Source organism: Centroberyx gerrardi, chromosome 19 (genome assembly GCF_048128805.1).
Source record: "Centroberyx gerrardi isolate f3 chromosome 19, fCenGer3.hap1.cur.20231027, whole genome shotgun sequence".
Taxonomy (NCBI): Eukaryota; Metazoa; Chordata; class Actinopteri; order Beryciformes; family Berycidae; genus Centroberyx; species Centroberyx gerrardi.
Window position 1 is genome coordinate 6,337,296 of NC_136015.1, and position 144,179 is coordinate 6,481,474.

Genomic DNA, 144,179 nt, shown 5'->3' on the forward strand with positions numbered 1-144,179 from the left:
TATCATTACTTCAACACATGAGAACTTCAGATAGACCTAACAGTTATCAAATAAGATATAGATTCTGTTGACTAGCTATGGGCCAGATATATTATCTTAATATGTTAAAATGTCATGCACCATCAGCTGATTGGCTATCAGCTGACTCTTACAATCACCAATCACATTCAAGCAAGTCAATGAGGCGGTCTTTATAATCTGAGTCACTCTGCTGATCATTCATGCCATTCATGTTACTGGTCGTGCTGCTTTCACCCTGCACCCCAGCCCCCTCCTGTTCTGGTTTCTATTAATCATACTTGCTATGGCGTCTCTTGCCTTGTGCATTATATCTCATATCTCAGTGATGGGTTCATATTCTTGGGGCAGTGGGGAGTGGAGAAGGGGGGTGGGGGGTATTATGCTATCTTGCATGCTCTCTTGCAATCTCTTGCATGCTGCTTGGATTCATTTGGGAAACATCCTCAAGAGCAGAGCCTTTTCCACCAAATGCAACTGTATAACCATGTGTTGTTATCAATGGTCTCCAAACTCCTTCGACACAAGTTGAAGACCCAAGGCAACCTGCTTAGGCCTATAATGATTTTAGTCTCAGAGGGGGTGAAGGTTAAACTAAAAAAATAACTTTAAAAACAAAAAATGAAAACATAAGGCTTCAGCAAATGCTCTCTCTTTCACACACACACACACACACACACACACACACACACACACACACACACACAGCTCCCCTTGAGTGTTTCGCCAGTTATTTTAAGGCTTCCCACAGAACGGAAAAAAGTGCCATATCACAGAGGACTTACGCACTCGTCAACCCTGACAGATGGCGCTGGTGTCGAAAGACAAATTCCCTTAAGAAAGAAAGAAAGAAAGAAAGAAAGAAATTAAGAAGAAGCAAGTAAACAAATAAAGGGGAAGGAGTCAAAGCAGGCAAGAGAGTGAGACGCAGGGGATGATCTTCTTTCAATCAAACCCATTTTTATATTGAGCTTACACTACTGAAACATTCCTGCTCCATATTCAGCACTGCCTCCCCCTCCTACCATCAACACCAAGCAAAATTCCGGTACACTTATTTTATAGGTGAATAAAGTGGATTCTGAGGCTTCATTGTCAGCTTTTGACCGTTCCTCTTGTCATATCAAACAATTCTGCACTTTTTGTGACGGATGCTCCTGCAATTAAGGCACCAACTATCTGGCCTCTTTGGAACTCTGCTAGTTGCCTCATGGTTCTTTGAAAACTCGAAAGGGGTGACTGTCAGACCTCTTTTAAAGCGGACCCATACTGCTAATTGGCATTCAACTGAATATGAATGGGCTATAGCTTCCTTTGCAATTTGATTTAGTTTCTTCAAAGTTAAAGTCCTTTCTCATGTGGTGTTTCCGTTATTTTGTCCTTTGAGCTGCTCAGTGGCCACCAGTAAAGACTGCGGTTGTACTGGGCAGCTCCCAGTGTGAATGTAAAGTAAAGCAGGGTGTTCCTTGGATAAATGTTGGTTCAAAAATACAAAAAAAAACAAAAACGAGTGTCGTTCCACAGCTGCTCAATCAGCGATGACCACATGCCTTCATCCCCATCCTCCCTGCAGCCCTGCCCCTCCCCGGTGCAATAACGCCGCTATATTTAGATCCAGGACCCAGAATACAGTAGCCGAGTAATCACCCCCATCCTGTGTGAGTGATGAATTGCTCCCAGCCTCCCTTCCCCGGCTCTATAGGGGGCTGAGGAACCTCTCCCAAGTCTCTTCCAAACAACACTGCGGTCTGTATCAGCTGCTGTGTTACAGGAGACAGGCCTTTACTTCAGTTTCTACATTGAGATGCATGCAGGAACGTATACACACACACACACACACACACACACACACACACACACAAACTCTCCCCCCTTTAAGATGCGCCAAAGATCTCGATCTACCCAAACTTAGTTTCCATGGTAACAGTCCCCTCCTCTCTCTCTCTTTCTCTCTCTCCCTCTCTCTCCATCACCAATCTATTTTAATTAAAGTGTGTGAGATGCCAAAGGCCAGTCAACCAGTCTAGTCCTTGGCTTCCTGTCTCCGTCCTGTCATGTTTGCTTTGACTCAGAGAGATATTTCCCTTCCATCACTCCATCCACACCATCTGTACTCGTGTACGGCGCTCGCTCTGTTTACTTTCCCTCTGCCCCCCTGCTTTCTCTAAATCATCAATTTTTTACCACTATCCTTCTCCGTCGCAGGTCACCGTATACTGAATGCCTCGCGCTGCATTCATATTGTGGCAGCGTGCTGCAGACGGCAAACGGGATGTTCATTGCAATTGGAAAACAACAGTAAACTGTCTGCCTTACCTGCAGATGGAGCTGGGCGACAAAAGTTCAATTTCCCCAACTTTTACCTTCTGCTGTGGCAGTGAAGACAAACCGGATATAAAAATGTCTAGCAAAATGGATGTAGCCTCGTTTGTGCACATTTTGTTCTTGTCTCCTCTTCCAGTGAAGATAAAAGAGCAAAAAAGCAAGATCTTTCTTCTTCTGACTGTTCCCTTTTCTCCAGAGAGTCTTAGAGAAAAAGATTTAATGCTTTTTTCAAATTCAGGTTTGGCTAGGCTATTCCAATTCCCTGCTTCCTCTTAATTTACAGTCGGAATCATATTTAATAATTTATGCAAAATATAACCCATTAGACATTCAATTGAAGAAAAGGATTGGCTCTACCTTGTAAAAGGTTAGTAAAACACAACACATTGGTAGCACCAATATACAGTATTTGTACATATATTTTGTTGATCTAATTTGTGTTATATCTTCTGTTGGTGCTACCAATTTCTTGAGTTTCACATTAGAATTTGTTAATTTCCACATATTGGGTGTTCAGCTGAGGTTGATCTTCCCTGACTTTTCCAAACAACTCCTGCAGATATTCATCCTACAAATAAGACTCAAGCAGCACTTAAATTTCCCTAATCTATAACTTATTAGACATTTTTAAATAAAATGTAATATTGAAAATGACAGGCATACAATGCTATTTAACAGATCGTTATGAATGGAATGACCATTTGTTTATCAAAATTACCATGGCAACAAGAAGGCAGTCTGCTGTTGTGGACAGGTAGGCTACTACAGTATAGCTTTAGGTTGTATGTTTGATTTGGAAAGTTGTGGGGACACAAATTGACAACCGGTCAGGGAGTCCTGCCCCAGAAAAATCTGACATTTGTCATGATTATTTTACATTCTAAAATTAAATAAAGGTTGACAAATTGTTACACAAATTAAGACATTTATGTTGTTATTTTTGACCACAAAGACATGCTACATTAAAAGGAGAAACTGCCACATTCATTCAGAAAATACATTTGTTTAGTTAACATGTGCGATTAGCCACACAGACAGGATTTGAAACTGTAGCCTAGAAGCTAGACTGGCTAACAGTCTTGTAAAATAGTAAATGCTCCTCTTGTTTGAACTAGTAAATAATGACCAGCATATGATGTCAATCTTGGAATAAATTCACCCTACAACACACACTGTGACAACTTCATTTGCTTAGCTAGCTAACTAGACTAGCAAAGTAACTTTTAGTTTAGCTCAAGCTATTCCTACCTAGCAAGGCTACTACAGTTCCTACTTCTGTAGTGCTTGAACTTAGACAGCTAGACAGCTCTTTGTTCTTAGGCTACAACATATAATATTACAAGTTTGCAGCTTCAACTCCATTCATTCAAATAGTGACTTGCACATTTGTAAATCTTTCCGATACATTCAAATTTAGGACACAGGTGTATGTGAACATTTTCTGCGAGTGTAAATTCCAACATGCCAGTTCTCAGGTGTTTTGCTAATACCTTCAGTCAAACCTCTCAGCCAATCACATAAGCGCATTAAAGGGAGGCGGGAGCAAAGATAATAACAGTGGTGTGCTAGCTTACAGCTAGCCCACTAACAAGGATCTATATGAATGTATTTTTGAGTTAACCCTTTATCGCATATGGAATTAATATCAAATTGGTGACAATTTTAGGTCGTCAGAAAAGTGGTAGGTCCCCACCTAACATTGTGCTCATGTTATTTAGGCCACAGTGCGAATGCAGTGTTGCCATCACTGTTCCTCTGTCTCACACTTCTCACTCTGCCACAATCACTCAACCTTGGTGAGATAATAAGGAGAAAGCAAAACTTCAAGGAGGAAAAACCCCTTAATTGACACCCAAAGCATAGTGTCTGAACATAAGCTGATTATGATAATCTTAAGTTAGAAGCAAATTGTATTTTGCTTTCTAACAATGCGCCTCCCCCTCCCCCACGTCCCCGGAGGGAAGATCAGAGGAATTAGATATCAGACCACTAATCTGTCACATCACATTCTTTACGCAATTGAATTCCGGCTAATTAATGTGTAGGGAGAACAAATCGGAAACATTTGACCTCCTCCAGCATAAAAATAAGTCCCACAATCCTTTGGGTTGTCGGAATTGCGCACTGGGATGTCCCGGTTTCCGACGCATGAGTGTGTGTGTGTGTGCGTGCGCGCAGCGGCGATAATTACTGCAGTGTAGAGGCTAATTGGGCCAATGAATATTAATTCATTAAAATGTCTCCCTCCTGGTACGGGCTTCAAATCTGGGGCTCATCTGTCGAAGGATAGGCGTCCTGGCAGGTTCCTGAGAGAAATACAGAGGAATTATTCTCAGGTAGTATCCAGAGGACGGGAAATCGAGATGTCTGCCTGTGCAGAGCATAGATATCCACAGCAGCACTCTCTGACATCCTCTTGCTTTTTTATCGCTTTATTCTAGTGTGCTTGAAATAGAAAGTCCCCGAGCCTGGCCCATATTCAAATAGAACATCTTGTCTTTATGCAAACTTCTATTCTCTTCATTTCTTGCGATTTAGATTTCTCTGAGTCAATGTCCAGTTGTCAAAAGGTCCTTGAGCTTTGACATGGTCAGTGTGTGTGTGTGTGTGTGTGTAAGATAAACACAACTAAAGGCTAGTAGGGCCCACAGGGGCCGTTGCTGGGGCCTGGATTGAGAATGGTTGCCATAGCAAACTGCTTAGTATTGACTTCTGGCAAAGAGTGAGATCCTCTGGTTTTTGTCCTATCCCTATCCTCTGTATGTGTGTGTGTGTGTGTATGTGTGTGAGCGTGCGTGCGTGTGTGTGTATTTTTAAGCTGTCCATCTGAGAAAGGCTTTCATTACATGTTAAACGAACCAAATGAGCAGATAGCAATCAGCTAAAGGGCACAATGAGCTTCTGCACAGCGCCACTGAATACAATAGAGCCAGACTGTGACCTCTAGCCATGCTGTGTGTGTGCGTGTGTGTGTGTGTGTGTGTGTGTGTGTGTATGTGTGTGTCTGTAGCCTACCTGAGGCCATAGCATGTGTATGCACCAGGGACAGATAATTGCCGTTCACCACATTCAGTATAGAGTTCCCATCAACAAACCACCTAGTTGCTGCACTTACTGTCAAAACTGAAAATTGTGAGCCTCAAATGACAATATCTGCCCCGTCCATTTTTTTGGTGACAGTAGAAAATCTCTGCTATTCATTGGATGAATGCATAATTGAGGCTGGAGGGTGGAAAAGGCTATTTTGCTAGAGTGGAAAGAGAAGGCGGAAAAATCAGATTATGGCTAATCAATGGCCTAATAGAGCATTTGAAAAGGAGTTGAAAAGACACAAACAAAGGGAATATGGATAAATGGCGAGAGGGAGAGAGAGAGAGAGAGAGAGAGAAATTACAGAGTCAAGACAGAGCAAATGGGAAAAAGGGATGACAGGGAGGGGAAGAGACAATCCAAGTGGGAGAGAGGGAGGTGGAGGAGGAGGAGGAAGAAGAAGAGGAGGAGGAGGAAGAGGAGGAGGGAGAAGCAATGAGCGCCTCAGCAGTGGGATGAGAGGGAACAGAGCTGATGAGCGACAAACACAGAGAGGAACACACTCGAAAGCAAAGTCTTCTTGGTCATTACTGTAACTGTGACAGTCTAAAGAGGGAGAAGAGGAGAAAGAGAGAGAGAGAGAGAGAGAGGAGAGAGACAGATACCCCGTTTCATACACATGATTCAGGAGTATTATTAGGAGTATATGGGAATGTCCTTTATCACTACCATTCACACCAGTTTCCCTGCTGTCACTGCTGCAATGTCTCAGCTTTACATCACATTCATGTGCCGGAAAAACAAGCCCAGGAGACCCCACAACACGACCTTTGACCCCATGTGGAGCCTGTTTTGCTGCATTCAATAAACAAAAGTAAATATGAGCTTCCTACTTGGAAATACCATTCGCATCGGCTTTCACTTGGTAAATATTACTAGAAAATACTGCTCACCTCTGCTTTCAGGTGGTAAATACTACTAGAAAATACAGACTTCGATTTTTCTGACTTCCTGAATTCAATTCTGGCATCATCAATAAAGAAATAACCTGCAGTCAAGTTTAGGTAATGACATATAAATTATAAAGAATATAAACAAGATTTTTTGCTGTAAAACATGAACTCGAATGTATTAAGTGTGTGTGTTTAGTGTGAAAGAGCTGAGAATAATAATAATTCTGAGTTGCTTTTAACCATCAGGTTGTTGAGATTCCCATTTGACATGAATGCAGCATTCGACCCCGCTGATCTTTTGCAGAGTGGATGTACCCAGACTGACCCTTTCACTCTGCAGGTCCAGGTCCAGGTCAGTAGTCTGGTGTGGAAGTTGTTATGTTGCATTCACACTCTGGCGGTATGTGGTAGACGGCAAACAGGATGTTCTTTTTTCCATATTAGGATCCCCATTAGCTGATGCCTCCTGGTGGACTGCTTCCCGGGGTCCACAAGTTCACATGGTCATTGTGTTATTCATAAGAATGACAGTAAACTCTGCCAAGGCTACCAGAAAGTGCAAAAGTTGAATTTTGTCCCCCAACTTTGAAGATAAACTAGATGTAGAAATGTCTAGTGCAATGGATGTAGTCACACGCATTTGTCCACCTGCTTATTGGCTTATTATCTTCCAATGAAGATAAAGAAGCGAATAAGCAAGAGCTGTCTTCTTCTGGCTGAACAATCCTCTTGTTTATCAAAATCGCCATGGCAACGAGAAGACAGTGTGCCATTGTGTTTGACTGACATTCCCCGATACCAACCAGTATGCCTTTTATTTTGGGCCACAATGTGATCTCGACGGATCAGGGGGAGAGAAAGAGACACAGGTATGAACAGACAGAAAACTAGAGTGACTATAACAGCAAAGGAGCGAGCGGAAGATGGAGGGAAAGGGGAAGAAAGAAGGGAGACGGGAGCATAAGTGAGGCACTGTAACACCAACTGAAAGATACAAATAAACAGGTTAAATAGACCAGAGGGGGAAGAGCATTAGAATGAGTAGTGAGAGAATAGAGGGAGGGAGAAGAGAGTAGTGATTAGTGATTAGACTAACAGCCACAGGTCAAACAGGGGCTTGCTCACTCTTTCCCCCACATCCCTCCATCGCCCGGTGTGAAGTCAGCAGAAAAATCGATCATCGGACAACTCTCCGTCAGGAGCGCCGGCGTCCGGCTCCGCCTCCCCTCCCGCTTTTTTCCCACCGAGAATATTCTGGGCGGCGTTCCCAATGACGTTCCTCATGACCTTCCGCCAAAATGTATTCGGGAAGGGTGGAGAAAAGATTTAAAGTTTGGGGCGAGTTATTCGGGGTTTAGGAGAGCGGCGCGGTAATTAATTAATGTCCCGGCGAGCACGGCCCAGGATGTTTTCATCTCTAATAGTGCCACTCTGCGACGCACTCAGGCAAAGTGTGCATTACTGCCTATCCATAATTGATGTGCCGCGTTCCCCGCACACAGGCCTGGATGGGAGTACTGTGTAAAGAGATACGCCACACACCCCGGATTGGGATGCAAGCATGCATAACCTCAACACTCACACACACACATGCATGCATACACATTTATGTTATTGTACTTGTGAGGACCTTCCATTCATTCCGTAACCCAACCTTAAGCCTCACCTCTTTGTGCATAACCTTAAATTTAACTCTAAAACCTAATCCTAATTCTAACTTTAAAGAGTCAATAAGTAAGATTTTTACTGCCTCTTAGTGCAAAATGACCATAATATATCTGCAGGGGTTGATGGGTTGTCGTTCAATACCAATGATTCAATGTTTACTTCACCAGGTGCTGAGATTTCTGACTTTCAAAACTCACTTTCTGGCCTGTATTCTGTTTTTGGAGCAAAAATTCCAGCTGCTCAATGATGGAAGCAACATTTCATTCTCAAGCCAAAAAAGCAAATGACAAAGCAGTATTATTATTCCAATATTTTGCATGGTGATGTATTACCGCTCCACTAGACGTTTCTGTTGGATCTCTGCTCCAATTAACTAGTTTACTGCTCTCTACTGTGAAAATAGGACTTTGTTTTGTCAATTACAGCCCGCCTAAACCTCTCTGTACCAGAGACCTGTCAATGTTGCTGCAATTCCTTGGTCCCCGATAGAGGTTGATAAATGTCATAGATTACCCCCTTTAACCCTAAATCCAAGCCCTGCCTGAATAATCCTAATGCTGACTCTCATTATCTGCCCCATGCCAGTCAAGTGTAGTTTAAAAGTTTATTTGTATAGCCCTTAATCACTGTTACAGTCTCTAAGGGCTTCACAGCGGCCACATTATGAAGACAATACATAAATATGACATCCCCCAACCTTAGACCCTCTACTGAGGACAAGGAAAAACTCACAAACTCACAAAAACCTCAACTGAGCCAGCAGGACGTGAGAAGTTACTGTTTCCTCGACTTAGAACTCACACTCACAGTGCAATCGTTTAGGATTATGCTGCACAGCTTAGTGATATTTGACATTTTATCTCCCTTTTGGTAGTCTAAACAACCAGGCCCTGTTTGCTTAAATTGTTTGAGAGAAGGCTGAGAAGGAAATTCACTCACACCTCATTATTGTTAATCGGAATATTAGGCCAATTCAAATAACAGAGAATTCACCCCCATTGCTTCATTTGGGCTAAACTGCCACACCTGCAAAACATTGCATTTGGCATTTCATATCATATGTGACTCAGATGTCACCTTTAGATTGTATTTAGGTGTTCTGAACATGTCCCTTTCAAATTTGTTTTAATTCTGTCTTGCTTGCTGCCAAACCTGAGATCAGATCAGCATCAGTTCATCTTAATGGGACTTAATGGGATTATAGCGTGCATGGTGGACTCTCCATCAGAAGACTCAGGCACAGTATGGGATAGGTGATTTTCATATGGACGGGTTTTGAGTCAAGTCCTTGAAGTTTCAAAGACAATGTAAATAATTAAAACTAGAATTTATACTAATTATACTTTCACATACATTTCCATAATTTCCCTCTCACTTTGATGGAGTTTTGTAAGTACCATAATCATCATACCAATAATATTAGCAATGAGTATGTCACTAATTTATTGTATGCTTGTTGACTGCACGTTTGGAACCTATGTACCTGGCTCCGGCCCAATTTAACCCCTATTCATCTTGGACATTTGGTCCTTATAAAAATAGAAGTACAAGAACACACACATACACACACATAAACACTGTTTCTAGGAAGATTAAATCTAGCAGAGTCCCAGAAAGTGCGAGTAAAGTAATTACACTGTCTGAGCTGGTTGCCGTTGTATGAGCATACTCTGGCAGGGGCTTATGGGAGAGGCCAAACGTTGCCTAGACAACAGACTACACCCCCCCAACCCCCCCTCCCCCATACACACACACACTTACACACACATACACACACCACACACGCCACATCCCCACCCCCAACCCCCCTCGCCAAATGAGGAAAATTCATCAAGAGCGATGCGCACTTGCACGCACACACAGACACAAATACACACGGACACACCCACGCATAACTAATCTCTTCATCCCCACACACACACACACACATACCCCACACACACACACACACACACACACACTCTCTCTGACACCCTTTAAGAGTTTGATGTGTGATCAACTGTCCACAGCAGTGCTAATGAGTTGCTATTGTAAGATGCAGCTGTGTGACCCGTCCATGACTCCATACACCACAGCTAGAGGCGGATTATATTGATGCATGTCTACTTTAAACTAGAATATGTTGCTGTTTCGCTCGACGGCGTGGAATAATTTTAGTATGTTGTGTTGCGTTATGGGAAGGATTTATCAAACCTAGAAAACCTACTGCTGTGTCGCTGGTGGCCGCACTGCTTCAGTGTTTATCTTCTTTACTTCAAGCAAAAATTGCCTGGTGTGTTTATTGCTGATATGGGTATTGTTTTATTGAGTGGTAAAGGCATGAGATTTGGAGACAGAAAGACAGGGGAAGCAGCAATAGAGAGATATTGTGCCATGACATAGCTTTAGTCTCTTTGTGTGTGTGTGTGTGTGTGTGTGTGTGTTCTTGTACTTCTATCCTTATGAGGACCAAATGTCCTCACAAGGATAGGAAGATGAGGAAAATGCTCCAAAAGTAGGATTAGGTTTAGGTTAGTGGAAGGGTTATGGTTTATGTTATGGATTATGGTTTGGTTTAGGGTTGAGGTTAGAAGTAGGTTTAGGTTTAGGTTTAAGTTTGGGTAAGGGTTAATGTTAGGTATGCAGAGATGAAGGATTAGGGTTAGGCGTTAGGGAATGAATCAGTGCTTAATTTGTAAATGATGAGGTCCCGGAACACCAAGTGGTCGGTGTTCCCACGAGTCGGTGTGGAGGGAAAAGGTTCCGGAACATATCAAGACAACAAGCGCATTGGAGGCACGGTGGTGCTCAGTACAGCCATACAGCTTACTGTAGACCTAACAGCTAATAGCTAATGTAAACAACACCAGCAGCAGCACTACGAACAAACCTCATCCAAAAACAAAATGTATATATTTTTTGCAAATGTAGCACCATTGCCTCTGGAAAAGAAACTGTCCTCCAAAAATTACGAACAAAAAATATTTTTTTCTTTTCTACTGGTCTTTTCTACTTTTCTATTTTCTTTTCTACTTTTCTACTTTCCTACTGGTCTACTGGTAGGGACTGGCTATGTACAGATTAATTTATTATGTGGTGCTCAGTCTTCATGATTTACCTTATTAAACTTGAAGATTATTACTTATATACTGAGATAGTAATAACAGAATTTCAAATATATGAAAGAACACACTTTTGATTTTCACACATGTATATCATTTTAGAGCATGATCTGCCTCATTAAACTTGAATATTACATTATCTATACTGGGCTAGTAATAATTTGGGCTTGAGTTGAGTTTTACCCCTGCATGTGTGCATGCTTCTAAAAGTATCGTGCTCAGCCACAAAGTAAGCTCCAAGTGAGAAAAGCTCAAACCGTAACACCACAATTGTTGGGACGATTACCATCACCCATCAGATTTGCCAACATCCATTTGTCATCTGTCACTTCCTGTTGGTTTCCGTGCTGCAGCGGTGCCCTGGGGTAGGCCGCAAAATGGCCGCCGTGCTTTGGCATGCTAATGAGGTGAGAATCCAATATTTCGGGATCCATAGCAGGGGCCTCTGGAGGTTGCAGCTCGTTAACTCGGCTCACGAACATCAAACCGGGAGTTCATGTGTGGAATGAGGGAATACGGTAAAGACGCGGGCAAACACACACACACACACACACACACACACACACAAGCAGAAAAGGCCCAGGGAGCCATTACAGTATATTTCTCATTTTCATAACATTTCCGCATCGTGAGGTTGAACCGGTCATCATAATGCAAGAACCACCACCAACATAAACAAAGATCAGTGATATTTTCAGAAAGCCATTCTTTCACGCTTTTCACCATTAAAAGCCCATTAAAAAAACACCAATTGATTCTACTCAAGATGTACACTATGAATTGAGGTTTGTCTTTTGGCTGCAACGGTGGATAAACTCTATTCTGCAAATGGGTAAACTAAGTTCAGGTGGGTTTACCCTCCACTACATGGGGGAATTAACATGCACCAAAAGCCGTGGGCTGCGATCAAATTCGTGTCATTGGGAATGCATCATATTCACCTTATCCCACAGAGCAAGCAGGACGCCCACCAATAATCATTCTGGAGAGTTGATGTGACGCCTGAAAGTGGAACGACATGTGATAGTATTTTCCATTATCATATCCCCAGGCGTGGTTGGTTTCACGGGGAGTGTAATGAACAGATCCAAGCGGCAGATTTACGGCGTGACTCACAGCTATGCAGCCTTGGCGCACCACTATGTATGATGCACTTATGATTTTAGTCATGCCGTATCATCGTTTATGTGTGACTTACGCGCGGTGTCCGTACGCATGTGCAGCTCGTCATCGATGGAGATTTAGATATTGATCCCACTGTGAACGTTCTCAATCTGTCGCTGCAGCTGCTGGACAAAACACTTGAATATAATGATTTCAGAGTCATCAATTTCCCATGAATCCACTTATCTCTGCAGATATAGGGGGATAAACTAGGGACATTCCCAAGACGGCAGGTTTCACCTCGTTTCACAAATCCAAATTTTCTTCAAGTGTCATGATCACGACATTTCATTGTTTTTTTTTTCGAAATTGCTTTCCAAACCAAACATTACCATTCTGCGTGTCTGGGTTATACATAAGGGATATCCTGCCAATTGTATCCAAATGTTCTGTGCTGTTGAATATGCATGGTTGGGTCAGTATGTTGGCGTTGGCAGCTAACCATGGATCTTAGCATGCGAGCCGGAGATTCAGCTCTCAGAACCGGGCCTGCACTTGTGCCAAGCTCAGTTCGGCAAGATAATAGGTCTTCGGTGGCTGACTGAGATGAATTTCATCATTTAGCATTGTACTGAAAACAGGAGGCGCCATAAATAAGCGAAGATTTATTGTTATCCGCAGACGTTGTATTGTCTGTGTGTTGAAAACGGCAGATTCGGAGGTAGCGGAGGGGGGGGAAAAAAGTCGAGACCTGCGGGTTTTTATGCTTTCCTCCTTCATCTCCAGCTCTAGATGAGTCATTCCCTCTGCACTGCACTCATCAATATTACAACACCTCCCTCCTGCTGCCAGCGGGCTCAGACCACATTACTAATTTAACTTTTATTTTTCTGTTTTCTCTCCTCCCCGTCTCACCTCTCTACCTGCCGGTGCGCGGGTCGAGAGAGAGCGCGGGGATGAGCCGATGGTCCCTGCGAGGTGCGAGTGATTTAAGCCTCGCTGTCACGCCGCTGATTTGGAGCACCAATCACACTGTCTGTAAAGAAAGAAAATCACCGGTTCAGCTCGCAGTCGCGCCAAAGCCAGCCATATGGGATATTTTAATAAAAGAAATAGGCCTAAAGGAAAATTGCACTTTGATTTTGCAGGTGCCGGGTGAATTACTTTTTGAATGTTTTTTTTCATCAGCAGCCTTGTGCAGTGCTGCCTTGCTGTTGTGTAAACCGTCTAACAGCACACACACACACATATGGGATTTACCACTCCAACAGCCACAAAGGTCACTCCCAATATCACCTCCCCGCATTCTGATTGGCCTCCTCTGGTATTGACGGTTAAGGTGTTATTGAACATTGATCCGGCATCGCGCGCCCTTGGATCGCTGTGAGGTCAGGCACCAATCAGACCAAGGCCGGTCCTTGAGAGGATGAAAACTGTTGCCCAACTGTAAGATATTAATATTGATCGCATTGATTAGCTGGGATGAATGAATTTTGCAGGAACGTAATGAGTTTGTGGATCGGTATATCTTGAAAAGCCCCCCAAAAATGCAACATTTTGCGGATAGCACGGGTTTGTGGCCTTGTAGTTGTGTGTGTGTGTGTGTGTGTGTGCATGTGTTACATAAACACAGTGTAGCCTTGGTGTAACCCTGTCTCTCTACTAGATGCTATTACCTAGCCCTGGGCTTGTAGCCAAGTCTCATCCTCTCATAAAATTGGTGGCGCTGTCATAGTTTGCTAGTGTGCAACGGCCATATCAAGTGGTACTCATCACCATCACAGTTCTGCATTATACGCCTTTTTTTAATTAACAGTGAAGTGGATCTATTTAGGTATTCATGTTTAGCTGTTTAAAATTCAAAAGAAATTGGAAAGTAAAAGGATGAGTCAAGGATTGTCACCTACAGTATGAGGAGAGAGGCAAAGGGGTTCAGGGAGAGATGATCACTGTAAAATCAAAGACATTCACAGGGAGAAGAGCCTCATTACAGCAGCAAACTGCTCTCATCATGGCCGGGGCGATTGTCTCCCGCCTTAATTCCGCATCTGCTCCTGCAAAACGAACACTCTCTCCATCATATTTATCGCTTTATGCACAGTCACTTGCCTCCGTCTGAAAGAGACACTCTTCATCTCTGCGCCAAAGACTCTTTCTCTGCTTCATTAGCGGAAAGCAAAACAGAGAGGGCTTTTCACCTTGGTCTTGAAGACCTTGGTCCAGCTGCCAATTTCGTGATTAGATTATGATCCGCCGACTGTTCTGGAGATGGGAGACGCTGTGAGAGTGTAACTCCCCGAGGAGGGGAACAGACTTGAAGAAAACATGCAGTTTTGTTCAGTACAGACATGCAAAATTTGACTCCAAAGATCCACCATCATTTTCTGAGTGGATGCACTTTTACTATTAGAATCTTGAGGTCTAATATTCTCAAATTTGGCCTGTTAGGCATACGTCTAGCTTCCTTCAAATGTGTATAATCATATGTACAAATTTTACATCTGTGTAGGCCCAGACAGTCATTCATCACCCTCAGTTCAGTCAGATCTCCCTCCCCTCTCTGGCACGTTCATTAAGTCCTCCCTTATAGGTGAGAACATCCTCTCCTCACGGCCAGAGGAGATTAAGTGGAAGCATTACAACATGCAGTCAAAGCATTAGCGTTAGCTGCTCGGTGCATTAAAACTAGCCTTCTCCGTCTGGCTTTGACAGGAGCGTCGGAGTCTGAGGAAACCAAGGCCACAAGAATTAACAACGCACCAGGGGAATAGGAACTGGTTAAGTCTTTCTAGGTTCTGACTCATTCCATTGGGCACGTTGCGTCCGGGTGCTTCTCTTAATTTTTTGTAACATTTTAATTGGGAGTTTTTTTTTTCAGCGGTTTATGTTTTGCAGTCACGACACTAGAGCAAGCGCTTGCCTATTTCTCATCCAAACCAGTTGTGTGAAGAAGTGTCCTGGGGCGATTTCCAGCAGGATTACAAAAAGAAAAGTCCCTTTCCCTCCCTCAGAAATAGCTCTGGTATAATCCCTCTCTCTCTGAACACAGGTGACATCCACCGCTGTGGGATTAACTGTCACACAGTCGGCAGGTGTTGGGGGAAACCTGGTTTCCTCCTGACAAATCGTCTAGAATTTTCAAGTCCGCATCCCCATGACCGGATCATGTTTTGGTAAAAACACCACCTTCAAGCTTCCAGAAACGGATGTTAAAATAGTTTTTTTCACACAGTGCAAATGAATGGATTCAAATGAAGGACCCATTCACCTAGACACAGAGCACTGGTGTAGATGCATTTTGGGGAAACTCTTTGCATACTTCTTATGTTCAGTCAAATTCATTTTGTGAATAACCTCCAGTTGGATTCACTGTTTTGTGTCTGGTGACCTTTCCACCCACAACACTGAACCACAAAGAGTTATTTCCGCAATTGCATCAACATTTTATAGCAAGCATTTTACAGCGAGCCAGCAACATTTTCTACAGCAGTTTGCGCAAGCATACAAAGCTGAGCTTCAGCGCAGATTAAAGCTGTTCCTGGCTGGTCTTAAAGATCTGAAGTAACAACACTGCAATATGCTGTAAGAAATTGTCATTTGACATAAACCAGACCATATAAGCAGAAGAGTGATTTCTAACCAGATCACCGCTGTGCTTTGACATGAAGAGGAACAAAGTCAGTCAGACAAAAAACAAAAATTTAATATATTATTTGAATAGGATTAGGATTATATGTGACCCAACATGGAAATACAGGCAAATTAAATTAAAAATGAGCCTGGTTGATGGTGTTCGGTCACATATTTGCTCCAACCAAACCATAACATCTTCTGATAGTTTTTGACATGCATATACATGCAGTAGCCTACTGCAGTTTTTCCACTTAAGAATGAGTTCAGGCCAGACTGCAGGGTGATCACACACTGGTCAACAAATACACACATAGTGTTGTGGTCCAGCAATGCCCCTCGACCAGCCGCTCATCTGGAAGGAATGACTCGCACGTGTTGTTTTCACACCTATGGCCACGTGTCACAGCAACCCGTTCCTCTCCTGAAGGCATATCTGCTCTTTACTGAGCGCTCGCCGGTCTGAGGCGGAGCTCCCCTGCAGCACTAGTATCAGCGCAGGGGATCCAGGTGAGCTTCAGGGCAACGCTGCTCCCATTGTATACTTCCTGAAAAGACAAATATCCAGTTACATGTCCAGCTCCATTCATAGATTTTCCACATGTCATGGAGCTTGGGTCAAATGAAGTAGTGGAAACAAAAATGCCCTGAGAGGTTCCATTAATGTTTTTTTTTTTTCATTTGAAGTATCACCACCTGTCATGAGAGTATGACGCCGTTTTAGGGTCATTGTAGGTGACATTTTTTTTTTATCGCAGCCGGGGGGAGACGGGGTAATATTCTGAGATTAAAGTCAGAAATCTACGAGAAAAAACAAAACTCAGAAATTTGCAAGAAAAAACACAGAAACTTGCAAGAAAAAACGCTCTGAAATTTGTTAGAAAAAACTCAGAAATGTACGAGAAAAAACACAGAAATTTGTTAGAAAAAACTCAGAAATTTGTTCGAAAAAACAGAGATCGAAGTCAGAAATTCACGAGAGAGAAAAACTCGCTGAAATTTCTGACTTTAATCTCAGAAATTCAGTTTTTTCTCAGGATATTACCCCCTTCCCCCCAGCTGCGGTACATTTTTTTTTTTTTAGCTATATAGCCCTAATACACTGTCGTATGAGAGAGTAGCTGTGGGGGGAAATGTTACTGCCAGCAAATGTAAGCTGGATGCAGGTCCTTGAATGCAGCACAGTTGTGTTTGCTTTCCACTTTGGCGTACAGTGCTAACGGCAGCAGCATTCTGGGAGGTGAACAACACACCACAACACCTCGAGTGCTAGAAGTCCAGCTTGGTAGGAAAAGTTTGCTCTGATATGATGCCGATGCCTGCGGGAATCCTGGTCCTGACAAGACGCAGGCCTCGCTTAGCCACGACCCTGCAGCTCGAGTCGTCATTACGACGTGTGGCGCGAGCGTCGGGAGGCTGTGGGAAGCAGAGCCGAAGACGTTAGTCAAACTCGCTCCCCATGGTGGAAACACTATCCTTCAGCTAATTCGGGAGCTCTTTTGAATTGGCTCAATAAGTGGCACCGCTGTGTTTACAGGCACAAGACTAGCGCCTTGGGAAAAGGCTCACCCTGAGAGGATGATAAAGTTGTTACAAACACACCGGCAGCAGTTCTTCTGTTGTACATTTGTCTTCTGCGGTGATGCAGTAGGTAAATAAAAAGGTGGGTAAAGTATGTCCCTCCAGTTGGTGATCACCATGAGGCAAACGGCCGCAATTACACTTTCAGAAATGCATGAATTTGTATGTTTTTTTCCCCTTAAAACCATGACCCTGTGGGATTAGAGATAGGACTGCCTGTCTGACATTAAGTGCTAGATGTCCCAAAATTTCCCCCTCAACTCCACTACCTCAACTTTAACACACAGGTAAAGAGGATAACTTGTTCATGCTTTTATTTCAATGTGCTTCGACTACTGTAACTCTCTATACTCCGGTTTAAGTCAGAGTTCCCTCTCCTGACTGCAGCTTTTAACTAAATCTACAAAACATGACCACATCACCTCTATTGTAGCCTCTCTCACTGGCTCCCTGTTAGTTTTACAATTGATTTTAAGCTCTTACTGATAGCTTTTGACGCCCTTTGTCCCACATCTCAGACCTTATGAATTGATCTTAAAATCAATTCTAAACCTAACAGCCAATGCACTCTTAAAGTATTATTTCTATATTTACTTTACCTTGCCTCACCTGTTTTTACTCTTATTACCTCCGCCAAAGAGGTTATGTTTTCGGTGCCGTTTGTTTGTTTGTCTGTTAGCAGGATTACGGAAAAACTACTGGCCCGATTTTCATGAAACTTCGTGGAAGGGTGTAGCATGGGCCAAGGAAGAACCCATTACATTTTGGAGCGGATCTGGATCCGACTCACGAACAAGCAATAACAGAACGAACCTTGGCAGAGGTCTGTGCTCTCCGAGTGCCCTTCTAGTTCTTAATGATTACGTCTGTGCTGCTATTCGATCTGCTCTTATCTCTGCTTTTTAAACTACAGACTTTTTACTGTTTATTATCTGACATATCTTTTGTCTGTTATTTCCTATTTAATTTCTTTTGCCCTGTGAAGCGCTTTGTGTTTCAAAAAGTGCTATATAAATAAAAAATATTGTTATTATTATATACTTCCATCAGTTTATTTCTTACTATGATGTATGCTAGGAATTCACATAACAAAAATGTATATCAGCGGAAAAAGGTGGTAAAGTCTTAGGTGGGTTTGCCCTGCATTACATCCCCTGTCTTTTGTACAGTATAAATTGAATCACCATACACACTATTTCTGGTCATTGTACTGGTATATGCATTTTAAGTGATATTTATGCAGCAGTTCAACACACTAGAACACATGAGTTAGTGAATGGTTGGAAGTAAACCAGTTTAGGCACCGAAGCATCATCATCCCACTTTCCCACAGGTCAAATAGGTCGCATGATGCTCTCCTTCTGGAAGTCAAGCCTCGTGCGGAGGAAGCTGCGGAGGAGAGGGAAGTCTTTCTGGAATACTGAAATGAAGGTCAGCTTTCTGGGCCACCGTTTCCCACAGTGACCATCCCGCCTGGGGAAGAGGAGATGGAGGATGCAACGCAACACGACCGCTGCACAGTTACGCAAGACCAGAGAAAGTGCAACAACAGCATTGAACCCTCGCGCAGAGGAGGGAAAGTGCCAACAGTACACAAACGCAACGGGGAGAGAGAGAGAGAGAGAGAGAGGGAATGGGAAGAGGAGGAGGAGGGGGTAATTCAATCACATCGGTGTCCTCATTCACAGGACAGAGAGAGAGAGAGACAGAGAGAGAGAGACAGAGAGGGAGAGAGAGAGAGCGTTATGAACAACTAATGAAATAAGCAAAAGCTGAGTCAGACATTTGTCCCTGTCTCTCTCTCAGCGAAACAACAGAGAGGTGAGACAAGGAGAGGGACGAGGGTGAGGACAAAGAAAACACCGGGACCGAGGCTGGAAAGACAAAATGGCGGCGATCGAGTGACGTTGCCAGTGAAAACAATGCGGAATTTCACGGTGCGCGTCCGTTCGCTGCAGCAGCTCCCTCCATTCCTTCGGCTACAAGGGTTCAAAAGGTCGCGGGTACAAACGAGAGAGGAAAAGACTCCCATGCAACTTCTCATCCATCCTAATCCCTCGGAGTTGAAAAGTGCATGCATGATCACACACACACACACACACAACTCTCCAAGCCTCTAACTTCCAGGCAGCGCTCCCTATCATCCACACTTCCATGATCATTCCCCCTCTAGGTTTGTGCTGTGATCTCCAAGCCTCTTTTCCTCCTGGGCTCCACAAGCAGCAGCAGAACCCCTCCAGCAACATTACTGGTCACCAAACAGATCACTGACAATTTAGATAAATGTAATAGAACACCCACTAACAAGATTTCACCAAGACACCAACTCTTTAATAAGTAAGTGAGGAGATTCTTATACTCAGGGTTTCCATTTGTAATGGAATATATCATGTAATGTAGAGAAGTGTGTTCCAGACACGGAAGGTCAGGGTTCAAGTCTCTCGGGGAGTCAGGAAATATTGTGGAATTTTACAAATGGGTTGTTACAACTTGTTTCATGCATTCATTATATTAGATGATGGTTTTCAGCTGTATTTCATCCACAGCAAGCCCAAATGTAGTGGAAACCAGACTGTTTACCTCTTTAGAAAGTTTTCTGAGCTGGAAAACAGTGTTAAAAAACCAGGATGGCATTTTTGGAATTTCATATTGGGCTCCATCTTGAGGACTCAGGGTTTGATAGTGGATTCCATTATGTACAGTTCAAAAGTTGAGAAAAATCAGAAGACAAAAGTTGCTTTTGCAGTTTGGGAAATCAGATGTAGAAATCAATATCACAAGTTTGTGTTACATTTCCTTGCCATGAACCACCAAATTTTCGACTCTCCATGTTATCCTTGCGGTATAGTGTCACTTCACTGGACAATGCTGGATCCATGAGAATAATGTTGTGCCCTCACAAACATCTGGACAGAGACTTTGAAGTCAACAGACTGCACCTCCCCTCTGTGCACAATATGAACCCATGCTGTGCTAGGAAATTGTAATTGCACTCCTTCCATCCTTCAGTCTCATCTCATACTGCATTCAATTTGTTCAGCCCCGCTGTGACTCCACTCCCTCTCCTTCAATCATGTCAGTATATCCTATCTTAGTATTAACATTGGCCTATAATTCATCCCATATAATCAGACTCACAACTTTCAAATGAGCTTTGGCCTCGCTTCTGTTAGCAACGACCACCACCTTGTGCTCAGAATCATTCCTCCCTGTCTCTCCATTTCTAGCACACTTCGACTAATTGGCAGATTGACTTACACTGTGATGCTCTGATCACACTGCAAAATACTACAATACACCGAAATGAATCCGGAGCTTTACGCAGCCTTGGTCATACAGCAGAAGTGAATAGGAAAGCGCTGAGCTGAGAGCAACAATCCTGACGGACACACTGGTCACGACAGAATAATTGTCGCCTAAATGACTAAGGGCCGATGGGAGACGGTCATTACACGCTGTAGTGGGTGATTAAGTAGTTGATCATCCTCAAAACCCCCCTGCCTAACTTTCGTCTCCTTAAATCCATGACAGCGTAGCCCCGTCTCAGAAGGAATTTGTGGACCGGTGCCGCTCCGAGCACTGCTGTGATTAGGGGTGCTCCTATTAGGAAGGTGTCATTTTTGATTTGCTGTTAAGGTGCTGGTTATAGGTGCCAGCTGTCCATTCGATGAGCAGCCCAACTTAGTCTGGAGAGACCACCGGCAGTGAGTCATCCTCAACCTTTGGAGTTAATAAAGCCTTCCCACAGCTCTCCAAGTTCTGTGAGGTGTGACGAACTATGGCTGATGTCTGGCTCAGATGGCAAACCTCTCTCTCTCTTTGTGTGTGTGTGCGTGTGTGTGTGTGTGTGTGTGTGTGTGTGAAGGCTGGTGGCCAGTAACCCCGAGGCTTGTCCCATCAACACCAATTTTCACCGAACGTCCGATGAGTGACTCAGATCTGAAGCCTCTCATCCTCCTGATGTTGTGTATGTGTGTGTGTGTGTGCATGTGTGTGTGTGCCCTGAGAAAGGGTTATAGTTAGTAATCCTATAATAAATTTTAGAAGGATGCCTTACAAATATCACAGCATAACTATAGGTCGCGAAAGGATTATATGAGATAAAAATATCATAGGAGATTAAAAAATGCCATTAAGTACATTAAGGTCACTATTAACTCACTATTGAGAGCAACAGACACATTCTAAGTCCCTATATGAATATTATAGGAATGTTACAGTGTTTTTTCATTAGAGAGAGAGAGAGAGACAGACAGACAGACAGAGAGACAGAGAGAGAGTGTGACCCCCCATGCAAAGCCTTGTCCCATCACCAACACCAATAAGAACATGGACGTGGTGCAGTGAATTATTTTATGATAAACACAGCGTGGTGCGCCATCATTCCTTTCCTATGTAGTGAGCCACATCTGTTCTGCTGGGAGAGAGAGGAGAGCGAGCGAGCGAGCGAGAGAGAGAGAGAGAGAGTGAGAGAGAGAGAGAGAGAGAGAGAGAGAGAGAGAGGGGAGGGGGTGGGAGGGCTGTGCGCAACGGCGGTGCCAATAGGCGCGGCGCTATCTAATTAAACCCCTACCACGTAATCCCAACGACACCATCCCCCCTGTTTAAATCCACTCCACCGGCGCACACCGTTAAAACACACTGTCCTCCGGTTCCTATCCCGTCCCATCCCAGCCACTGGAGGAGAGCAAGCGCCGCCGCCGCCACACCGCAGCACCCTCATTGCTGCCTCTTGCCTGCACCGGGTAACATGGTTTGCAGGGCTCGGCTGCAGTAGCCAAGGGTCAGTTAGTCAGTCAGTCAGTCAGTCAGTCAGTTGGAGTGAGTGTGTATGTGTGTGTGTGCGGTAAAAAGAAGCCAGTCGGAGAGCTCCCATCAGTGCAACAGCAGCACCGTATCCATCAGGACCACCGGGGGGAAGCGTCCGGAGCGCACAGAGCATCCCTGCATCTCTCCCCGGCTCTCCTGCACACCGGCCCCGCTGATTCAGAGCAGGGACCCCCCCCCCCCTCCCCACCGCTACCACCACCACCTCCGTCTCTGCTGGGTCGGGTAAGAAAGAGAGTCAACATAGGCTATATTTATATCGCAAATATCTTCCTGAAATATTCATTCGTTACATTCTGGTGTAATAAATCGTTATGTTCGGTATAATGGAGCGGGATGCGGATGGCTTCTTGCACGGCGACGCGGCCGCTTTTGTTTATCCGGAAACGGTGCGTGTTTCCTCGGCTGTGCGGTGCAAATAAAGCCGCGGAGGATGGAAAATCTATGCTATGCGAGCTGGAAATACTTGAGTATACCGGCTCTACGGTTTGTTTGAGTGCAATAAGGCAGCTACTTTGTATGTTTTTTTTGCGCATCCTGCTCTGGCAGATCATCTTTGCAGCGTGCAACATGGAGGGCTTTCATCGGGTTATTCGGTAGAATAAAAGAAAAGAAAAAAAAAACCATTCTGTCCTGCATAGCCAATAGGGTGATAGCTGCAGCATTTTTATGAATGATCTTTCATGGGACAGGAGGTGTGGATGGATGCGCATGGTGGTGCTCTGGATCCGCCACTTCTCATCCTGTCTTCTTCAATCAACTCTCTGCTTTCCCCCAGAAAGAGAGAGAGGGAGAAAGAAAGAGAGAAAGAGAGGGAGAGAAAGAGAGATTTCATCAAGCCTCTTGTTTACTAGAGGATAGTCTAATTTCCTATAATATTCCTATAGAGACTTAATGTCTGTGACTTCTACGGTATTACTGTATTTCTATAATATTCCTATAGGCATAGTCTATGATACTGCATAGTCTATGATACAGCAATAGTGAGTTTATAGTGACCTTATCCAACTTTATGGTATTTTTATCTCCTCTCTCTGTTTTTCTTACCTGCAGTAGCTGCATGATAAATGTTAAAGTTTTGCTGTGATATTTCTATAGCATTCCTATAAAATTTATTATTGGATTACTGTAAAATAAGATGAAACTTGAATGATCCCTGGGGGGGAAATGGGGTAAAGTGCCTTTTTATAAGGGCGAGCAGGCCAAGGTTCAAATAGGCCGTTTCACTGCTGTGTAATAGGACGATAATAGCCTTCCTATCCAATCATTATGGTTCTATTGCACCCTATGGCCTGTTCAGTCAGGATACGCCCTGTCCTGTTAAACCCACTGTCTCTGCATCATGTGTCATGTAAAATATGGGATTTATCATTTCATCCATATGGGAGATATACAGGGAGTTGAGTGGGCATTATTTATGGATCTTCTCTTGCCGGTGGACGTCGGTGTTGTAGATGCAGGCGGTCCTGTGGCCCCCGGGGGACAGGACCTGTCATCATTCATTATCGTCTGTCATTAAGGTGTTACCTGAGTGAAGCGAGGGGGCGGGAGTTAGCCTTATATAGCATCTCTGCTCCCTCCTGCCCTCAGATCGTAATCCTGGCTATCCCTGAATTCGGGGGCCACTGACATGTCAGCCTATTGATACATCAGTTTGTTTCCCTAAATGCCACTCAGCCTTCGGTATAATCCCATCAGATTCAACTGGTTTCTGTGTCGGCCTTGGCATTAGGCATTGGGGAAATGAAAGGAGGGATTTTGTGCGGGAAGTCAACCGTCATCCATTTAGGAATATTCAAAGGAGCCATTTGCAGATAGATGAGTGGCAGTTATAGGGTCTAAAGGCACTGTGGTCATTCTCTAGTTGTCATTTAAGGGCCTAATAAAGAAAAGAATGATGTGAGTGCCAATAATGTGGCCATCACTGGGCCTGACCTAAGGTTAATGGGAATACGGTGCGCAGCGGTGGCACGGCCCCGGCAAATCGATTTGCATTTGGTGATCATTTTGCGAGGAAACCCGCCTAACTGGATTTGCTCGCAGTCCTGCAGTCTAAAATGGGCCGAATCTTGCTGCTGTTGTTTATAGGTTGGAGGCAGCGTTTAGCTTGCATGTGCTAATGCTAGTGTAGTTGTTACATAAGAAGATAAATGGGTGCTGGAACAGCAGCATCACTCTCTAAGTCACTCAGTCACACACACACACACACACATACAGCCTGCACACAGATGCACACACACACTTATAACTTGTATATATACACATGAGCTGGGGTTTGAACCCTCAGGCGCTGTGCATTTAACAAATGATGGATGTCCCAGTCAAGGTGTGTTTCAATGAGCCAGGTGATTTGCCATGCAGAGACTGAGAGAGAGGGAGAGAGAGAGAGAGAGAGACAGAGAGAGAGAGAGGGAGAGAGAGAGAGAGAGAGAGAGAGGGAGAGAGAGAGAGAGAGAGATTAGAAGCGGATTCTTAAATGAGAGAGACTTATGAATTTTTATAAAGCCTTTCATTATCAGCCCTTACTCTTTGAAAATGGCTATTTCAGGCATGCCTCCTCTGTGTGCACTGTGTTTCTTTCTTCAGTCTGTGCTGCAGGCCTTGTTGCGCAGGAAAAAGCCAGCGGTGGCCATATAGGTGACCTTCGTTCCATGTGACGCCGCCAGAAACTCTCGACAAGATGCCCCTGACCGCTTGTATGCTTGGAATACACTGGCAATGTAAATGGCCTATACGTCACTTTGAATTAAGGTTTCTGTCTGTTAACGTGGAGGCAGGTCAGCGGCGGGTCAAGGATGGTGGGGTAGAAACACACATACACACGCATACACCTAGTTTGGCTCACCATCTTGGAGTCTTTCCATGGTACTTTGTCTACCAGGGAGACAAGTGAGACCTTTGGACCCGACGCTAAGAGACCGTGGGTGGGCTGGAGTGGCCTGCAGGCCCTGGGTTGGCTCACCTCACCCTGCAGAAGCCCGCTGTTTGTAAATCTTCCAGTGGCATGATGGATGTGGAGGGCCGGATGGGTAATCCTCTAAGGACGACAACTCTGAGGAGTTTATGGAAAAAAAGAGAGAGAAGTCATTAAGCGAATAGCAACAGAGATAGCCATAACCATTAGGCTCAGTTTAAAATGGCTCTGTGGCCTGGTGGTGTAACGCCGTAATGGGGAGGAAATGGTAATGGTTGTGTTTATCCTTTCCAGGTTAGGTCCACATTATGTCTTTAGTGCTGTGTTATAATTAGCAGATTTCGAGCCACGCGCCCATGTACCATTATCACCATGAGCACCATGATGATGATTCTTGTTTATGTAGTCATTGCAGGCAGAGGTGTGATCTGTGCCTTCTCTTACTGTATTTGTTCACTGTAGTTATACCTCAATGTTTCCCATATATTGATTATATTTGGGCAGCCTGCCCAGGTGCATTAACAGCCACCCGAGTAAACTTTTGTTTTATTTATTTCGGGTGCAGCGATGCATTACACTAATGCTCAATCCTGCCGGTTCTGGCCAATGCGGTTTTCAAAAAGCAAAGATTTAATGCTGTCAAGTACTGACAGCATGTTGGTGAACTACAAAGACCATGATTCATTATGAGGCATTGTGAGACCTATGAGGCAGAGTACTGAATAGAGAGTCAAAGTTCATAGCCTACACAACATATTGAGGAGGCAACCCATTGGCAAATAGCTGCATGTTATATCTACTTCACAAAACTAGCGATAATCAGAAAAGAAGGGAACATTCTACCTGTTATAAGACATGTTTACATGCTTTGTAGGCCCAGTCTACATGGCTGTGTTTCCACATGCAAGGGGGTGGGATCTGCTGGATGTGGCCTGCATGGGTTGACACGAGGTCTGTGTTTCCCATGCACGCTGCCAGGCCTATAATCTACTCTGATCCTACTGGGAGGGGCATCTCCTGCCTGTCAGACAGTCAGCTGCAGATAAGGCCTGCGATAAGGCAGAGAGAGAGAGAGAGAGAAGCTGCTCTGCTGGAGGTGGAAGACATGATGCAAAACAGAAACGAGAGGCACTCAGCCCCGGTCCTAAACCAGACTGTGTTACCAGCAGCGTCTGAAGTGATGCTTTGATGTAGCAGACAGCTCCGAGTCAGTAACGAACACGTGGGTTTTGTCCTGCTTAGAGCATCCTTCCTTTATGAATTGAGCTCTCACTGGGCATGCTGGTTGGTATTGTTTGGTTGTGTTGCTTCTCTTTATGAGCGAACAGGACACCGACTGCCACGTCTTGCTTTTAAATTACTATGAAGGAATCAGACAGAGAGAACAAATCTGTCATTGTAAGAGAGGCAAGTCTCAGGCACTCTGCTCTTTATCTCCAATGAATCCAATCAAAAGATACCGGTCTGGAATATTTGAAAGAACTGGTATATAATCGCTACTCTTCTCTTGTCTTCTATAATAATAGTAGTAATAATAATAAAATGTCTTTGTAAAGCATGGTTTGCAAAGTGCTTTAACAATCAAATAAAAGCAGACGTACTCATTAAATCAGTTAGAACAAGTAAAAACAAGAAGGAAACACAAAAGGCCAAAGAAAAGGATATGAACAGAGTAAAAACAATACAACAGTGAAGGATAAAAGGCATCACATTCAGTAAAAGCAAGTCTACAAGAATAAGTTTAAAGGAGAGATTTAGCAAAATGACAGTGATTCTGCGATTTTACCTACTGTTCTCTCCTCTTCTTTCCTCTCCTCTAGCCATTAGGAGGCTGAAAGGGCAGCCAATTACTCCCAGAGCTCGGCATGTGGTTGGGCTAATGAACTCTGGGGGGGGGGGGGGGGGGGAGAAGTGTGTGTGTGTGTGTGTGTGTGTGTGTGGGTGCTTTAGCATAAAAGGACCAACAGCTCTCAACAGATAAGGCAGGGAACGCACACTCTACTACGCACTCCACCAATACCCCTGTTGAGATCGTATCTCAAAGCGGCCTCCACCTCTTTTCCTTCCCTTTCCCCTCCATCTATCCATCCCTCTTCTATCATCTCTCTCCCAGACCCGAAGACCATTTCTCTCCTCCCTCTCGCTTCTCGCCGCTATTTCCCCCCCCCCTCCTCTCTTGCTCCATCTCTCTCTCAATCTTGCCTTTCATCTTTCTTTACAACATTTTTCAGTCTCTCTCTCTCTCTCCTTCCAAAAGGCTCCCTGAGAAGTACAAAAAAAAAAGAAGAAGAAGCAGTTACATCAAGCCCTTTACTCTCAGAAACTGTAAAGTAGGCATAACAAAAATGTTTTCTGTGCCCGTGGCTCTCCCTTGGCTCTCGACTCCTCAAGGGTTTCTCTCAATTTAGATGCCTCTCTTCCGCCTGAGCAGAATGTGAGGAATTTTATGGTAGAATAACCACCAGCTGTGTCTCTATCTTGGTCGAATATAAATCCAAACAGAGTGGTGGATTTGGTGTCTTGTATTTTTTTATTTTTTATGAGAGAAGGACAGTATCGCCGACGCGAGAGGAACGAGATACAGTGGTAAAAAAAAAAAACGACAACCCTGTTTCGTACCGTGACAGCATCAATTAGGCCCGACGTTTTCCCCCGACAGCCCTTCACAGGACTCTCTGGGCAATAATAGAGGGCCAATCAGAAATAGAAAAATCGATCTGGCGCCGGCTGGCTTGGATGCATTTACAAGCAGCCATAATGACTGCAGACTCATTTCTCCGGCTGCTGGTGAAATCACATAGCAACCTTTTCTACGGAGCTGTGAGCAGAGGAGCAACAATACACTGTTCAATTAAATCTGCTGCCTGGCTCTCTGGGCACAGCATGGCGCTAATATAATGTGGACCGGTATCAGGTTTATGTCTTATTTTCATTTGACACATTCTATTTTTTTTGTATTTGAGAATATAAATCAGAATATTACTTTTGTTTTTTACCTTTATTTATAAGTTGACTTTGTATGTATGCCCTATTTCAGCCCAATGCCATGTGACTTCAACCACATTAATCAGGAAATAGCCCCTCCTGGTGTGTTTTTACCCTCTGCCCTGCCTTACTAGTCATCAGTAGTTACTTACATCAGTCTGACACTACTTACTATGATGTATACTATGAATTTACCTCTTAAAGCAATATTCCACTTAGTTTTAACATGGGGGTTATTTGGCAAAACTAAGTGGAATATGGCTTTAAAGTCAAATTTATGATTTCACTAGAGAAGTAAGCTAGTTACGACTGCATTGAAAGGCTCTGGATCTGAACCACTTGATTTTCAGTCTTTGCTGTATAATAACGACCCGACTTGCTCAGTCGTCCACGAAAAAACAGCATCTCGCATTTTTTTGACATTTAAATCGCTACTTTGATGTCTACCATCGCCTACCATCCATAAAACTGAGAATATTAACATCTTTCGTGATAAAAAAAAAACACAATTCAGTTTCATCTTCACTACAGACATGAGAGGACCTGGAGTTATTTTGACCAACTAACTGATACGTTGTAAAACTGAGTCCTAGATAATGCCAGAATATCCCAAATATCCAGGTTTCTCATAGCCTGGGGTAAGAGCTTATCTGGGTTCTGAATTGTAAACAGAATATGGTTTGCATGTGGCAGCTCGTTAGCATAATACTCGTGTATCTGGAATATTAAGGGAGTGATAGACTAGATGTAAATGTAACCAGTGACAGTGACTGGGCCGCTGCTTACCGGGCTGACAGTGTTCAGAGTGCTGTGCTGCTGCGCAAGCTGTCGCTCTCTACAGCGGAGATATGAGTTGTATCTGTGTTGTCGCTTACACGCTAGAGAAAGAAAAAAAAAAACAGATGGAAAGTGAGAGCGGCACAGAGAAATGAAGGGAAAGGAGGGCCAAGAAGAGAGATAGAAAGAGAAACTGAATGAGAGATAGTAGGTGAAAGAAAGCTATGGAGGAGGAGTGGAAAGAGATTGTGTATAGTCTCATGACATGTACTTTTAATTAGTTATAAGTTAATTTGAACGTGATCTCAGCTCTCTGCTGGTCAGCTGCCTTCATCTCCTCTATGGAAAATACAGTAAAGTTAGGCTAAGTGGCTAGCTAGCTAAAATTAGCAACAGAACCGTTAGCATAACATAGCTTATAGCATACATAGCCTACATAGAAGCACTGCTCATACAGAAATATGATTTATTATAGAATACTAGAGTATGTGTTGTCTTGTCTCAGTACTAAAAAGATTTAGTTATATGTATATCACCATATACAGTACATTTCTGTATCACAGCAGCCCATGTAAACTAATAGACATAGAACCCAGAAATAAGTCTCGTCATGTGCATGCGAAGAGAGATTAAAATTGCAGCCAGTGTATGGTAAAGTTAGATTTTCACAATAATACAAGTTTTACTTATACTTTTACTTACATACTGCTTGATAAAGAACATAGTTGATTTATACAAAATGACTTTTACCACACCAAATCAAAATTTCATAGAGTGTAGTGCCTCATTTCCAGTAGCCCAGGCTGAAATTGGCTCTTGAAGACCACAATGTTATGGTAAAAATGAGTGGGAAGGGGGGGAGTGGGGGGGGTCACTAACCAGAGAGGATGTGTGATTGTTTCTTGGTACCAGCAGAGCGATGTGTGAACTTCACAGCCCCGCCTCCAGCAGATACGGAGAGCGAATGTAGAGTGGGAGCATAAGAAAAACTGCGAGCAAGAGAAGGAGTTGTCTGAACGTGTGATCTTTCCAACGGAGCCCAGAGGAGGCCCTTCCTCGCTTACCGCGCGCCGTACGAGACGCGGCGTTGCATTGTGGGACATCTCCATCTCCCGGCTCGCGGGCCTCTGTCGGTGCGACATGATCGCTAGTGAAGGGGAAATTCTCGCTGAGTTGGCCGTTCGCCTTCCTGACAAAAGTGGGGGTGCGTGGGTATTTTTAGATACCTTCTCTCTCTCCGTCACCAGCGCAGGAAATAGGAGAGCGAGACGGCCATAATGTGGCGAGTCGGCATGGCATACTTTTCCAATCACTCCTCTTTTTCCCCCTCTTCCTGAGGCATGAGATTTAGCTCATTTCCCAAGCTTTTTCCACCTCCCGGCATACCATAAGCTGCATGCCTCTGCCTTATTTGGGAATTTGGGGCCTTTTGAGTTACGAATGTATGTTTTAGACATTGTGTTCCCGCTCGTAATATTCCCCCACATGTGCAGTCACACTGTTAAAATGCCGTCAAGTCTCCTGACAGAGACCTACAGAGGCAAGCGCCTTATCAAACTGGAAACCCGCTGCACATGCGGGGATATGTCATCGACTACGTTTGATCAAATCATTTCCTAGAACAGAGTGAAGTCGGTGAGCTGCGTGAAAAAAAAGCAAGGCTGAGTGAGAGTTATTATGGTTGTGAGAACGCGAAGTGGGGGCTAAATCCTCTTTATGTAAGTATATTAGAGAGCAATGTCCTTTGCCTTATATTAATGTGATGACTTTTAGGCAAGAGCTCCCCTGACTCCCCCACTCTTCCTGTTTGTCTAACCACACACCAGAGATCTGCATCGGACGCGGAGTCGCTGTAATCGCCAAGTGTAATAGAGGCAGGGGGATTTTTGTCTTGGTACTTTCACAGGACGCTCTCACGTTACATAAGGGCAACAAGGACTTGACATGCTGTATAGTGCAAAAAGAGCAATGCAAGAGATGCTGTGGACGGTAAACACCTTCATTCAACATTCATAATACCGTGGTTTCGCGAATACGAGCAACGTGGTAAACACAGGCCCACGACACACCTACACACCTACACTGTAAACACCAAATCTGACGAAACGGCACTTATTATAGACTCATTCAGTGCGTTCGTTAGATGAGTCACACCCTCCAAAGGATGTGTGATCAGTGTGTGTTCGCATGTGTGAGGGGGGGAACGTCAGTGATGGAGAGATGGAGGTGGGGTGGGGGCGGTGGGGTGGGATAGATGTCTGCCTGTACTGGTGTTTTTCATCCGGCGATGAGAAAATAGAGGGAGAAAGTTGACGAATGGGGAAGAAAATACAGAGAGAGAGAGAGAGAGCGAGTTGGAAAATGAAGCGGAGAGACAGAGAGAGGAGGACAAAACGTGAATGCCAGAGGGGTCGTAACCTTGTCATCAGTGCGTGTGCCAGCAGGCAGCTGGAAAAGACTGATGCCCGCCCACCGCCGCCGCCGCCGCCGCCCCCTCCGTCCCCGCCTTTCCCATCTGCCCTTCACACCCCCGCCTCTCCTCCTCCTTCCACAGACCTCTTTCTCCTCTGTTATCTCTCCCGTGGCATCACTCTCTTCCTCCCATCTTGTCCTCCCTCCGTCATCTTTTTCCATTTTCAGGTTTTCTTCCCTCTTGCTTGGCTTGTCGCTGTCCACTCCCCCACTGCCCCCCCACCCCCACCCCCCAAAACTCTGATTGCTGCCCAGCGTCAATTCACTAAACCCTAAGCTATGGCAAAGTCCCCGCATCTAATATCATTTGGCACAAAAACTTCAAAATCCACTTATATTGACTGAATTTCTGGAGGCAAAGTGGAGCCATGACTGATGACTGACGAGATATTATTATTGCGTCAGTGTGATGAAATATTATACCTGCGTCACCAAACTATCAGCTTAGAGGGAACATTGCTCCTGACTGCTCCCCCTGATGTGATTTTTTTAAAGATATGATTTCCAAATAGATTTCTGGCAATTTCGGCTTAATCTTTCCTCTCCATTATAATGATCAAAACTGCACTCTCAAATTTGGACTCACTTAGGCTAAAGTAAGTGCCACACCTTACCCGACCCAACTGACACCCATAGTTGTCTATCTTTTTTTTTTTTTACACCCCTTTTCTCAGCGCCAGAACAGTTCTCCTTGACCTGAATAGCTGAGCAGTCGCCCCCAGCAACAAAGGAAGGAAGTCGATGCTGGGAGAATAATTACCATCTTCATCGGGGGAAGTGTGTCCCTGCAGTGTGTGTGTGCAGATGGGCGGGTGTGTGTGAACCGAGCACGTGGCCGCGAGTGTGTCTTGTGGACTCTTGCCGCTGCGCCGGTACGGCGTGATGCTCTGGGACGTGAGCTAAAATACACTCCGGTGCCTCGAAAGCCCTTCACCCTGGAGGCCTCTCGCAGTAAGGAATGTCCCTTTTTTTAGACCCCTCAGAGAGCTCGGAAAGCAGCGCCACAACTAACCCTTTTGGCTCTCGCTCGGTGCACGTGGCACAATTCACTTCCCAGACAACTCGATACTGTAGGCAACTTGAAAGGAGAGAGGTTTGATTCAGTATCTTGTTTAACTTGCCCTTACAGTATCGTTTTACACTGGACCTACAACCAAGCCAAACCCCAGACCTCCAAGCTGAATGGACATGAGGACAAAAACATTTCCTCACGGATACATGCAAGCACGTCATGCCAATTGGAGTCGATACGGCATTTCAAAACATACGTGAATGCATGATCCACATTACTAGCTTTATTAGCTCAATAAGTTGTATGTAATAACAGAACACCTCAGTCCAGAATGTCACTACATTTCAATCATCCAAACAATTTGCTCTCTTGAACAACCTTCCACTCTTGTTTGGATAAACAAGGTCGATATTTATTACATCAGCTATATTTTCATAGCATTATCCCATTATGCCACTTCCACATCATTTACCAAGCTAATGTTAATTGCAAGGACTTTTCCTGCCTCTACTTATACACAAACGTAATGATTGCGGTAGAGCGAATTGGGCTGTCGACTAGCACCTGGCAATGATGCTGCAGAGTGTGTTTGATCTCATTAAACCAGAGTGCTAATGTGTCAGTAGGTGTTCAGGGGTTAGAGACTGACCGCTCTCAGCCTCGATTACTCCTCCTTCCATTTCTTTTCCAAGCAGATGGGCCAAGCAGCCAAACCAGGACACCATGACACGGCTCCTCAATCCGCAGCACAACACGACGGGAGGACCCGAACGCACTTTTGGGTAGTTTAGTAACGAGGAGAGGGGCCAGGGGGCCGGGGGGGGGGGGGGTTTGCGGTCCTGTTGCCAGTTTGCGTTGGCAGGAGCAGGACGGAGAGATCTAGAGCAGCGATACCAGGGGAGCTCAGGCAGCAGCGCACAAGGCCCATGGCATTTAGCAAAGATCAACGGCTGTTAAAAACGACAAACCGACACCGGAGACGGTTTAGAGGGGAAGGGAGCAAGATGGAGCAGGGAGGAAGAGAAAAAGGAGAAACTAAATGAGAGGATAGGGAAGACGGGTGTTGTGTGTCAGCAGATCGATTGCAGCTAAGGATAGAACTAGATCTGGATTCTCCTTCACCTCAGCGGCAGGAATAGCTACGCTTCTAACCCCTGGGGGGAATCTGTGGATGCTATAGATTTAGGGGTCAGTTTCACAGACGCAGAGTCAATTCTATTTTCAATGGAGATCTCCATTGGAAAATCATTTGGGTCTAGGAATAGGCGTAATGCATTTCTGTGAAACCAGCCATAAGTGTCCCTTGTGACTCTCTTATGAAAAGAAATGTAAAAACTATTGTGATCTGTGAGCTTCTGGGCTCTTATCAGGGGTTATTAAACCTCACAAATGCGGCACAATAACAATGGCAGTATTCTCCATTTACTGTGATACTCAATGTATGCATTTGTGCATGCCAGCATCCATGCGTGCATGTCATTGGTGAGAAGTGGTCTAATAATTTGCCTATAATCCTTAGTTCATCCACAGGATTATCTGCCAACTATACAGTTGCTATACCGTAGCATGGATCTTGGCATGGGACTAAATTAACTTACATTAGAGGTCAGATCATGGGTGGGTTGTTATGAAAGAGATGCTTCAGAGTGTCTGCAGTGGGAGTATTGTACTCTTCAATGTGAGTATTGTACAGTGGTGCCTTTTCAAATACCTTTCTTTGTTGAATGAAAGCACATTTCATTATGCGATAGAGTAAATTATTTTTTGTGCAACATTTGTGCATGTTATCTGCTTTTCTAAATAGAACCTGACCACAGTTGATCTCCTCAGTACAAATTTCCATCAACAGAGAAAAACTACAAGATTTTGAGAATACCTTTTGGTGCTGCTTTGATGCCTTAGAATCAATACTGGTAAGTGTGATAGTGATAGGTGCTGTTTTTCAATACATAGCCCTAGTCTTCAGTCAGACCTAACAAGCCTCCTGATCTCTTAGCTCATAGTTTCGCCTGAATGGATGTTAAGTTAGTGCGAGGTGCAGAAGAGTGTGTCCGGCCTGTCATAGCTTCCTGACAATGGGTAGGATTAACCTGAAGGCGATAACAGTAGAGATGTCTGAAATTGCCTCTATAAAAAAGGATGTTGCTCTGGAAGAATTGGAATCTGGCTCTTGAACTGTGACTAGCTCAGCGGCTGAGGTCAAGTTGTCTCCGGGAGGGAGAGGAGCTAACTTGTGGCTGCATCTTCCCCCCTGGGAGCGCTCTCTGGCAGACTGCTGCTGATATAATAGGCCGTCTGGGTGGAGGGCTGTGATTTGGCTTGTCAGCAGCCCGGCCTTCTGTCTTTCGGCGCGCTCGGTATGGAGCAGACGCTATGGATTTTCATATATTATTATGCTCAGGCCCCAGTGCTAGAATTACACACTCGCTAAAGGTCACCGCGCTGCAGAGAGCAGATACTGAGACAAAAACCGACGGAGGGAGGGCATGCAGGGAGGGAGGAAGAGAAGTAAAGTGGCATTAATTATCCATCACAGTGTTCCTCTTGTTTTGTTTAATCCTTCCTTTCCTTTTTTTCTAAGCTGCTCTCCTCTGTTATCCTCTCTCATTCCTTTCTCTTTCTCTTCTTCCTATTACTTTTCTCACTCCTTCCCACTCCTCAGGCAAAGACCCCCTTCATCCACATTATGCAATGCACTACGCATCCATGTCCCCTATCAGTGTATTGTGTAATCAACAAATGGAATAGGTTGACTCTCTTTGATGCACCAACTGTCCAGGCATTCGGCGTGCCTGTCTCCCCAAACCTGGCCCGTCCCACACACACACACATGGCGCGCCGCAGTAGTATGGGAGGCGAGTACATCATCCCCCTGCTGTAAATGCGCGGACAGATGTAGCGCTGACCTCAGCCGTATGTTGGAGAACACAAGTCTGTCTCTCTGTAACGACTCCAAAACAGAGTGTTCAGAGGAGCGGACCCAAATGGTCGCCTGCCCGCCTCCATCCACCACGCATTAACACATTAAGCCGCTGAGTGTCTTAGCCATTAACCTAGATGAAGAAAGGAATAAGGATGAAATCACTACAGCTGCCACCGTGACACTCACTTTTCTTTCTGAATGCCATCCTCGCTCTATTACTATGCACTTCACTCATTAGAACGCATGAAATTGCCGGTGTTAAAAGGGAAAGCGCATGTGTAAGATTGCGTGCACTCTCTCTCTCTGTATGTGTGTGTGTGTGTTCATGCTTAGTCACTCTGTCCAACTCCTAAGTGCCCATGAAAATGTGTTCAAATTGTGTAGCCACTATTGTAAGTGCAATAAACAAAAGTGAGACTTGGATGCGTATTGCTTCTGCCGTTGACTTGGTATTAAAAAGGACATATTTAATTTGTATGCAAATTCATTGGTGTGCATTTGCATGTGTTCCATGCAAATGTCCGGTATGAATTAGCATATAAATACAATTATGGCTCATACATGTAGAGAGAAGGAGCAATGGGATGGCAGCTGTGAAACTGAACTGGTTAATAAACGCTTGCTGGCTACACGGAGGATTTTCTATTCCAACTGTGAAGACGAGCTTCCCTGTGTAAATATTTCATAAGGTATGGCTGTGAGGAGGCTTTCTACAAGTTCCTGAGGAAGAATTTCAAAGCAAATGTGCTCTTTTTTCTTCGTGGAATTTCCGAGTATCGACTATCTTTACCCCGTGCGGAAAGAATAGAGAAGAAATGTGTTTGTGCGTGCGTTCATGTGTCTTCTGATTAAAGAGGGTTTTGTGGTGGAGGACATCATTAGACAAAGACACAGTCGTTCGGAAGGCAGTTTGTACGCTTTGGATGCTGTTCTGTGCTTCCTGAGACGTGACCTGGGGCTTATGATGTCTCTAGATGTACTCCGACCATCACTTTACCACTCGGCCAAGGAAGAAAAAATGGCTCCGTGTTGATCGGGCATGACGGTGTCTCTGTCTCTGGGAAATGAAATCACTGTCCAGTGCCAAGAAAGCTATTATCACTAACCGCCTTATACTCCACGGTGATGCATGGGGGAATAGCTTTACCTGCATGAGTCACTGGCCCTTAAATAGTCCCAGATTTAATATGCACCGAATTGATCTGTCTTTTCGTTGCGCGGGACCCAGGCAGCTACGGAGCGAGATGAATATTTGTCGGCACTTGGCACTCAGGTTGGTTCGTTTGAAGTCCTCGGGATGGGGCGGGGCGTACGCGGGACCGTTCCTTCTGGACGGGGGGAAGTTATTCCCTGTCTTTGTGGCCCAGATGGAAATAACATTGCCCTCCAATGGACATGTTAAAAACGAGGGCAGTCTCCTCTTAAATGGAGGTCTGGGTTCCTGAAAAGAGGTCCACCACTGTGGCCCTGTTGTGCCAGGAAGAAGTTCATTCTTAAAGATCCACAAGGCAATTTTGCACATTTGCGGCCCCAGATGGCAGCAAGAAGTAACATACAAATACAGCGCTCAAGCACTGCTGTTTAGGAGACAGTTTGTATTCATCACTTCTTGTGCGTGGAGAAGATACCCCGCCAGTAACCAGACACCAGCATTTCATTTGGGCAAATAGGACAAATCTATGGTGTCTCAATTAGGGTGAATGGGACAGGAATCTTGCCTAGTGCAAGTCAGTTAATCTGGGATTGAGTCCTAAAATCTTTATTTTTCTTAAAACAAGTGACGAAATATGCCAGTGGAGTGGGATAGTTTCACTTATTTCCAATGCAAATCTACTTGTTTCCAGAATTTTCTTGACTCAAGTGTTATTTTTTTGAGTGATCTACTCTATTCTGCCTTGTTTCAAGATACTCAGACTCTGAGTATCAAGACTCTTCTTGCTCCTTGAACAAGTGAAACTGCATTAGAAACAAGTGGACATAATGTAATTTGTAGTATAATGAAATAATGTAATAAGTAAAGACTGAATATGAGATCAAATGACTTGTTTGAAGATGTACATGTGTTGCTCTCTGTGTCTGTGTCTATGTGTGTCTCTATGTGGAGGCGTGGGCATGGAATTTGTGCTGTTATCCAATATTCAATATGGTCATAAGTGGAGGATACATATTCAAACACACATAAAAGAGTAAATCCTTTTGCAATTCTCTCAATTTGATTTTGATAATCTCCTGAATCTCATTTCCCCCGCCCATTAATAGTATTATTTCTCCATGTCTTCCATCAAAAAAAGACATCTCTCTCCCTCTCTGTCTGTCTGTCTGTTTTTTTCTGTCTGTTTCTCATCCTCTCCCTCTAAAGTGAATACCATAAGCCTTTTACTGTAAGCCTTTGCCTTCTGCACTTATGTGACCTTATAATGTTGCTTTATCACATTCTCCTTTTTCCTTCTTGCATTCAGTTCTTTGCCAAATCACCAAAGGCTTAAAGTCTTTATACAGTAGTTGATATTTTGAACTTTGATGGAAGCAGAGATAGAAGAGGCCTCACTACCTTACAGTTTTGTGTATGTGTGTATGTGTGTGTGTGTGAGAGAGAGAGAGAGAGAGAAAGAGAGTACACGTGTGTTCCCGGGCTTGACAGAGAGCTATTACCGAGATCTGGACATGCTCTGAAAATTCTCTCACTGCAGCAGAACAGAGCGCCACACCAAGGACCAGGCCTCATTCTTATTTTTAACCACTCCATTATCTTCGTTTCCTCCGATGACTCTCTCTCTGTCTCCCTCCTCTTCCACTGTGTTGTCTATCCCTTCATCAATCCTTCCTTCTGTCCTCTGCCTGCGCTTTCCGTTGTCTCTTACACCGGGATCACAGTTAAAGTTGCTATACAGTTAAAGGCGCTATATACGTATATTTTAACATTAGTAAATCATTACCACATTCATTTTGAGACATTAGGATAATCACCATAAACAAATGAGACCGTCACCAAGAAGATTGGCAGCCTCTACCGGCCTCTACACTGCATTTTACATTGTGTGCCAATGGGTTAGTTTTGGCGGGAAATTTGCTGTATTGCTTTACGGCACAAAAGGGTTTATGGGAAATGTGGTCTTATTTTTGAGTAACACTAGCACTAACAACACCACTTCATCTCCATCATGGTCTCATTTGTTTACAGCAATTATTCCAAGGCATTACAATTAATTTGACAATGATATATATTGATGGTTAAAAAGGTATTGAGATAAAACTGATTAGACAGAGTTATCAATTGTAGCACTGCAACATGAACTTTCATTGCATCTCTTGACAAAAATGTTTTCATCACAAAAATTCCTCTGAGAGGCCGCATAAAACAAGCCGAACGTCATTTGTTTTCATTTCTGCTTGTGTTATCAACACCTATGCGGGATAAATCCAACGCATGCAACACCTTCATCACAACATGCATCTGTAACCGAATGATGCAGCCGTAACAGATTCCCTCATTTGAAATGAATGAACTTCTAGCAGTGAGTAATGCATTCAACACAATAAGTGATCCCGGTGTCGCTCTCCAACTCCTCTTTTTTTTCCATTAGATACAAGAGAAGAAAACTACAAGACTCCAGAGAGAACAATCTGAGAGAGAGAGAGGGAGAGAGAGAGAGAAGGCAGACAATTCAGAAATGGGATTTGACAGGGAGAAAGCGACAGGTCACCAGAAACGGAAGTCGCAAGAAAGGGAAAAGCTAATCGTTGAGCAGAAATTGCGGGAAAATTGCAGGAAAATTGCGAGAGGGATAAAAATACAAAGAGGAGGAGGAGGAGGGGGGGGGGGGGTGGGGGGTGGTGGTGGGGGTGGGGGGTGGTGGTGGGGGGGGGGGGGGGGGGGGGATGGAGAGAAAGAAAGGAAGAAAAGAATTATGGATGAAAGGTGTAAGCTGTCCGGCGTCTCAGGTGGCCTCTCAGATTGCTGCTCTTTCAGAAGCGACGGGAGATCGGAGGACAAAAACACTCGAGTGAAGCGAGAAAAAAAAGGAAGAATCAATGGTGCCTGTCATCTTTTTGATCTGTCGCTTTTTCACATGGCACCAACTCAACACCCCCCCACACCCCGCACACACTCACACACTCTTTGTCCATCTTCCCTTCTCTCCAATCCTCTCGCTTCTTCTTCTTCTCTCTCTCTCCATCGCTCTCTCCCTCCCCTAATGAGCCGTTGGCAGGCGAGATGAAGGAGGCATTTTCTCTTCTTATAAGCACATTAAACAGTCAAGAAAAAGACTGGCTCCCTCTCTCTCTCTGAAATGCTGAATTGGACTCTGGATTTGTCTCTGTCTCTCTGAATCTCTCTCTCTCTCTGACTTTCTCTCTCTTTCTTACAGTCCAATGTCTCTCTTCCTATTTCCCTCTCTCCATCTCAATCTCCTCTCTCTCTCTATCTCCTATCAGACCTTTTATTGAAAATCAGATATCAGCCAGTCAGTGTCCTCCACCTCTGATATGATGGAGGTTGATCCCTGACCACAGCGAGTCAATACGTTCTTATTATTCTTATAATAGATGGCTGACCGGAGAAATCATTCCAGTGCAATGTGGGAGGATTTTACTCGACAGTTTATAAAACCTGCCTCACCCGGCCTTAAGGAACTGCTAAAGAATTTAATTAGTCTGGCTTTCAATGGAGAGTTTTAGTGTCCCATGATGGTCTCAATGCTGTTTCAGAGGCTTTTCCCACTCAAAGACCCACATAAGGTTGAATCCTAACATCTTAGCATCTTCTCCATGTAGATATAGTCCGAACTCCATATAAGAGCTTGTCGTCTATCTCCTCTCCTCCCTCTATCACTTCACTACACTCTGTCTTTTTCTCTGCCAGTTCCTCTCCTCCTTCGATCTCACTTTCTCGCCCTCTGCCTCTTTGTCACCTCCACTCTCTCTCTCTCTCTCTATACCGATCCTGGCTTTCATCTTGCATCACTCGTCTGTCTCCGTCTCTGCTTCTCTCTCTCTGTGTGTGTCTCTCTCTCTCTCTCTGTCTGTCTCTCTTTCTGTTCCTCCGCCATGCGAGGATCATCAGCCCAGATGTTGGTGACCCACTTAGGGGCTCTAGAACAGATGTTGAAGGGGCAATGTATGTGTGTGTGTGTGTGTGTGCAGGATGTGTGTGTGCAGACTTACGACAGAGCTGGACGGCAACCAACAAGCACTGGGCACTTGGACTGGAGAGACGGATTAGTGTTTTATGCCTCAGGATGGAGGGATGAGCGATGGAGGGATAGAACGAAGGGATTGGAACTCGGGGTTTTGGGGGCTGGAGGGGGATTAAAACTACTGTGTTTGGCCGGGGACAGAAACATGGCATTTTTCCTATTTAATGTCTCTCGGACCAAGAGAGAGGCTTGGAGTGAGCGTTCACAGGTCACGGCCTGGGTGAAGAAGAAAAAAAAGAGGGGGGAAACGGAGGGAGAGAGCGGTGAGTGCATCGGAAAGGTCATCCTGTTAGAATGGGTTTTGTTGTGTGGTCGCAGCCGGTAGAGTGAACCGGCAGCCCGCCTGTCGGTTTAGAATCACTCTGTCTTTGTCAGTCTCTGATTTGGTCTCCTAGGACGTTTTCAAACCTATAGAGGAGCTTTCAGGTGATGTAACGTGTCCTCTTGGAAGTCCTCAGTTCTTGCTTCAATAAACGATGGCTGATTGTGTTTCTAAATGTACTACTTGGCTGTCTCAACAGAATTGATTAGCCATGGTTAATTTCTGTGCTGATTTTGACTGCAAAGTGATCATTTAATCACTGAAACATGGATTTTATGTTTTGATAATCGCTTGTTAGCTAGCTAGCCATAGTAGGCTATCTTGTTAGCTAACCATCACTGTCATATTGTAAATGATTAGCTCACTAGCTAATAGTTAGATAGATAGATAGATAGATAGATAGATACTTTATTGTCCTAATGTTGACTAGCAGCTAGCTTTAGTAATGGCTAGCAGTTCACATCTACATTGCTTTGCCAAATTAGCCTGCTGGCTATACCGAACAATGCTAAAACCAATGTGTTTGGTGCAGAAAAGATCATTCACTTTAACTAATACATTTACTGAAAGGACCATCACATCATGACTATCTTTTTCAGATATCTTTTCCTGATTTGGCATTATTTGTGCACGGCTAATGCACCTGGTGCTAGTCAAGATTTGTGACATTACATAGTTCAATTGCTTTGGTCCAAATATAAGGGGATGAATTGTCATTTTGTTGTGTTTCTGCATTGGTTTGGTTACGTTTGACACGGCAAGATTTCAAGCAAACCATAATTTATCCCCAAAAGTCACATGGGGGCAGTCATTTTCTTACGAAATGATGCAATAAAGTACTTTCTTCTAGGATAAAACTTTGTCTTTCACCCATAAGCCTCCTGTAGCTGGGTGGGATCTTTCTAAACAAAGCACTCCAAGATTTGGAGATGGAAACATAAAGAGAAACCACCATGCATTATTAGTGAAAAACATACAGTATTTCAACTCTCAATCCCTTTTTTATGACAAAAGGTAGAGGGTCTGTTGCTCGATCTGTCTGTGCGTTGCTCTCTCTTTCAGTTTTGTCAATATTCTACAGATTTTGTGCAGTATTAGTGCGTACAAGATATATTATGTCAGTTATACTCTGTTATCATTTTTGTTACAACAGAACATAAAGCCATTAGAGTCGCTAACAGAGGAGGCATTGTTGTAACGAGGCTAGAGAGAATCTTTATCTCTCCCATTAAATCTCATCCCCTCTTCCAAGCCTTGCTTCTGATACACACGCATACACACACACACACACACACACACACACACTGTTTGTTTTGTGGCTGTGTTAGCCAAATGACAATTGGACAGAGTGGGTGGCTGTTATTAATTACTGCAGGTACTATAAAGTAAGTGTGTGTGTGTGTGTGTGTTTTCCAAACACTCAGCGGTGGCACGGCGGGTGCGCTCAGTCCATTCTCTGCCTGCTCAACTAAAAAGCAAATTACAGGTTTAGACCTACTGATTTCCCTTATTGCTTCCAGCGCTGCAGACGCCACTCAGTTACCTCCTGAAGTGAGATAACTCACCACTGCCAGGTCTCCTCCCTCCTTACACTGTGTATCGGACCCACTTCACCTATTCCCCTATCTAATCATGGGCCAATATCATATATACTGGGTGATCGGATATCTCTAGCTCTCCAAGGGTCCAGATGACCAGCAGCAGGATACATTGTTCAGTCAGGCATCCAAAGTTTGGTTGGTTTAATCTGCTATGGCATCTGTCTCCATAAAAGCTATAAATCCTTTGCAAATCCTTTTAAATTCTCTTGGGTTTTTTTTTTCTTTTCTCAGATTATACATAATTCTTTCATTAGGAATGCACACTGCTAGTTCATTAATCCATCTAGTGGTGGAAGGAGGCTGTTCGTCTTTCCAGTGGACGGTGATGCGCTTGAAATTTTTGTAAATGTGAGTTTGCAGCTACGGAGGTTTAATACCTCACCCTATAGAGTCGGCCTTGGATCTGCAGGTGTGGTCACTCCTTAAATACAGAAGTCCAAAATGTATTGAGGCAGTAGCAGGACCAAAACATGTGTTCCTATTCCAATATTACATCTTGGGCAGAGCTGTGAGTACCGAAGCCCTGTGAGTCAGATTGCACTGTGTCAGTTTGCGTCTAGCGTTCAAAGAGAAGTACCGGCTACTGATGCATGAAGCCTCCCAGTCTGCTTTTTCATAATTAAAGCCGAGATCCTCTTCCCACTTACCCTTTACTCCTAGTTCTTCCCACCCTATGACGTTAGAGATATTTGAAAGTTCTTTGAATGACTGTGAGACTCCATCTTTAAACAAGTTCCCGAAAGGTTTGACGCCTTTCTTAAACCGTAAGTGTGTGATGCCGTCTCCAGGGGTTTGAGGTAATAAGGGATTTGCATGAAAGGGTGTGAAAGAGCGCAGTTGTTTTTTCTGCAAATTCCCTTATATTTGTCTTCATGCAGGTGAAAAAGTGCAGATGAAATGCCTCTCCAATCCACACATAGACACTGCAGAGACAGAAGTAAACTTTCGCGCACAGATCCAATAAGGAAACGCGCTCAAAAACAGGTGGCAGGCAGCTCGGATTGTAGTATATTTGTCAAAAATGGACTGTGAGATGTTTACTGTCAATTTCAGAGAGCGTGAATAATATGAGAGGAAGTGACACGTGCGGCAATCTGTGTTTTGGTGAAGGAAAGAGCAAGCTGATTTCAGTGTGTGTACCAGAGATGCATTTTAACCACAGGTGTAAATGTAATCCAGCTAAATCACATTTACACACAGTCTAGATACAAGATGCACTGTCATACCAGGTGGTAAGAGGGCCATTATATTGTTTCCTAATCCTTTAAACACATAGCAGTTTCCAAACAGAAAGGAGGAAATCATAAATGATGGCCGCAGTTCTCCCCTCAGCCTGGGTATTGGCTGTAGGCATTACTGTCAGTGTACAAGCATTTACTCTAATTCCTTAAGGACGAGAGACTTAATATTAGTCTAATTTTATTAGCGTGGTAATGAGATGATTGACTGTAATGGTTTTGTTTCTGCGTACATTAGGCAGCGAAGAAGACCGGCGGCCCATTCCGCCGGCAATGTTTGGGGGAATGAGACTTGACAGCAGGAGGGGGAAATAGATTTTAAAGCAGCTATGAAAATAGATGCGCATAGGCATGTCCACTCACACCCGCCGAGCTTATGGACTCGCTGGGGGCACACACACACACACAAACACAAATATGCTTGTTCTCTCTCTCTCTCACGCACGCATACACACACACAATTCTTGGTTTAATTACCTACCGTGTCTGAAGAGAGACTGGAGGTCAGAAAGGTCGGCCAAGTTTCATCAGAGATGTTCAAGCTCCAGTGATACTGAAATTTATATCAGCGCTCACACACACACAAACACAATAACAAGCCATTTGGTGATTGAACACAGGCTAATTAGCTGCCTGGTACAAGGAGAGTGTGGCAAAGTGGACAAACAAATGCGATGCTCTTTCACCTATAGAGCAGTTTGATAAGGACCATTAATTTGTTTCCTTAAACCCATTAAACTGCTGGATGCCCAGGAGGCAGTAATACATTTCTGAAGCGCGGGGCTTCTCTACACGGTTACGTTACATAGATGAATCACTGAAACCATGTTTTGGTCAGGCCGGTGCAGATGAGATGAAGATTAGGGGCTCTGGACACGCCACACAGCTGATTTGACACACAAACACACAGCTGGCCAGATAAACCCCTAAATGTGATCAGTGGGCTAGCGCTTGACGTCACGGGGGTGCGTTCGGGATTATTTAATGTTTTGCGAACACGGCCGAATGTCATGCTGCACTTTAAAGAGTCGGCGAGTTGCGTAACGCCCCGTGTCACCGGGCTAGGACAGAGTACTGTGACAAGGCTTGCTTTGATTTCATTAAAAATGCAGAATACCTCTGTGTGACTGTCATGTTGTCATATCGTCAGCCTCAAGTAGGAAACGGCTTTATATTACTTTTCCATGCTCAGTGATTGAAATAGCACAAACTGACTCTGTGCCCATTGTAGCTGGCTGGACATGCAGAAACAGCGGCGCACAGGCCCAAAAAAAAAGATGAGATGAAAGGGGAGCAAAAAGAAAAAACATTGTAAACCCAGATGTTTAAATGCAAAGTTTCCAATTTTTATCCTATAGCTGGCCAATAAAATGATATGTTCCCAATTGTAAAAGTGCAAAAAGTCAGCGAGTGAGTCAGCAAGTGATTGAGTGAGTGAGTGAATGAGTGAGTGAGTGGATGAGTCAGTGAGTGAGGGAATGAGTGAGTGAGTCAGTGAGTGAGTGAGTGAATGAGTGAGTGAGTGAGTGAGTGAGTCAGCAAGTGAGTGAATGAGTGGATGAGTCAGTGAGTGAGTGAATGAGTGAGTGAGTGAATGAGTGAGTCAGTGAGTGAGTGAGTGAGTGAATGAGTGAGTCAGTGAGTGAGTGAGTCAGCAAGTGAGTGAATGAGTGGATGAGTCAGTGAGTGAGTGAGTGAATGAGTCAGTGAGTCAGTGAATGAGTGAGTGAGTGAGTGAGTGAATGAGTGAGTGAGTCAGTGAGTGAGTCAGTAAGGCTACATCCTAAACCACTGTGTGTATCCTAATCATACACTTTGTATATTTAGGGAAATAAACACCTTCTATATTTATTTGTTTTAGTTATTGTGTTTTACTCACCATAATTGCTAAAATGTTTCTTTGACATACAACTGTAGAGCTGGAGCATATGCAGATTAAGAAAAAAAAATTAACTCTCTGGCATATGTGTCTAATATTTCCTATTTCACGTTTGTGTTGTTTTGTATTCATACTCGCTTTATTTGGTCTAGCCCATTTGTTTTAGTTTAGTTATTTATAGCATTAACTACTTTTGTAATGAAGGAGAAATAGATGTGCTCAACGCTACATGCACGGGACTCATTGATTGAGTCTACACGGTTCTCATTGTTTGAAAGCCACTGTTGCCCACTTTAATGAGTGTGGGCTGCCCTCTAGCGGTACTGCGTAGACATTACATCATTCACAAATGTATAAATAGAGTGGACGCGAATCACGTGGCGCCAACCCACCCGAGTTGAATGGCCAACTGAATCAAATGAACGAAAGAAGTGACTCATAAAGAATCAAATCTCATAACATAACAGCCTTTGCATCAGTAAGCTGCGGTTTGTTTAACCCGTCACATTTCTGATCTGTTGCTTTGTGACTCTAGTGACCTGCCGCTGTTTGCTGACCGACCCTTGTTTCCTCTGTCTTGTTTGTCATTGGATGCCGACCGCCGCTCTGTTTAATCATTGGTTGCTGACCTCCCGTTTTCCTCATCTTTGATTGGCAGGTTTGAAAAGCGGCCTGGCTGGTGTTGTAGTCGCTGCTGTTGTCGAGCAAACCAAGCATCCTGTCCCGTTGCCATGGGGAAACAGAACAGCAAACTGCGGCCGGAGATGCTGCAGGACCTCAGGGAGAATACCGAGTTCTCCGACCACGAGCTGCAGGAGTGGTACAAGGTACAGATACACACACTGACTGCACACACAGGCTGCATTTCTATACTCAGGTACAGCGTTGAGTGGTAGCGCACTACAGTAATGTTTCACACAGTAACGACCATTTCAGTTTCACTAATAGCCTAATATTAGCCTACGTTACGATGAGGAGCTAGTTTGGATGAAAAATGGCGGGACGGTTTACTTTCTCCAGGTGAAAATATTTCCCCAACTTGAACTTTGAATTTATTCAAGGATGTAATGGAGGGTAAAAACCACCTAAACGCAGTTTATCCTCGTTTTTATTCGTGGAATAGAGTTTCCTCAACTTTTTACACTGACATGAATCTTCATAACGTAAATTCATAGCGTAGGCTACATCATAAGTGTTATCAAACTCATGTAAGTTATATGTCTATCGATTAAAAGCATGAATTGATGCTCTACAGATAATATAATTGATTTTTTTTATATGGGTAGTCATTCACTTGATGATAATAGTTTACCTTCCTTTTTATTTACCTCTACATCACTGATTTTATCAAGCAAAAGGATGACAAGAACAATGGACATCAACACAATTTTGGGGGTGTAACGAAAAAGTATTGTAACTATTAATGTAACGAACAGGAAGTAACAAATTACTTTATTAAGTGCACAATCCTCCTACCCTCTCTTTCTGTATCTCTCTATTTATCTCTCTCTCACACACACACTCAAAAGAATCTGCAGGACCAGCTGTAAAAAAGATATTTGTGCCCCATTTGTGTCTCATTAATCTGTAACACTGATACAACAATCTTAAATATGACGTGTTTATCTCACCATCCACTCCCAGTCTGTTAATCCCGTGGCGAGACTACGCTTGTCACGGCGTAGCAGAAGGTTTCTTCGGCCTCGAGGAGATTTCTGGACCAAATCTCGGCGTGATGAAGTGCCACAGCGAACTGATGAATTATCTCATCTTCTTTGTGTGTGTGTGTGTGTAATGCCTATATGGCTTTATGCATGGATTAGACCTATGTACCAGCTGTGTGAGCTGTCCTGAATAAGAGCTGTAGATGTTAAACCATCACCTCCCTGACCTGCTCGTTAAGCCTCGGGTTAACATGATCATGATGGTGTCCGCTCTCAACACATTTACTCATGGATACTGCAGACATCATATAAAATGCAAATGTTTATAGACACCCTGTATGTGTTTACAGACATCATAAAAGGTTCCGCAGGGTGTTGAGGTGCCCAGAGTCTCAGAATTTATTCAGCGTGTCTTTGTTGGCTATTTATTGGCTGTAAATCAGTGCTTTAAGTCCACAGTGAACGTTTTAACACTCTCCCATAACAAATGTCAAGGACACTGGCAGTGAAAAAGTTTTTTTTTAGGGGCAGAGCTATGCCGACTTTCCACCCCGACTCATAACAATCTTTGATAGGATGATGAAAAAGTAATTCCAGGCCTTCGAATGGGGACAATGACTTCCTCACCTCGCTCCCTCTATCTTGGCTGCCTCAGAAAAGAAAGTCCTTCAGCGCTGTTGAAAACGGGACAGGTCTCACATGACTTTCACCTCCCTCTTTCTCTCTTTCTCTGGCACAATGCTGCTGCTTTATCACATGCGACTGCTTAGAACTATCTGGTACCCAAGACTAAGCGCCCTTTCAAAAAGTACTTATTCGATCTATTCAGAATGAAACATTACATGAAGCGTTTCTACTTGAAACCAAGATGGGCCGGAGGAAGTTTTGTCACAGAGAAAGGTTTCGGTTCCTGATGGTTCGGAGTTGCTTTGAAAAGGTTTTATTTAGGTCAATTATAATAGAGTTTCTGGCGAGGTAAAAATAGAGTCGTAGAGATGTATTATATGGTTCTAGAGATTGTAGAGACTGAAAAAGGACTTATCTATAATTTCTCTGTGCGTCTTCTCTCATCTCTTTCTTTTCTCAGGGCTTCCTGAAGGACTGTCCCAGCGGAAACCTGAACGTGGAGGAGTTCAAGAAGATCTACGCCAACTTCTTCCCCTACGGCGACGCCTCCAAGTTCGCCGAGCACGTCTTCCGAACGTTCGACACCAACGGCGACGGGACGATAGACTTCCGGGAGTTCATCATCGCCTTGAGCGTGACGTCACGGGGCAAGCTGGAGCAGAAGCTGAAGTGGGCCTTCAGCATGTACGACCTGGACGGAAACGGCTACATCAGCCGCGATGAGATGCTGGAGATCGTGCAGGTGAGGAAAGGGGTCGAGTTTTTGTTCGTAGACTGGAGCGCTCGGTCACAAAGTGGTAGCGGCCAGGAATGAGGAATGAAAAGGATGGAGGATGAGAAGTGCGCTTCTGTTGGAGGCTCTCTTTGTAGAAGCTGTTCATCAGCTGGCCTCAGGTGTTTTGAATGAGGTTGTTGCTTTAAAATGAGAAGGGAAATATGTTGTTAAGGTTTCTCAAAGCTGGAGCAGTAGTGGAAACTTTCCCGTCTGGAAACAGGCTCAGCACGTTTTTTTAGGGGCGGATTGAATTTCCGTTCCTATCAGTGAAACAGGCCCAGGTCACAAGCAAAAGCCTATTTTTAGATTTTCCAAACGTTTGGTTTCAGTTACTCAGATGGGGATTTTTAACATGACATATGTCTGGGGATAGATGACCGAGTTAATTTCTCAAACCTCCATGTCGCCAGACCTAACGTCTGTTTTTGGAAGCAAATCTAAAACCAGATCTGAGAAGTTGAGCGGTCCAATTTGGCATTACCACGAGGTTAAATATGGCTTGTTGTCCTGGCTGCAAGCCACTGTCATTGTGCCATTCAAATTTCCCAAAAGCCGACTACAATAAATATTATTTGGACCGGCCAATCAAATAGGAGAATGCCTCTCAACCAGTCTCCAATGGGCATCTTTCTCCCAGCAGAGCACAGATGATCAATGCTCACTTCATTATACATTCGTTTAAGTATGTGCGTTTAGGCTCAAGCACTCGTATGCAAAGTCACTGCTAGCACCGACGCTAATAGGCATGCTTAATGTGCTGACTCAAATATTGGCACAGGCAACAGTTCGCATGAGGAATGTTAACTGCTACATTAGTGCTGCATGTAATTCTTTCACTGCTGAAGGAAATAAATGGAGGGACTCACAGGCCTACAGATAGTGTTCTGTATGTGTGGAGATGCTGGACTGAGGACCTCACAGTAGACTCTGTGTGTGTGTGTGCATGCATTGTGCATGCGCCTCTGGGTTCTCACGGATTATTGAGTTAAATTTAACCGGAGTTTATCCCTGAGTGTGCAGAATATTGGGATTATCCTCAAGCTCATCGAGGTTACGCACCACTGGATGAGAGAGGAGGGGCCCATCGTGTTATTGTACGCAGAAAGAGAGGGAGAGAGTATAAAATGAATGTCTGTATTTCATTTAATTGATGCAAAGTCAGTTTCATCGTGTCACATAACTGAGAGCTGTTCATCAATAACAAACGATAAACGAGAATGGAACAGCCAGAAAATGAGAAAGCCTGCCTCAGCATCCTTCAGTATTCAGTTCCCATCTTTCTTTCGAGTGTTTACAATACTTGACCCTTCACCCAGCTATTCATCCTTTTTTGGAGGAAGAAAGGAACTCTAGCTTTTATAGTGCAAGTGATATAGTTTCAGAGCCGGTATGACTTATCGAAAAGCTCTGAGGGCTCGTGTTATGCCGGCTACCTTTTCCTCCACGGGCGCTGCTGTGACACTGATCTACGGTCAGTTTCGCATCCCGTACTCCCGATGGAGAGGATTTAGCCGTGCTGATTGCAGATCTGCGCCCGAGGCCAGCTGATACTCGCAGCCTCTTCTGTGTTCGCTTGCGGAGGTTAATTTAACGCTATCAGGGGGACGGGAGCCGGTCGTATCGGTCAACAGATAAAGATGTATAAGATCAATACGGTAAGCTCTGCTCGTAACCCCCACACACACACACACACACACACACACCATGCCAGCCAACTCCAGCTCTGTCACTGTGGCTGACTTCCACGGCCGTACAAACCCTGCATGGGAACGTATTTGCGGAAGAAGCCTGCCCAGGGAGCAGCTCTTAAATGTCAGTGAATCATATGAACTTTAGAAAAGCGCGCTCATCGGCATCCTGAGAGCGACGGTAACTTCGATGTTTTCGGCTCCTCCCTGTCGAGTCCTCCTCCACGGGTCCCTGCTGGCTTCAATTCACTTATCTCTCCGCCTCCCCCGCCCTCTCCCTCCCTTTCTCTCTCTCCGTCTCGCAGGCCATCTACAAGATGGTGTCGTCCGTGATGAAGATGCCAGAGGATGAATCCACGCCGGAGAAGCGGACGGATAAGATCTTCAGACAAATGGACCTCAACAACGACGGTGAGAGGGAGAGGAAATTGGGGAAATGGAGGGATCGGAGGGAGAGAGGGGAGGAGAGGAATAAGGGATTGCAGTGATGACCATCTTAACAAGTCATTTAGTCTCATATTCAGACTTAAAATCTGATTCATGCACTTGTCCTACTTCTCCAAAATACTGGTCATTTTTCCTAATTCTCTCTCTCTCTCTCTCTCTCTCTCTCTCTCCGTCTTCCTCTGTCCGTCCCTACAGGCAAACTGTCTCTGGAGGAGTTCATCAAAGGTGCCAAAAGCGACCCCTCCATCGTCCGGCTACTCCAGTGCGACCCCAGCTCAGCCTCCCAGTTCTGAGCCCCGCCGCATCCCCCCCCCCTTCTCCTCACCCCCCACCGTTGCTATTGAAACAGTCACTCAAATCAATGCATGATGGTTCTCGTCTCTCATATCATCTTTTTTTTTTTTTTTTTTTGTGTGCAAGATGGAGGAGGAATTTTAAGGAGGATTAGAAAAAAAATTCACATTATCACTTCACTTTTATTTTTTGGAGAAAAAACGAAGGGACATGCATACATTCATGAGAAACACAGTTTTTTGCCAGGGGCGTTCCGCTAATGTTCCCGAATCTCTCTCTCTCTCTCTCTCTCTCTCTCTCTCTCTGGAACGTCGGATTTCCAGCGAGCTCTTGACGAAGTCTGGAGGGTTTTTTTTTTTTTTTTTTTTTTTGCAGGACAGGAATGATCCCATCTTGAGAACCATGCATGGCCCTAGGTGTTTTTCGGCTACACAGTCTTGTTCTGTTTCTCCTCCGACGCACAGCTCCTCTGTCCACTTTTATATCCATATTTATGTGTATATAATGCATATATATATATGTATATCATAAGAGGAATAGACAAGTATATTTGTCTTCATGTACGGTACACACTCTCTGGCATTGAAAGGCAGTATTATGTAGCGTATAGTCTTCTGGTCTGATCGGACTGGGCTGGGATAGTGGGGGGGGGGTTGGGATTTTCACTGCTGTATGATCTTTCGCTGAGGAAAAGAAGGCCGAAGATCCCATTGGGTTTTTATTGATGTCGATTGATATTTCACTGATTTAAATTTCTTTTTTTGGGGGGGTTTTTGTTTTGTACATAGCATTGTTTTTCCTCCTCAATGTCGTTTTATTTATTCATTTTTACTCTTATCGTTGTGGTTTTACTCGGGTATGTTGTCGAAGACGACCACATTCCAGTTTTCGGAGGGGGAATCGTGACAGAGAGAGAGAGAAACAAAAAAAAAGGCGCGAGACGGACTCGAGACTGACCTCTTTTGGAATTCATGGATTTGTCGGGGGGAGAATATCCGATGCCAGTATTCGCAGGGAGGGAGAACGGCGGAGGGGGGGAAATATGTATCAGGAGATTCCATAATGCATTTGATCAACGACACCAGTAGCACATATCGTTTGAGCCGCCATGTGTGTATAAAGTATGGCTGTGTGTTCGGTCCGAATGTGTGCGTGTGCGCATGTGAATATGCACTGTATGCTTGAGGCTAACTTTTACAGTATTATCATGTTGTGTTGTTTCTTAATTTGTAAGTATTTTAAAGTTCTTTATCGATGAGCAGTAAACTAAGATAGTCGTAACCTGTCACCACACTGCATGATCCTACGACCCGGACGACCTAAACTCCACAAAATCCACAAAAACATTAACGCAAAGCTGAATCTTTTTTGTAGCTCTGCAGCCTCCTCAGCACCGTACCAGGCAGAAACACATTGAAATGATTGAATACTTGTCTTGCGTCGGGACAAAAGCACCCCCTTCTCTCTTTCCTCTGACAGACAGAGAACTCACTAAGGGCTCGTTCATCACTCCCTAGCCGAATGCTTTTATAACCTCCTCGATTAGTCTGCTTACGGAGCAGTTAGATGAAGGGATAGGAGCAAGGAGCAAGTTGCCAGTAGTCTCTTATGCTCGGTCAGATTAGGGTTTTTAGGGTTTCCGGATATATATGGTAATCTGAACAGAGATCAATGGCTATGTTTGCATGCACACTCATATTCCATTGATTAATATTCGGGATATGCCACTTTAGGGTGTCTGCAAGTTACATCAAGTTAAATCAGTCTTTTCCAGACCTTTTTAATGCCTGTGGTAATGAAATGCAGTTTGGCAAACTGAAATTAATCAATCAGAATCTACCTAATTTCCCTATGGGGATCAATAAAGTTTCATCTTATCATAGGATATAGGTGTGCTTGACATGCTTTATTTAACTGTATTCCAGACCTTTTAAAGCCTTGATTGAAGACATTTATCCTGCTTACACCAACTTGGATAAGCTCTTATCCCGGCTATGAGAAACCTGGATAAGATAACTGGGATATTGTGATATTGTCCGGGAAACTGACACATATTAACGCTAACATGTTATCCCATATATCATCGGTTTTCACTGTCTTTGCAAGCTCAGAAAGAAGTGCGAAGAAAGTCTGTTTGCTGGTGGGTACATGGATACAGGGATATGAAAGGTGCATATAAACAGCAGAGCCTGAATAAAACATGAGCCGGGATAAAAGCCACTATCTGAAATGCTGTGCACATGTAAACATAGCCACTGACTGGAGAAGGTTCTGCTTGCAGCCACAGCAGCACCGCTCTCATGCTTCAACCCAGTCAGGCTCCTGTTGCCAGCTCACTATTGCCATCTGCTGTTTAGGAGGTTAAGCACACCACAAGTTCAGTGTGAAGTCGTACACTGTTGGGCAAAGCAGGATATCAGTATGAAAATAAAGTTAATATGTATACAATCATACAGTGTAACTAGGACAAATAGACTTAAAAGACATTAAAAAGAGCAAAGCCCAACCTGAGAACATTTCAAAAGTATTGAAGGATCAAGATTATTTCATATTTATATTAGGGTTAGACTGATACATGTTTTTGTAGGCGGATACCAATACGACGTGATGATTTTGGATCGAAGTGATATTTGATGCTGATATTCAGTGTCTCCAAATCTGACCATTTCCATGTCCAAAAAATGAGAATAATTCAGTGTTTGGCCCTGAATTGTGTTCTTGTCAGGGTGGAAAAGCCTCTGAAACAGTATTCAGACCATCATGGGACACTAAAACCCAGACTAATGAAATTTTACAGGCAGGTTTTACAGACTGCCACTCCTGAAGCTGTCGAGTAAAATCCTCCTAATAAACCATATTCACTAGCTGTGGTCATGGAGGAACCTCCATCACATCAGAGATGGACACTGATGTCTGATTTTAATAAATGTCCAAAATCAGCCTGAAATATTGGTCTAACCCTATTTTGTGCATACCCTCCAAAACAATAGATGGCTGTACAGTGAGAGAGGTGTTGGTGCGGCTGCAGTCATGTGATATTGGGACTGACTTTGGGTTAAACTTGTACCAAAACTTGTGGACCGGGAGCTTCCTAACCAGCTGCACCTCTGCTTTGGGGATCCTATAGTGTCACTGCCTTCTGCTGGTAGGATAAGGAACAAAGTCGCTACCCCTGATCTACGATTTAATCTTTTTTCTATTCTCACTGCCTCTGATAAACTGGTACCTTGTGTTGGATAAATACCCCCCCCCCCCCTTCTTTCTTCCTATTCTCCCTTCTTTCCTCTTTTTCTGTTGCATGAAAACCTCACATGAGGATGTCATGTTTGTTCCGTTGGACCCGAAATCGATAACGAAATATACCTTATGTGTTTCAAAGCTGCACGTGTGGGCTGTTTTTGTTTTTGTTTCAAGTTATTTATGATCAAAAAGGAATGTGTTAACACCATGGGGACAAATGTAAAGTGTGGTGTGACAGTCTAACATTAGTGCAATACATTTCTCTGTGATGCAACCTGTCATGGCATATTGCAGGTCCTCATTAACATGCCCCTGACAGGACATGGGTGGGAGTGCTGTGCTGTGCTGTGCTGTGCTGTCAAGTGTGTGTGTTTGTGCCAACCTGTCAGCCTGTCTGTGTGTGTGTTTTGTGTGCGTGTGTGTGCCTGTCGGTGTGTAACCAGTCGGTCCTGTCAGGTCACTGCCTGCTAACATTACCGGGTATTACATGAAATGTTTCAGGTTACAAACATTCACTACAACATAAAGATACAAAAATAATTCTCAATGATTATGAATACACATTTTATTTAATAAGAAAATAAATACAGAACAGACACCTTGCAGTACTAGTTTCACAAGAAACGAGTTTCTCTTGACCTAAACGCAGAAAAAATGCACACAAAAAATGCACACACTCACTGCTCTAGTACTCAACCAAACAGGCATCACAGACCAGAAAGAACTACATCCTAGATAAAAGACAGGTAGAATCAAAGTCACAGGCACACACACACACACACACACACACACACATTACAACTGACTGCATTCATTCCCTCACCACTACATGCCTCACCTTAACCTAACCCACAGACAAACACACACTCACATGACTGGGATCCTGTGTGCTGTGCAAGCACTGCGCTACAGAAAATTCATACATCAGGTTAGCGCTCAAGTCCGCTGCACTGGTAAATAAAACATCTCCATTCTGACAGTTCTGAGGTCAGAGGTCAAAGTTTTGAATTAGTGACAGGAAGAAGGGGGCGGGTGCATCACATTTAAATCCACCCGCTGCAGCTAGAACTACAGTATCTTCCCCCACAGCCCGTCTCCTCGTTGGTGTCTCGTCAGCGATGGGAGGTAGTTGGCTATATCCAGAAGCTGTTTCTCTCCAGCGCGCCCCTCTCCAGCAGCTGGTGCTGCTCCGGGGCTCTCTGCTGGTCGCCGCTCCTCGCTTCGGGCCGTTGTCTGTGGGGCTGGCGAAGAGGCCGCCGCTCAGACGGAGGAAGACTCTGGTGCTGGCGATGGTGGTGAAGGTGCTGTGGAGGAGCAGGAGGATGATGCTGCTGCCTCGGAGGCGGAGCGTAGCGAGGAGCGGGGGCTAACTCGATCGGCGTCACCGCATTGATCTACACACACAAACACGGAGGGAGAGGAACATGAGGCATGAAATTATCTACTAACTTTCTGTACCGTGACATAAGTTCACACATTATATTTGAAGAGTTCAGATAAAGGGCCATAAGGCTGTGTTAGCATATTTTCTGCAGCCACTGTGCTTGCGGTTGCATAGCTAATCCAACTTATTTGTCTTATGAATGTTTTTTTTAAACTTTATTTATCCAGGGAAAGTCGACTGGGCGTGCATGCTCTTTTTCAGCGACATCCTGCTTCACATAGGTTTCCACACATTCACCCCTGGGTGCTGCCCAGTACAACCAAAGTCTTCAATTGTTGGACACCAAGCAGCTCTACTCAAGCAGATGCTGGGTCCAGTGCCTTGCTCAAGGGCATCTCATTGATATTTGTTGAGGGAGGGAAGAGTGTTACTCATTCACTTCACCTGCCAATATTTCTCAGCCAGTCCAGGGATTCGAACTGGCAACCGTTCGGTTCCAAGCCCGCTTCTCTAACCTCTAGGCCAGTGGTTCCCAAAGTGGGTTCTGGGGACACCCAGGGGTCCTTGACGGAAATCCAGAGGTTCCCCAGAAAAATGAGTAGTAGTGCAATTTATTTCAGTCCCTGGACGACGAGATTATGTATAAGGGATGACTATTCTGCTGATAGGTTTCACCTCATCTACAGTATATACAGTTATAGAATTCTGTACCAAGTCATATCAAACAAAAACATCTTCTCAGATGGAGTTTGATTGGGCAAAATCTTAAATCACATTCAATGGGGTCTGTGGTGTAATGCGGATCAATTTGGGGGTCCTTGGTAAGAAAGGTTTGGGAACCCCTGTTCTAGGCTACCACTATCATTACACAGCACCTGAGAGTACACAATTTTTAGTACCTTTTACTGTAAATGTGCAAACACTCAAAATTAAAGACAGCACTCATCTGAAAACAGTCATATGGTTCCTTGTCCAAAGGATCTGACTGTTGTCTGAGAGTTTACTGTGTCCAAGAGTCCAAGCCTCACCACTCTGCCGTGGTCTCTGTGTTTCTTCTTGTGAGGGCAGCAAGGGAGACCAAGGAACGAAATGCACACGAAGAAGCACCGGGTGGAAAACACCAGCTGGATGATACACGTCACAATCAGAGGCACCCAAAGGATCAGAGTGGTACTCTGGAGGGAGATGGAGGAGGAGAGAGACAAGGGAGAACAGACGGACATTAGTAGCGACCGCCAGCTGGACCGTACAGAGCACAATTTGAGGCAACAGCACGCACAAGCCTCACAGAAATGGGGATACTGTGTGTGTGTAATGATGTAATGAATACACAATGTCATTTTTCTAAGAGTGTTGTGGAGCATGGAAAAATACAACAGCAAATCAGGGCATTTCCATTTACACAGGAGAGACAGTCTTGTGGGAAAAAACATTTGAAAGAAAAAGTTGCAGAGAGAAAGCAAAAGAAAAAACAAAACAAACTTCATGCTGCTCTTGAGTGCAGTCTACAAGGAAAAGAAAAGTTTAGTTCTAGTTCTCAAGCTTTCTTTAGAATTCATGATGTAATACCCAGGAAGCACAGACGCTAAATGTTGCATAACCATCAACACTGCCTCAAAGCAACAATGTATATCAGAATAAATGTCAAAAACAGACCATAAAGGGCATTCAGGTGATGTAATGCCCCCTCAGGCGGCCATATTGGAAGTCTTCAGCTCTTAACTTTTGCTGTGAACAGCTGGTTGTGTTTCTAAATGTAGGACCTCAGAATTCAATAAACATGGTTAATTTCTGTGCCATTTTTCACTGGGAACTAGGATATCAGCTCAATTTTGTGTTTAGACAATGCCAGCTTGTTAGCTAGCTATATTATCTGGACAGCTAACAATCACCATCTTGTTGTAAACACATGCCATCTGCGCACTAGCTAACCTATAGTAGAAGCTAGCATTATCAGTGGCTATAAGTTGCATTAACAGTGCTTTGCTAAATTAGCCTGCGGGCTAGTTAGTTAGGTGAGCTCAGTCAGCTCAGTTCAGGTTAACTGAGCTGATGCTTTTTAAGCTAGTACCAGGGCTAAAGACAAGACACATTCCTGTCAGAGTAACCTAAATTTGGAAACAAATCTTCGTATTATATTCACTTTTACTCAGAACATTACTGCATGGACCTACAGCCATACTACAACAATCTTTTTCAGGTTCGTTTTCTCGCCTGGTTAGTATTTGCACACAGCAAATTCTCCACTGGACCTCCATGATGGCGCCAAACATGGCCGCTAGCACATTTGTGACGCAACTTAAAAGCGTCTAAACTTCATTGCATCACTGCATTTCTATGACGATTCACTTTTTGCCTGCTAGTGGACAATCTGCGCAACTTGTGGATGGACATTATTCAGGACAGGGTGAGGTAGGGCCAGGGCGCTTAACTGACAAAATGTGGACTATTAGCCATGCTAAAGTCATCTGCTGATGTGTGGATGGAGCTGTGAGGCTGAGCGGGGCTGACAGGCCATCTGTAGCACACTGTTACAGGACAGAGCCCGAGGTGGACGGACAGGGTCAGGTCAGCATTCCTGTCACTAGCCCACCGGCTCCGGAGTGTGACTGATTGAGTGACAGAAAGACACCCAGTCTCTCACTCAATCTCTCCCTCACACACATACACACAGACAAAGGGACAAAACCAGGATCTGACCGATGTGGTTTTCTGAACGCCGATACCAATGTGTTTTTTGGATGAAACTGCCGATAGTAGGCATTTTGTCTCAAAATTCAACATCTTTGAATTTGACCAAGTATTCAATGTTTCCAGAATGGAAAAGCCTCTGCAACAGCATTTAGACCATGGGACACTAAAAATACATTAAAACCCAGGATAATAATATTACATATTCTTGTGTATTTGTGTGAGCTCCAATCAAAATGTCATATTAAAATCAATTCAGGTTAAGGGCTTCCCATAAACAGCCAGTGTAGTACTGATCAATTATAGAATATATATGTAAACAAACAAACTGCATAAGATCTATAATTTCAGAGGTGATCGAATGACTGCCAGATATCCATAATAAACAACCAATAACAGCCAGATATATCTGTAAAACAGATGTGGAAGGGAGATGATTCCTTCGTTCTGTTTATTGTTTATGCAGCAGTGATAATGGACTGGGAATGCATCAGTTGTTCAAAGAGCCAGCTGTTGGAGAAAGGTCAAGAGTTCACACCTTGATCTCACTCTCTCACACACACACACACACACACAAATGTACTTACATAGATGCGTGTGGGGTCAAAAGGACACTCGTTGGTGACACTGGAGTAGCCAATGGCGTCGGGGAAGCGACAGTGAGTCAGGAGGCTCCGCCCACCGTGAAGGATGGCCCTCACTACAGAGACTGTCAGTCCGATGGCTGAGGCTGCGGCCGTCAACCCAGCAGCCAGGCTGACTGTGAAAAGTAACCACGTCTGGGGAAACAGAGGGACACACAGCGAACATAATGACATCAGGGAGCCAAAACCTGATAATTATTAAGATGAAAATATAATGATCCAGGTGGGGAAATTGGGTCGTTGCAGTGAAAAATAGAATATAAATACAAATGGAGCAAATGGGGGGTATTGAAGCATAACACAACCAACAATTACACCACTAGAGTATGAAAGTAAAGTATGAAAATATATTAATTACAGCATGTATGCAGGGTGTGCAAAAATAACAGCAGTAGAATACACAAAGAAAAAATAAATGAAAAACTATGTACAGTAGATATGACAATAAAGCAAAAATCTGAGATATATTCAGTATGAAATGAGTGAAAAATTATGAAAAAATATAGTATAACAAATAAGAAGAATGCAAATATGAAGAAAACAAATACAATATATAATAATATGTAACAAAGAGGAAAAGAGAGAGAGAAGTGGGGGAAAGAGAGAAATCAGTGAAGAAAACAAATATGTAAATTTATAGTATTTATATCGTATTTGCATTAACAGGTCTACAGAAGGCCAGACAAATGTAGAAAAAGTGTCTAGACATGCAGTCACACTTAATGAAAAACTAAGAGAGCTGACTAAGTGACAATGTCGAAACTTGATAAGAACAATCGGAAACCCTGCAATATGTCTAGGAGATGAATAATTGTGGGAGCCAGGACATTTGGTAATGAACGTGTCAGCATGGAGAAGGGAGTGGTCCTCAGTAGATTACGTGTTATTCATGCCCTGTAAGGCCTGAGCGGTTGAACACGATAATGAGACCGATGAGCATTTCAACTGCTGCTCGTCAGCTCGGCCTTGCCCAGCTCACGCTCACGCCGCCAAACAAAGAAAAGCAGGGAGTGGTTTATTGCAGCAAGTTTGCCTTTAAAGCCTTACTCATTCAGTTCAGCGTGTTGCCTCATCGGTCCTGTCTGAGCAGCCTGACAGCTGATTGAATAAACAGAGAGGAGGAGGAGGAGGTGGAGGAGGAGGCGTGCTACATGACCAGAGGGAGAGAGAAAAAAGAAAAAGATAGAAACCATTCTAGCTCTGCAGCTCAGACAGGATTCAGACGCTGCGGGGAGGTGTTACAGCACCTGAAGCTACACGCAGGAGTCCAAAGGGCTGAGAATAAAGTGTGAGAAAGCAGAAGAAAAAAAACGCATAAAAAGCAAGTGCGTGCGGGGAACGATGCGGGGAGGCTCTGTCAAGGAGGATATGAGGGGAGGGGAGAGATCAAAATGATGCTGAAGCTTATCATCTGGCAAGGCAGGCAGGGAACAATGGAAAAACAGAGGAAAAGAGAGAGAGAAGTGGGGAAATCAGTGAGAAGCGACTGCAGCATTGTCGGAACACACTGTAGGCAGATTTCTGACAGCTTTTTATTTCCCCCAAGAACATTCACACTTCATGAGGAAACAAAAAAATGATACTGACCAGGACTCTGCTCCTCTTGTTTTTAGACAGGACAATAGCCAGGATTCCAACAACAACGCCCTGCAGAAAGAAAGACAAATGAGATCTACAGCATATCCATCACAACCCAGATTAAAAGGGGAACATGCAGAGTCAATATAATAAGACAAAAAAAGTGTGGAAGTATGAAAGTCTAGTCGGGGTTGCGACATGGGCCTGAGCACTGCTTTGACTACAAGCATGTGAAATATGTCTTTGTGTATTTTGCAAGTTGTTTTTGTCAGGTGTGGAAGCAAAAATCATCATGGCGTGGCCCTTTTACCTTCACGTCCAACAATAATCAGGATTTAGTTATGGAATTTAGAATTCGGTGACTGTTTCAAAGAAGTGTTTTCTTCAGTTTGAAAATCCTACACCAAGAAAAAGGAGTTTTCTTTAAGGGGTTTTTGCTTATGGTAGTGGTTTTACATTGAACTGTAATGAGTCAAGGAATTTGCTTAAATAAAAAACTGGCAAATCATATAAATAACCAAGTGTGGTGCTTAAAAAGTTCCTGGAACACTGTGGATTTGGAGGATTTCGTGCTTTTTTAAAATGGTTCTTAAAGGTCCTATGTAGAACTATTTGAGCACGGTGCGATTATGCAACCTTTCTAAAAGAGTTCTGCTATGGTACAAACCTACAGAACCATTTTCTGGCACTATATAGAAGTTTTTTTGGAGTGTACCATCAGTATTTTGTAATTCATTTTGATGTATTTATTGAAGGAGTAGATGCATTTGTGGTTTATGGTATGCAGAGTTCCCACTGTGGCCCCAATGTAAAATTCCATGATTTTTCCATGACTTTCCATAATTAAGTCAAGAGTGCTTCCATGGTCTAACAGTTATATTCCTTCCTGGTTTTGTTAATGTTTTTTCTAAAGGGGTGAACAGTCTGGTATACAATGAATGTGTGAAACAAGTTGCAAAATACATCCTGGTATATATTGTAAAATTCCCTGATATTCCCAGACTTCCCCAGAGTTTATCAATTCTCCCTGACTATTCCCTGTCTGGAATACGCCTCTCTACATCCCATGGTATTCCAGACATTCCAGGACCAGTGGGAAGCCTGTGTGTGTGCGCTCACCACCAGGCCGGAGGTGAGGGCCACCACGTTGGAGATGGCGTACTCCATGGCCCTGGCCTGCTTGTGGAGGTTGATGTGTCGGAGCACGGCGCCGTGCACCAGCGCTCCCAACAAGAAGTTGACATGACCAATGAGAACCATGCTCAGCCCCATCTTCATCAGGGCCGTGGGGTCCTCCAGGCTGGCGCAACACACACCTGAGGAAAGGAAGCAAGGGAGAAAGGAAGGAGGAAAGAGGTTACAGCTCAAGGCAGTGAAATATAAGAAAGCAGGATATAAAATGGAGAGCGGTGCAGCGAGTATCGGGTGGATGTTACGTCATCGGTGGTGTGCAGGTTCAAGAGTCCCGAGGCTATCCCACTGTATTGATCGGAGGCTCAGGAGCCAGGTCAGAACCACAGCAGAGAAGTCACTGCCATTAATGATTACCTGCTGAGCACATAGCTGCAGCACAGACCGCTGCCTGGGACTGGACCAAATACAGCTATTAGAGTATGAAACAACATTTTTATAAACTGCAATAAACTCAAAGCTGGAGTGAAGAAAAAAGCTGAAACTAAATCTATAAATGCTGCCTCTAAAACTGGAATAAAATGCAACTGTTCAACTAATACTTTCAGTTTGAGTCTTTCAGTCAAACCCAAATTAAGAGTGGAGTACAGGAGATAATGTAGAAATGAGTAAATGAGTGAAAGCCACATTGATTTATACTATGAAACTCCTAAGACTAAGATGATTCTCCAACCATATTGTACTTGTGTCTTCCTCTTTGTAACACTGGACACATGAAATGCAACTCAGGACTCACTTTCCTCATCCAAATATTAAAATTTAAACTAAAAACTACACTTCTACATTACATTTCTGAAACATAGAAACTGAAACTAGCACACTCTGAAAAGTAACTGAAATCTAAGCAAAACTAAATTGCAGAACTAGTCCCTAGTCCAAACAGACAATTTGATAGCGTGCCGTGGATGGAACAGTTTGACAACATGCAGCAAATTAGCCTAAGGGTTATGATGAGTTAAAATGACAATATGGTGCAGAACCACTCCATGTGTGTGTGAGTGTCTGAGTTCAAATATTGTATTCAAGTGGAAAAGTCAAATTCTGTTCAGGGACTTGATCTGAAGGTTTTGTACATGTTCTAAAACTGTCGCCCCAAAACTGAACTGATTATCCATTCTGGTATTGTGCCTGAAAATAATGTTTTTAATCATAACAACAGAGCTAGGATCAGTTATGGGAGGTAAATCCCACAATGGATTTACTGTAAATGGCAAGTTTTGTACTTCCTGGTCTTATATCAGAGAGGAAAAATTACTTTATGAGTTTGACTATAGGAATGGTTACTCGGTGTACACTTCTCTCTGTGTGTGTGTGTGTGTGTGTGTGTGTGTGTGACTGGACATCTCCATCTTAACCTGGCCACTGCCCCATGTCTTCACACAAAAAGACATTTCATAACCTGAACCTGAACATTCTTGCTCATACATTCCTGCTACATTGAGACGTCGCACGTGCCAAGGCGTCAATTTACTTTCTACATACCATCAACACACTGCACAGACAGAGTAAGTTGTTTCCAAATGTAAGACAAGTGATTGGCCCTTTCTTTAGGGCTCCTCAGCCGATGTAGTGTAAGTAATAAAGGAATTTGTGAGATGTCTGATGTAAAAAATGATGTTAAAATCTTTCCATAACCTGCCTCCATTCCCCATTTCATGGCGGTAACTATAAAATGAGCAGTAGATAAAAGACATCTATTAAGATATTCATGTAATTATGCAGTTTGAAAGATTTCCTTTCCAAGATATCGCAGAGATCTCCATCTCCGCCCCGCCCAAACAAACACTCTGAAAAGTTTTCAACAAGCCATGCTTGCAATTTAGATAGCCTATATACAAATTTACATAAACTTCACAGGGCTATTTGTTACCTGTATTGGCCATCTCCGTCAAGTCACCATTCGTTTAGATTGACGGTGGTCAGTCACTGAGTTTTTGAGAGTGCGCGTCTCTTCTCTCTGCCAATCTAAAACTACAGCAGCAGTGTCAAGCCAGTCAAAAAATAGGACTTCTGGTCAAAATTTTCAAAATAAAACCCTTATTAACAAACACCACTAAGATTTTTTGTTGTTGTTTGTGTTAGTTTTGATGACATGATGATGCATGTCAGTGTTTATCGAAAATGGATTTGAAAGGGTTTCATAAACCCAAGGGTCACAGAATTTACTCGACCTACAGACGACCATGTCTAATCCATCAACTGAAACTAAATCATGAAAATGGCCAGAATTGGACAAAACCAATATGTTGCTATGTTTTTTTTAATAATAAAAAAGTGCCAAAGTGAAGATAAAGAGCATATTTAAAGAGTAATCTGTAGTAAATGAAAGTACAATTGGTGTTTTCTTTTCTTAAACTACTCTGTACATCCGATTTCTTAATTATTCTTCACCTGACGAATAATTGTACGCTTTTATTTTGAAGCCAAAGTCGCCAAATGTTCAGTGTTTTGTGGTTAATGTCGTCTCGCTTGACGCAGAGCACAGGTGCACCAGTTGGCACCTCCCTGTCTGTCCATTATTTGTGTGTGACTTCCCCATAATGTAGGCTATCTCTCACATCATTGTATAAACCTGTGGAAATACCACATAGAGCAGTCTACAATTTGTAGTCGACTTGTAGTTGAAGGTGGCTTGGTTCATAATTTTTTTATTTTACGTTAAAAAAGTAAACAGGCTAGTGGTGCACTCACAGACCTTTAGTGCCACCAGGCGGATAAAAGCCTGGGAAAACATGACTAGAAAGTGGCGCCCTCAGGAAAGACCTATGGTAATCCTATAATAAATTTAACAGTAATGACTCACTATACAAATGCCACAGCAAAGGTACCCTAACTACTATAATATTCCCCTACATGAATATAAATGGTTACTTTAAATTCACTATTAGACACTCCATATATCACTAGAGGAAGATTTTAGGAATACGACAGTGATTCCATAGGAGATTAAAAAAAAAAAAAAAAAAGAACCATCAAGTATCGCTATAAACTCACTTTTGAGTAGACACCATAAGTTCCTCTAAAGAAATCCTAGGAATATTATAAGGCTTTTTCATTTGGGCCCTTAAAGATTTTTGATTTTTTTTTTGGCAGCTGTTTTGCCAATATTTTTAAGCAATACAAATGTACAAGGCGCTATCACAAAATAATTGAACTCTGGCATTTTGCCATGTTGGCAATGATGACATAAGTCTCCACAGTCTTCACATTATGGTGTAATAGGCCTTTAGTGCCACCAGGCGGAGAAATAGGCCTAATAAAACATAAGAGCAGTAGACCTTACCCTTAGAGAGTGCTAGAAAGTACGTTCTTCCAGTTTTAACCAAAGTTGAAGACATTTTATTTTCAGTGCTTTGACAAACGTTCTCAGGGAATACAAAATAAGCAAAAATAATGTCAGTTTTGATCACTGCTATGCTGGCAATGGTAACACAAAGTCAGGGTGTTCACAAATCCATGAGCAGTTGCTGAGTTATAGGGCCAATAGTAATTTAATGAACAATGTAAACCATTCAGTTGTCTTTTGTCCTTTATGCTACTACAGTATGTATTACAGTAATTTTGTGGCAACACTGGGCATCTTATTAACGTTACACAGACACAGAATAATTTGGTATGTGTGTCAAAATGTAATATATAGAAAATTACTTTGCACTTTAAATAGAAATACAATCAATGGGAATAAACTGATCATCTCTTAGTTCATCAATCAGTGAAAAGGTGAGTCCCTGGATTCCCTACACTGTAGCTTCCACCCTTGGTCTACACTTAGGCTTGTTTCGTTAGGGAGGGCTTGCAGCCATCACAGTCCGCCTCAGCCTGGATCTTTCTAGACGAGGTGTGGACGCTGCCTCGTTGTCTGAGGTTCAGCACCCGGGCCGCAATCAGATAGAAAATCTCACAGATGTTGAGCACCACGCACAGCACAGACGCCCCCACCATGAAGTAGGTGAAAATCGTCTTCTCTGTGGGCCGGGATATGTAGCAGTCCACCGCGTTGGGGCAGGGCTTGATGCTGCACACGACCCGCCTGGGCAGCCTGAAGCTGTCGTAGATGAGGTGGAGCAGGTAGAGGAAGCCCACCTCCACGGCGGTCTTGATGAAGAGGCTCAGCAGGTAGGTCCACCACAGCCCCCCGTGCTTCTGGCCCGGGTTGTCGTAGAGCCGAGCGTTCTCCCCGTGCTTGGCACGGTACTTGCGTTCCCGCTCCTCCCGGTAGGCCACGTGCAGCACCACCATGAAGGACGGGCAGGTGATGAAGATGAGCTGAAGGGCCCAGAGGCGGACGTGGGAGATGGGGAAGAAGTAGTCGTAGCAGATGTTGGTGCATCCCGGCTGGCGGGTGTTGCAGTCGAAGTGTCCCTGGTCGTCGCTCCACACGCGCTCGGCGGCCACCACGAAGACCATCACGCGGAAGACGAAGACCACGGACAGCCAGATGCGTCCGAAGGCAGTGGAGTACTTGTTCACTCCGCTAAGCAGACCTTCCAGAGATTTCCAATCCATGAGTTCGGCTCGGGGCGGCTTTCCTTCACTGCTTTTGACCTTGGATCCTTAAGAAGTCTTTCTTCAAACCTTTGAGCGAGAACCGGAGAGCTAGAACAGGATAGAGGGACAAAGCATACATCTTGAGAGAGTGTTGAGACGTTTTTTACGCAAATATCAAGAGAAGTACAAAGACTTCAAGGAGATAATCACAGAATAAACAATGCAGCAAATTATACAAAAATCAACCCTTTTATATATTTACCAAGTCTGGTTTCTATTGTAAATCTGTTTGTTTTACTGCATGTTTTATACATAGATGTTCTCCTTTCTGATCAAGCAAGTTCTCTGGCAGCGCAGAAAGCTATCAATTCCCACAGTTAAAGTGTGTTTACTTACAGTTGGCACTTTGAAGAAAGACGCCTTTAATATTTGATCAAACGTTTGCTTGCTCGACACACATAAAACAATCCACAGTGCAGATGAAGACTTGGCTTCAGGCTTGTACACCCTGAGGAAGGCGTAAGCTAAAGCGTGTAGGTGGTGTTTTTTTTATCTCTGCATCCTCCAAATAAATGCATTTTATACTTAACTCACAATTGTACCTAGATTTGTACTTTTACACTCCCTTGACACTTGAAGAATACATTCCAATTCCAAGTTTGTTTTCTACTCCACATTGCAGAATTCTGCTTTTAAATTTCATACCCGTTGCTTTACAAAGAATTTGGCAAAGTCTTAAACCTGAACAACACTGAGCCAACATACAGTAACAATATCACAAGTTAAATTTCATATGTACCTTGAGAATACAGGTCTTATACTCAGTCCATCGCGCCCCTCTGTCCAGCAAGTTGGCATGAAGTCAAGAGGTAGTTTGAGCAACCACTCTCCTACACCTGGTCTCTAATATTAGCTGAGTAAAGGAAGAAACTCATGGCCATAATGTGAAGGTGTGGCCACTGCATTCTGGCATCCACCCAGAATTTACCCCTTAAACCGCCCTCGTTGAAGGTCTGCTTCCACCTTCTCATGCTGGAGAATCGTTCCACGGAACTCAACATCCGTCTCAAGCTCCTTGTCGTCATCAATTTATCTCAGAAATGACACTCAGCTAAAACTCGACTGAGTTCTTAGAACAATAAATATTAAAATCAATATCAGTGTTGATTTATGTATCCTAATTGGGATGTCAGTGACTGATGAATATGGCCAAGGAAGTGTGTCGACAGGTCCAAGAAACTTTGTTGACAAAATAACAAGCATCAGTGGTTTGATTGAATGAGGAACTTGGCTGCTGACTTCATGCAACTTAAGGAGGCATTACAGTAGAAACAAACCCGGATCCCATTTAAGTGTGTTTATCTACCATAGCTATGCTTACCTGGCGACTGATCGCCGCGTTACTCAACAGGTGACTTGGTATCAGTTCCATTGGGCAACTTTGATTCTGAGCTATGTCCTTTGTCTACCATTTGATTAGTCAGGATTAAACAGGGCCACCACCTAAGATTTGTTTGCGCAAGAACTCTGGAGCCATTGGTACTGGCACAGATCTGAGATATGGAGTACCAGTATCACATAAGCAGATAGAACAAGTATGTGTGCTCATTGCAGATGTTGATTTATTTCCTCAGACCGTAATGTGCAACCGCCACTGCCTTATTAGTACAATCAGTTATACGATACTGGTACTCCTGCTCATTTATGAATCTAGACATCCTGCATCCTAAGGAATGCAGGATGTGGTTAATCGTCATCGTTTGGGTGGTCCGAAAATTAGGAGTGGTCATTTTAACGCGAAGGCTAGATCATACTGTTCCCAGGAGGTTTTGGTGTGTCACTTTGTGGTTTTTCTGATTTCCTTTTGAACATGTTTTAATCACCTATGTGCCACAAGGGTTTCAATCAGGACCTCACCTGGTTTGACTTACATAAATCCCGCACCCCTATTTATCTGCCCCGCATGTGGGAGTGTCATTAATGATACCTGATAGTAATCACATTTCACAGATTTCTCATTCCGAAACATCGCTGAATCATATGCATCCAATTATTCAGTTGTAAATGGGTTCAGAAATCCTTCCTACAGGGAAGACAGAGGGATGTGTGACATAGGAAATTTGACAGGATGGTTGTTTATTTTAGAAAATATAATTTTATCCCCCTTCATTTTTGGGGTAAAGGTCATGTCTTTATGTCGGCTCATATACAGCTCTTTTGAGAAAATGAATCTCTCTACCTAAATACCAGTCTAGGTTTATATTTACACTGTACCACTCTCACACCTCAGAATAAGTGAAGTAGATTTTTATTTTACCACTGTGACGTTACAGCAACATATAACAAAATACTCATATAAATAAGCTGAGTAAAATCAAATAATATACCAATTACTTCAGATCACAAGCATACAAAAAGCATCACACACATTTTCATCTCAACAATAGAGGGGGACCAAAACATTACTGAACATGGTTTCAATGTAAAATTGCATATATGAAAAAACTTGACCCAGACTTTGTAAACAACATTTTCATTGTTAAACTTTTTCAGATAGCCCAGGCCAACAGTACAAAGATTACCAAACAGTAAAGGGATTTTTTTTCCCTTTGTTCTCCTATTCTCCCAAGTCAAACTTTACACAATGATACGTCTCTCAGGAGATCGCCAGACTGTATGCTGGGGCTGAACCCTCGTTGGCTGCCTCTCGCTTGTCATCGTCGAGCATCTTGGTCTTCTCCAGGCCGGGCTCTTTGAACAGCGAGTTATCCCTCCCGGTCAGAGGGGTCTTGGCCATGACAAAGGAGTTTTGTCTCACGGAGCGATGGTCTCCTCTGAAGCACTCCCAGCATCTCTTGCTGCACAGGTAGAAGACCTCGCACACAGTGAGGACGATGCACACGAAGCTGGTCACCACCATGAAGATGGTGAAGATCTTCTTCTCCGTGGGCCTGAGGAACACATGGGCAGAGGTCATGGAGATATTATGGCAATGATAAGGTGAGACTCTATTGATCCATGGAGGGAAATTTGCTTTTCACTAGGAGGTCCCAGGTCTGGGTCAGCTACTGAGGTGTCCTCCTGGACCTTTTAGGGATTTAGTGTCTTGCTCAAGAATGCATGATGTTTGATAGGAAACAAATGATACAAAATTTCTTCTAAGGAGGCTAAAACTTGGAAGTTCAGCTTTACTCTTACCTGGCAATGTAGCAGTCCACCACATTGGGACACGGGTCCTCTGTGCATTTCACCAGCGGTGGGAAAAAAGTGGCCTCGTAGATGTAGAACAGCAGGAAGACGAACACGGCCTCTACCGCTATCTTGAACAGCAGGCTGAGGAAGTAGGTCCACCAAAGGCCCCCGCGCTTCTTGCCCGTGTTGTCATAGATCGGTTTGCAGTTCTCGCCATACTTCAGCCGGTGCTTGCGCTCCCGATCCTCCCGGTAGGCCACGTGGAGCACCACCAGCAGGGACGGGCAGGTGACGAAGATCAGCTGCAGGGCCCACAGTCGGGTGTAGGAGATGGGGAAGAAGTGGTCGTAGCAGACGTTGATGCAGCCGGGCTGGCGGGTATTGCAGTCGAAGTCCTTCTGCTCGTCACCCCACACCTTCTCGGCGGCCACCACGAAGACCATGAGCCTGAAGATGAAGACCACGGAGAGCCAGATGCGGCCGAACGCCGTGGAGTACTTGTTCACCCCACTCAGGAGGCCCTGCAGGAAGGCCCAATTCATGCTGTTGTTTTAGAACGGCCCTCCAAAAATGAAAAAACCCCAAAGACGTGGAATACAATCTGCAGACACAGGGTCCTCAAGTCCTCCACCCGACGCTTTTAACCCAACACACCACCTGCACCGAACTGAGCACGTCAGGCACCACAGCTCTTTAATACACAACTTATTACTGCTGCCTTCTTGGCACAGGTTGGAGGGGAGGGAAGAATATTGAAGAAAAGCAAACACAGACTCATTATTCTTCCGCTGCTCGCTCACAGGTGGGAGTGGTGATACGAAACACCGTGACGAACATAGGCAGGAGAGAGAGATTCACATACACTGATTCACTGATTCAACTGTCCAGTGCTGTCTGGGTTCAGGGTGACTACAGGTTTCAGTAAGATAAATCTAAGACTTTTAAGGCCTTTTTAATGCCAGTTCAACTGTACTGTAGACCAGTTTCACCCAACAAAATTAGCCTGAACAGTAAAAACAACAAACAGCAAAGTATGCATCTGTGCAACCAGGGAGATTTCTCACTAGAGAATCAATGTGAACTGAGAAAATGCAACATTTTAAAGACTGTATATAAGACCTGTTATGGCCTTGAATTCAGATAATTTAGCTTGTGTTTGTGTGTGTGTGTGTGTGTGTGTGTGTGTGTGTGGAGGTGTTAACTTTAATGTCTAACTACTTCAGAACCTGGACAGTCTGACAGACTGCACCCCGAGACCTGTGAATGACTATTGAGAAACTATGCAGAAATGTTGTCTTTTCTCTATGGAACTTCAGGAGGACTGAGAACACAGTGGTGTGCATGTTATTTTCTATTTTGCTTCAACCCCCACACAGCGATGTGTCCTGTTGATGTGCCGGGACAGACCCCTGCCTGCTGTATGCCGCTTAGAATAAGAGCGTCAGCTAAATACTGTAAAAAGTAGAAATGTCTGCCTATAGTCAGTGTGCACAGAGAGCAAACAACTTTTCATTTTGAATTTTGATTTTCCCTCCCTTTCATAAAAGTGCTTCCTGAATCACCGCTGCAATTTTGTTGGGTGGCGATGCGTCAAGCCAGCCAGAACTAGCGAGAATAAGCGGAAGTTAGGTGATTTTGCCTTTAAAATAAAAGTGTACAAAACAAACACTTTTTAAAAAAAATATTATTGGGTTGTACGGAACATTTTAGGAAAAAAACAAAAATTGGTTACAATTTATTTTCCAAAGGATTTCGCTGAAGTGTGTTTTTTTTATTTTTATATTTTCACTCTGGTACTTTATATTGCTAAACTTGGTTGCAGTTAGTGTTTGCAGCACGTTCGTCAATGCGGGTTTTATTTTTAATTTATTAACCGGAAATCAATTCTTATCCTGGTTAGCTTGACAGTGTTGTCGGGTGAGGGGTCATAAATTCAGACAGACTCCCACATTTACATAGGCTATTTCTCCACTGCATCGCTGGACTAGACAATGTGACCCTGCACGGTTCATCCTGTCCTAACGTTAGTTGTTAACCGTCAGCTCCGGACCGAGGAGTTAGTTTGTTCTGCAGGGTTGGGTGGACCAGCACTTTTTCAACAGTTTTTTCCATCTCCTCTCTCCGTCCAGCCGGCTGCTGCCTGCCTCTCTACATCGACCGGAGGTAAGAGAGAGAGGTGCGCCGCTTTGGGACAGTCTGGCTAGCTAGTTAGCTAACTAGCGAGCTAGCTCGTTAGCAACTGAGTGTTTTCTGCTCCCTCGAGCTAATCTTAGCTCGCAGCAGTGTCTCATCGCTAAACTAGTGGCTATATCAGCCTGTCTGAAATATTGTCAATGTCATGTTAGCGAATTATCAGTGTTAGCGCCTTGAGCTAACTAGCCCAAGGTAGCCAGACAGCTTGACTAGAGTCAAGTTAGCCAGTATAAAAAGGCTTCCGGTCACAACCTTCAAAGTAAAACCCTTATTAACGAACGTGGATGGACAGTTATTGAGCACGGCAATAGAAAGTTTATAAGTTATAAGTTAAATGTGTTATAGGAGGCGTTTGTGGTAAAATCATTTTTTCACAGCTTATATTAAGCGTTAGGTGATCTCTTGGTTTGATATGTCTAGCCAATATTGGCCTTGTATTAAAAATTAGATGTCGGCCATCGTCGATATCATAGGGACCGTCCTGACAACAGCTACTTACAAACAGCCTGCGAAACCCGCAATAAAATCTGAATTTCGTTGCAAATTTTCTGTATTCATATAATTGTTGAACCAAGTTTTTAAATCAATTCTACATTTTGATGCCCGGCATACCTCAGTTTCCTACCACTGAACAGGTGCGGTGGGTCAGACCTTTAACCCACCCAAATCAGTGTCATTTTTATTGGTTTTAAGTGGAGACATCCCATTAAACGCTATTTGAGCAGCTTTCTGGGGTAAACACTGAATCCTTTTTTAATGTTTTGGCATGAAAATGGTCAGATTTATAGATACTGGTTACCAGCTCAAACCATTGGTTATCAGCAGCTTCAAAGCAAAAAAATGCTATAGATTTTCAACGATATAGTCCAACCCATGGTCTAACCTACAGTCTATGGGTCTAACCCTATTATCAACAGCCAAGGTTGCCACGAATACGCTTTTATTTTGAAGGTAAAATCGCTGTATTTCCTGTCTGTTTCTGCCTCTTTCTGGCTTGACGTACTAAATGTCAAGCTAGCTGCCTATCGGTGGAAGGCTGGTGCTCCAGCGAACTAAGCAAAGAGTTAAGTGTTAGCTTAGCCAACATAGCTAGCTAGCGAGCTATCTCCTGTTGTTGTAGGTTTGCCAGCATGCTAAGCAAGCCAGCTTAACCGCAATACACTGCAGCAAGTCCCCTGTCTGCCTCAGTAGAGGTCCAGCCGAGCTGAGCTCCAGCGAGCCATGCGACAGTGGTGTGTCCCGGTTGCGACCCCACGCACTGAACCACTCCCCACGGGGCGCCTCTCAGTGTCACCCCCTCCAGCAGGTAACGATGGCACACATATTTCACTTTTTTAACAAACTCCAGCTTGCTGTTAAGTACAGAATCACCGTGTTTTTCCACTGCTAGAGCCTAGAATACGTGCTAGTGTGGTAAAATCGTCTGACTTAACCCCGATATGTCCCGGTTTGTCTTGCATGGCGAGAAAATTTACACCAATGCCATTTATAAATCTGGCAATTTAAATGTTCCTTGCTTATCGGCAAAGGTGCATACGTGGTAGAACTTGACTTAAGGCATTCATGAATCGTTGAGGTGTTCTGATAAATTCGGCATACATTCAATCCAACAAACCATTTTCTTTCAATAAAATTGCAACTTTTAGAGTTTGTTCACTCTGCTCGCTGTAGCCCGCCACGGCGTATTTTGCTGGAAGAAGATAGTCTGAACCGGCGAAGCAGTTCTAAAAGTTGAAACTTCACTGAATTAGGAGCTGCTTGGCGGATCATATGTATGCCGAATTGAAGAGTGGCTACGATGCGTAAAAAGTATTATGTCATGTTCTACCAGGTGTCTACCTTTGCCAGTACGCAAGGCCACGGTAAATTGACAGATGTTTTAATAGAGTTTGGTGTGATGTCCCTCAATACAAAAAACGGAACGTATCAGGACTAGGCTGACTGGACCCGATGTTAGGTTATATGTGCCAGGGTGATCTCACTTTATTTCCAACCTGGACAAATGGAGCAAGGTTAGCCCCAAGTGTCTGTGCCAAGTAGTTGAAACTGTGCCAAAGTTTTGAATGACCCAAGGGTTCCTCAGAGGAGAATGCAGTCTGATCCCCCCCCCCCCCCCCCCCCCCCCTTAGTTCAGTTTTATAAAGGATTCTTTTAGATGCATTGGTTACAGTTTTTTATGTAAATAATTAAAGTAAGTCAGTCACCTTTGTATTCAAAGTACTCCATTCATGATAAATATACCCAGATGAAAGAAATCTAGTGTTTGAATCCAGCATTTCATAGCCTTTTTCATCTATTAATAATTTTCCTTCTTATCAGGGTGTCTGCAGGTCCTGAAAAAGTCTTTCATCATATTATCTAAACTCAATGCCTTAAAAGGTGTTGAATACAGATAAATATAGCATTTTAAGTCTTAAATTTACTCTGAGATGTGTGACGAATGTTGCAAGAGAAATCAGCCCAGTCTCGCAGACCTACAGTATATTCTGATAGGTCTATAGTTGTTTTCATTTTCATGTTCATTTTGCAAAATTAGTCTTATATCATTCAAGTGGCATTTTCAAGGTCTTTAAGTGTCAAATTTAACTTGACGGAACTTAGACCCCCAGTTTACGTGTCTAGATGCCAGAATGGAGTGCTGTGAGGTCGAGCCGCGCTACACCATCGAACAGATCGACCTCCTGCAGCGCCTGCGTCTATCGGGCATGACCAAACCCCAGATCATCCACGCCTTGGAGTCCCTGGAGAGGCTCGACCCAGACCACCGCCCACCGTACTGTGACTCCCACCCCGCCCCGTCCAACAACACCCCGACCACAGCCGCTCCGGCCCCGTCCTCGTCCTCGTCCTCCTCTTCCTCGCTCTCCCTGGCCTCTGCCACCACGCAGACCTCCGGCCTGGACGGCGCCGCGCTGTCCCCCAGCAACAGCTACGAGGCCTCGCCCCCGCCCCTCTACCCTCCCGCCGTGGGGGTTCAGAGGTCGTTCAGCTATGACATGATGGGAGAGGAGGAGTGGGACCTGGAGGAGAAGGTGGAGGAGTACATGAGGTGAGAAGGAGGGAGAGGATGGTGGAGTTTAGTGTTGTCAGAGTGAGAGATGAATTAAGGCTATATGAGGACAACTTGAAGCCAAGACCAAAAGATTGGTGGAGACAAAAGGAGACTATTATAACATCAGATAATGACAGCGAATGTCCCCAGAGGTGCAGGCTTATTCTCCAGAATATTTAGTTGAGATAATTCAGGTCAGGTGTATAGGGATGGCTGAATAAAGAGAGGCATCAGTGAATAAGGTTAGGCAGTGCGATGGCTGTTGTTTTAACCACCGTGTAATGGTCCTAATGCCATGCTGGCTTCTTGTTGTTGTTACAGGAGGGACAGCAACCTTGTGAAAGAAGAGATCAAAACGTTCCTCAACAATCGCAGGATCTCTCAGGCAATAGTGGGCCAAGTCACAGGTACTCTGCTTTCCCTGTAATAGTGTTTTTACTAAATCATTACAGCCTACTTAAAAGGTACAAGGATACTAGTGACTTGTAACTAGGTAATACAATTAGGTGCTCTAATACCAGTTTTTCCAAACTGATGTAAGTGCAAAGTACTTTATCAATTAGATCGGCCCATACATCTACTGATCCAAGTACTACTCAGTTTGCAGTCATTCTTGCTGCCTAGTATTGGCTTATTATGAAACAGTCATGTAAAAAAAAATATCAATTGTGTTTATTTATTTGCTCAAATTATGCACTGTTTGCATTTTACAACAATCCTCAATCAATTAAAACATAAATAATTATTACTTATAAGAATAAAATACAAAATAGCCTGCACAACATCATTTTTTTCCTACACTTGTCAAACACAGCTTATTAATGGACTCTCAAAAACACCTTGTTCAGAAAAGGTTAACAGATAAAAACAGTGCGGTAGGTTAGGTCTAATAAAACAGAATGACATTTACGCTGCATAGCCAAGGCTCCTCTTCTAAACAATAGCTGCTATGCCTATTGACTTCACAAATGTCAACATTTCAGCATTTGTACAAATCAGGAGACATTTTTTTCTCTCCCCCTGGAGAAGTCTTTATATTGCACCAAAGTGCATGTCATTAAGGTATCAATAACAGGACTGCTTCATTAGTTTAGTACAAGTACTTGGGAGCTGGCTCATTGCCGATCGCAATACTACAGATACTATCGGTGCACAGCTAAATAAAATGATGTAATTAATGTGTTAGAATAACATGTCTTGCCTCCACAATCTCCCTTTGCCCCCCTTTGCGCCTCCTCTCATCCCGCCCCGCAGGCATCAGTCAGAGTTACATCTCCCAGTGGTTGCTGCAGCAAGGCCTGGAGATGAGCGACTCCAAACGCAGAGCTTTCTACCGCTGGTACCTGCTGGAGAGAAATAACCCAGGTGAGGCGCAGGGCAGAGGTCGAGGATTGAGGCAGTTAGACTGGGAATAGAGGGGCTGCGTTTCAGATGCAGTGTAGGGTTGGACTATTACAGAGCAGAGGAGTGGGTTTAGGGATCAGTGCAGGGAGATTGGAAGTTGGATACAGACAGACTAGGTCTGAGATTGAGTGCAGACCAGGGCCAGGAGGCTGAATGTTTGGTTAATGATAATGGATCATCGATTGAACGGTGTAGGATGGAAGGCTATGAGAAAAAGGATGATATTTTTGTCTTATGTGAGCGTGAACCACTGCTTGCTAACCTTCCCTTCCACCTGTCCTCCTCTTTCCCCTCGTCCTGTCTGTGTTTTGCATGGTAAACCCACCCACCTCACTCGTGCTCATTCCATCCTGGTCCTTGAGGGCTGTGAGGTCAAGGAAGGACAAGAGACAAATCTATAATTTTAGAGGAAAGACAAATGATAAAGGTAGTCCTGTCACTGGAGATGCTAATCAATAATGTTAAGGCTTCTGGTTGGAAATGAAACTTTAGTGGGTGAATGCGGTTTGTCTGTACAGGCTAGAGTAACAGCTTGGGTTGTTGCTGACCTCTCCGTGTCCTAGCATACTGGGATGTGGCTACTTCGAATTTTCTGCATAAATGTGCAATGATGTAAACAGCTACACTTTACCAAGTGTTTGCAAAAATGACAAACCCACAGATTATAAATCGGGCCAAAGTTGTCCATCATAACTGTTGGTTTGGGTCAGACAACATGCATTCACAGCAAATCTTATCTTGTATAAATATTGTTTTTTATTATCAAGTCTATGAAATGAACAAAGCCACTGATGGACCATCTGCTGTCCCTGCTTTCTCCTCATCTAAATCCTTCCCTTTTTTTTAAATTTTTTTGTTTTTGTTTTAAATTCCCCACCCACCCAAGCTTTGCCATAGCTACTCTGTAGTTCTCAGCCCTGATCCTGGAGGTACTCCGGTGCTGGTTTTCATTCCTACATGGCTAACAAACAGGCTATTAACAATGATACTAACAATAACAACTTTTCTCTGCAATGTTTCCAATCTGAGGTGGGCACTTCACTTACAATAAACTAAACTAATAAACTAATTTGGACCTGCCCATTGTAAACCTTAAGAAAAGATAACACTTTGCCCTTTCTTACATTTACACTAGTGTTAGCAGTCAAATTATCTGGCATATACTAGAATGCGTTATAAGCAAATGGACATTTGGTTTTGAATTGATCATGAATACAAACTGACAGGCAGGTCTACAGGAGTATGCTAATTTAACCCAGAGTCACAGATGTAGCAGTTTTTAATGACACAAACATGGAGCCATTGAAATTTTAACTCTCCAATCACATTTGCCAAAACTCTTGTCTATAATCTAATCTATGGCTGTGGCCTGCCTGACCATTGGTTTTGTCCTGACTGAAGGGCTGAGGTGGAGTGAAAGCCAGCACAGCCTGAGTCCCATGCCCAGGGCCAGGGGAGGGGACAGAGACAGAGACGGGACGGTAGCAGGGGCAAGCGCCAGCCTCACCAACATCCTCCCCAACCCCAACACCAACCTCAACCCCAACCCGGCCTGGGGCAGGCAGAGAGAGCTGCTGATGCACTTGCTGCCGTGGTACACTGCTGCCGCCGCAGCCGCCCAGGCCCAGCCAGGTAACCACGCCTCGCTCTGGCCTCAGCAGCTTGCCTCAGGAGATACCTGCCTATCAGCTGGCCTGCATGCCGGTCGCTCTGTAGCCTCTCTTTTTATCATCTAGGGACGAATCTCAATAGTCTCAAATGGCATTTCCCTCGTCAGCAGAGAAACTGTAGAATTTTACCCCTAATGATGAAAAGGATGCCGCTCCATACTATTGAGATAGGTCCTCATGTCATTGCCATAGTCGCAGTCCACACTTCATCATTGTCCTCTTTGTTCACAATAATTTTGGACAGATAAATTCTCACTTTCGCCCTCTTCATCAGGTGCCACCTTGTCGATGCGTTCTTTGGTGAAGGAGGAGCCCGACTGGAGGACGGGGATCATGGCTGGCGACAGGGGTGGGATGGTGGGCGGGCCTCTGAGGCTGCGCAGAGGAAGCAGGTTCACCTGGAGGAAGGAGTGCCAATCAATCATGGAGAGGTGAGGCAATCCTACTCAGGATTTAATGGTGAAAGAGACAATCATGCTGCCTTTGCATCATATGGGAAAGATAGTGGATAGGAGCTTCCTACTTGAAAATTCAGTTTCGAATCAGCTTTCAGCTGGTAAATGATTTCTCTGACTTCCTGAATTTTGACATCATCAACAATGAAATGCCTGTAATCAAGTATAGCAAATGATTTAGAAGTTTTCATCACATAAGTCATTTTATGATCACAACTCTAAAATTGCCATGACAGAACACAACTACTTGCTGGGTTTTTCGTTTGCGGTTGACATTGCAATGTTTGGTTTGTTGCAGAACATGAACTTGGATGTATCACTCACTAAGTGCATGTGTGTTAAGTAGGGCTGCAGCTATCGATTATTTTAGTAATCGAGTATTCTACCGATTATTCCATCGATTAATCGAGTAATCGGATAAGAAATACTTTTGCTTTATTAAAGAGCAATAGTAAATATACAAAAGAGAAAAGCTGTCCGCACGAAGCTGTCCATACGACACTGTGGTTTACTGAAAACGAGGTGAAATAATAATTATTATTGATATTTATTACTAGGCCTAAATATCATACAAGTTCATAAGACTGGCTAATGTACATTTATTTACTATGTTGAAGGGTTGCCCTACACCTGCTGACCCTACTCACTGCAATCAAACTAAACTGAATATACCTGCTGTATTGGACTGGTGCATTTTAGGCTCCAATTGCTACTTACACCACCTGATATTTTGCTTTCTGGGGTATTTTATGCATCACTGTGAGGGGAGTAGGTGTGTGTGTGTGTGTGTGTGTGTGTGTGTGTGTGTGTGTGTGTGTGTGTGTGTGTGTGTGTGTGTGTGTGTGTGTGTGTGTGTGTGTGTGTGTGTGTGTGTATGTGTGTGTGACTATCATAATAATAACATGAATGAAGCTCAGGCTTTCACAAATTGACTGCAGCATTTTATTTTCTGTGGTTATTTTCTTGAGCAAAACTTAGCTAACTTAGGGACATCATAACTAGCCACCATATTGATTTACGTTCTTAACTAGCCATTACATATAGCCATAATTAACGTGCATTCTTTACTAGCCTTCATCTCATCCCGTTTTAATATTAAGTGCTGACTCCGCCCACCCGGGCCAGTTTCGGCATACGCCGGTAGCAATTACAAGTGGACCATATCCTACAGTCCCTGCTCTCAGCGGAGGGAAGGAGCTACACTGTGTGTGGGAAGCGCTGTGATCGTCAGACCTCTCTGGATTAGACAAGCAAGTAGAGAAAACCGGCATCAGCCGAACCAATTTATTGCCAAATGCTTTGGGATTCAACACATTAACATTGCTTCCCATGGTCAGAAAAAGTCGGCAGATTTGTCGCTAGTCGCTTTTGAGAAATAAAGTCGCCAGGGGGGTCTGAAAAGTCGCTAAGTCTAGCGACAAAGTCGCCAAGTTGGCAACACTGGATCCGAAACTTTGGACACTTTCTGTCGTTTTCTCTGGCCTGTCTCTTCTCTTCGCCCCTCGCTATTTTCTCTCTCTTTCTCCAGCGCGTTGTGCAACAGTAATAATCATCCGTGCGAAACACTTAGTGTGTATATAGTTATATGGATCAAACGAAGCTTCGATGCAAAGAATTTGCATCGATGATTTTTAGTAATCGAGTTACTCGAGTTTCTCGAGGAATCGTTTCAGCCCTAGTGTTAAGACTAGTAGTAGCAAGTAGTGAAAAGACTACCAGGAGCAACCGAAGTCTACTGAAAACTTCAATCATCCCATCTTGACGGCTTCAAACAAGTGAACATGTTAAAACTTGCAAGTCGTTGCTTTCAACCATCTAGTCGTTCCGACAGTTATTTCCATATGTCGTGAATGCAGCATTACATGAGATAACTGACTTAACCTTGCATGGTCACAAGTCCTTCAGTGCCCTGCTGTCGTGACTTATTGCTTATAGAGTGGTGTAAAACTGCGATGTATATTATGCTCATTGTTTATTAGGGGTGTTGTGTCCTTGCTTATCTCTCGGTAACATATTTGTCCCAAACAATAACAGGCTTCTCAGCAGCTGACAGAGGATGCTGAGAAAGAGGAGTAGGCATTCTTCCACAGCTCCTAACCACTGTGTGCAATTGATTTCTCTATTATATGGTTGCTGTAAGTATAGGGTGCAGTCGGGGCACTCACGGTAATAAGACCACACAGGCACTCAGACAACGCTCACCAGCACTGCTCCTGGATTACGCAATTCTACTGCAGTGCTGATCCTTATGAGCTAGTTTAGACTGAAGGACGATACAGTAGAGGTTAAGATGATGTGGTGTGTGTGTGTGTGTGTGTGTGAGACAGAGTGGGCAGGATAGGGCAACAGAGAGGGAGGGTGAGGAGGATGAGAAGGCTGGAAGAAATTGATCCTTGTGTGTTTTGTAAAGTGAGATAATTATTCTTTTTCAGCCTTGGAAGGATATAAAGGGAGCGAGACGAGAATAAGGGAACTTAGGATAGGAGAGGGAGACAAAATGGGCAACCTCATATTTATAGACCTAGGAAGAGATTTAAACATGGAGTGATAAAAGTACAGAATTTAATCCGCGTAATGTAGTCATTAATCTACTCCTTTACTGTGGCGAGCCTGCCCTGATTAGATTATGGTCACAGCATTCTTATGCATCTGCTCTTTCATTGGATAAATGTCGTGTCCTCACTCTTCTTCGATTCAGTACAAGGACTCTAAAAATTGATGAGGTGTAAAAGTTGGATGTATCTAGCTGTGCATACACCGACGCTATCTTTTAATAAAAGTAGAGCCTTTGTTTTGATGCAAGATGATTTATCTGTGGATGTTATCTCTTACAGTTTCTTCATGGAGAACCAGTACCCAGATGAGGCAAAGCGAGAGGAGATTGCCAATGCCTGCAACTCAGTCATCCAGAAACCAGGTACTATGAAACATCTGTTACAGTATCTGGGCCTACTTCTATCCAAAATCCCCTCAGGCAACTGTTCATAATAATAGCGCACATAATCAGTTTCTTACACCCCAAAGTCTTAAAGCCTGTGGCCCCTCTTGATCAAGATGGCAATACCATACACTATCTTAATATTACTCTTTTTTTTGGTGTTTATTTATCTAATATGACCAACCTTATGTCTAGTGTGAAACATGTACACTCAGTTAGGCAGGTGGACAAGCGGTCATTAAGTTTCACAGATCATACTGAAGTTAAGCTGAATAAGCACACCTAATCAGACAATGCAACAGTAACTCGGGATCTGTTTTTCAGTATCTATATTTTGATAAGCTTGCTACTAGTGGCATCTGGGCCTCTCTGCATACTAGTATGAAAGTCAGAGTCAAAGTTTTAAGCTTCACGTGGTTGCATATTTTTTCACACCGACAATACTATCATTAGTCATTAGTATTTGGATATTGTTATTAGGCTATGCAAATTGACCTGTCCATTATTACTACACAAACTTATTTAAATTTCACCTAAAGGCTCGGGTATTATACGTACATTTCAGATAATCACCCAACAGGATTGTCCCACTCACTGGGGCTCAAAGCAAAAAATGACTGATTGAGTGCATTTTGGATCAAAGCACCACAATCTGTCACGTTTAAGTGATTACTGTTGTACTCATCCCTCCTTACCTTGCAAGATATTGATGGCCAAGAGTCAGTCAACAAAGCCCTAAAGCCAGTCAGCGACTTAACTGACATTCTCTCATTGGAAAAATATGTAACTGTGTTATCTACTCTCCCAATGCTCGATCTCATCCGGCACAACATTTTGGCAGAAGCCAAAGAGGACAGCAGTCTCACCAAAGAGCTAAAAGGTGGTATTGTTTTGCGTCTTGAGTCAAAACATGAAAATGAAACAGAACTGTTGCGGAAGAATGCATTCGTTGATCCTCGCTATCGTGGGGATCAGGGCCCAGATGTGGAGGAGATTAAACGCAAAGTCAAGCAACATGTGGTCCTCATTGAAAGACAGACACTCCCTGTGAGAGTGGAGAAAGAGGAGGGAGGTGGTGTTCAGTCTTTCACAGATTTGTACCTCTTAGAGCATTTTGTTTTTTCCACTCCAACTGACTATTAATATATTGTTGTACATTTTTTGGCACTATTTTCATACTTATACTGTTTACAAAAATATTTACAATTTGTATTTGAGCTTTACATATTTTGAATGTGACATTGGCAGGCTGTTTTATACAACCAGTGTCAATTCTAACATGTAGGAAAGCTGTGGCATTCATTGGAAATGGCACAAGTGAAATATGCGAGTGTGCCATGTTTTTGTGAGAAGTCAGTTTTACCAGTTTAAAGCTGCTGTAGGTGACATTTTCTTGTAAAAATACACCTGTCTTAACCTAAATGACAAAGTGGGGCTGCAACAGAGAAGAGCGTCTGATCCCCACTAATTGAGACCCTGTAGATTCCCCCCATTTGTTCCAATGAAATTCTGGTGTTGGTATGGACACTGGCAGGAAATCTTCTCCACCTACAGGAAGTGACAAAGGGAAACTTAAGAGCGAAATACAAACTGTCTCCTAAACAGCAGTGAGCGAGCGCCCCATCATGAGAAAGATCTTTTCCCTCTCTCGTCCCTTTGGTATAAAGCGATTGCGTTACATGATTTTTGGGTATTGAGGATCAGTTACCTCTCACTGCCATTTGGAACCGCCGACATGTGAAGTTGCATAGTGCAGCTTTAAGTCAGTTTTCTCACATATCGACCCGTTTTTAAAATCCTCACCTCAGCCCAAGCCAACTAGAAGTGGATTTGATTGGAATGCACTGCCAAATGTGCGCTTGTTATTGTACTTAAAACGAATGCAGCTTGCCCTTAACCTTTCTCACTCACACCGATACCTTGGAATATTTTCTAAACCAGACAAGACGAGTTGTTTTCTCCATCCCCCCTCAGCTTGATTTTTGCAGCGGTTCAGTGATGGCATGATAAATGAGGGGCCTTTGTTGTCGTTTTATGTTTTATCGCCCAGGCTGCAAGCTGTCTGAGTTTGAGCGTGTGACGGCGTTGAAGGTGTACAACTGGTTCGCCAACCGTCGGAAGGAGATGAAGAGAAGGGCGAATATAGGTGAGGACCTGATCCGTAAACATCTAGAATCCCAGGAGGAGGCTTTTGGCCACACGTCTGGCTGTCTAGACACGCTTTCCTCCACATATGTATTGGCCTTCTGTCGACTGTTTAATGTGAATATGATGCACACTTACTGCACATTCATTTGTTATATATTACATATATGTTGATGGTCTTTTGTAAATGTTCTTTATTCTATTTCTTTGTCTCAATATTCTACTGCAGTTATTTTGCATACCCTGCAAACATGCTGTAATTCATATATTTTTATACTTTTGATTCATGTATTTCTACTTGATACGCTATAGTGTTATAGCGTGCAACCTATTGAACACCTCTGACATTCACTTTTCTCATCAGTCCCTGTTTGTCTCTCACCTCCACTTTCCCCTTTCCTGTCTAACTCTACCAGAGGCTGCCATACTGGAAAGCCACGGGATTGAGGTGCCAAGTCCAAGCTGCCACTCAAACGGAGAGGAGGGAGAGACGCAAGAGTTTGCCGACCAGGTGAATCAGCGATTCTCCGAGCAAGTAAGTCAACGCAGAGCCACTAAACCGCTGAAATACAAAACTACACTCAGTGTCCACTTTAAGTACACCATCCCATTTTTGCCAACAGCTTGCTCCACCAGACAGTGAGTCACGTTAAAAGAAGCATAAGTATAAAGCATGCAGACAGGGTCAAGATTTATTCGTCAAATAAACATTAGAATGAGCAAGATGTGTGATCTAAGCGACTTTGGCACAGTCATACATGTTCAGACGGTTTCAGCATCGTTTTTGGCACAATTTTGGCACTACAGTATCTACAGTTTACCAATAATGGTGTGATAAACGAAAAAGATCTATGAATCCATCGTGCTCGGTGTCAACAGTACAGGCTGGTAATTGTACGAGGAATGTTTTCTTGGCACAAATTAGGCCACGTAGTACCAGTTGATCATCATGTGAACGCCACGGTGTACCTAAACATTGTTGCTGACCAGGCACATCCCTTCATGGACACAGTCTACCCTGTTTTTAAATGGGTACTTCAAGCAGGATAATGTGGCCTTGTCTCAAGGTGGCTCCAGGAACATGACAGTGACTTTAGTTCAGTCCAGATATCAAGTCAGCGTGGACCAAGATCCCTGTGGAACATTTCCAGGACATTGTTGATTCCAGACCTTGAAGAATCCAGGTTGTTGTGGAGGCAAGATGGGGTCCTACCTGTACCTAATATAAGTGGATACTGGGTGTTAAATCAAAGTGTTTGCTCATATATTCATGTTTTTCCACAGGAAGAGACATCTTCCCAGAGGAATGTCGACCAACAAGACCCCTCCTCATTGGCTGCCGCCGAGGTGGCGCCCCTTCCTAGCCCCACCCCTCAGGTTCTGGTACCGAAAGATGAGGATGTGACGAAAAGGGAGACTGTGGACGAGGAGTGACCAAAGCTGGAGGAGCTTGGATAATCACATATTTGAATTCTAGACCGATGAAATAGGAAAAATATGAGTGTCTCCTCCTCCCCCTGTGGCCTTTGGGGCCTATGACACTCTGAAAACAAAGGGAGAAGGGTGCTAAAGCTCGCTGTGGTGCCTCTAGTGGTAAGGAGGCCACTGTATGTATCAACAGTAATCCTGCTTATATTAATGGCAATATCTATCTCTATATATATATAGTGCATTCCAAGACAGTCTTAACAAGCCTAAATTCCTTAGAGGGAGAGGAGTATAAAGGATACCTCACCCACTTTAAGCTAAGCCTTTCCTTTTTTTTTCTTTGCAACATGCCTTCTTTTAACATTTTCAAAGAGTGGTTGTTTGATGGACTATGGTGAAATGAATGTGCAGAGCCTGCAGGTCAGGTGTGTTTTGGGTGAGAAGAGAGCTTGGTGTGAAACTTGGTGTGGGGATATATCATGATATATAGGATCTAGCTTGTGGTGAAGATACCCTCTGCTTGCTTGAATGTCAATGCCACCTTGTTCGTGAGACTATAACCTCAATCAATCGATTGATTAAATCAATCGATCAATCAACCAGTAGTCTTGCTATCAAATCAGTACAGCCCTGAGGGACAACTGGAATCTCAGGTAATCCCAAAGATGGTGGATAAAGACAGTGAAGAATTGTACCAGTTTTTTGTTTCTCTCAACATAAGCTTTGTTTTCTTCCAATGAATGTGTCATATCATCTTGACTATGTTCAGCCAAAACAGGATGTGTTATTTATACCTTTTGTATTAGCAAAACAAGCCCAGGATCATATATCTCAGTATCTCTTTGTCATCCATCTTGTTCGTTCAACTGAATGCTGTTGTCTTTGTTCATTTTTGTAATCTACTGTACCCACATCTCAAAGTCTGTCTGAACCCTGAACTCAGCCAGTGAAGCTAGACTAGTTATGTAAGTCTACTTAGATTTTTTTTTTTTTTTAAACGTTTGAAAGAACGCTAAAACAAATATTATCAAATCGTAATGCGTTGGCCTACTTGCTAGAAGCACCTTCCCTCATATTGGAATAAGCTAAAGCTTAAGCTCATGTAAGTTTGTATGATTGCAAAGCTGCACTTCAAAGTGGATCCCACTATAATTGAAAGAAGGGAACATTACAGACTGTACCTTGCATTTGGGCCTAGACATGTACACAACCCAGAAAATATATACTTGTATGGGTGCTTTCCTCTGTCTTCAAATTATATTGGCAGTATTTAGAAACTGTTAACTGTCAAATTTGTAATATGAATAGCTGACTTAAACTCTGCATTACGTAGTCCCCTATACTCGCTGGCCCAAGGCCGTGGGAGTTCTTATTCTCTAAATGTTCATAAAATGAACCAAGCCGCTTTTTCTCAAATGGCCCCCAACAGGGTGCTACCATCTTACCTCCTAATGCCAAAGCTATGCCAAGGTAGAGATGAGCTCCAGAGTAAACTGTGCTCATAGAAACAGTACATAGTTGAGACATCTACAGCTTATGTCAACAGAATTGACACAGTCATGACACTATAGATATAGATGTTCATTTGCTCAGTACAACACTAGCCAACTCTAGCTTACCTCAAAATAATTCTGTGTCATGAATGTGTTACAGGCTTGTTGTCATAAAACTGACAGCAGCTGTTATAGTGACTGTTTATGATATGGACAGTGTTATGTAGCATTTATGACGGTGGGGTTTACCCTGTATTGTTAATGTATACTCACTTCAGACAGTTATGTTGTCTGGCTTTGGACAGGAACCCCAAAGCTGCACGCTGTTTCTGATTATTAAGCTCCTCTCTATCTGCTTTTATCTGACAACAAAACAATAACAGTAATAAAACCTGTAAACAATGGCTGTGATATGTTTGGATTTGTTGGGAATGACTTATAGATGAAATGGTAAGGTTTGGGCCTCTGCCCAGAAATTATAAACCATTCCTGTAGTGGTTTACAGTATATATTCAGGTGCTTGACATTGATTGTTACTTTACATTTACCATTTTACATACATTGCAAGTCAAAGATGGGTGCAAAAGTCTCATGTTCAATCTGAAAATCGTATTTTTCTTAAAACTAGTTAAAGGTTCTGCTAATAGGATAAGAAAGAGACTTGTTTCAAATCCCGTTTCACTTGTTTCAGGAATATTCTAGAAACAAGTGAAGTCTAGTTCTAGAAGTCTAACAAGGCAGATCACTCATCAGTATCAAAAAATATATAAATTGCCACCAAAATGTCCACTAAAATTGACTATTTCTGGGGAAAAGTGGAGCAATGATTGCCAAGATATTTGGTCAGTGTTACAAATTAGTAGATGTAGGTGACCAAACTAGCAGCTTAGAGGCAATATTGGTCCTGAGTGTATGATTTTATTTTTTTAGATATGGATTCCAAGTACATTTCCAGTTATGATTGATCTTTGCTCTCCATTATGATGATAAAAACTACAGGATCAAATTTGGACTCATTTAGACTCAGGTATGGTGAGTGCCTACATGTTGCCATACCCAATTGACTAATATACATTGCAAGTCAAGGACAGGTGTAAAATTCCAAAAGAGTTTATCACCGTAGAATAGGACAGCAGTTTTTGCCTTAATTGTAGCCTCATTTGCATGTTTTTATTCTCACAGTATAGTATTGTCCCAGCTATTTGCCACAAGATGGCAATGTTGTTACTTGTCTGAGAGTGATGTGGGCGCTGAGGCAAGGACAATGTGGGGGATGCAATCCTGACAATCTGTCAAGTCATTATAGATGTCATTGCATGTTCACATTTTTTAGATTTTGTATTGAAGACTGTGTGTGCTGCCTGTCACACACGCTGTTGTGTTACTCAGGCATATGATCCCAGGCTGGAAGAGTAAATACAACCTGCATGTTAAATAGCTGCTGTGCTGCTGAAGGGAGAGACAGCATAAGTGTTGCAGTGCAGGTGATGACAAAATACCTACTAGTACAGAAAAATATGAACAAAACATTACCAACATGAACAGCGCCTTTCAGAGAGCATTCAACCCCCTTGACTTTTTCTTGTATTGTAGTGTTGCAGCCTGAATTCAAAATGGGTTCAAGGTTTTAAATTTAAAAAAAATTGTCAACAATCTGCACAGAATACCCCATAATTGCGAAGTGAAAAGATGGTTTGAATTTTTTAAAATAATTTATTTAAAATTAAATACAGAGGTATCTCATTTAAATAAGTATTCAGCCGCCTGAGTCAATACTTTGCACAAGCACCTTTGACAGTAATTACAGCTTCAAGTCTTCTTGGATGCAAGTTGGGTGGGAAGCATCTGTGAACAACTAACTTCAAGTCATTCCACAGGTTTTTCAAGGACTTTCACATTCTTGTTGTGAAGCCATTCCAGTGTTGAGTTCGCTTTATGCTTAGGGGTCTCTGTCCTGTCGGAACATAAATCGTCACCCCAATCTAAGGTCTTTGGCACTCTGAAGCAGGTTCAGAATTGGCTTGTATTTGCCTCCATTCATTGTTCCTTCTATCCTTACTAGTCTCCCAGTCCCTGACACTGAAAAACCCTCCCACAAACTGAAACTTCCACAATCATGCTTCACAGCTGAAATGATGTTAGATAAGTTTCCACCAGACAGACGCTTTGCATTATGGCTGAAGAGTTTGTTTTCATAAGAATGCAGAATCTTTTGCCTCATGCTTTCAGAGTCTTCGCCTTTTTGCAAACTCTAGGCTGCTTCTCATGTTCCTCTTCCCAGGAGTGGCGTCCTTCTAGCCACTCTGCCATACAGCCCAGATTTGAGAAGTGCTGCACTGACTGTTGTCCTTCTGCCAAGATCTTCCATCACAACCAAAGAGCTCTGTAGAACTGTAGTTCTGTCAGATTGGTCCTTGGCTTCTTGGTCTCCTCCCTGACCTAGGTCCTTCTTGACCAGTTTCTCAGTTCAGTCGGATGACCAGCTCTAGGAAGTTTAATACCCTTCCCCAGATCTATGCCTGCTCCCCTTCAAGAGACAGTTCCTTGGACTCCGTGGCAGAGTTTCATGAAGTATCATCTGTGGAGACTTTATATAGATATATGTGTTTCCTTCTAAATCATGGCCAAACAAGTTGATTGGCCACAGGCAGACTCCCAAGTGTTCCGAGACTCCAAGTTGTAGAGACATCTCAAGGACATTGAAAAGAATTTGGATGCACCTCAACTCAGTTTGGACTGTCACTGCAAAGGGGGTGAATACACAAGAAATCTTAATTTAATCTATTCTGAATTCAGGCTGTAACACCACAGAATGCAGAGAAAGTCAAGGAGGTCTGAATACTTTCTGAAGGCATTGTGCATCCATCACTGACAAAGCAAAGTTCTGTGGGTAACTGCAGCTTATTTCCTCCTGTTGTATTCACTGTAATCAAGTGGATACATTTGCAAGTATTAGCATACTACAAAGGAAATCCATCTTACTGTTAAACCCCATATGGAAACACATTCTTTTACTATTTCAAAGTTACAATAACAAGCGCAATAGCTGTCAGCAATTGTAGCTATACATTTTAGTGTCACACTTATGGCCTTGCCTTATGGTTGCCACTGACTGGAGTTCAAAGTTTTACACTTGCAATTCACAAAGAGCTAAAGCAGACAGTTTGAGAGAGCATCTGTTAAGCGAGAATTGTCTGAACATTACTTGGTTGGGTAGCTCCTTGGTTCTCCTCCAAAATACTTCCTGTGAAATTTTAATGGGCTTTTTGCTCACACTTCAGCCAAGAAGTTGTTTGCATGGCGCTCTGAAATCTAATCTGCAGGTTAGGTAAGGACATACTGGTCTGAACCTCTGCCAGGCAATCAGATGGTGTCAATGTTGTATAACCAGTCACAGTGCCAATGCTACTCAACAAGAAAAAAGAACATCAATCAACAGACAAAAGCCATCACAAATATGTTCCTGCTAAATGAGAGAAATCTAAACAACACTCATGTAAGACATGGACTTTTAATGAGGCGGCTGATTATTGGTCAAAAGGTTTCATGTTGGTACCAGCAGCGTCCATCCTATTGGCTCTGATGACCAACTTTGTAACTTTGTAGGTGGGGTTTCATAGCTGTATACATACTGTATGTAGCATAAGCATTTCTCAAACCTAGAGAAAAGATATTTAGAGAATGTACTCTACCCCAGAAAATCATTACAGTTACACATTTATATTTCCGACTTGTTAATTGATTTTCAATTGAGCAGTGTAGATGAAGCTAAGGATTTGGCAGACTGCAAAGAGGTAAAATAAACTTGTCTTAGGAAATTGGCATTTGGAAAAAATTTAGTGTTTTATTGACTAGAGACATTGATTAAGGTGCTGTAATGGCAACATGATAAAATTTGCTCCACATCCCTAACAAAGCTAGTGTGTGCTGAAATTTTGGCCTTGAGCCTGGTTGCTGACGCTGAAATCAGGAACTAATCCAAATATGTTTCATCCATTAATCAACACCCCCACCCCCGCAACCAGTGTCTGTCTGTGTGTGTGAGTGTTTGCAGGCTTAATCATTCCCTTTACAGTTGTACAACACCTATGAAATGTAAAAACCACAGGGTGAACTCCTGTGTTGCTCTTTGGTCATATTTGCTTAGCTAAACCACATGAGGGAGACACTGTCTAACTTCATTCAGTGGATTTTTGAGCACTGGGATGAAATGAAACTATTCTCACTGTGCCTGCTTGCTTGAACTGTACTGAATTGGTACTCCTAATTTTAAACCCAACTTGTTAGAAACATGTTAAAGGAAATTAAGAGCCTACATGATTTGCGTATGTTCACAAATTTCTTTATTACAGACAAGACTGGGGTCAAAAAGAATTCCTAGCATTTGTTTTAACCTACTTGAAGCACCACAGGACCGTAGGAGGGGTTTTCCATATAGGACAATACATGAGTGCCAGAGTGTTTAGACAATCACAATGACACATTTGCAAGTCAAATTAGCATACCTCTCTGTCTTCTATTATCTGACTCTCCCTGCATTGTCCTGATGCGGTAAAACCCCACTTCTCTGGTACGTTGGACAGACTAAAGCAAACAGAATTATCTGCAAATACTATCCGATCCAGGTCTGAACATGAGACAAATACTGTTCTTAAATCCACACTTAAATGTAAAGAATACATTTCCCTGTTCTGGAAACCCTGGAGACCAACTGCATTTGAAGGTGCATTTGGTTGGTAGTTTCAACACAGCAAAAAATGTCTATCCTAAGTCACTTAGTCTTATATTGTGTCTTAAACCTCATTTGTCTTAAAACAAGAGAAAACTTGTGCCAATGGGGTGAGATAATTACACTTGTTTCCAATGCAGTTTGAATTGTTTCAGCAGTGTCAATATCTTGAAACAAGGCAAGGACTCCAACATTTTTTAAACGAGTTGATTTGCATTAGAAACAAGCGAAATAATTTCACCCGCTTGTTCAATACTAGACTAAATGACTTAAGGTGGAGATTTTTTTGCAGTGAAGACTCCCCTGCGGTTTTCGTCTTTCGCACCCTAACGTCCAACGTGGCAACTTTGGAGAAATGAGCAAGAATTTGAAAGTTAGAACCAAAACGGTCCTAAAAACACCGCCTACCCCAGCTTTAAATCGACTACATTTCTGCCAAGATATTTGGTCAGAGTGATGAATTATTAGACATAGGTCACCAAACTATCAGCTCAGAGGGAACATTGGTCCCGAATGTTCCCCTGATGTGATTCTATTTCAAAAGATCTGGCTTCCAAATAGATTTCTGCCCAATTTCGCTTGATCTTTGCTCTCCATTATAATGAGAAAAAACAAAACCCACAGGATCAAATGTGCGACTTCTTTGGCTGAGGAATGGCAAGTTCCCAATCCTGCCATACCTAATTGACGCCTATGATTGGTGCCTTAATTGAGCTTTCTGATCCACTGAGAATAGACTAACTGGATTTGGGGGGGGGGCGGGGCAGGGGGGTCAAAGACTGATTCAGCTCTCGTTTTTCCTGTTCGGCTCCTTTGTTTTCTTGCCTTTGCTCGTTCTCCAGATTATTATCAGCGGCTCCCAGGCTGCCAGGGAGATCAAGCAGGGCAGTGGAGGGCCAGCAGAGAACAAGGCCTCATTACTGCACTGTTAAACAACACACACACAAATGTACATGCACTCACACACACACACACACACACACACACACACACAAGACCCATACATCTGCATAGAAGCACACAAATGCAGACACATATTCATACACACAAACAAATTCACACACATTCCCCAAACACACACACACACACAAATACATACACAGGCACACATACACATAGGCATGCAGATATACATATACTACACACACTCACACATGTATGTACGTACACACACACAAACACACACACACACATAGGTGCGAACATATGCAAAAAACACAGTCACACATACATATAACACACACATACACACAAATAAGCATATGCATGTGCAGACACACTGATAGTCCTGTACACACACACACACATATGCGCATAAACACTTGCAGACAAACACGCATATTGAAACATACACACACACAGGCAGACATACACATTAGCATGCAAACATCCACACATAGACACACACATAACAAGAGGGAGCTGTGCACAAAAAGACGCTCACACGTGCACACACACCTTTGCACACCAACAAATGCAACAGCATGCAGTCACACACACCCACCCACACACACACACACACACCGATGCGTTTTGCCAGTGTCAGGCTTTGAGCCCGACGCGGCTCTTCTATCATTCATTCCCTCAGAAGTGTTTTTCATCCTCTTTTTCCCTGCGGAAAACAGAATTCATGACCCGTCACCTTTTTTGCTGACTGCACAGGCCGTCCGCCGCCTTAGTAAACGATTTCCCAGCTATTTTAGTCGCCTCACAAAACACTTGATGACACAAGTGGCATGGAAAGCGCGCGATTCAATTTGTCAGTGGTTATTACTTTGTGGCATCGACAGTTATGTTTTGATTACGGGCGCTTTCTGTCGAGTTGGCTGTCGCGCCGCTGTGTTTGCGAGTGGACCAAAGTGTTTATTTCCCCCCGTTGGCGATCTATTAAATGTCCCTCTTGTCTGATTAAATTTCATCTCACTGGAGCCTCACCTTTTTAGGGAGGCGTCCTTTTGTGCGGCCGGTGAAAGGAGGCGAGAGGCGAAGTGGAGGAGAGAGTGTTACACAGACGGAGATAAAGAGAGAGGATGGAAAAGGTTACCTTCAGCCTGGCCCGCTGTGCGGCCGGCAGATTGTAGATCTGGTGTGTGTGTGTGTGAGAGAGAGAGTTTCATCTACCTCAATGCACTGATTTCTTTTACAGGATGTGTACATACTGTGTGTGTGTGTGTGTGTGTGTTTAAATAAGGCCCAGGCACCAGCCACGTTGGTCTTTCGCCCTTGAAAGAGTGACAGGAGGGTAGATGAGTAGGAACCTTTTCACCATGTCCTATTTCGCCAGACAAATAAAGGAAAACGCACACACACACACACACACACACATACACACAATGACACACTCTATGCCCTGAATCTGTCAGGGCCTTGGTCCCCCTTCCCGCCGTCAGATAAGAATTTCCACAAAGAACTTGTCGCAATCTTGCCATGTTTTTTTTTTTTTTTCTTTTTCTTTTTTTACCTTCCCGACTTCTTCTTCTTCCCATAATTCAGAGGCATCTCTCCGCAGCGCCTAGCAACATCTCAAATGAACAGGAGCTGGTTCAAATAAAACGAACAAAACTCGTCTCCTCCTCGGAGGCTTCTCCTCTGAGCTGGATATGTGTTTTCTTCTCCAATCTCTTTCTCTCTCTCTCTCTCTCTCTCTCTCTCTCTCTCTGGCCCCTTTACTTTGCTCCTTCCATTTTCCTCAGCAGGGTTGCAGTGCCAAAAAAAACCAAAAAAAAAAAAAACTCTTGCAAGTTGAAAGAAATTCCAACTTCTGGCTACAGAAATACAGAACCTTCAGATGTTCAAATGAGACACAAATGACAGTTACACATATATTTTTAACCTTCATGTATCCGGGGAAGGGGTTTTGCTTAGTATGCATGCTCTTTACAAGCACTGGTCCACACATTCACACTGGGAGCTGCCCAGTACGACCACAGCCTTCTACTGGTGGCTCCACTGCAGCAGATGGAGGTTCATTGCCTTGCTCAAAGGCACCTGGATGATAGTTTTTGAGGGAAATGAGAGTTTTATTCCTTCACTTCTCCCACCCAGATTTTCCCAGCCACTCCTCAGACTCGAATCGGCAACCTTCCGATAACAAACTTCCGAACCTTTAGATAGCTTATAGCACATCATACGTGCTAGTTGCTCCACTGTGTCGCCCATAGATACCGGCTTCCCAGACGAGACTCCCTCATATCATTTCACGCTCCAGCCGCCCTGCTGTTTCATAAGGGTTTAAGCTTATTGGCAGGGGATACACTTGTATGAAACACCTGAGTGTGCCGAGCTTCAGAGAGTCCCACTCTGCCCCTGCGCATCAAAGATAAGGCTGCGTCTCTGCCGCCCCCCCCCCCGCCACACAGTCATCCCTCAGCGAAGAAGATTGAAGAGAAAGATTCCCCGGAAATTTCCAAAGCAGCAAACAGGATCAACAGCTCAGACGGCTTTTCACTTCTCAGCAACTTCCTCGTGCCCAGTGTTTATGTGTTATTTATGAAGATCCTCGCACGCGTGTGTGTGTGTGTGAGTGAGTGTGCGTGTGTGTGTGTGTGTGAAGGAAAGGGTGGTCCTGTGATTGAATTTATTCTCCTGTGTACTGGAGTGTAAAAGATGCCAGAATGCTGTCTTTCACTTCAGTGATGATGTGCGACAAACACATGAAGAGGGATGTTAAACCCTCACACACACACACACACACACACACACACACTCGCCCTCTAACTCTTGCCCGTTTACCATTACACACTTTCTGACATTCATATAAATATAGCCCCTCAGTACATTATTACTTTAAAAATGGCCATAACCTTACACTCCCGCCTATGTCACTTTTATGGCTGCTGCTCTGTCGCCTGCATGCAAATGAGACTGGGAGTATCCAGGGATTCACACACACACACACACACATACATCCAGATAAAAGCTTTTCCTGCAAAGCCATTGCACATGAACTGGTTCATGTGTTCATATTATACGAGGCAGACCGTTTCTGCCAGTCACTTTGCCTCTTCATTGCGTTACATGTTACAGATTGTGATTAGCCTAGCAGTTTAACACTAGAGTCTGTCTCATATGGTCAGGAGAAGAGGCTCATGTTCTTTTTTGTATGATAAAGTGGAAATTAAACCAGGGTGGGCAATAAACACCTGCCACCTGCCAAATGTGGGTGATTTTGAGCAGTGGCTTACATCCAATATCAGGTCAGTCAGTCAGTCAGTCAGTCAGTCAGGCAACACTTCACTCCTTTAAACCAAGAACAAGGAACCTGTCATGGTGCAGTATGTTTATATAGTGAACAGTACCTTTATATATCTTTTGCATTGTGCTGATATTTTACTTGTATACAATTCATGAAAACAAAGTAAAAGTTTGATTATTAAACCTTAGCTATGACTTTTCGCACAGTCTTAGCTCAGTTTTAACTTAAACTCCCACTGTCCTGCCTCACAAGCCAGACGGTCAATCACAGTTTTGGAGGCGGATCTGAGTGGGGCGACGTAAGCGAGATGTGACACAGCAGAAATGTTTGCTGTGGTATCATAGTAGTATAGAATTTTTAGATATTAAACATGCACTAGGCAACTTAGAAGCCTAAGTGGCAGCGGGGATTTTTGAAAGTTTGAAGGACTTCATTACCCAAAAATCAAGGTTGTACCATCGTCGGTGAGTCCAGCTTTCTCTGGACGGAGCTGCTCACTGCTGTTTAGGAGACAGTTTGGATTTCGCTCTTAAATTTCAATTTGTCATTTGCTGTGATGGAGAAGATTTCCCACTAGTGAACACACCGACACCAGAATTAATTTGGGTCTTAGTTTGTGGGGATGGAACACTCTTTTCTGCTGCAGCCCCACTTTGTTATTTAGACAAGTGTATTTTTACATAAAAATCTTGCCTAGTTCCGCTTTAAACTTGGCATCGAAGTCAAAATTCTGTCATCGTGACAACACTACTGTATACCCATTCCTGTAAGCTGTATGCTGAGAAAGTCTGAAGTTGAGAGATGAGGTCCTGCTGTTTGTTATCCTGCTTATTTGGACTGCCGGCTACTCCTGTGTGCTGACCTGTCCTGACCTCTGGCTGGACGTACTGTACACACACTGAGCCGACACTGTTCTTTCTGGCTGTGCTTTTGGCTTTCTCCGCTGGAGCTCGCTGTGAGAAGACACCTATGCCCTGGCATGCCCAAAGCGCCAGACAGAACCACGCTGAAACTCGGAGAAGCTTTCACATTACTGCGAAGTGTGTGGGTGAGCGTGTGGGATAGTCGCATCAAGAGAATCTGTGAGACCAGACAGGGTGAAGACCTGTCATGCTGTGTGTGCCTTCTGTTGACGTGTGCATGTGTGTGTGTGTGTGTGTGTGTGTGTGTGTGCCGCCTACCAGACACGTTCTCTCTGACAAAGAAAGATAATTAGAAACTTAAGCATCCAGCCTTGATCATCTCCAGTCTCCAGGAGGATTACATGCACTGCCTCGGCCCCTCTTCTCCATTCCGCTCCGTTCTGTTCTCTCTTTCCATTCCCTCTCTCTCCCCCTTCCCTCCGTCGCCTCCCCTCCGTCGTCCTGCTTGACCTTGTATTATTCTAATTATTCTCATTACCGTGCGACTTCAGAGACTCCCCCATAGCAGGTACTGCACCAACAGCGGAGCCTCGGCCGACCTTGGAGACAGTCGGACGATGATAGCTCATTTAAACACAACGGCGACGGCCCTTAGCCGGCGCGTGGGAGGGTGGGGGGGGTTGCCGGCTCGCTCAGGGAGCCAGGCTCGTCTCCTACACAGGTAATTAATACGCTTATTAACTCCTCTGCTCGTATCATAATCAAAACTGCACGAGGAGAGTAGGGGGGAGGATATCTTAATGGAATTCACACAGCTGTAACTTGCGGGGGCGAGCTCGATGGTAAGAGAAAAAAAACAAACTCCACTTAAAGTTTGGAGGTGACTGAATCACTGAGTCGTTTGAGTGTGTTGTGTATCTGGCAGGTGTAAGCATGTGTGTCATTAGGATACGGTGAAGTGAGGACATACCTAAGTGAGGACAAATTTGATCTTGTAGTTTTTATCATTAAAACTGAGAGCAAGGATCGAGCAGAAGTTTATGCGGAAGCCGTTCAAGACCAATGTTCCCTCTAAACTAATAGTTTGGTGACCTATGTCTGACCTAAATGGAATTATGCAGCCAAAAGAGTGTTAAACAAATCAAAACTATCTTATATTTTAGATTCTTTAAAGTAGCCGCCCTTTGCCTTGATGGGAAGGCAAAGGCTTTGGAAAGAAATTCATACACAGGCACCAACTTCACTATTTATATTTGTCTAAGAAACACATTTCAAGCATTTAAGCATAAGCCTTTAGATCATAATGGCTTTAAGAGAATGAAAAACATAGTACATTCAATCAGGTGTGTCCTGACTTTTGACTGGTAGTGTAGTTTTGGTGGCAAATGATATTAGATGCTTAGACTTGGCCCATAACGCTCCTGGGTGAAAGTAGAAGGTAAGGGAATGTAATGCACAGAGCATTGCAACAAAAATAGCTTTCTTTAAAATTCAACTATAGTCGCTGAGGTTGGACGTTGAGGCAGTCCATTGAGAATGCAGAGTTTCAGACGCCCCGGGCCACATCAGACCTCATCAGACCAGCCGTCTAGATCCAGGTGTCTGAGTCAAGAGGCCTCACCCTCTGCTTCACCCGCGGCACGTGCGTGCGTGTGTTTATATTCCGCCGCGTGCGCGCGCGCTCCTACTAAAGGCCAAACCAGACAAATCCTACTTGACACCCAAGAGAGACCCTGCAACCCCGGAGTGAGGAGGGGGTCGAGCCGGTCGACCAATCGGATTACGGAGACGACAAAAGAGAGGCGAGTTTCCTGATATTCGGAGACGCAGAACTCCCCAGGGCTTTGATTGATGGCCCCTTTTTTGGTCTGCGTGAGCTGGTCGTGCCCCAAAAAATTCATAAAGTAGAAGATAGAGTTTTGTTTATGAATGCCTCGTGAGCCGAGCACTGAGGTGAGAAACAAAACATTGCGTTTTAAATTAGGAGGTGTGATAAGATTTGCCGCTGTGGGGTCGGTCGGTCGGTCTGTCGGCGCGCTGAATGCAAAGCAGCGTATACATAAAACAACGCAGATTAACATACAGTTGCATAGCTTTAGTCTTGCCATACTGGAGGGGAAAGATAAATAGAACATTATGTGGCCATGAAACATGGATAATGCAAAAATGTTAATGTCTGGAGAATGAGCCAAATGTCACACGCTCGTGCGTCCCCGCCGTGGAAGGCTGCAGAAAGCCGAGACAGTATGTGAATATTGTTCTTGGGGAATGAACAGGAAAATGTCTCCTCTACATAATTATGAATTCCCATGAATAATTTCCGGCGATACGCGGAGCGAGGAGGTGATAAATTGCATTTTTGTGCATTTGTTACGCGCGTGAAACATTCAAAGCGAGGGGTAATGATGCAGGGAAAGTCGGGTGACGGCGGCGGCACTTTCCCTTTTCTTGTCTGCATTCGAGAGTTCTGTCTGGGGTGTCTGTCATTAGCTGGGACGAGCCAAACGAAGAGGCAGGCCTATCATTTTCACATGCACACACACACACACACACACACACACGCACACACCTCCGAGGGGTGCATTTGATCACACATCTGTGAGTCTCTGAAACATGGTGCTTTTGTTTACTGTTTACATGAACACATGCGCGCACACACATGCACATACACACATACAAATATGTGCACACACACACACACACATTTATGCACACACACACGCGCCGTGATCAAAGGGAACCCTGAAAAGCAGCTCAAAGGCAGGATTTCTCTCCCCTTCTTTACCCTTCTATTTTATCTTTGTAAAAGAATAGAAGCTTTGAAGAAGCAGTGTGAAGAGGGGTATATCATTTCCAATCATTAAAAACTGAATGTGGGATGAGTTACGGCTATATTTCTGTAAATGCCCCAAAGGTAGAAAGCAGGTGAAAGAGGGGGAAAAAATCTCAGTATTCATGACATTTCTTTATGGAGCTTTAACGGCTGAGAAAGGCCTCTGATCTCCATCTGCATCGCCTCCTCTAACCGGCCTTTGAAGGCCTAAATGCATTTCTAATTAAAAGACCCTGCAACGAAATGCTAAATCCTCTATCGGTTTCTGAGATTATTTATAGTATTTCTGCTTTTCAGACACTATTCAGCGGAGAGAGGCAGGGAAGATGGGCGAGAGAGCGGGGTTTAACATACAGTATGAAATGGTCTGTGAGCCCTCTTTGAACCCGAGACCTCACCGAGCCACCAGAGTCTCCCATGCAGGTTCTGAGTTTTGGTCATGAAAGGCTAGATATTGTATGAAAGGAAGTGCTGAACTGAGAGCCAAATGATGTTTGGTTCCACAAAAAAAAAGACAAAAAAAAGAATGACACCTACTCTTGGAAAATGATTAACAGCACAAATTTAATACACACTATAGCATCTTTTAAAAGATAGTTAGCCTTAGTCAACAAATTAGTAACACTTCTAAAAACTGGATTCTCCATATTTTAGAGATATTGAATGGTCGCACTTGAAGGAACACACCAAATTGTTGCAGATTGTTGCGTTATTTACTAATTTACTAGTATCACTCAACATAGTGTATGCTAAAGTGTTAGCATGGAACCTACTATCACTCAACATAGTGTAGGCCTATGCTAAAATGTTAGCATGGAGCCTACTATCACCATGGGCGCCTGGTTATGTTTTAAAATGTGTAAAAAAAAAAAAAAAGTGTAATTTAAAACAAATTTCCTGCATTTTTACACCACCTAAGCCAGTGATCTCCAATAGGCGAATTGGAGGCCAAATGTCTGGCCCACGCCGACCCATTGGCACTTATGTGAACGCACCTGTCATAACATGTTGATTTACTGCTGTTCTTTCTGATGAAGCAACAGTTTTATCACAACATACTACTCCATTAGTGTCAGAAAATACTTTTTGTTTTGCCCCCGCACTGATTGGGTCCATTTGTAATTTTCACCGCCGTACACCGAAACTGGCCCGGAGAGGCGGAGTCAGCACTTGATATAAAAATGGGCTGCGCCGCCTACATCAAGCCCGAGCGCCCCAGGGTTAATAACAAGCACATCCATTCAAATTCTCCCGGAAAAACAGAGGGGCGAATTCACAAAGAATGGATTGCGGCTGCTAATAGCACCATGAATTGCGTAACATTTGCAACCGCCATTTGCTCCGTCTCAAGGACCGATTCACAAAAGATATTGCGCTAATGATATGCCAGCGCAAACACACCCATAACCTGTTGCAACTGAGTGCAATTTGCTCCTGTTTTGCGTCTGATTGCAATTATCAATGTGGCAAAGTATAAATATTGCCTTTGCGCCAAGAACACAGTAGGAGAAAAATGAAATTTTTAGACCGCAAGCTGCAAGTCCTGACGGACGAGGTGCAGAGGCATTCCTCAAAACTTCAGGCAAGAAATTTAACCGGGACTGCGAGAAACCATATTTGGGATTTAATATCCCAGTCTATCAGTGCTGTTGGTGTTTCCAAACGCACACCTTCAGACTGCAAAAGAAGATGGCATGATTTGAAGCGGACAACAAAGGAGAATGTAGGGGAGCTTTATTCATTTATTTTTCATGACACAATTGCATCCTGTCACTGCATCCTTTGTTTGTCATTGCATCTTACTGCATCCCAAAATAAACTAGAAGGGCACTCGGAGAGCGCAGACCTCCGCCAAGGCCAATCCAGTCTTCTATGATATGCAAATGTACAAGCGCAACCAATATACGGATCCACTCCAAAATTGAATGGGTTCTTCCTTGGCCCATGCTACACCCTTCCATGAAGTTTCATGAAAATCGGGCCAGTAGTTTTTCCGTAATCCTGCTGACAGACAGACAAACAAACACACAAACAAACGGCACCGAAAACATAACCTCCTTGGCGGAGGTAATAAATGAGTTTGAGCGGGGCTGTCCATGGTGCTGAATCTTTAGGCCAAAATAAAGCCCACTGTGCTGACTAGTGAGATAAGTGAAAATATTTTCAGAGTGAGAAATTGAGTTGTATTGATTGTTTGGTTGTACTGATTTATTTGCTTTTGTTTGTGAAGCAATCTGTGTTAAAGTTCTATAGTAATAATAATAATAATGTCAAAATATTATTTACAGACTGTATTTACAGACAATTTTATTTTTTAGGTCACACAAAGGTGGAATTGTTGCAGAGACATTTGCAAGGTCAATTCAATTCAATTCTCAGTTAAATCAACAAGTGATATTCTCCTTCAAAATATCCGCTCACAAGCACGCCTGGCATTACGATGCTTTCACCTGGCTACAATCACTGCTGCCATGATCACTGGAAAGTCTGGGTGTGACACCCCTTATAAATGCACTTCAATTACCACCAACTCTCTGAAGACGCTAATAATTTCACTCTAACTGCGTGTGGCAATTAGCGCCGATCTTTGTGAATTGGACTGTTTTTGCAATGAGGCTCATTTGCATAGAAAGGGGCCAATTTTGCACCAAATGTATGCATATTACCTAATTTAAATATGTGCAAATAGCACAGGAGCACCGAGACGCTATTTGCGTGGCAGCGCAGTTAGCGGTGCATTTCACCCTTTGCGAGTGCTTTGTGAATTACACGGTTTCTTTTTGTCTTATTTGCACAGGTTTAGCGTCAGCAAAAGCCGCGCAATCCTTTTGTGAATTCGCCCCAGAGAACGTAATTGACGTTACTTATGTCAAATGCGTGAGCATGTGCAGAAAGAGGCGAGATAGTCCAACCAAAGAAAGTGATCAGAATGAGTGTTTACATGACGAAATTTTACGTGTGTTAAGTCTCGTAATTGGGTGGCTAGGCCCACCCACAGCGCCGCGTATGGTCAACTGTCATCATAACATATATTTAGCTTCATATGTTTTTGCCAGATTTAAAGATAAGAGTCATTTCAGGTCATGATTCATACTTTCAGACCCATGTTTGATGGTTTGATTAGATGGCATTTTACCAAACTAATTCCATGTCATAACTCAATCCTAAAACATCATAACTCAAAATACAAGTCTTCATTTTCTTGTGTGACCCTCAACACAGGCTTTGAGAATCCCAGGCCTAAATTATTACTACCACCACCACCACCACCACCAATACTACTACTACTATTACTACTACTACTAGTGCTACTACTATTGCTATTGCTACTACTACTACTACTACTACTAATAATAATAATAATGGTAATAGCAGCAACAACATCTGCACATAAAACAACTTTTATTGGCGCAATGGAAAAAAAAACCCCGGACGTTTTGGCCCTTGGCTTGGCATGCTTGACATAATTTGGCCCTTGGGGAAAACTAATTGGGGAACCCTGACCTAAGATCTTGGTCAAGAAGTCAAGAAACAGCCACCTGCACTAGTCTAGATTAGTTAGATTGAGGGTGCTATGAAAATCAAGAATGCATCAAGAACAGTACAGTATATAATTACAATTAGCTGATAATTAGCCTGATCAGCCACCATCAGTAATCAATACAAACACACATTATTAAACCATTAATCAAACCAATAACTAACAGTAGTCAACGTCAGACAACATTATCAGACTTTAGCAGTTACCTAGTGTTTCTGTAGTGGTGACAAAACGTTAAAAAATATACATATTAGCAGTTTGAATCCCTGCACTCTCCGGGGAAAATATTACGCCAAACTCCCTTTAAGAAATATGACATATTAACAATTCCTTACTACGTGTCCGTAAAAACACATAACTCTAGAAACACAAGATAAAAAGGCATCATATGTAAACAGTCTTCTTGTCAATTCGGCATCAATATAATCCATAAAGATAAACTGTATTTCCATACAAACTTTAGAGTACATTTTGGATTTTGTCGCCTCAACTCGCTACCAGCGTCCGTTGGTTAGCTGCGCTATTTTAGTGGGAGAAGACCGTGGGAATGAGAGGCGAACCGTTAAAATAAATTAAAAAAATTAGATTTTTTCACTGAAATAAGTGCTGGTTGGGGGATCAGATACACGCCGAATTAAACACAGACTCATAACACTGTTAATTCACCGTCTATCATGTGTGTGTGCCGGTATTTGAGGAGTTTTTTCGGCCGTTACCAAAGTAACTACCCGGTTTGCTGCTTCCTGTTTGGTGCTGGAGAGAGCGCAAGCAGGTTCATTCAACATACGCTAGCCTATCTTTTCCTATGTTCTATTTTCAGTCAATAATCGCAGTTAAGCTAAATGGCATGTTTCTTACCTTTGTAACAGACTCCTGTGTGGATTCAGTGACAGACTGTGATTGACAGCCAAAGCATGCTGTGGCAAACGATCAGCGATGGGTTCGACTGAACCAACTCAAAGGGTGGTCCAAAAATGTGTGATTTTTTTTACTTGTTTTTGTCAGTTGCTGAAAATAGTAAAATGATCATTGATATAGGCTGCTTAAATATAATCACCTGATTGCAGGGACTGTATGATGATAAGTTTATTTTTAAAAAGACAAAAAGTGGGGTAGCAAAACCATAACTTTGCTCCCCCTAATTGAATAATGGGGATGCATTTGCTCCACTTGCTCCATTGCTCAGGCGCCTATGACTATCACTCAACACAGTGTATGCTAAAGTGTTAGCATGGAACCAACTATCACTCAACATTGTATGCTAAAGAGTTAGCATGGAGCCTATCACCCAACATAGTGTACACTAAAGTGTCAGCATGGAGCCTACTATCACTCAACATAGTGTATGCTAAAGTGTTAGCATGGATCTACCAGGGACACATGGATGATTCCTATGTTCTCATCACTTAATAGGTAAGTTGACCAACGGGACAATTTCCCAAAAACTTGGTGTATTCCTTTAAGGTAATGATTTTGTATATTTTTTTCTATCTATCTATCTATCTATCTATCTATCTATCTATACATTTTAAATTTAAATGTATTGATAATTATTTATTTATTTATTCATTAATTCATCATTCAAAATGTTTACTATTTTGGAAATTAACTTCAAATCTGCAATCCTAAATGCAGCTTCAGAATATCATGTATTTCATAAAGCTGTGTTCATACATGCAGATGCTGTAACATGTAGCAGCATATGCACATTATAAAGTGCCTTGGATACGATGTGTCTGTGTGTAATGGAGCAGGCTTGCCTGAAGCCCTGGAAGCCTTAAATATCTCCCACAGCCAGCTAATGTTTGCTTACTGATTCAAGGGAAGGGTTGAATGCAGACTGTTACCTGTACGATCTCCCAGAGGTACCACTGGATATATAAACTTAACGAGCCACAGGGCATTATGTGAAAATATATATGTGTCTATAAACACTGTATTGGCTTTCCATTTGGGTTCAATGAATGCGGCTGTGTAGCATAAATCAATACTGTAGGATAAGGATCTTTGGTGGGAGAGCGTACAGCGCTTAGATCAAAGTATCAAGGAGAGAGGGAAAGCCCGTGAGTGTAAAACATGTCCTACATAAATCACACACACATGCATGCACACACACACACACACAAAACAACAATAACAGTGCTTGCAGAAAAATCAGAACGTCGATGAAAATAACAAATGAAATCCTTGAGTATGAGTAAACAGATCCAGCCACTCCTCTGCCCCCCTGGGCAAAGCAGCGGCCTATTTTCTTACAGCACAAATCACACCAGTCAAATCAGATGGTATTCTTTAAAGGAATACACCAAGTTTTTGGGAGATTGGCCTGTTGGTCAAATTACCTGGTAAATGATGAGACCTAAAGACACCGAAATCATCCATGTGTCCCCCGGCAGATCATTCACTCCGGTGCCCCATGCTAACACTTTAGCATACACTATGTTGAGTGATGCGATTAGCATTATCTCAAAAGTGAGAAAATGAGAACTTGAAGCAGCTCTAAAGCTAACTGGTAAGTAGACTAATCTTAACTGATATGTGACCAAGTCTGGTAGTTTTGTGCAGGAAATTGGTAAAATGTACATAAAATACGATACAAAAATGACATATCGTGAAGGGACTATTTTACCTGTTTCCATAAAAAGGGAAGGTGGTGAGTGGTGGGAGACTGTGTACAGCTAAACATCACTACACAGCGGATGAATACGTGGTTGCTCACATGATATAGTTCCAAAAATAAACATGGCTACATCAGCTATATTGAGTAAATAATATTTATTTTTTTTAATTTATGAATCTACAGGCCATTAAGTAAAACCACTAACAACTGTTTCTTACTAAAAGTTCAGTCTTCTTACTTTAAATAATGCTAGTCGCCTACTATAAAGTGTATGTTAAAGTGTTAGCATGGAGCCTACTATAACTCAACATAGTGTATGCTAAAGTGTTAGCATGGAGCACCGGAGTAAACAATCTAGGACACATGGATAATTTTGGTGTCCACGTTCTTATCACATAACGGGTTAAAAAATATTACCAGTTCCAAATCCATGTTTATATTAGTCTTTCTGTACTCTTCTTATATTTCAGAAGACTGTTGGGCCTAGAGTGGACTATGCTCAATATTTCTCAAAAGGAGTAATTAAGTCTGTTTTCTTTACAAGGGAAACGCTGCAGTCAATTCCTCTCAACTCTGTCAGAAACGAAACAACCTGAAATGTCACATTACTTATTCATTGCAGCAAACGATGTTGTGATTTCACCTGCCATGCTTTTTGCCCTCCGGTTTGTCAAGAGGGTATGTTAAAGTTTTTTGGCTGCTGGGTCTGCGCCAAACATCTTTTTTTGCGGTGCAGCAGAATATCTGAACGTCCTCGCTAATGGCTTTTCCTAGAACTGCCCAAATAAAACTCTCCAACCCTCCAAGCAGTGGAGCAAGACTCCTGCGATGCAAATCTAACTCTTGGGTTTCCAGAGGCGTAATACCCGTAATGTAGTCCAATACATTTTCAGCAGGTAATTTTTTACAAAGCGTAAAGATATTCATCGAAATCCAAACCACCCGTGGAAATTTGAACAAATTTGCCTGCGTTGAGATTATTTTCAAATCTTTGATGCGGATGCCTCCCCGGAGACACTGATCATCAACAAAATAATCACTTTGCGGGGGGCGACAAGGAGAGAGGAAGGCATGGGCAAGAGATGAAGGGAGAGCTTGTTTTGCGTGTGTGTGTGTGTGTGTGTGGGTGGGTGGTGTGGAAAGCGGAGGAGGGGGGTGGGGGTGTTACAGACCTAAGCAGGTGTGACAGTTCTGAAAGCTTTCATGGGGAAAAAAAGGTTCCTCCGGCCTTGTAGCGATGCTAAACTGAGCGTGACCCTCGGGCTGAACCCAGCCGACTCTCTCTGGCTTTCTTTCTCTTGGCTAAACTGACCTGAAGAACAGGAAAACCCTCCACTATCAGTGTGGTTAGACATACCGTATGGGATTACAAATTCCCTCTCGCTCTCTCTCTCTGTCTGTCTCTTTCTCTCTCTCTCCACCACTTTCATTTTCTACCTGTCTGTTGTGTTTACTACGATTAGACCGTCATATCGGTTGTGTGGGAGGATTTTACTCAACAGCTCCAGGCTGTCAGTCTGTAAAACCTGCGATGACCCTGCCTCACCCTGCCTTAAGCAGCTGCTGACCCACCTGAAAGAATGTCATTACTCTGGCTTTCAATGGTGATTAGTGTCCCATGATGGTAAATGCTGTTTAAAAAGCTTTATCACCCAAGGGTGCAAACTCTGGGGGAAGTGCTGAATTCTTGTCATTTTTTGGGGGAATTTTCGGTACAGATATTGAACAGCGGCGCATATCAGTCTAACCCCCGTGTTTACCCCAATTCCATCTGCCCCTGTTTACCCCAGACTGTGTGTCTGTATGTTAGGGGACGGGGAAAGTCCACACAGGCAGAAGGCAAGGGAGCGGGGCTATCGGATTGGAACTCCTCCACCTGCCAAGAGAAGTAATTCTTCCTTTTATGAGCCAATTGATATTCAGCTCACAGGCTATCCATTCTGTCAATGACAAGAGGAGTCAGGGCAACCTTGCAACCCCCAACACTAATAACACTGTAATGGTCAGAGATAGATCAACCTGAACGCTGATAGTTAGAGAGGGTGCGCGGCCTCCCATAAGTGTTTATGGCAGACAATATTTGCCTTCATTTGTTTTGAGCAGATGTACGCTTGGGTACACCTGCGGTCGATCGTAATAGTTTTCACTCCGGCGGCCGATTGACAAATGGCCCGCCGTTTTTTTTTGCTGTTTGCTCAAAGAGCATCTGGCCGCAGATAATGCACGCTGTACGCTCGCAGACACGGGATGTGGAGGGGGAACGGCGTGGCCTCGCTTTGTATGCATTAGGCCGGCTCTGACCTCTGACCCGCCGCGCGCCACTCGACGCTTGTGACAGGTTCATTACCGCCGTCCGAGTTGGGGGGGGGGGGGGGATCAATCCAAGATGGAGTCTGTTCCGGGCATTCTGCAACGATGCACGTGCTTTTCTCTTGCGCATATCCCTCCCCTAAGTGTTTTGGATTCGATACGAGTCGAGAGGAAAAAGAGGGAGAAGGCAGAGAAAGGGCTTCTTCAGACGGGTACAGTTGTAGCAGTGTCCTGAGCTGTGGCCCGCTGCCTGTCATGACCAGGACGGCCACTAAGAGGCAGTAGATAGCCTAGAATGAAGCTGCCACGTCTCCAGCACCCTGCATGGACCGAGATTAAATTGCCAAATTAAAACACTGGTGATGCGTCAGCATGGATCATTATCATATTCATATTAATTAAGATAGGGCTGATATGAAAATTAATTGTACTGCAGTATTTGGATGTAGGATTCCCTTGCATGAGCTTATATTCTTCTGTCTCCCACTGTCATAATTCAGGTGATTTAACTTTGGGAATATCATTTCAGGTAAACCGAAAGCCAGGATATAATCCAGGTTAGGCCATTGATGTTGCTAGAATGAATTGGACAGCTGGAATTAGTGTTGAGTTTCTGGGTGGTCTTTGATTTTATATTAATAAAAAAAAACACGACACCCCCTAAAAGCAGGAACACCCAAAACAGTGCCGAAAATCTGATAGTAGTATTATTGTATTCCCTTACAAAAAAGGATATTATACAAAAATCACAGCAAAGTTATTAAGTCCCTATAGGAATATTACAGACATACCATAGGAGATCAAACATAGCAGAAAGTATAAGGTAAGTATGAGGTAATAAACTCTCTGTTGAATACCACAGACACACTGTAAGTCCCTATAGGAATATTATAAGAATATTATAGTGATTTTTCGTTAGGGTGATAGAAATGTTATAGTGATGCCATAGGGAATAAAAATACCATCAAGTGCAATAAAATCACTATAAACTCACTATTGAGTACCACAGACACACTATAAGACCCATAAGGAATATTCCTACAAGTTCCTATAGGAATATGATAGGAATATTATAGTTTTTTCCTCGGGGCAGAGTGACCTCGGGAGCAGCCTTGGTGACTCCATGGCTCTCTGGGTGGTCTAGACAGTTTTATTATAATAGCTGTAAAATATACGACAGCCCTTACCGCGGGCACACCCATAACTGCTGAAAAATCTGATAGTAGGATTATCACTATTGGAGGAGGCGCGCAACAACACAGCACAGTAGGCGGCGTCAGTCCGGCAAAGCTGCGTCCTTCTGAGCTCACTTCCGTCGGTTTGAGTCGGATCATTATTCTTCCAGTCTCCCCGCTTTTGTTCTTCCATTTCCATCCAGCCAGCGCTGCCGAAAGCAAGGGGCTCCGCCGCTCCGGAAAGCACAAAGACGCAAAGCAGCGGGTCCGTCCGTCGCCAAAACGCACGGTAGCCACATGCGAAGCGCAGTCTGCGAAGCGGATACACGGCACTCCGTAGTTACATAACTGGACTACTTTTTTTCTGTTGTTGTTGTGGCTTTTTTTTTCCACGCAAATTTTTTGTTGCACCGAAACAGATTTTTTCTTTGCCCCCTCTAAACTCAAAATGGAGAACGACGGCAAATATCTCCCCGAGCTGCTGGCGGAGAAGGACAGCCTGGACTCGTCGTTTACGCACGCCATGAAACTTTTATCCGCAGGTAAAGTGCTCTTATGTCGCTTTCTTCTGGGTAGACGGGGGGGATCTGATCGCACCCCCCCCCCCAAAAAAACGCACACCTTCCATGCTTTGTGCGTTCGTGTGGTGGTACGGGACGCGGAGCTGCCCCGTTAACCGCTCACAATAATTCCCTTTTCACGGCTCGGTAATGAATGGGTGTACTGACACGTGTAGGGTGTAATCTAAAGATTAGCAATCGGGTAATTAAAGACGAGTTCCTTTGTTGGTTACATGTAACGCATGTTAACAGACCTGTTTGCTGCACTGCACGAGACGCACTTCAGAATGATCTTTTGAATTATTTCCTGCTCTCCTTCCTGCAGCTGCAACGTGTCGTATGTGCAATCTAGCGTCCAAAAAAAGACTCGCAGCCCCCCCGTCGTGTCCGAGCTGCAAACTTGGACTCTTTCGGAGAGAGAGAGGACATGCATATGGCCGTGTGTGTCCGCTGCCGAAGTCCCTGTTGATCTCATTGTCTGGCAGCGGCGTTGCGCAGTTAAAATGTGCGCCAGCTTGCGGGGTCACCTCGATACTTTGGAGGCTGAAAGGCGGCGGCGCGGTGGCCTAGCGGCGAGAGGGAGCGCGCCGCAGCCGGGGGAGCGGGGGTCCGAGCCCGGGTCCGGGTCCGAGCCCGGCGTCCGCCCTGCCGAAGTGTCCTTGAGCAAGACACCGAAGCCTGTACGGGGCTGCAAGGGCAGGGGTTTTTCCTAAAAGCAACAAAAAAGTATATTGTTGTTGTTATTCGTATTGTTATGCTCAATGTGGATGGACACGACGCACCAGACCGGGCACTTCAGCTCTTTTAAACGTAGTTTGCTGCTTGTTGGGAACGTTTTTCAGTTGTTGTTTTTTTTTCCCCATCAGCCAGCTCTAACAGCATGCGTTTAATTCCACTGTTATCCTTACTTTTTATTGTTTTTTTATAAGGATACCATGCAAATATCACAACAAACGTATAACTCCCTGCAGGAAAAAAAATGAGTGATGCCATAGTAGATATAAAAAAAAATATAATGTCACCATATACTCACTGCTGAGTACCACAGACACACTATAAGAACCTATAGGAATGGTATAGTGATGCCATAGGATCTAAAGAAAATAACATGATTAGGACACTATAAAGTCTCTATTGAGTAGATATACAAGTGCTAGTAGGAGTGTTGTAGTGATTATGTTGTCAGGGCGTCTCTGAGCTCCATGTTGTGTTGTCGTCCATGTGCTTTCCCAGTGGCTGGTGGGGGATCTGCTGCAAGCTGCTTGTGTTTGCTGCTGCTGCTGCTGCTGCTGCTGCAGCCGAGTTGCTTGGATGACTAGCCTGATAGTGGTAATGAATAACTTGACTGGCTTGCTGTCTTTGTCTGGGCAGATAAGGCAAAATAAAGGCTATGAGTGAGAGTAAGAATGATCCAGAAAGACCAAGTGTGTCAGTGTGTTACCTCACTTAGACATCTACTATGGCTTCCCCCGTTCTGCAGCTGGTAGACTATACAGTGGCTGACATGTTTGCACATTGCGGGCTCAGGAGTTGTCACGGCCAGGAGTGAGGAGGTGGTTTGAAATGAACTGCTATGATGGCGCCGTTGGGTGCTGAGGGCGCTGGAGATTGGGTGCTGTGCCGCTGTGGGTGAGGCGGCTCAAGGCGCAGCACGGTTTAACGCTGAACGGATGGAGTGGCGATGCCGAACGGCTGTAGGCTGCTTCACAAAGTGTAGCCGTGAAAACAGATTTTTTTTTTTTAAATGGAGGTTTGACAGAGGCAGGATCACAAAAGGTACTAGGTGGAACGCTTACTGTTTTGCCCATGCAGTGCCTGCTACTCATGTGGAAATACCATTGTTTGACGTAGCTGTAAGTGCACATAAATCTCCACCGCGACCGGGACACACTTCACCACGCTGAATTCTGTTTGATTGCATGAACGCTGTCCTTTTCCCCCCCTCTAGAAATCGATAGAATCCAGAAAGGCGAGCCCAAAAAGGAGGGGGAAGCGTACCTGGACCTTTTCACAACGAAGAACATCAAGCTTAAGGAACGAGTGCTCATCCCCGTTAAACAGTATCCGAAGGTGAGCCTTCCCCCACCCCCCTTTTTTTCCCCTTCTTTTCTTCTGTCCTCTTCTCCCCTCTGATCCCCCTCTTGATTTAATTCATTCGGCAGCCCCGTTTCAATTACACAAAGCCATGGGGTTACTTGGAACTCTCAAATTACTCCTCTCGACCATGATCTTTTAGCTCTGGAGTATAATTACAGCAGATACCGCCGTGTTTTAGAACATCACTAAAAGGATCAAAATGTTAATATTGTTATGGTTAAGGGCAGCTCCAATTTCCTGCGCGATTCAAACTGCATTCGGCAGGCTGGATCATCTCCTCTGTTTGCATTCAGTAAGCGTCTCTTTGCCGGCTTTATCGTCTAACCTCAGGTGTGTTCGTCCATGTGAAGTGAATCTATATCTGGCTCAGGCATATGGCAACATTAATTGTAGGCCTACGGTCTGTGATGCTGGAGCGGCGGTGCTGCGGATCTACTGAGGTTCTAACCTGTCCTGTAAAACATACGAAACACATTTTTCTTGCTCGTTTGCCTCTTTTAAATCGAAGACGGCTTAATTTAATCGGGTCGTCTTCGTTTCTTTGGCTGCTGTCAGAAGCCTGTGTTGTGAGTTTTAGGATTTGATCAACTTTTTGAGCTTTACAAAAGTGGATAGGCCGCGGCACTTCAATAGATTATTCTTTTTTTTTTTAAAGAAGTTGTGCTGTTCTGTTCTAACAAGAATAAGATCTATAGATGCTGCCCCATCCCGAGCAGTAGATCAATATGATGTAAGATCCTGTCTGTGGAGTCAGACAGCCTTCTGATCTCACAGAGTTGGTTTTATGTCGTAAATCAGACCATTAAGACTGGGTTGACAAAGCTAATGAGAGGGTTTTTTTTTTTTTTGTGGATCCGGAAGCTTCTTACACAACTCCAGGAGGAATCGCTTCCTCGGAGCAGTACAGTATCTGTGGGTAAATGTATTTGAAGGCGACAGCTAATTGTGGAGAAACATCAAACCTACACAGTAATTGCATCGCTTAAAGTCGGCGGAGGTATGGATCGCAGCCTTTGACTACAAGTTGCTCGGATGGTTGTAGGAAAGAGTTACTGACGGTGTTACGGCCCTCGAGGGTTCATATCGACCTTCCCTTGTAATAGTACTACTTAAGGCTGCAGTGTGCGCAACAGGACCCCTGACTGTGATCGGCAATGGGCTACCTCTCTGCGATTGTCAGGCTAATTTTATTTTGCGCTTGCTTTTTGTTATCAGTTCAATTTTGTGGGGAAGATCCTGGGACCTCAGGGCAACACAATCAAACGTCTGCAGGAGGAGACCGGAGCCAAGATCTCTGTGCTGGGCAAGGGATCCATGAGAGACAAATCCAAGGTAAAACACTCTACACACACACACCTGGTTACACGCACCTGTGGGAAGGGTACCTGAAGCCATAACACATCTGTCCTGTATTTGAGAAGGGGGGCGCCAGGCAGGCAAGCGGGGCCCAGCTGGCGACCACTTTGCCGGGTGTAGCTCAGGCAGGCGTAAACGCAAAGCCAAGGGCGTCCGTCGCACCGCACATCTGCCACGCACCCCTTTAGGAAAGCCCGCTAAGTGTGTTACCTACCAGTGTGATGTGATTATTAAGCTATATATTGGAAGGGAATATCACACCCGCGCTCGATGCCTTCAGAGCTAGACGGAATGCAATTACGCGTTGCATAATTCATTCGAGTTTTAGCAGCTTATTAAGGGGGACCGCAGAATTGGCTGTGTGTTTTTGTTTTTTCCTTGGCTGACTTGACACTCCTTGTTTCAGGAGGAGGGGCTGAGGAAAGGCGGCGAGCCCAAGTACGCCCACCTGTCCATGGAGCTGCATGTGTTCATCGAGGTGTTCGCCCCCGTGCCCGAGGCCTACCTGCGCATGGCCCACGCCATGGAGGAGGTCAAGAAGTTCCTGTTCCCTGTAAGTGGCCTCTGCTCCTTATTTTTTTTTTTTTCTCAGCCGTTGTCATCTCGCCTGTTTGTGTCAAATGCGAGACTGTGATGTACTGTGCTCAAAATAAGCCCCAAAATGAATACGCGGACGCGCATGTGCCGAGTCAGAAAGTGTGCCTTTTCAAAATGGCGAGTCACAGCGTGGGAGAGGGGAATGGAGGGGGGAGCGGAGGGGAGGGGGATGTATTTACCTGGAGCAAACAGACCCGATGGCGGAGTCGAGGAACGTAAAGAAATCGGCTTAAGAGGAGGAATCGGGCGCCTTTCACCGTGTCAGCAGACCCGGCCCCTTCATCTGTCGGCTTACGCGTCCGTCCATCACTCTGTCTTCACCCGATATTTATAGAGTAAGAAGAATAGGCCCGGAGACAGACACCGCCCCTCCGGACACATCTGTGGTGAATGTTGCTCCGCACGGCCTACGCCTAGTATATTGGTTTTATGCTGAGGGATTCTGGGGTTGGGGCCAAGTCGGCCCGCTGTCGAGCAAACTCCGGCCCACTGTGTTCTAACAAAGCCTCGTGTCAAACCGGGCCAATAAGCCCGGGATTTTGTGGGATGCCTTACATTTTCTAATTAGTGCGCCGGAGTCCTCGGAAGAGGGGCAATGTAATTTGTAATAGGGGAGAGATGAATGGGCCGATGAACAGGTTGCGATGGCGTTATTGCCGTGTTACACAAAAGGCCGTCCCCTGCAGAACCTGTCGTTACAATTTAAGGCCATAATCTTTCAGGCTAGACTGCCTTGGGGCCATATTTTAATGAATAGCTGGGTTCCTCAAAAAATGGATGGACTTAATTTTTTGGCGACGTGATTGATATATTACCTGTACAGGAATTCCAGACTTTTTTTGTTCTTTCTTGTCCTATATAAATATATATAGCGATTGATGAAGATGTGGATTTAAGGACCCAAGACACATTATTTTCTATCGAATGCACAATATTTGCATATATATCATTATGGCTGAAGAAACTAGGCTGTTACTTTAATCCGGACAGGTTGATGGGTAAAGGCATGTTAACTTGCTGGCTTGTTAAATGCAGTTGCAGTCCCATTGCTCCCAGCCAGAGATAAATTTGTAATCAGTTAAATGGCTTGTGTTTGCCTGCCTTCGCTGCAGATAAATTGAACGCTGCCGTCTGCACTGCATATTCTAGCATCCGCTGTGTTTTTTTTTTTTTTTTCTCTCTTCCCTTTTCACCCAGCCGTCATTAGAGCACCGTCACCATTCCTGTCCGGGGACTGATTTATGAAAAAGAATTGATTGGGTCACAGTGCGACTTCTGCAGATTGCTCCCAGGAGAAAGGCGGCGGATTGTGTCGCGGGATTTGTGCCGCTCAGACAGGCAGCCTCCGCTAATCCACCCCAACTTATTGTTTCAGAGCGATAGAAAAGGGTAACCGCTCATGTAGTCACACACGACTTGCCAAGTGCAGAGACAAGTCCATTTACCTTGTGCGCATGATGCAAAAGTACAGTAAGGCAGGGAGCTATGGATGTTACCCCCCCCCAAGACACACTCTGAGTCACCGACACAGAGACTTTGCTTTGTTTTGTTCCGCTTGCTCTGTTAGGCATTAGAGGGATGCCATGTTTTCCAGCGGCTCAGTAATTGCCTTCCACTCTTTTATTCATCACTCCTTTCTCCTCCTTCCTCTGAACTGCTCCTTTCCTCCCTCTTTGCTCTCCATCTACATTTGCCGTCTCTTGCCGTGTCCTCTGCTGTTGTTTCTCATCCTCTCTCTCTCTCCCTTTTCATTTTCTTCCTGTGCGTGTGTTTGGTGTGTGTGTGTGTGTGTGTGTGTGTGTGTGCGCAGGACATGATGGATGATATCTGCCAAGAGCAGTTCATGGAGATGAGCTACCTGAACGGAGGCCAGGAGCACGGAGCCCGAGGCCGAGGGGGCCTGCCGGTCAGGGGCCGCGGAGGACCCCCTGCTGGAGCACCCAGGTGAGGAGACACACACACACACACACACACACATGCAGGGTCTGTTATATAACGACAGCTGCTGGGTCATTGAGGTAACAGAAAGACGATGCTGTTCGTCTACCACTTTGTCCATGTAGTGGATTCTGAAAGTGCTGAGCAAGGCTGGAAGTACAAATGACATTTACTCTCGTTACTTTAACTGAGCAGCTTTTTTGGGTACTTGTACTTTAGTAATCAGTAGTTTTTTCAGCATGTTTTGACATAAATATGATACCTCGCTACATTTTGAATCGCATCACATTTTTCAGCCTCTCCATAAGCATCTTTAACTGGTCAGTTTATGAGGGGAACAAGGTTAGGGAAAGTCAGTGAATGCCACTGGATGTAAACCCATGGCCTTGACGTGGTTACATTTAGTTTGAGTGTGTTGGTGAAGAAAGGAGGGATAGTTTGTGCAAAAACCACCACTAACACATCCCTAAGTTGTTTATTCATGCTGAATTTCTTTATGCATTTTAAATTCTTTGAAAAAGTTCAAACTCTAGGTTCTCTCATCCTTTTTGCATTGCATGGCAAAGATCATATGTAATGACATTCTGTAATTTTTACATTTTAAATGAGCTACTTTTACTTCTACTCAAATAAAGTCTCAGCCAAGAGCACTTCAACTTGAGATAGATCTTCTGGTGCTCTTTCCATCCCTGGTACTGAGTAGCATTTCTAATCCCCTGCGTCCCCCCTCTTGTGCTCCCCTCTCCTCCTCCATCTTCTTCTCCTCCTCTCCTCCAGGGGCAGGGGGATGCCTCCTCGCGGCGGTGCCGCCAGGGGAGGCGTGACTCGAGGCGGCCCGGCCAGAGGCGGGGCGGTGAGGGGGGCGCCGGCGGGACGAGGAGGACCACCGGCAGCACCCGCCAGGGGAGCCGTGGCGCCCCGGGCCAGGCCCCCAGCCGCCGGACCCCCCCAGAGGATGGCCCCTCCGCCCCCCCACCAGCACGCCCCTGCTGCAGCCGAAGCCTACGAGGAATACGTAAGTACATCGGCCGGCGGACGGTCTGATTGTCGATGCATGAAGCGGCGGTCTGCAGCGCGCGCCATGCTGTCAGATTGGACTTCACCAGACAGAATGCTATGAATCGTATTCTTCAAAAGAGAAAATCAGCAACTGATTGGAACTCATTTTGACATTTGACTTTTTGCAGCTTTTAGATGGGTTAGAGAGGAAAACCTTCGACAAAAGTAATTGTCTGATTTTCTGTAGTTTGATCTTTTCCTACACCAGACTTCGTACAAGAAATAAGGAATTGTAAATCAGAACTGATTTTGAGATTTGACCATGGTCTGACAAGTAAAGAATCTGTGGGGTTTGTTTCAGATTCCAATTCAGGCTACATTTCCAAATTCCAAGTCAAAAACCCTTTAAACTTGAATGTACGTAATGTAGACTCAAAAGAATCGCCAAGCCTACGAGGAATAAGTGGTACAACAGCCGGGGGATGGCAGTTTTTCTGTCTGAGATGCTGTCAGATTGGACTTCACCACACAGAGCGGCTGTGAATCAGTATTCATGACCTCTCCACTTGACAACGCTTGGCTGTTCCTAAATGAGATTTTTCTGGGCACCGCGTTAGATTTGAATCGCTCGTCCGTCAACAGAGGAATAAGTGATTTCAGACGGCCGGAGACAGAAGGGGAGTGTGTCTACTTTAGCAGAAGTGCGGTTCTTCGGGGACATCTTGACATTCATGATTCATGAACGAGCCTCTCCTTCAATCTCACTCTGTCTCTCTCCCGTTCCCCCCCCCCCCCCCCCCCCCCTCCTCTCTGCAGGCCTACGACGAGGGCTACACGGAGACGGCCTACGACTCGTACGACAGCTACTACAGTCAGCCGCAGGCGTGAGTGAATCCTCTCTGGTTTTCACCTGCCGCACGCATCGCACCGCCTAGTTGCTAATTTCATTTTTTTCTAAGGGGGATTTGGCGACAGAAGTATACTTTTTCGCCGCTCTCTGCACAAATTCAGTGTTGATGACGCTCCGTTTTCCTGGTTGAACGGCGTTATTTGGAGCGCCAAGAGGGACCGAGATGTTCCAAGCTAGAGAATCGGGCTTTGATCCTATTCATGAGAGCCAATTATCATCCCCCCAGACATTACAGGCAGTAGCTAGTTGATGTTTTCCAAAGATTTCAACAAAAAAAAAAAGTGATCTCCCTCTTCTCTCTCTCCCATGTTTTTTTTTTTTTTTGCCCATCAGAGAACCAGAATACTACGACTACGGACACGGAGAGACAACAGAGGCATATGAGTCCTACGGTGAGAAAAGCTCATCTTCATTTTCAACATGGCAGCCTTCCTTTAATCACTGCAAAAAAACATCCATCCTAACAAGTCATGCAGTCTAGTCTAGACTCTTAAAATCGTGTTTTTGTGAGATATTTTCACTCGTTTCCAAACTATTTTCTTGAATCAAGTGTAATTTCCATGATACTAGTGGAGTGAACTGCCTTATTCTGCTTCGTCTCAAGATATTGACACTCGTTTCTAGAGAAATTCCTGAAACGAGTTAAACTGCATTTGACATTGGAAACGAGTGAAATTATCTCGCCACATTCACAAGGTGCTATGTGCAGCATTTTAACATCAGTAAATCATTACCACATTCATTTTGGGACATGAGTATAATTACTCTAAGCAAATGAGACCGTCAGCGAGAAGATAGGCAGCTTCTACTGGCCTCTACTCTGCATTTTGTATTGTGTTTGGTGGGAAATCTGCTGCACTGCTTTACGGCGAAAAGGGAGATCGCTTTATGGCACAAAACAGTTAAAGCTTTCAGAGTTTCTTGCAATGGAAGATGGTGGAGGGAGTGAAAGGCCGATGGAAAAATCACTTCCAACATGTTTATCCTCTTCAGTAAAGCGGAAGAGAAAACCTTTGACTGATGAAGCAACATCCTCTTTGTGACAGGACAATACCACTAGCATAAGATGGAGGCTATCAATCGTCTTGATCATGATATATTGATATTTACATTGGACAATATAGTATATTAATGTTTAAAGCTACACGTACCACCTTTGCGAAAAATGCAATTTTACGACTGAATATGAGACTGCAGAGCTTGTTAAGATGGACATCTTTTTGCAGCGATTCCTCTAAATTAGAAAAGTGATGGTTAGTCCAAATTTAACTTTTAAATGTGTTCTCGTGTGTGTGTGTGTGTGTGTGTTCCTCCCCAGGCCAGGACGACTGGAACGGCACCCAGCGACCGGCCCCGGGGAAGGTCCCCCCGCCACCCAGACCCGCCAAGACGCCTTACAGGGAGCACCCGTACCGACAGTACTGAAGCGGACTCGCCACCCTTAACGTGTCGCCCTGACTCCCGCCTGTCTCCCACGGCAGCTCTCGCTTTAAGCAGCCCGACAAAAGTAATTGTCCGTTTTGTCTTTGGTTTGGTCTTTTCCCACGCCGGACTTTTTACGAGAAAAGAGAAAATCGGGAACTGAAAATCGGAACTGGTTTTTTGAGGTTTGACCGCGAACCCCCCTCCCCCCCCAACTCTCCCCCCACCAACCAACCAACCAACCAAAGCGGCTTTTAGATGGGTTAGAGAGGAGAACTTGCAACTTTTTTTTGTTCTTTTTGATTTGAGTTTTTGTTTATTTTGCTGTATTGTTTTTTTTTCTCTGACCCCTATTACCCCCCTCTGGCTTTTTTTGCATTGTTGACCGTTAATTTTTTACTGTTTGGGAGTAGTCATTTCTAGTGGAGTTAGTGGCTCCTTATCCACTTGTTAGTGTCTAAGGAAACCATTTTAATTGTTTAAAAAAGAAAAAAAAAAAGAATCTGTCGAGGGTCAGTTGCAGATTCCCATTTAGGCTACATTTCAAAATTCTGTTTTAATATAGCCGAATAAAAGACCTTTTAAACTTTCAATTATGTAATGTAGAAACAAAAAAAAATCTTAAATCAAGTGAAGGAAAAAGAATCAATGTTAATGGAATTCAGTACAATTCATTCTTGATGATGCTTCCCATTTGTTTTTAAATAGTTCTAAAAAGTTGTCCATTTAGACTTAGGCAGCAATATTTGTCATTGTACTTAGAGTTTTGAAATATAGCCCTAATAGACACTGTTGAGATGGACTGTCCTCATATCCTCAATTTGTTTTACATGTTAAAAGTTAATTTTAAGACTCTGAAGACAAAATATTTGTTTTATTTATGAGAACATGGCCAAGAGATGGCCTCCTGTTATGCTAAAAACAGTTCAGGTCTTCAATTTTTGATCTGATTCTCTATAAACTGCATGCACAAAGTACACAAAGAAGGATTGGGACAAAAATCTCCACATGGGTCTTCTCTTTCTACAGAGAAGGGATCCTGCAGCTTAATCCGAACTATTGTACATATTTTAAAACGTCCTAACTGTACTTATTCTGCCACTAGTATCTGTACCCTCTCCATAAAATGCATTATGCTACATGTGTAAGCTTGCCTAAATAGGTAACTAAATCTGTCCAAAAGATGTTTTGCAGCAGTTTGTCAATAAAGCTTAGTTTGTTTTTTATGAAACTTAACTTGGTTTATTTGTTTCCTGTCCTAGTAAAATTTGAAATGGCCTTTTTTAAACAACCTTCAGCAGTCAGATGTAGGTGTTTTGCTTTGTTTCTCATTCAAAAACGCATTTTAAATCTAAATGAATGTATTGACGTCTGAAGACTTTAACCCTACTAAATGATGTCTTGATTGATTATCAAAAGAGCACAACTTATTCTTTCTCTCTCTTTCTATACTTTTTAAAAAGGACCCAGAGGTAAGACCTCTAAAATAACCTGGATAGCTTCCTAATGTGTATAGAGTTCTAAAGCATTGAATGCCTGGGTATGTATAAGACTTTTTCAATCCTCTTACCTGTGGTCGTAATCGTTAATGAGAATTGCATTGATAGCATCTGAAAATTAACTGAATTCAAACCATTCAGGTCTAGGTTTCATTGTCATGAATGACGCTGGCGCGATGGCTACTTTAGTACAGAGTAATGGCAGTGCAATGGAGAGGATGGTTATAACCTAGAGCACTCCACTGTAAAGGTAACCTAACCCTAAATGTTTAATTTCGTAGTGTGTTTATCCATTGACATAAACTTGCTGGTAAATGCGTGCAATTTCTTAAAATATTATTGCAGTCATGGCAAAAAAAAAGAATCAACTTAAAAGTAAGAAAAACGTAACTTCCAATATCATACAGTAGTGGATTTTATGTACTAAAATAACTGTTCTGTGTACTAACAAAATATACTAGAATAGTGTTAATGCAACTCTTGCTAAAATGAACAAAGCCAAATCTATGTCAATATCTTCTGTACAGTTGAGCTGCTGTTACTTTTTCTTTGCAATATCTGTGTAAAGGTTGCTTACTGTAATATTTAAAAGGTTCTGCCTGTACCAAGTTATCCAAAAAAGAAAGCTCGAGTTGCATGAGCATATCTACTCCTGTAGACATTGCATGACTCCGTCTCAAGTTTCTCCCAGTGTTTTTAGACGAGGTATTGATTTGGGGTTTGTCCTTCCTTCAGGCACAGCTATCGGTCACTGAGTGCCCGGAGACGGACAGTCTGCTGAACTGAGACCATGCAAACCTCAGGTAGGTCCACCGCTGCACTTTCTACATTTGAGTTTTCCGCTAGGAATGGGACGATATGATTCGATACGCGATACAGGGTTCACGATACGATATAATCACGATACGATGTAATAAATAAAAGTTCAGCGACAACAAAGTCTGACTGTGCAGAGTTATGCCACAAATCTTTCTAGCAATGTCATTGGCTGCTAGAATGTAAACAACAATTTAAAAATGTCATTACAAAGTGCAAATAATATAATTTGGATGGAGAGCTTGTGAAATTGTGATGGTCAAGCGTCTCATTTGTGATTATTACAGCAGAATAACATGGAGCTAATATCGCGATACGTATCGTCACATTTTTGTATCGCGATATTTTGAGTTTCAATATATCATCCCATCCCTATTTTCTACATTTCACTTTTCAACAGACCTTGGGCCGAAGTGAAAGAAACTTCACTGTAGATTCTCTTATTTAATCACACATCAGCCCATGTGCATTTCAACCAGTGTAATATTATGCGGCGGCACGTTTGGCGATATTCATAGCATTTCAAGGGTTGGTTGATTCTGATGATTGCCCAGCTCCTGTAGTCGCCTTGCTTTTGACAGCGCTGGTGAATGGGGTGTGTAGCTGCGCTAGACTTGAGCGAGCCTCAGCGAGGGAGAATGCAAAAGCCGGTGTCAGTCGGGTCCCGGGGAAAGTGACTAATGAGGATCCATAGCTCAGGGCTCTGACAGAAGGGAAAACAGGCGCGAGATGACTCTGGCGACTCCCAAAATGGAACCAGCAGGAAGAGAGGGGCTGGTGAGGGATTTCTCTTGACGGCCGTGCCTTAAAGGCTGGCTAAAAGAACCGCTGTTTAATGAATGCGGGATCTTACAATAAAGTATGGTGGTCGGAATTCTAGAAACGCGCTGTCGATGGTTTCTCAACTACGACGGGCTATTAGAAAAAGTCTGGAATCACAGGAAAATCACGCACTCCTTCACAGAAAGTGCTCCACATGTCCGCCACCAGCTTCCAGACATATTTGAAAGCAGGAATACCGTGTTCCCTTTGCATCAACAAAGCATATCTGGGTCGACAGCTGTGCAGGCGTCAGTAACTCACTGCTGCAGATGGAGCCGGTTTTAGCTTTTCAGAGACTGAACTTCTTTCCTTCATGTGGCCCCGGAAAGCAAAATCAATATGTTAATGGCATCGCTCAGTCACAACCTGCAACAAGAAAAAATATGCGGCGTTACTGCCAGACTTTCTGAACACCCTGTATTATGAATCAGATGGTTCCAGTTCACTTTTGAAGCCGTCATAAAATAGCCAGTAAACTCAGAGCTGTGACCACAGGACTGTTCATTTAAATATTAATGCTCTAACCGAAAATCACCACTCATGTTGGTAATTATGTGTCGCTTGGCAGCCACATTGTTTAGGTGCTGTTCAAGAGCTATATTGCTTGGCAGGAAAAAGACATTTATTATTTCCACTGATTTAAAAAAAAAATTGGATCCTTTTTTGTTGCAATGTTGTTTTTACCGCTGTTTCATAAGACCAATAAGCCACTGGAGGCTGTGCTTTACACTGATTTGCCACATCGTGCCGAACATCTCTTAGCTGTTCTCAAATCACTGTAAAGCGCGGCCTCTCGTGGCTTATAGCTTAAAGAGCCGGCACTCTGTTTACGTGTCAACTCAAGCCAATGTCTCCCCTGCGGTTTTCTGTCTTCCGCAGTGAAGCCGTGCATAGGAGCCGCTCAGCATGGAGGAGGTGGTCAGACGGAGCGCTCGGGGCGACCCAGTAAAAAGAGAGCGGCCCAAGGCGCCGCTCCATTCCTGGGGGAGGGGAGGCTGAATGGCGGGCCTTCCGCCAAGAGACCCACAGGACCCAGCTGATGCACTGTGCGGCGAGAGGAGCCGGCTTCGACTCCCACCGGAGCGGGACAAAGACTGCAGCTGGTCAGCTAAGCCGTTCAGCTCCTTACTGGGAACCTAGAATAGCCAGAGAATGGCAAGAACATCCACAAACTGCCTTTTCATGCGGACTATTTTCTGACCATGTAGAATATTGAATTACTATTGTAATATCTTGGTGTAATTATTTTCTAACATTGAAGACTGTTACTCGAAGCCTTGATGGATTGTATGCCGCTGTGCGCAGTTTCGTCTTGAACCACCCCCTCTTCTGACAAATGTAATTGTTCCAGTCTAATTTACCATAAAATGAGCACTCCTGTTATAGTAGGCTGTGAAATTGTTTTTAATTTCTCTTAACCCTTAAATTAGATGTGAAATGAACTATCTTTACTTTCTGCAAGGCAAGCTGTATTCTTCTCTTCAAGGTTCTGCGTGCCCAAGAGAATTGTATGACGTCTGCATTTAAAGTATTTGATTCTTTAACATTCTGGCTGTGTGCTGTTTAGTATCCATGCCTTTATTGCCATGTGAAATTAGACTCTGTGCTTGTGAGTTAAAGATGCCTGGAGAGTGCGGATCTGTATCTGTTACAGTTGAGTCCTCTGCTCCGTTATACACACATGCACGCACACACACATACACACACCTTGGCATAGCATAGCCTATGTAGCCCCGAGGATATCAAATGCTAATGCAGAGCCTATTTGCATGTACTCACATGTACCCTCCCTGCAAATGTGCAAGGCTTTCATAACCAATGTTGGCCTGTTCCCCTCAGTTCAGCATCCAAGTATGATAATTCAGCGAGATGGAGCTGAGAAGAGAGATTTGTGTGAGAGAGGGACAGAGGGTGAAGACAGACATTACCAACTTTGACTTCCACCCGCTATCCATCTTGTCTCTGCTGATTTGATTCCCCCCCCCCCCCCCCCCCCAATGCCATTTTCTGCCATTATCACTGATGATATTATGGCCGTCTGCGGTTTTCAGTTACATTTAGAGGTCAGAACTGTACTTTCCTGTATTAAAAACAAATTTCTCTGTCCCGACCCACTGGTCATAGGCGGCATTAGCCAAGTCGGAGGCTCCATTTACCTTATTGAAAGAGCTAGCGGCTTAGAGACATCGGATAGAAAGCATCATTTGAGATGAAACGTCGACGGGCCATATCCAAAGCAGATCATTTTTCAATCTTTATTTGCCATTATGTCTAAAATAATGATTTCTTTGTCTCCTGTAATCTAATGAAAGCGGTAATAAGTGATGGTGTGGAAGCCATCTCCTTTGTTTGAATCGATGAACTGTCAAGAACGTAAGGGTGGAAAAGAAAGTAAATGTTACTTTGCAATGATCAATAAAAGTGGAGTTGAATATGGGCAAGCTGTGTATCAGTCATCTGTGATGTTTCCTCTCGGCTGCAGCCGTCTGGTGTTTCTACCCACCTCCATGTTGTCATCTGGCAGCGTGCGCTCGCAGGATACTGTACGTGGGAGAAGAGATGTGGACGAGAGAGACAGGAAACCAGTCTGCCTTTTTTTGAGGGACGTGCACAGATGTGTGTGTGGTGAGCGACAGAGCGCGGGGGAGGATGTGTTAAAGTGCTCTGTGTGTGTGTGTGTGTGTGTGTGTGTGAGGGAGACAAAGCGGGGAGATAATGTGGGCAGATATGGTGGACAGCTGGATTGGGTCTTCTGGTCCTAACGCGTTCGCACACCAGAGGAACATCGCATGCTGATGCCAGTGAAGATTGGTGACAATTCAGCCTCCACCCACACACACACACACACACATCAGCTGTTGCTTCATCATAAGAGGCAATATCCTTGGTCCTGGTGACTCAGTGGGTTAAGTCAAGTGGTGCTCAAGCGTGGGATTCAGGGGGTCTCCAGCAAAATGAAGGATACTTAAGTGATGTATAAGGATGACTATTCTAATCAGAGGCTTCACTCTTTCCACAGTTGTATACAGTATAGCCAGACAACAAAAATGTACAACCAAAAGCTTCTTTAAAGGAATAGTTCACCCAAAAATTCAAATTTGGTCATTATCCCCATGCCAGTACAAAGTCGGGGTTCACTGCCCTAGAAGCTTTCTTCCAAACAATTGCAGTAAATGGAGGCCAGTCCTTTAGGCTTCAAAAAGGGCAAAAAAATGTCTAGAAATGTTCTCCATACAGCTCATGCAGCATAATCCAAGTCTTCTGACGCCATGTGATCGCTCTGTGACTGGAAAAAAAACACGATTTTTTTCAATGATTTAATGCAAATCAAGTCTTCCTCCATTGTATTCAGCTTCTCATCTGATTTTGTACTAGCATGAGGATGAGTAGATAATGACCGAATTTGAATTTTTGGGTGGACTATTCCTTTAAGGGGGTCCATGGGGCAAAATCTTATCAAATGGGGTTCTGTGGTCTCAAGTCATTCTCTCTATTTGGGGTTCCTTGACATGGCATTTGGGAATCCCTTGGTTACTTATCATGCATTCATAATGTCATGGGCTTCAGTCCCACTATTGACCTGTTCAGTTCCCTGTTCAGTTGTGTTTTTGTAACGGCTTCACCCATGTTCTCCATTCATTTACATAACCAGACACTGTGTCATTTTAGGCATCTGCAAGCAAACAATGCAAAACAGTCCTCTTCTCATTTTCTGTTTTGCTGGTCTGGTCAAGGTTTAGTTCAGTGGGTACACCTGCTGGGAAAACTTTCAAGACTCACTATTGGTATTTGCATATGGATTCTGTTCTGTTTGACACTGCCCCCCCCTTCCTCACCCATGCAAAATGTATGCACTCTAAGGCTACTCTAAGGCGCTTTAGATTTCATAGGTTTCAATTTGCATTGCGTTTAACACTTAAGAACAAACATTGCTGCTTGTCTCATGCCATTCCAATACCTTGTTAAACCATAAAAACGAGACAGCCATAAAGTATTCCCATCAATCATGGAGATGTTCAATGCAGATCTGCACTGCAGAACTGTCCATCTTGACAAGCCATTTAGTCAATTATTGGGTGTTAAAATCTTAAACGCTTGAAAAAAATCTGCCGGAGGGGAGATAGTTTCACTTGTTGCCAATGCAGTTTTACTTGTTTTGAGAATTTGGATTAGTTGACCTGCAGTTGACTTGCATTGGAAAAGTGAAATTATCTCACCTGTCAGATTCTTTCATTTGTTTTAAGAAAACTAAGATATTCAGACTCAGTGCTAGTTAACATGGATATTTTTTTTTGCAGTGTAGTTTTCCATTAAGTCAATGTCCCAAGAGCGCCCACTAATCCCCCTATCACTCATACAAGGTTAGTGCCACACACTGATTAAAATCTATTGCCAATGGAGTCAAACTCAGGCTATTGAAACAGCACTCAATTGTTAGTGGCTCTAACCAGGCTTCCCTCTTTATAATGGGGCTTGGTTTCCATTCAAAAGGCTCAACAAACCAGCCTTTAGTTGTTAAGTGTAAGTTCATCCCCTTGAACCGCACGTAAAAATGGAACAATGAAGCTACATAAATCACTGCCTGGGGAGAGACAGAGGGCAGAGGTTGGCTTTCTTTCTTTGCTACGGTATCACTATTTGCTGTCTGTCAAAGATCCCGCTGTTAAATTGGAATGCTGAAGGACCGGTCGGCTCGGCCAATAATCGGCCAGCAACCACGAGGCTTTCAAAGGCTTTCAAAATAGGATTTTAAAACTGACAGGCTTTTAAGGCCGAACAGCACCTAGAGCGCTCTGAATTGCAGAAAATGGTATTTGGGAATGATTTGAAAGACAAGACAATCTGATATGACTCCGTTGTGTTTTTGTAATGGCTTTTACGCATGTTCTCCATTTGTTTACACAGCCAGCCAGCGTGTCATTTTAGGCATATGCAAGCCTCAATGCTCATTGTCAAAATATGTCCTCATATCAAAACATTTCTCTCTCTTGTCAAGCTTTTGTTCAATGGGTTCACATGGTGGAAAACTTTGAAGACTCAGTGTTGGTATTTGCATATAAGGATTTTGTCCTATTTGAGACTGCCCCCCTCCTGTGTGGTGTAGTCTGAACAAGGCCCAAGCCTCATCATGGATGGCAGTGCTCAGCGGGGGCTGGAGTAGACAAACTAGGCCAGCTATATAAAGTTGATGAATCTTACTTTCGAAATGGTTGCCATGGAGGACTTACTAGATGCTGCAGTGCAACGTGGGATACTCTGGAGCGAGCCTGTGAGTGTGCCTCTGTGTGTGTGCGCATGGAAGAAAGGGAGAGGGGAAGCACAGCTTGGGTTGTTTATTAATGAAAGACAGAGTGAAAGAGGAGAGAACAGTGAGTGCCTGTATATATGTGTGTGTCTCTGTGTGTGTGCGCGTGTGTGTCTCTGTTTCTGTGAGACAGACAGCGAGAGGGTGAGGGAGAGAGAGAGAGAGAGAACGGGGAAGAAAGAAAGTGCCTTTATGTCTGCGCGTGGGAGGATATTGCTAGGAAATGTCATACCTGTCGTGTTTCCCAAATAACATTTATCAAATTGCGCGATCACATTTAAAGAGCAACACAGCCGTCTTTTAGTGTAGTTTACAATCTGAAAGCTCGCGACAGCCAGACCTTTCACTAATCCCATTGATATTCAGCAGCATACGCGTGTGTGCGAGTGTGTGTGTGGGCATACGTGAACGTGCGCATGTTGAATTCTTATATCCCTGAGTGGCAGACGGAGATCAATACGACTCAAGCCGTATTGAAGTCAGCCGTTTCTTTAATGTAAAGACAGCTCAGGTACAGAGAGGGAAACAACCAATGGCGCTACAGCCGCCTCAGCCTGTGATGTCCTCATGGTTCTTTGTCACGTCTGATTTCCATCAAAAATAATGAAGTTACTCTCCCCTCGTCTCGGCCCCTGCAGCCACCCTGATTTGTACATGCATGCATGGGGAGCCCAAAGCAATTTGCAAAAGGGAGAGGTGAACGTTGAAGCTTGAGCTTTAAAACTATCGAGAAGTAAAAAAAGAGGAGTGCTGGGACCTGCGAAGCACGGGTCTGCAAGACCGGTTTGGAAGGTAATCCTTGCTCCTCTCTGCTTTGATCTGTCCAGATTCAGTAATAGGACCTTCACTCTGACCCCCTTCAACCAGTTCAGGCATCCCTTCAAATAGGCAGGAGAAGACTCTTGATTGCTGAAACATGGCTCAGCAGGAAAAACGCAGTGCATGAATATGTCTTAGGCAAAGCCAGGGGGTGTTAGCTGTGATGATGGACTGGATCACAGTGAAGTGGCGTGGGTCATTAACTCGTTGCTTAAATGGGAGGCCAAAGATTATGTGCTTTGTGAAAGAGCCAGGTGGACAGGTTTGGTGGCTGGCAATTTTACTGAAGTTACCAGTGCTGGGGCGTAACGCATAACTGGGCTATGGCTCAGCTTGGACCAGAGCCAAGGGAACTGTACTTCGAGGAACGGTTACTGTAATTGGCTTTTGTGTATTTTTTAACTCAGTATTTTGTTTGACTGAAGTTTTGACTGAAGTATTATATTTTGCTACATTTGAATCCCATCCATGAGAGCACAAATTGTATAGCTTCTTATAAGCATTGCATCAGAAACCAGTCGTAAATTACATCTGCATCAAGCCTGCTAAAGCATGAGGAGGAAATGCTAAGCTAACTAACTGCATTAAATACTCAAATTTACCCATGATAGTAGTTAACATCCATCCAGCTACAGTATTATTGGTTTGTGTTAGTCTGGTTGCCATCTAGCTAGTCGTCGGCTAGCCTTGCTAGCTAGTTGGATAGCTAATAGCAAAAGAAATAGCAACGTTACTGAGCGGGATGGACATTTTCAGTTCTGTTTTATCACATATTGAATAATGAACAGCCTAACAACATTAGTACATTTTAATGGACCCTTTTCACAGCAGCCATTTTGATGTGTCATAGCCGGTAAACACAGGTGTAACCAATAAATATTAATGATGGTTCCATATCATTTAGGTGGACCACAGCCATTCTAATGAGCCAGCATGCACAATACCAGGCCCTGGCACTGGGACACCTAAATGGAATGGAACCATCATTAATGTCATTAGATACACCTGTGTTTACCTGCTATGACACATCATGGCTGCTGTGAAAAGGGTCTATTGAGCTGTTTTTTTCTTTTACTTACTTAACCTACTTACTTAAAGGATAAGGCCGGTGTTTTTTAATGCATTTCTTACCGTCAACAAATCCTATGAAAATAACAAAATCAGCAATGATTTTGTTTTGCCAACAAGTCTCTCTCCATGCAGCCGGTGCCCAATGAAGCCATGTCCCAGCAGCTGTAGAACTCGAATGTATTAAAATAACGATTAAAAACACGTCAAAGAGCCATGCCATTGCTCTGGGCAACATATTTCATCATCACGATGCACCGGGCCGGCTGACTTTTTCCTCAAACAACTTAATAAGCCGGCTGTAAACACTTTGCGATCTCAGGAAAGTAGTTTCGTAGCACCGAAAATAGTCCCCGGCGTAATGAAGAATTTGTTCCCATTTGAATTTGATTTGGTAATAACTACAACAGCCTGACTTTTCATGGTAACAGTTAGCGATTTTTAAAATTGAAACTATGTCTTTGTGAGCTGTATTTCAAGGTTTTTAGCTTACAATTGGAGCCAATGACTTCCGGGTTGACGGCTAAAAACGTTACGTGGGAAGTCAGAAAGTAACGGGAGTAGAGCAAACGCATTGTTGATTTTGTTATTTTCATAGGATTTGTTGACGGTAAGCAATGCATTAAAAAACACCGGCCTTATCCTTTAACTTTTTTAATTTACTTAAGTACATTTCTACACCAGTGACTTTACTTCCACTTAAGTAAAAATTCTGCATAGTAACAGCCTACTTACATGAGTAGGATATTTTGGTTCTCTTTCCAGCCCTGACTGGTAGCCATACACCCACACACACAGACACACATACGAACACGCACACTTTTCTCACTTTCTGCACTTTTTTTGGTCTGGCAGTTGGCTGGAAACCGAAGTTGGAAATTATAAAATTTCTACTCCCTCATTTCTCTCCAATTTCACCGCAATTTCTCCCCCATTCCGTGCTTCCTCCCTCTCATTTCTGCCTCTCCTCTCCCATCTCATTGTGCTCTCTCCTTTCCTTGTTAGCTCTGCTCGGGTCTCTCACCTCTCATTAGCTTCTCCTCTGCTGACTGGAGGCACCTGTCCTCAGGTCCCACTGCGGATATCTCAGCTTCTGTTTAAATCAATTTCCATGTTAAATAGCTACTGGAGGGTGTGGGTGGGAGGCGGGGAGGGTCCGCGGTCGGGGATGGATGAGGGGGTGGAGGAGGATGGAGGAGGTAGAGACATTACGCTGAACCACAACTCTTTCACACCGCTGACCCTCCAGGCTGATCCACAGCCCCTGTCTCGTTCTCTCTCTCGCTGTCTCTCTCTCTCTCTCTCGCTCCCCCACTTCCCTCTCCTGGTTTGGCCTTTTATCACTCCGTGTTCTCCCCTTTGGCTTTTCTCTTTCATTTTATTTCCCTCCCTGTCCTTCTCTTTTGCTTTCTCTTTCTCCCTCTCTCTCGCTTTCTCTCTATCTGACTTCCATTCTCCCAGCGCGGCCCAGGGCATGTTCTCATTTCAGATGGGAGCTAAAAAGAGTTGTGACAAGGTGGTGTGTGTGTGTGTGTGTGTGTGTGTGTTTGTGGTGTGTGTGTGAGTGTGTGTGAGTGTGTGTGTGTATGTGTGTGTGTGTCGGATCTCTCAGTGCTTCTCCAACATACAAATGACTAGTAGTCTCTATGGAACCAAGGTCACCATGACAGCATTTAACTGTTGGACTTAGGGCTGGTGTGTTTCTGTGTGTGTGTGTGTGTGTGTGTGTGTGTGTGTGTGTGCGTGCGTGCGTGTGTGTGTGTGTGTGTGTGTATGTATGTTGGCCAACTGCGGGCTACTCAAACTGAGTTATGTCATCAATAACAAGTCCAACAAGCATTTTTTTTTCAAGTATGTGTAATAGGATACTGTGATTTTGTCACTACGTATAATTATGGCTTAATTATGTCCAAGAGTGTACGCCCAATACACATTAACTTTTACGCTCCCAGGTGTTAGTGTGTGTGCATGTGCTTGTGAGGTTTATGGCAGCCTGTGCCATGTTGTCATGTTGTTTCCGGCGTGCCAAAACTGCTGAGTACCCTATCTGATGTGATAAAAGATGAATTACTCCCTCTTGATCCCCATATAAAGAAAATGAGCTTGATTGCAGATAAGCCCTTCACCTAAAGAGTCATAAAATGAGTAAACTCTACTAATAGACTAGTTTAACGCACACAAACACTCATGCTTACGCACATGCATGCACACACACACACACACACACACACACACACACACACACACACACACACACAACACACACACGGTGAAGTGCCTGAAAGTAATGGATAATGACACTGAGTCAGAAATACCCTTAGGGAATGTTTCACTATCACTTGATCATTCAGTATTTGCATGTACAGTGTGTTTATTTGGCTTCATGCCTCATGGGAAGAATTCATTATATATCACTCTAGCTTAAATAAATTCATGCCCTCGCATTGCAGCTTCCACCGAGTATTGGATTTGGATCACACTTGGTGTGGTGCTTAATATTCACAAGCCGAGACAGCATAAACAGCAATATCTTATTTAAATTGAGTGGGTTTTTTTATCTATAGGCTTGTGCCATCATGGGTCAAACTCTTGTGTGAGTCACATTTATCATCATTTTTGAGTCTGAACTGTAATTGGATCACAGTATTTTTTTTTTCCTAGAGCTGTGAATTTCTAGAAAGAAAGAAAGCAAAGAAAGGAGGACTGCATGTTTAGACTTGTCTCTACATGGTATGAGGTAGTTAGTCATAGAATGAAGATGTAACCATGGCTATACAAGGGCAAGACAATCCTATTGTATGTCTCCATGCAGTGTAGGGTGCAGATAGACTCGCGTATCTCTGTCTCCATACCCACAGCCTGTTGGCTCCTGTTTTCTTCTCCCAGAACCTGTCAGACAGAATAGAGTCACATCTGCTCCCCTTATCCCCTTCAAGTCAGAGGGACACAGTTGGCAAAGCTACCAGCTGCTGGCCAGAGTGTGTGAGCGTGTGTATGTGTGCATGGCTGCGTGTTGTGTGTGTGTCGGCGTTGTGTGTATGTGGCTGCGAGTGTTGATGGCTAATAGTAAGCCAGCACCTGTCACGAGGGACATCATTAGGCTTTGCTCGGCAGAAACAGGGATAAAGATGGAGGGAGGAGTGGAGAAGGAAATTAGAACATGATATCCACTGCTGTCTTATTCCAATGAGCAATTCCTGCCCTCTAGTTGCTTATGTGTGTGTGTGTGTGTGTGCAGTCGCATCTCGTCTTACTCCCTTGCTCTGCTCCCACACCCACACACCTACTATTGCTGTAGCAACAGATTGCGAGCTCCCAACTATGTTCTATCACCGTCATCCTTTACTCTTCCCTCTACCTACCCTCATTTAAAAGAGGAAAGAGTGGCTAAGGCAATGATCAAGAGAAGTAATGGCCAGCCTTAAAATGTCCCGGCCTCGGGCATGTCTTTTTTTCTCTTGAGAGATGAGGGCAGGAGGTAGACAGAGGGAGAGAAGATGCAGGTGGAGGAGCGCATTAGATGCAGTGGCCGACACAACAAACCACACAAACCACACAAACACACTGTATATGGCTGCCGAAACGAAACCTCCCATTATACACTTTATTGTCATCAAACTGTGTTCTGGGACAGATGGAAAATTGCACACAGAGACAAAGTCTAGTCTAGTCCAGTTTATTTATATAGCCTTTTATCACAGTCAAGTCTCAAAGACCTTTAAATACCATCATACATGTCATATACCATACTACATCATACATATACATATATACACATGTACTAGGTCATATACACACTTAATATACATTGTTTACTACATCATATACATCATCATATACATCATATACCACACTACACACACACTCACACCTATGGGCAATTTAGAGTCTTCAATTCACCTGACCTTCATGTCTTTGGACTGAGCGCACACCAACACACATTCAATGGGATAAGATGCTTTTCACACAGAGGAACAACAGAGGCACTAATTGCTAACTTCCGCAGCAGTGACCTGCCCTGCAGCTCTGAATGAGAGAGAAGAGAGAGGGGGTGTGCGTGAGCAAAAGAAAGTGGTGCAAAAAAAGACAGAAAGAAAGTAGCAAATAAGTAAGTTAAAGAGAAACAAAAAAAAAAGGGGGGGGGAGAGACTCAGTTTGTCCTTTTTGTGGTTCTTAACAAAGCGCATTGAGCTCTACAAAGTCCCCCCCCCCGCACTCCCTTTACTCTGAGTTGGGAGTGCTCAGACTCGGGGACAGCAGCAGGCTCCAGTGCTCGCGTTTCATCCCTCGCATATGAGAAGGAATGAGGCTTTGTATTATAGCAGCACAGCGCAGATGAATATTACTTAAGCCCACGCACACAGACAATGCCGGACCATAAATAAATAATGCCCATCCCGCCATGCTCCACAGCATTAAGAGCAGGAGAGAGATACTGAGACTGGGCGAAGGAGGAGGGGGGGTGTGGGGGGTAAAAAAGGAAAGGGATAGTGAGAGAGAGAGAGAGAGAGAGAGAGAAATGGCAGCTTCTGGCGAACGCTGCGAGACATAGCATCACATTAAAGGCCAAGGCCAAAGACTTCTCAGTCCGTTAATGAGATTCTGTCTCTATCCTCCTCCTCCTCTCTCTCTGTGTCCTTCTGGCTTGCACAGTCTCTCTCCTCGCTCAATCCTCTTCTTGCTTCGCTGTTTATTTTCTCTCCGTTTCGCAGCATATTTTCTCCCACTTCACACTCTCCCCTGCCTGAGTTTAAGGTTGACCCGCTGGGACTACTACAACATGCAAGGGTAACAAATTACATTTACTCTTGTTACTGTCACTGAGTTGGTAATTTCACTTTTATTTAAATATGTTTGGCAGAGGTATAGCTACTTTTGAACTTGTGTCTGTTAGAGCACAAATTTTGTAGGCTCTCCATTAGCATTGCATCACTACTGGCCGGTCATATATTAGCCTGTGTATCAAACCCTCTAAAGCATTTGGAGGTAACGTTATGTTAACTAACTATAAATGCATTAAATGGTCACATATATCCATGATAGTATCTCAGTTAACATTAGCCAAAAAGGCGTCCATCCAGTAGTATTGGTTTGGGTTAGCCAGCTGGTTGTTGTCTAGCTAGTTCACTAGCCTTGCTAGCTAGTTGGATAGCTAGTAAAGAAACATAAAGGTAGGCTACTAACATTCCAGCCCTGACAACATGTAAGCATGGTCACAGGCAAGAAGGTAACACAGGGTTTAGACAGTCCAATGTTGATATTCAAATATCAGTGTCACTTGTGTGTTTTTTATACAACATGTAACTCTATCACTGACCTTAGCCATACCGCCATTTCTAACAGTAAGATTAACCCAAGCCCAGATACTGAACATCTATAGAGTTTTCACACTATTGTATCACCTGAAACTCAGTAGAGATTTTAATGACACATTGTAGTCACTTAAGTACATTGAGTAGCAACATTGGATCATGCAAATAAAGTGTGACCTAAAGTGCTAATTTGCATATCATGTGTCATGTTTTTCTCTCCAAAGGCCTCCATGGAGATAATAAGACTACCCTTTCTATTTGAGATGCCCACTATAGTAAATCATCACATCACAGGTAAGTACCACAGGTGAGTGGTGAACATTTTTTCCTTTTTATCCTCATATGTTTCTAAAATGCAATACCACATACAGTGAATATGGCAAAATGGTAGATAAAGCTGTGAAAGAAGCAGTATGTTAAACCAAGCAGCTATACCTGCAGGCAAAGTCGAGAAAAAGTATTTCGCTTAAGGTGAAACTGTCATTTTGAGAAAATAGCTATTGCTTTATAAACAGTAGCACTTAATCATCTAAATGAGCTCTTTTTTCAGTCTTTGCTTATTTTTTTTGCTTATTTTACACAGACAATAAACCACAAAATATCAAATTGACATTTGCAACCAAAGTCTGTTTTTTTTTTTGCTTGTGGTGCTTGGCCTTAAAATCACAAGATCCCAAAGGATCACAGTTTCGTCTGTGAAAATCGTGTTCACTAATTAACTAGCCAACATCAGGACACAGACGACTACCCAATGCCTATATGTATTGATCGATAAGGAGTATCTTTTTTCAACCTCAGTCCTCTTCAGTCTGGACTGATGGACCCACATCTTGATTACTACTCCGCTCCTCTTGGGAATATACAACATACACCATGTCTAGTAGAGTTGAACCCACAACCATGAACATAAACCCGATTTTGACCTTCAACACGTAATTGACCCTTGTGTGTCCTCAATTATATTGGTTGAATGTAAACAGAGAGGGAAAGAGAGAGACAAAGGGAGAGAGACAAAGAGAGAGGGAAAGGACATAAAAGAACCTGAGGGGTTTAAGACCCTCGAGTTCAGTCTGTTGAAAAGATGGCTGCTGTTACACAATGAATTTCATGCACAAGTGCACCGACAAGACGCGCAATTGAATCAATATATCGCGTGGGGTTGGACTTACATTTAAAAACCTCTATTGATCAGTATACCTTTTGGCTTGCATAATTCAGTGTGACCTCGGGTCCTTTTCCTGGCGAGCCCTAAGGTCTCTGCAGTGACTAAGGTTCAGACAACAATAAACAATCACATTTTGCTGGTGGAAATTGGGCAACTGAGGGAACAGCCCTGGGATCAGAGTTTTTCTTTTTGCTGGGACCAGCGGTGGAGCGGAAAGAAAGTGTTGAGCGGTGAAAGAAATGAAAGAAAGAAATTAGCTAGTACTGTGGAGAGCCGGTGCCATGTTAAGAATATTGAGCTGACAAACTAAATCTTCTCTCCTGATCTGAGGCAAGCCCATGCCAGCAGCAGTGTCTACTATCTGTTCAACTCCAGTTTGCTGCTCATCCATCAGCTTGCATTGCGCTGGTAATGTGAAAAGCAAATACCTGCGCCCATACATCGCTGTGTGAATGTGTACCTCCCAAACACTCAATTATAATGCGTGGTCATTACTCAGTTTGTCGCGGGCCGTGTACACGCTCCGTCAGTAAACCAGAACAAAGTCTTTGGTTCAAATGACATGCTGCGATACGGCTCTGAGGGCGCGCTAAGGCACCAGCCGACCGACTCCATTCTCAGTGCGTATGTGAGGACAGGAGTCGAGTGCGGTGTGTTCCTCTGTGATAGCCCAGTATATGACCGGCGCTGTCTGACAGGGGCTGTTTAATTCAACTCCCACCGCCATCACGGTCAACACCACCAGGACGCAGCCTTTCAGCGCCATTACACACGCTAATGGAATTGCATGTAATATATCCTTCCTCCGCAAACCCCCCCCCCCACGCCGCCTCTCCGACACAAAATTATCGCTCTCCCCTGCCCGTTCCCCTCCCTCCCTTTCACCTGCCTCACTGAGTCTGTCACCCTCCCTCTATATGCGTCTCTGTCTCTTGGTCTCGCTCGCTCTATCTGTCTCTTTCTCTCTCCGTCTGAGAAAAACGCCCACATGCTTCCAGTATGACTTCTGCAGGCCACAGAGGCTCGAGTGCTGAGTGGGAGAGAAATAGGAGATCCAACCCAACTTGCTGTCTTTCTTGCTGCAATCTTTACTCTGTACTTAAGATTTCCAAGATCAACATCAGACATTAGAGGGCTGATGAACTGCCGGAGGAGAAAATCTAAGTGCCGGGTGGTGAGTATGTATGCAGCAGAGCTCTGTAATGAGTTAAGATGCACTTTAGGTCCTTCACAGCCTCTCAACCTTTAAGCAGTGCTGCAGGACATAAAAATAACTGTGAACGGATCAAAATCCATTACATACCATACAGAAGTGCATGTAGCTTTCATATCATATCATAGCAATACATGTAACTTTCATACCATATTATATAGAAATACATGTAACTTTCATACCATATTATATAGAAATACATGTAACTTCCATAACATATTGTGTATAATAACATGTAACTTTCATACTATATCATATAGATATGCATGTAACTTTCATACCATATCATACCATATAGAAATCCATGTAAATTTCATATCATATCATATAGAAATACATGTTACTTTCATATCATATCACATAGAAATACATGTAACTTTCGTACCATACCATACAATATAGAAATACATGTAAATTTCATATCATATCACATAGAAATACATGTAACTTTCATACCATACCATACAATATAGAAATACATATAACTTCCATACCATATCATGTAGAATGACATGTAACTTTCATACCATATCATATAGAAAAACATGAATACAGTAATATTCATACCATATCATATGCAGCAAAAGTACATCTAACTTTCATACCATATCATATAGAAATACATGCAACTTTCATACCATATCATATAGAAATACATGTAATATTCATACCATATCATATGCAGCAAAGGTACATCTAACTTTCACACCATATCAAATAGAAATACATGCAACTTTCATACCATATCATGAACAAAATGCATGCTGGTTAATGACTTCATCCATTGCAGCTGTGTGCGTGTACATGCACCGCGCACACGTGTAGGAGTCGGCCTCGTCTGCACCCTGGGGACAAGGTGCTATAATGGAGTATTGATGTCGCGGAGGGGCGGGTGAGAAGAGGGCGATAATTAGATTTTGTTCTCAGTCTCTCTGCACCGCTCAGATACACAGCGTTTCTAATGAGGGAGCTGCTCTCGCCAATAATTACCTCTGTATTTTCCGAAAAAGCCTTCTCAGCTCGGCGAGCGGCAAACCGCGGCGGCGCGACCTCAGAGAACCCCCGACATTAGGGGGGGTCACGTAATTAGGTGTCATTAGATGATCAAATGTGTCGGGACGTGCGGTTTGTAAGCGGTCGCTGACTAACCCCAAGTAAATAGCCACGACCATCCATTATCTTCGTAGCTGCTCGTGTGTAAGACTGTCAACAGCAGAGCAGACTTCATATTTTCCCTGGAACCGCCTTGCAGCTTGAGGGCATCGGCGGCGCTGCCAGGTACTGTTCCTTCCTCCCGTAGTCCTCTCACTGGGTGCTAATGAAATGCGCCCCACTGGGTGGAAAGCCAAGAGGCCAGACGGCATGGGAAACATGGGAAATGTGGGAGGGAATACACACGCGCGCACACACACACACACAGCGACACATATGCACTTCATACACGCCGACACACACTCATACCACAGCCACAAGCAACATAAGGAGTCGGAGTGGGTGAAACATATTCATACACACACACACACACACACACACACGCACACATACTCTACCACAAACCACCAAGCTGGCCTTTTTCTCCTTTTTCTCCATTACCCTCCTCGGAGACCTCATTCACAGAAGTTTGAGATGATTTTGATCTCAACCACGATGCACTGAACCAGCAAAACCACTCTTCACATTTCGGTCCCAGGGTGCGCGCACACACACACACACACACACATGCACACACATGCACACACACACACACACACGTCATCATCTTATTCCTTCTGCTTGACATGGCTTCTGGAGATCAGCACCGTTTTCTGTCTTTCCACACCTGGCCGGCTCTCAGGATTGGTTCAACCAGGAGTCGCGGTGTAGCATGTTAATGTTGGCTTAGACACCTAAGTTGGAAAAATCTCTGCAAATATGGCAGCGTGTGGCATAGATTCTCTGACTGAGGGACTCGTGACATGAAGACCATGTGGGAAACTCACGAGGGACAAGGCGTGTACGTGACTGAGTCACCGTTTAAAAAAAAAACACATTACAGACATGGGCGACACAGAAAGTATACAAATGAAAAAGACTCCCTTCCCTGAATAAAAATAAGAAAAACTGAAAAAAAATAAAGATAAATGGGGCATTTTCAGAATTGATTCCTCCATTTTATTCATTATATCAGTTTCCCGCTATTAGAGAGGAGGAAAGAAAACAGGAGCTGGAACATTTAGAGTGTCATTTCTACTTTCCATCTCGGCGGACTGACGGCAGTCGGAGAGTAATAAAGCACCTTTACACTTCATTGCCTCATAAATCCTAATACATTTCATAAATGAACTGCCGCACCAGCCGCTCTCTTACTTAGCTCCCCGTGTTCATTTGGCTGTGTGACTGCAGACAGATTCATTTACCAATGCCCCCGAGCCAGTACCACACCGCCACTGGGACCCATTTCAAACGCGGTGGAGTCACCCTTACAGGATTACAAGCTCGCGTTCCCCCATTTCCATCACCTCAAATCAAATGTTGCTATAGCTGGCTCGCAGAGGCTGGAGCTGTGCGTGCGTATGTGCGCCCGTGTGGTATTTTTTTGCGAGTGGGCGGAAGATGGCATGCCTCGGGGACTGGTTTTGCCACCCCGTTTGATCGCTGTAAATACGGTTCCCGCCTCTTTTCGAACCGTGACGTTAAGTGATCATTGATTTCGCACGAGCGGGATGAGTGAATTTGCGTCACCTCGGGGGAATAAGAGGGAGCATACGGAACGAGGCCTCGTGCTTTTGCTGGCTGTGAGCAACTGACTTTTACAAGGGACTTCTTCCGTGACGGTGAACGCCAGTTGTCATCTTTTTGACTTCCTGCTCGCCACACACGGCATCCCTTGTCTGATGATTAACAGCGTGTGGGATAATCAGGAATAATAAAAGAAAAAGACCAGTTTCCTCCCAGCTGGTAACTGATTTATCCCTCATGTGCCTACAACAAGTCCGCTGACCAAGGCTGCCGTTTGATACCCGCGCTCAAAGCTTGATCATCAGAATAGACTTGGAGACCGGGATGCGACGGAGGCCAATCGGCGGTGAATCCTAGTCTTTCTTCTTCCGAAATAAAGAGATGTATTCTCTCATCCGGGGGCTCGATGGCAGAGAGACATTGTGTTTCGGCCTTGCTTTGTGAGTCATCAGGATGAATGATGAGGACTTGGCAACGCCGGCACAGGCATAACACGCTAGATTTGCCGTGGAAATGTGCCGTGGCAAAACCTCAGAGAGACATCAAGGTCTTTCGCATCGGAGTGGAGGAAGAGAGAGAGGGAGCGAGAGAGAGAGAGAGAGAGAGAGAGAGAGAGAGAGAGAGATGGAGTTAGTGAGGGTGGTTTGGGATGGAGGGAGGTGTGTGTGTTTGTGTGTGTGTGTTAAGGCAAAATGTGAGATAGTGGTGATATGGGTGCATGTTTGTGTGATGGTTTGTTAGTGTGTATGTATCTGTGCGCGCACACACACACACACACACACACACACACTCACATTACGACAATCACCTACCACAATTTGATTTCCTGTGTTTGAGCTATTTTGATTTATTTGAAACGTATTTTTGCTTATTTTTTAGTTATATTTTAAAAAATTATATTTGGGTCAACTTTACTTTATTTCTTCTTTTCCACCATGTTGTGTCTTTGCTTGTCACCTTGATTTTTTTTTGTTTTGTTTATTTGTTTGTTGAGGTGAGATATTTTTAATAAGCCCCTTGGGTTTTTCGTACCTGCACAAATGAGTAATTTGCATCTCTTTCAGTTTTTTGTGTGTCCTTGTATGCTATCACTGTTTTTTTTAATCATTTTGCTACTGCACAAATAAAATAAACTGATCTAAACAAGTTGGTGTATGGAAATGGATTTGCCTGCTTGTGCTTCTGCTGTACATGTATATGTGCGTGTGCGCCCTGCATTCATGTGTTTGTCTTTGAGGAGGCCTTATCCAACACATTCAGAGCACAGAGGGCGTGTTCTCCCCAAATCAAATAAACAACAGAGAGGGGTTGACAGACTGGGTTAGTCTCTGTAGAGGGAAGCTCGATCTGCCTCTCTATGCCGCTGCACTGCTTTGATTCAGCATGAAAGACAGAGAGCTATTTTAATGGCCATAGAGAATGCGTCTGAGAAAGTCTTTCCCTCTGCGTTGTATCTGTGTGTGTGTGTGTGTGTCTGTGTGCCTGCCTGTCTGAGTAATTGTGTTTGTGGATATATGCCACAGAGTATGTGTGGAGCATTCAAGCGTAATCTGGCCATAATCCCTGCCAGAGGCATCCAGCTGCTGGAAATTAAAGTGGTGATTTTTTTTATTTTTTTTTTTACCCCCCTGCTGTTTCCTGGGTGTGATGTCACCCTATCTCCCTTCGTGGCGGGCAGAAAACAGGCCGCATTTAATCACATTACATGACCAGCCTTGACCTGTCCACCTGAAAAATACTACCGTGGGTTTATATGAGGTCGACCGTGTTCGAGTGTGTCTGTCTGCATGTTTCTCGACCTGCAGTGAACCGTAAGTCCAGTGCGTTCTCATACAGCGTTCATATGATATCTTACAAAACGTTATGCACCATTGATTTACACTAAACCTATGCATGGGCACTGGGCAGCCACATAACCTATCATTACGGTTAAGGTTAGGGTTAAGGCTATGGTTCAGGTTAGGCAACTAAAACACCATAGTTAAAGCTGCAATAAGCAGAATTTTCCTACCACTAGGGGGTGACAGAAATGAGCAAAGCCTACGGCGACCTCAAAGCACTGTGCATAAATGCTAATAGCTAAGCTAAACGTACCTACGGAGAAGTCTCGCCGGTTACCAGTCTCGCTTAGTTTACCAGTTGGCTAAGTTTACTCGCTCGCTTCATCGATTCCACCATTGTGAGAACATTTTCAGGAATGGGAGGGGGTGAGTGCCGCTAGCTAGTTTTTAAAAAATGACAAGCTGAATCCACCACCCCTTGTTACGACTCACATCTTAAGTCTTTCAGATTGTTCATACAGCTCAACACCAACACAGCGGGAACACAGGCTCCAAGATATCTAATGTTATGTGTGTGTGTGTAGGCGCGACTGTATATGTGTGTCTCTCCAACACCAATTTGCATGACGAGCGAGATAAAAACCCCACCGCCACGGGTAATTAATAAATCAGATTGCGATGATGAAACACTGGGAAGGCGTTGTTCCATTAATCGCCGTCCCCGTCCTGTTCCAGTATCTTCCATCTTGGCGTCGCCGTTCACAGCTCCTAATTAAATTGTACTGTCTGTCGATTGTGCTCATTACTCAGGCAAAACCAATCAGCAGCCTGCAGCCGGGCCTGGCGATATAGATAAATATGGGAGTAAATGTTGGTTGAGAAACACAACATGGGGTCCGTCGCTTGCCTAGAGTGCCGCAATGCAACGCAACACAACGTCGCTTCCTTCGAGGTGTTGCTCAGTACAGAAATGCACAGGAGAGGAGTCGGCGCTTGCAGTTGTATTCATTATAGATTTGAAGCCAAAGACGAAGGTCCTCCGCCAAAGAAATAGACTCTTTTGATGGTCTGTATAGCAGTGCCTCGCCTGCACTGAACAAACTAACAACCACGCAACAGGCGAGAAATATTTTATATTCCAACCCAGACCTGACCTCAACCTTCACACAAATAACTATCTATATGCATCAGATCAACACTAGATAATTCATCCAGCACATAGTGTTCTCTGGCTCTAAATGCCACCGTCTGCTTCTAATACCATGTGTTCCTCCCACCGCGAGGCAGCCGTACCTCTCCTGTCGCTTTATTGCCGAAGGATTCACAAAAATATCTTTTCCACTTCCCTGCCTCAAGACTTCTCCTAATCTCACCTCGCTCCCACTCACTCCCACACCGGTTCAGCTGTTTGTGCGAGGCTGTGACTGTGTGCGCCTCGCTTTTGTACATCGCTGTACATTTGTACTTGCGACCGACTGGGGGGTGGGGGGGTGGGGGGGGGTTTGTGCGCGCGGGTCCTCTCCCCACCTCGGCCTCAGAAGATAGCCGGCGCTTTCAAAGAGGTCCTGAAAGCTTTCTGCCGGTGCGCCGGCGGCTTGAAAGCCAAGAGGTCTCGGCACCGCTGATGGAGGTTCGGCTCGATGGATAGGCCTTTTCCCAAGCACCGCGTCCTGCCTGACCAGTCAACCATTCCTCTTACCACCTCGACACTACAAAGCGCTTAGCACGGTGGTGGGTGGTGTGTTTGAAAAGATGACAGGGGCTGAAATAGGGCCAGCTTTGCCCTTAAAGTGAGTTTTTGTAGTTAAAATGAGGGTCACAGTGGGTGATTGCTTTGCTCCGGAGCAATTTGATAGGTAGCCAAAAGTCCAAACTGTCTGGGGAAAAACATGGTAGCACTGATATCTCAGCTGCCTTTTTAAAGGTATTTTGTCTTATAACTACAAAGACACGAATAAGTCTTTGCGGTGAAGATTGACATCTGCATAGCGGCAAAGGGGAAACGAAAGGCTCAAGAGAAGCCGGGGAGACACTCACAGCTCGACTGATTTGTCTTATGAGGTGAGACGTGCCTTAAAGTGATGTTGAACTTTGGTAGTAGCTTGGGTTGTGTAGCTTCCTGGCCATGATATAACCCCAAAATCGAAAAAAAAACCCTGCAATTCTCCAATCGTCTCTACCGGAGCAACAGATAACTGAGAATCGACGATTTTGGGGTTATATCTTGACCGGGAAGCTACACAACCCAAGGTACTACCAAAGTTCAACAGCACTTTAAGGGGAGTTTAAACAGTTAAGTCCACCTTGTACATTTTCTCAGCCTTTTTTTATCCAGGGAAAGTCAGCTGAGCACCATGCTTTATTCCATCCCCACCCTGCATCACATTCACACAGTTCCACACATTCACACCTTTGAGCTGCCCAGTACAACCACAGTCTTTACTGTCAGCCACTGAGCAGTTTGGTAGTTGTTGAGGGAGGGGAGAGTGCTACTCATTAAATATCCCCCACCATTTTTGAACCAGCAAACCACCCCCCCATACCACCAACACACACACACACACACACACACACACACATACCCATGAACACATGCACAGACGCACACTCCTGCAAAGTGGGGGGCTCAGCAGCATGTTCTGAAAGACATAAAGACAGGTGGTGCCATGCTTTGCTCCACACAGTGCTGGTTGGCTGGTGTGTGTGTGTGTGTGTTTGCGTCTGTGTGGTTGCGGCGGTGGGGGGGGGGTTGCAAGTGACAGGGCGAGATGGAGAGAGAGATAAATAGTCGCAGTGAGGGAAGCGATAATGGACTTTTCTTGTCTGCACCGTGTCGGCGTCTGCAGACGGCGAGGCCAGAGCGATGACAGACATGCTGATGTGTTTAACTCCTCTCACTCAGAGAGAGAGAGGCAGCGACAGACAGAGAGAGAGAGGGAGGGAGAGAGAGAAGATGCTGATGCTCTTTAACTCCCTTCCACATTGCCATTGGCAACAAGACCTCCGTCGGCGCTCTGACAGATGCATGGTAATGAAGCCTGCTTTAGGTGAAACCCATCCCCTTCCTTCCCTCACACATTCACAATCTGTCGCTCTCTCTCTCTCTCTCTTTCTCTCTTCTGTCACACACACACACACACACACACACAGAAAGTCTTATCTTCCAATCCTCCAACTGCTGCTGTATTTTTATCACCTTGAGAAGTAAGTCAGAGTGAGAGGAATGGATGGAGGGGGGAAAAGGGATGAGCAGAGAAGGGCTGAAGGGGAGAAAGGG

The 144,179-nt window shown here is 43.9% G+C and overlaps 6 protein-coding genes across 11 annotated transcripts; 3 read left to right on the top strand and 3 right to left on the bottom strand.

Annotated features, from left to right (window-relative positions):
* Positions 1-46,289: 46,289 nt before the first annotated feature.
* LOC139922751 (hippocalcin-like protein 1) lies at positions 46,290-51,063 on the top strand. Of its 2 annotated transcripts, none has more exons than XM_071913353.2 (4): positions 46,290-46,385; positions 48,310-48,591; positions 50,618-50,723; positions 50,955-51,063. In XM_071913353.2, exons 1-4 carry the CDS (start codon positions 46,290-46,292, stop codon positions 51,050-51,052), a joined length of 582 nt encoding a protein of 193 aa, XP_071769454.1. In that variant the 3' UTR covers positions 51,053-51,063. The 2 variants fall into 2 exon arrangements, with proteins under 2 accessions (XP_071769454.1, XP_071769455.1); XM_071913354.2 differs by having other exon boundaries at positions 48,310-48,373; positions 50,616-50,723.
* A 3,786-nt stretch (positions 51,064-54,849) lies between these two features.
* Positions 54,850-63,753, bottom strand: tmem54b (transmembrane protein 54b). Its single transcript, XM_071913382.2, has 6 exons — positions 63,652-63,753; positions 61,710-61,906; positions 60,600-60,659; positions 58,956-59,147; positions 56,706-56,852; positions 54,850-55,687 (listed from the first exon to the last, which is right to left on the bottom strand). Exons 1-6 carry the CDS (start codon positions 63,662-63,664, stop codon positions 55,427-55,429), a joined length of 870 nt encoding a protein of 289 aa, XP_071769483.1. The 5' UTR covers positions 63,665-63,753; the 3' UTR covers positions 54,850-55,426.
* Positions 63,754-65,549: 1,796 nt separating this feature from the next.
* On the bottom strand, positions 65,550-66,287 carry LOC139922778 (gap junction beta-3 protein-like). The gene has a single exon (XM_071913385.1). It carries the CDS (start codon positions 66,285-66,287, stop codon positions 65,550-65,552), a length of 738 nt encoding a protein of 245 aa, XP_071769486.1.
* A 2,638-nt stretch (positions 66,288-68,925) lies between these two features.
* LOC139922754 (gap junction beta-4 protein-like) lies at positions 68,926-70,003 on the bottom strand. The gene is made up of 2 exons (XM_071913356.1): positions 69,468-70,003; positions 68,926-69,220 (listed from the first exon to the last, which is right to left on the bottom strand). The coding sequence occupies exons 1-2, from the start codon at positions 70,001-70,003 to the stop codon at positions 68,926-68,928; spliced, it is 831 nt and encodes a 276-aa protein (XP_071769457.1).
* A 1,404-nt stretch (positions 70,004-71,407) lies between these two features.
* Positions 71,408-86,643, top strand: LOC139922752 (homeobox-containing protein 1). 5 transcript variants are annotated; one of them, XM_078290238.1, is made up of 11 exons: positions 71,408-71,624; positions 72,775-72,960; positions 74,256-74,703; positions 75,028-75,113; positions 75,961-76,071; positions 77,512-77,742; positions 78,055-78,211; positions 81,070-81,152; positions 83,224-83,319; positions 83,735-83,853; positions 84,603-86,643. In XM_078290238.1, exons 2-11 carry the CDS (start codon positions 72,876-72,878, stop codon positions 84,750-84,752), a joined length of 1,566 nt encoding a protein of 521 aa, XP_078146364.1. In that variant the 5' UTR covers positions 71,408-71,624; positions 72,775-72,875; the 3' UTR covers positions 84,753-86,643. The 5 variants fall into 5 exon arrangements, with proteins under 5 accessions (XP_078146364.1, XP_078146366.1, XP_078146365.1 ...); XM_078290240.1 differs by lacking the exon at positions 72,775-72,960; XM_078290239.1 differs by lacking the exon at positions 72,775-72,960 and having other exon boundaries at positions 74,277-74,703.
* A 22,017-nt stretch (positions 86,644-108,660) lies between these two features.
* Positions 108,661-119,620, top strand: khdrbs1b (KH domain containing, RNA binding, signal transduction associated 1b). The gene is made up of 9 exons (XM_071913370.2): positions 108,661-109,047; positions 111,014-111,135; positions 112,378-112,494; positions 112,925-113,071; positions 114,926-115,059; positions 115,831-116,068; positions 116,869-116,936; positions 117,296-117,354; positions 118,281-119,620. The coding sequence occupies exons 1-9, from the start codon at positions 108,954-108,956 to the stop codon at positions 118,385-118,387; spliced, it is 1,086 nt and encodes a 361-aa protein (XP_071769471.1). The 5' UTR covers positions 108,661-108,953; the 3' UTR covers positions 118,388-119,620.
* Positions 119,621-144,179: the final 24,559 nt, after the last annotated feature.

Coding starts and splice junctions, on each gene's coding strand:
- LOC139922751 (XM_071913353.2), top strand. CDS start 46,290: ATGGGGAAACAGAACAGCAAACTGCGGCCGGAGATGCTGCAGGACCTC. Junction 46,386..48,309: donor AGCTGCAGGAGTGGTACAAG/GTACAGATACAC, acceptor TTCTTTTCTCAG/GGCTTCCTGAAGGACTGTCC. Junction 48,592..50,617: donor AGATGCTGGAGATCGTGCAG/GTGAGGAAAGGG, acceptor TCCGTCTCGCAG/GCCATCTACAAGATGGTGTC.
- tmem54b (XM_071913382.2), bottom strand. Junction 59,148..60,599: donor ACAAGAGGAGCAGAGTCCTG/GTCAGTATCATT, acceptor CTGTTTCCCCAG/ACGTGGTTACTTTTCACAGT. Junction 56,853..58,955: donor TTGACCCCACACGCATCTAT/GTAAGTACATTT, acceptor ATCTCCCTCCAG/AGTACCACTCTGATCCTTTG.
- LOC139922778 (XM_071913385.1), bottom strand. CDS start 66,287: ATGGATTGGAAATCTCTGGAAGGTCTGCTTAGCGGAGTGAACAAGTAC.
- LOC139922754 (XM_071913356.1), bottom strand. CDS start 70,003: ATGAATTGGGCCTTCCTGCAGGGCCTCCTGAGTGGGGTGAACAAGTAC. Junction 69,221..69,467: donor GTGGACTGCTACATTGCCAG/GTAAGAGTAAAG, acceptor TGTGTTCCTCAG/GCCCACGGAGAAGAAGATCT.
- LOC139922752 (XM_078290238.1), top strand. CDS start 72,876: ATGCGACAGTGGTGTGTCCCGGTTGCGACCCCACGCACTGAACCACTC. Junction 74,704..75,027: donor AAGGTGGAGGAGTACATGAG/GTGAGAAGGAGG, acceptor TTGTTGTTACAG/GAGGGACAGCAACCTTGTGA. Junction 78,212..81,069: donor TGCCAATCAATCATGGAGAG/GTGAGGCAATCC, acceptor TATCTCTTACAG/TTTCTTCATGGAGAACCAGT.
- khdrbs1b (XM_071913370.2), top strand. CDS start 108,954: ATGGAGAACGACGGCAAATATCTCCCCGAGCTGCTGGCGGAGAAGGAC. Junction 111,136..112,377: donor CCGTTAAACAGTATCCGAAG/GTGAGCCTTCCC, acceptor TTTTGTTATCAG/TTCAATTTTGTGGGGAAGAT. Junction 112,495..112,924: donor CCATGAGAGACAAATCCAAG/GTAAAACACTCT, acceptor TCCTTGTTTCAG/GAGGAGGGGCTGAGGAAAGG.